The sequence below is a fragment of the Dendrobates tinctorius genome, unplaced genomic scaffold (assembly GCF_039654945.1).
Source record: "Dendrobates tinctorius isolate UK_male_01 unplaced genomic scaffold, ASM3965494v1 ptg000032l, whole genome shotgun sequence".
NCBI lineage: Eukaryota > Metazoa > Chordata > Amphibia > Anura > Dendrobatidae > Dendrobates > Dendrobates tinctorius.
Genome location: NW_027361700.1, coordinates 85,954 through 222,055, shown reverse-complemented (window position 1 = coordinate 222,055; position 136,102 = coordinate 85,954). Strand labels below are relative to the sequence as shown.

The 136,102-nt window shown below is 44.7% G+C and overlaps 1 protein-coding gene across 4 annotated transcripts; it reads right to left on the bottom strand.

Moving 5' to 3' along the window:
• Positions 1 to 63,831: 63,831 nt before the first annotated feature.
• On the bottom strand, positions 63,832 to 130,637 carry NBR1 (NBR1 autophagy cargo receptor). Of its 4 annotated transcripts, none has more exons than XM_073572283.1 (23): positions 130,453 to 130,637; positions 124,585 to 124,696; positions 99,774 to 99,836; positions 97,371 to 97,389; positions 90,738 to 90,760; positions 88,774 to 88,974; positions 86,475 to 86,543; positions 84,541 to 84,615; positions 84,149 to 84,363; positions 81,823 to 81,972; positions 81,554 to 81,742; positions 80,491 to 80,650; positions 77,393 to 77,684; positions 77,152 to 77,279; positions 76,860 to 76,935; positions 73,510 to 73,620; positions 73,193 to 73,351; positions 72,297 to 72,449; positions 71,789 to 72,137; positions 70,721 to 70,812; positions 70,209 to 70,281; positions 67,101 to 67,206; positions 63,832 to 65,805 (listed from the first exon to the last, which is right to left on the bottom strand). In XM_073572283.1, exons 2-23 carry the CDS (start codon positions 124,684 to 124,686, stop codon positions 65,632 to 65,634), a joined length of 2,979 nt encoding a protein of 992 aa, XP_073428384.1. In that variant the 5' UTR covers positions 124,687 to 124,696; positions 130,453 to 130,637; the 3' UTR covers positions 63,832 to 65,631. The 4 variants fall into 4 exon arrangements, with proteins under 4 accessions (XP_073428384.1, XP_073428386.1, XP_073428387.1 ...); XM_073572285.1 differs by having other exon boundaries at positions 84,541 to 84,612; positions 130,453 to 130,636; XM_073572286.1 differs by lacking the exon at positions 86,475 to 86,543 and having other exon boundaries at positions 130,453 to 130,636.
• Between the last annotated feature and the right edge of the window lie 5,465 nt (positions 130,638 to 136,102).

Here is a 136,102-nt window from a genome sequence, read left to right as displayed (position 1 = left end):
TTTTGATAATCAGCCAAGCTAAAGAAGACATCTGAGGGCTGATATTCTCAGGCTGGAACGGGGCCAGGGATATTTGCCCTCCACAGCCTAAAAATAGCAACCCGCAGCTGCCCCAGAAAAGGCATATCCATTAGATGACGCTTTGCCCGGCATTTCCCACTTTCCGTGGTGCGTTGGCAAGTGGGGTGACTGTTTTATATCTGGTTTCAGCTGCTATATGTCCGCTGACGCCAAGCCCAGGGCTTGGTAAAGGAGAGGTGTCTGCGGGTCAGACTGGGATGTTTGGGGACCACCCTACAGCTATATGCAAATATCTGTCAGTCGTTATCCCCATTATAGTGGAGCATCTCCTGCACATCTACTGTGTGCCCCCATAACTGGGATGTGCAATTACGGTATTTTACGTTAACTTGTTTAAACCACAGAACCTTTATCACCGATCCATGGGCTCTACAGGATAGGTGATTGCTTAGGTCTGACCGTTAGAAACTGCACCGATTGAAGAATGGGGAAGTTTTATCCATGACAGGACACTTATCCCCATTTTAAAATGCAGCAGCAGTTTAGATGTCAGACCACAGCTCCATTCATTCTCTTTGGGGCTTCCAGAAAAAAACAAGAGCAGCGCTTGCAGCCACAGAGTGGGTGAATGGATCAGTGGTCAAGTCAGACATACCGCTTCAGGGATAAAAACTTTACATTCTGCCGACTGGGTCCCAGTAGTCAGACCCTCCCACCACCACAATGAATACGTTATATATCTCGCCACAGGATTAGTGATAACAAGAGACTCGGCACTTGACTTAAAGTGATCAAACGGCAAATTTAATGCAGTCCACAAAAAATGTTTCGGTCAAACATCAGACCTTCAACAGTTACTACAAAAGATGAGTACAAAATAAATATAAATAGACAAAAAATCAAAAGAAAGTATATACAAGAAGACATGGTCAATCTGAGTAATCTGTATCATATGAGATGCAGAGAACATAGTAGCTCAATCCAGTATCACATAATGTACAATTCCATTTATTAGGGTGAGGTGGACCATAGAAGTGAGGCTGATACTGTATGGTGGAGTATAGGGCATAGATAGTAAAAAAAAAAAAAAAAAAAACATACCCGGTTACTGTATGTCAGAGTTGTCAGGTGGACTAGTAGATACACTTGGTAATCATAGAATCTGTAATAGAAAAGAGTGCAATTCTCGTGAGGGTGTTTGTGAGCAAGGATAAGTAGTTTAAAATGCATTTAAACATACCAAGAGGCTGTAGTGGGTGTCACTTATCGTAAAAGTGGTGTAGCCTATGTTGAGATGGCAGACCGTGTAAATATAATTGAGTTGGAACGCTAATAGGTAGGTAGGCCTGGACAAATGAAACTAACCTGTGAGGTAAAGGAACCATGTGTGCCATGCCAGTGTGGTGTCTCAGACGCGGTATCCACCGCTGGTCTCGGATAAGTGAGCGCATGACAGGTGAAGTAAAATAGGGGAGGGATCCAGAGGCTGCATATAGCAAATCAGCGTCCACAATGAGATACCGGACATGACGTCACCGGATACTGATGGCCGTGCATGCCGGAAGTCGCTGGTGCGTTCCATCTGCAGTCTCATTCGTTCCAGGAGCCGTAAGTGAACGGAGGAGAGTGTTAAAGAGATGCTGTGGGACATTCGCGTATATGGAAATAAAAGGGAGTGAAGTCCAGAGTGCGGATGAGACACTGGTTTCTAATACAAATGGCTGTAGAGGAAAATGGAAAGGAGAAATATGTTATTGCTGGAACATCCAAAAAAAAAAAAAAGTCAAATAGCATATCAATAGAGGATTATGCATAATACAATAGGCACAGCAATAAATATAATTGGTTAGACATGATCGATTATTTTATAATAGCATATGATCTGAATGTTATATCCAAGTAAAATTACATAAACTAAAGCTGACTAAAGGGCAACTGATAAAAAGAGGGGGGGGGATTACCTTATTAAGTATGGAGAGATAGTACATTGTGGAATATGAGCTGCATGGTCATTGTATAAATGATAGGAGGTTGTAATCTCTGTTTAAGCCTTTAGGGGATAAGGTATCCAGTGTGTGGATCCAAAAGGCCTCCCGTCGCTTAAGTTGTCTTATGCGATCACCACCCCTCCTGGGTTGTGGTACTTGTTCCAAAATCTGAAATTTAAGTTGGACTATTTTATGTCCAGAGGTGATAAAGTGGTGGGGAATAGGGAGTAACATGTTCTTGCACCGAATCATGGACTTGTGCTTTGATATGCGATCTTTAACTGATTGTGTGGTTACCCCTACGTATAATAGCCCGCGGGGGCACTTGACATAGATAGCAATAGAGGTATCACAAGTAAAAAAGCCCCAGATGTTATGATTTTCCCTTATAGGGGTGGTGGATACAATCTCCTTTCTGTACATTGTTGCCTTGTGTGCAGTTAAGGCATGGGAATGTTCCTAGTTTAGGGCGTTGCAAAAACCATTTGTCCTTTGATGGATTTAACAGACCCTACACTCACTGGCCACTTTATTAGGTACACCTGTCCAACTGTGTGTTAAGACTTAATTTCTAATCAGCCAATCACATGGCGGCAACTCAGTGCATTTAGGCATGTAGACATGGTCAAGACAATCTCCTGCAGTTCAAACCGAGCATCAGTATGGGGAAGAAAGGTGATTTGAGTGCCTTTGAACGTGGCATGATTGTTGGTGCCAGAAGGGCTGGTCTGAGTATTTCAGAAACTGCTGATCTACTGGGATTTTCGCGCACAACCATCTCTAGGGTTTACAGAGAATGGTCCGAAAAATAAAAAAATCCAGTGAGCGGCAGTTCTGTGGCCGGAAATGCCTTGTTGATGCCAGAGGTCAGAGGAGAATGGGCAGACTGGTTCGAGCTGATAGAAAGGCAACAGTGACTCAAATTGCCACCCGTTACAACCAAGGTAGGCAGAAGAGCATCTCTGAACGCACAGTGCGTCGAACTTTGAGGCAGATGGGCTACAGCAGCAGAAGACCACACTGGGTACCACTCCTCTCAGCTAAGAACAGGAAACTGAGGCTACAATTTGCACAAGCTCATCGAAATTGGACAGTAGAAGATTGGAAAAACGTTGCCTGGTCTGATGAGTCTCGATTTCTGCTGCGACATTCGGATGGTAGGGTCAGAATTTGGCGTAAACAACATGAAAGCATGGATCCATCCTGCCTTGTATCAACGGTTCAGGCTGGTGGTGGTGGTGTCATGGTGTGGGGAATTTTTTCTTGGCACTCTTTGGGCCCCTTGGTACCAATTGAGCATCGTTGCAACGCCACAGCCTACCTGAGTATTGTTGCTGACCATGTCCATCCCTTTATGACCACAATGTACCCAACATCTGATGGCTACTTTCAGCAGGATAATGCGCCATGTCATAAAGCTCGAATCATCTCAGATTGGTTTCTTGAACATGACAATGAGTTCACTGTACTCAAATGGCCTCCTCAGTCACCAGATCTCAATCCAATAGAGCATCTTTGGGATGTGGTGGAACGGGAGATTCGCATCAGGGATGTGCAGCCGACAAATCTGCGCCAACTGTGTGATGCCATCATGTCAATATGGTCCAAAATCTCTGAGGAATGCTTCCAGCACCTTGTTGAATCTCTGCCACGAAGAATTGAGGCAGTTCTGAAGGCAAAAGGGGGTCCAACCCCTTACTAGCATGGTGTACCTAATAAAGTGGCCAGTGAGTGTATATTGGCCCTGTCCAAAGTGTCCCTGAGGTTGGGTGTCAGTCTGAAACATGGTAGAAATGGTCTTGTAAATTCGGGGATATCAGGAGGTGCCGAGTGTAGAAGTGGCCAGTGACCTAACCTGTTCAGCGGGAAAACACCCCAGCTTGTTTCTGGAAAACACCCATGGAGTCAAAATCGTCTCTACATCTGTTGATAAATTCCCAAAGGGTTATCATTCCCAAAATGGGGTCATTTGAGGGGGATTCTACTTTTCTCTAGCAACCTTCCACGACAGCATAGGAGGTTGTCTCCATACCCTAATGGGGGACAGCAAGCACAAAAGGTCCCTCCCACCTCCCTCTTACCAGTGTCTTTCCTGTCCCCCATGGGGCATAGAGAGGTTAGTCGTATGCTGTGTGGCCGGCTGCTACAGCATACCTGATGACTAAAGCCGGGCAGTGGTGGTCGGCGGCTCTGCCTTCCCTCCTCCATACTGCTCCCGTCTTCTCCGGAATTCGGGACCTTCCTGGCCCATCCGCGCTCCCTCGGGGGTAAAGTGGGCCAGTGATCCCCGACCGGAGGCCTCCCGTAGCTCTCCAGTCTCCCCTCCAGCGTGGCTGTCGGCGACACGGAAGTGACGTCACGCGCAGGTCAATTCCGGGGTATAGGTCTATGACGACTTCCGGCCATGGCAGCCCCCACTCAGCCGACAGTGCGTGATGCACACCAGCGATGCTGTGCCTGCACTGGACCCCAGGAGGGGGAGAAACAGAGCAAGCTCTGAGGGCGGAGTTAACCCCTTATTAAGCCGCCGGAAGAAGTCGACAGGTAAGACGAAAATCCCCTGTCAGCCTGGAAGGTTCTTCCTACCCTGCGTCTGCAGAGCCCAGCGCTGCCCCAGCCACAGTGAGTGTTATCTAGGGTGGGTCCTAGTGGTGAGATCCTGGTAGAGGTCCTCAAAATACTTCTCTTTTATAGGGAGAAAAGTCTGCACACAAAAGCACCAATACCACAAGCAAGCTGGCCAAATGTGCCATATGTAACACAAAACTTCCCTCAAATTGGAGAAAAAAATTGTGTCAGGCATGCCTGGATGGGATAGTCAGGTCTGAGCGCCCTTCATTGATCGATGAAATTCGCAGCCTGGTCACGCAACAGGTTCGGACCTCCCTAGCCGCCCTCTCTCCCCCCTCCACTTCCTCTAGCTGCAAGCTCACCTCCCCCAATAAAGTGAAAAATTCAAATAGAGGACTTGGACTCTGAGTCAGAGCAGACCTACAATTCAGATTCTGAAAAATGGGACGAACCAGGAACCTCTAAATTGGCTGAGAGGATATACCTATTTTCCACAGAATAAGTGGAGGAGCTGGTCAGTGCGGTAAGTGCCACCATGGGACTAGAGGATGAGCCAGTCCCTCAGCACAGGACAGAATGTTTGGGGGGTTTGAAGGGCCCAAACAAACAGGGTTCCCGATACATAGCATAGTGGATATGATCTCCCAAGAAAGGGAGTACCCAGAGAAACGCTATTCGGCTCCATCGGAACTCAGGCATAGAGTCCCCCTGGAGGGAGATGCGTCTAAGTGGGACATCCCGAAAGTTGATGTCCAAGTGGCAAGAGTGGTGAAGAAAACAGTCCTTCCATTTGACGATGTATCCCAACTTAGGGATCCGATGGACCGTAAGGCAGAGAGCCTCCTAAGGAAAGCCTGGGAAACCTTTGCCTTAAAATCAGGGATTGCTTCCACATGTGTTTCTAGATCTCTCTTCCAGTGGATAGAGGAGCTAGAGAATAATATTTCTCGAGGGACCTCAAGGGGCGACCTCCTTAACTCCCTCCCCATACTACAGAGGGCTACAGGCTTCTTGGCGAATGCGTCTATGGAGATAATCCGTACCTCTGCCAGGTCTATGGTGCAGTATAATTCTGCCAGACGAACCCTCTGGCTTAAAACATGCAGCGGGGATGTTACCTCCAAAATTAAGCTCTGTTCTTTACCCTTCAAGGGTGAACATGTCTTTGGCCCAGCCTTGGACGAAATCCTTGAAAAGGCCACAGACAAAAAGAAAATGCTTCCTGAACAGAAAGCTCCAAAGAAGCATTTTTTTCGAGCCCCCCAGGACCAGTCATCCCAGCAAAAGAGAAGGGAAAGACGGGAAGATGGAGCTATGCTAAGGGAAGAGGCAAGAACATCCTGGTCCCCCAGCAGCAGGAAAAACAATGACTCGGCCCCGGTGGGGGGAAGGCTTTCGAATTTTCTTCACTCTTGGCAGTTGATTTCCAACAGCCCCTGGGTCCTCAGTGTGATCAAAGAGGGCCTTCTAGAATTCAAATCCTCCCCCCGTGGGGTATGAGAGTCACCTCCCTACCACCTTGGGAGGCTTTAGGCTGAGTGCACACATACTTTTTTGCCCTGCAGATTTTTCCGCGCAGAATTGAAGAAATCCGCAGGACAAATGACCTGCATTTTTCCTGCGGATTTCTTCCATCTTTAATGTGGTTTTTGTGCGGTTTTCCACTCCGGTTTACCCCCTGCGGATTTGGAGACAGGGGAGGTGGAAAACCGCACAAAAGAAGTGACATGCTGCGGATTTTGTACCGCGGAAAAATCTGCAGTGTCTGCACAGCGTTTTTTTTTTTTTTTCATTGATTTTAATGCCACTGTACATCACAATGCAGATATGCAGCGTTTCTGCGCGGAAAAATCCGCTGCGAATCCACTAGATATCCGCATCGTGTGCACACAGCCTTAATCCTAACATCAGTCATTTAGTTCCTTCTCCAATCAGGCGCCATTTCTCAGGTCCCTGTGGAACAGCAGGGAAAGGGGCATTATTACAGGCTGTTTCTAGTAAAGAAGCCTACAGGAGAGGCAAGGATAATAATAATAAACTTGAAAGGCCTCAACCGACACCGCTTACCGAAAATTCAAAATGGAATCGGTAAAGACCGCAATTCTCTTTATAGGGCCGTCCTACTTCATGGCAACCATAGATCTGAAGGATGCCTATTTCCACGCTCCCATACATCCTTCTCACAGGAAGTATCTAAGGTTTGCGATCCGTCAGAGTCCAGAGACCAGGCACTATCAGTACAATGTACTTCCATTTGGGATATCCTCTGCCCCTCGAGTATTTTCCAAAATTATGGTGGAAACTGTGTCCCACATCAGAGGTCAAGGTATATGCATTGTACCCTACCTGGAAGACCTATTGATAATAGGAACCTTCTACCAGACCCTGGAAAACCAGGTGACTCAAACTCTGGGCATTCTCCGATCTCTGGGGTGGATCCCGAATGTAAAAAAAAATCACAGATCCAACCCTCTCAGAAAATAAAATTCTTAGGAGTCCTCTTAGACTCAAGGGAGCAGATGTCCTTTCTCCCGGAGGAACATCAGAGGTCTATAATATCAAAGACCTCGAGTTTCAGGAAACAGAGGTCCCCGACCCTCAGGTCAGCTATGTCCGTACTAGGGTCAATGACCTCCTGCATCCAGTCAGGCCCATTCCAGAATTCTCCAGTCCGATATCTTAGGAAATTGGGACAGAGAACACACCTGCCTGAACAAGAGAGTCCAGACCCCAGGGAAAGTGAAAGCCTCACTAGCATGGATGGACCACAGAAATCTGTGCAGAGGAGTCAGCTGGTCCCCGATCCCTTGGTCACGTTAACCTCAGATGCCAGCAAGAAGGGCTGGGGAGCCGTAGTGTCCCGACAACCGTTCCAGGGGTTGTGGAATCGGGAAGTGAGTGCAAGATCTTCAAACTTCAGAGAGCTGAAAGCAGTGGAAGAAGCTCTCTTGGCTGCGAGACACCTAGTCCAGGGCCATCATATCAAGGTCTACTCCGACAACGTGACGACAGTGGCTCACCTCAGACACCAAGGCGGCACAAGATCCAGGAGCCTAGAGGGGCTCTCAGGCCAAATAATTTCCTGGGCAGAAAAGCACCTTTCACTAACAGCAGTCCACCTAAAGGGGACGTCCAATCTTCAGGCAGACTTCTTGAGCAGAAGATGTATCCAGCCTGGCGAATGGAGTCTGAATGTAAGAATCTTTCAGAGGCTGGTGAACAGGTGGGGTCTTCCGGAGATGGATCTACTAGCATCGAGCAAAAATGCCCAGGTAGAGAACTACTCCCTGAACCCCAGGGACAGATCCATGGGGGTAGATGCCTTTGCCCCAAGTGAGAGTTTCGTCTGGCATACGCTTTCCCGCCGATTCCAATCCTTGCTGCAACCCTGAGGAAGATCCGAGAAGACCAAACCCAAACCATCCTGGTAGCTCTGCTATGGCCGAAGAGTTGCTGGTATTCTTTAATTACAGAGCTCCAGGTAGACGGGCCGCTCCTCCTTCCCTTGGAAGACGACCTCCTCCTGCAGGGCCCCCTACATCATCCAAACCTTCAGGGAATGAAGTTGGCGGCCTGGTTACTGAGACCCAGATCCTGAGGGCCAAGGGTCTATCAGAGGCAGTAATCGAAACCCTTCAGAAATCTCGGAAACCAGGCACCAATTCCATATACAACAAGATATGGAAACACTTTTCCTCATGGTGTCTGCCGGATTTGCCTGACCCAGAAAACCCTAACATCTCCCGTATCTTGGATTTCTTACAGAAGGGGCTTGAATTAAGCCTAAAGCCTAGCACACTGAAGGTACAGGTCTCGGCCTTAAGCTCTGTGTTTGACTGTGACTTGGCCAGTCTCAGGTGGATAAGAAGATTAATGACATCAGCCACTAGGCTACATCCAAAAAAACAGGTTGTCATTCCATCATGGGACTTGAATGTGGTGCTTAAAGGGCTCACTCAACCACTCTTTGAGCCCCTATCATCTTGTACTTCTCAGCTCCTCTCCTGTAAAACGGCTTTACTTGTAGCAATAACCTCAGCAAGGCGTATAGGAGAGCTCCAGGCTCTTTCAATTAGAGAGCCCTACCTAACCATTAGAGACGATTCCATAGTTCTCTCCCTTGATCCATCCTTTCTACCGAAGGTTGTGACTGACTTTCATAGGTCTCAGAATATAATTCTTCCCTCATTTTGTCAAAACCCAGCGAACTCTAAAGAGGAGGTGTTTTGTACGCTGGATGTAAGGCGCATAGTTCTTCACTACTTAGATTACACTAAATCCTACAGAATCGACCACAACCTGTTTATCCATGTGTGCGGTCCAAACAAAGGAAAGAAGGTGGCAAAGAACACCATTGCCAATTGGATCAAAAAGGCCATCTCTGAAGCATATCTGGCGCAGAACATCACACCCCCTACGGGGATCAAGGCTCATTCAACACGATCTACCTCTGCATCATGGGCTGAGAGGGCAGGCGCATCCTCAGAGCAGATCTGTAGGACAGCCACTTGGTCTTTGTTACATACCTTCACTAAACACTATAGGTTGGACCTAGTGTCCAACATGGATTTAGTCTTTGGCCGAAAGGTTCTTCAGGCCGTTGTCCCGCCCTACTGCAGTATAGGTTGTTATGCCTCCTGTCGTGGAAGGTTGCTAGAGAAAATAGAATTAGACTTATCGGTAATTCGGTTTCTAGAAACCTTCCACGACAGCACTATTTCCCTCCCTGTATTCTTGGACAAATTCTAAGAATCTAAAGGTAACCAGTGCTACGGTGTTCAGTTATAAGTCACTGGTGAGAGGGACCTTTTAACCTCTTGTGCTTCCTGTCCCCCATTAGGGCGTGGCGACAACCTCCTATGCTGTCATGGAAGGTTTCTAGAAACTGAATTACCGGTAAGTCTAATTCTATTTTCCAGCACATAGGGGTTCTTTATATGGAATCCACAAACTATTCTAAGAAAATCTACACTCCAGGAGGCAAATAGTGCTCTGTCTTTCCGTATGGCTAAGTAGTACAGCCACATATGGGGTATTGCCACATTCAGTAGAAATTGTGGGACAAATTTTTGCACTATTTTTACCCATTTCCCAGTGTGAAAATGTAAAACTTGGGACTAATACACAATCTTGGTGGTAAGAATGTAAATTATTTTATCTTCACTGCTCAATGGTATAAAAGTCTGTGACACACCTATGGTGTCAAAATAATCACTGCACCCCTAGATGAATTAATTGAGGTTTAGTTTGTAAAATGGGGTCACTTATGGGGGGGGTTCTACTGTTCTGGCACCTCAGGGGCTCTGTCAATGTAACATGACGGAAAAAATGAATAAACCAGCTCACCTGCCTTGGCTTAGTGGTGCGTGGAAGCACGAATTTCCGTGTAGTCTCACGTCCAAAGGTCCAATAAAAAAGTTTCAATTCAGCATGGCACCCTCAAACAAGTGCAGCAAAATCTGCATTGTAATTTGGCATTTCTTCCTTTCTGAGCTTTGCACTGTGCCTCCAAAGTAATTTTCAAACACATATGGGCTATCAGTGAACTCAGGAGAAATTGCACAACACATTTTGGGGTCCATTTTCTCCTGTTACCATTGTGAAAAAGCAAAATTTGGAGCGAAAAATTTTTTGCAGGAAAAATGTGATTTATTTTCATAGCTCTACGTTATAACCTCCTGTCAAGCACCTGGGGGATCAAGATGCTCAATGCAGTTTCCAAAATGGTGTCACTTGTGAGGGGTTTCCACTGTTTAGGCACATCAGAGGCTCTTCAAACACAACATGGCGTCCGCTAATTATTCCAGCAAATTTTACATTCAAAAAGGTAAATGGTGCTCCTTCCCTTTCAAGCCTTGCCATGTGCCCAAACAGAAGATATCCCCCTCATATGAGGTATTGGCATGCTCAGGAGAAATTGCAAAACAAATTGGATGGTCCATTTTCTCCCGTTACCCTTGCGAAAGTAAAAAAAAAATTAGGTCTAAAGGAAAAATTTTGTAAAAGAAAAGTAAATGTTTTCTTTTTGTTTTTTTTTAATCAGATTGTTATAATGAAAATGTGAATAAAAACTAACAAGTGAAAAACAACTGTATCACCATCCAAAATCCCCTCCCCCCCCCCCCCAACACCCCACACCCCCGCCCGGTCCACAAAAGAAATAAGAAAATTATACACAAAAAGCACAAATCTTATGAAAATATAAAATACATGCACATAGACACAGTGGATAACAATGTCGACCAAAATCAGCTATTAGACAAATAGGTTCGCTGCTGGCAGACCCGGGGTGTCCAGCCAACCAGCCCAAATTTGCTCAAATGTATTCGGTTGTCCCCTCTTAAGGTATATGGCTTTTTCTCTATAGAGTATATAGTTTAATTTATTGATGTATTCTGTCCGAGATGGCACCTTATCTGAAATCCAATGGTATGCTATCAGCTTCCTAGCAGCATAAAGCATTCTGGCAACTGCGGTTTGAAGGTATTCATCTCCCCCCACATCCTCCACATAACCCAAGACACAGACAATGGGATCTCTAGGGATATCCTGTCCTGTAGTCACATGGATCAAATTAAGGACCAGAATCCAAAATACCTGCAGGCAGGGGCACGTCCACAACATATGTAAGATATCAGCATTCTCGAGCGTACATTAGGGCACTGCGAATCCCTCCTCATCCCCATATCAAATAACCATTTAGGGGTTCTATAAACTCTATAAAGAATATACAATTGGGACAAACGATTGGGTTCACTAAGAGACAGCCTGGGGACCATCTGCAGAATAGATTCCCATTGATCCCCTGAAATGGCGCCCAACTGTTGCTCCCACTTCGCCAGCGCTCCTATCGGATGCTTCACCAAAACCATTGAAAGAAGTCCACCGTACACAAACGAGATTAAACCCCTAGTGGATGCCTGCAGCCCGAGCCTGCTGAAAATAGCATCCTAGTGTATAGATATGCTATTCATTTGGTCCTGCACTGTGTAGGCATGCCGCAACTGCAGATACTGGAAGAACATAGAGTGTTGGAGCGGAAAATCCCGTCTCAGTGTGTCAAAGGACTTAAAAACCCCATCCTCCACTAATTGCGACAGCCACCAGATACCTATTCGCCTCCATTGCGCAAAACCTTTAAGCGACCTCATTTGCGGCAAATACAGGTTATTCCAAATAGGGGAGTATTTTGTGAAACCCGTGATTCCTCTTAACTGTTTAATTTTATCCCACACTTTAATCATGAGAATGACCGTAGGATATCTAGACGCCCAAGGTCTAAATCTGCCCGCCTCTAAGTTGGATAACAGCGACCCCTGACCCACAAGAAACCGGAAAATCAACTGGCCCCCCGCTGTCTCCGCTGGGAAGCCCTCCATTCCCCCCGCCATGTGCTGACATTGAGAGGAGAGAAAGTAGAGCCATGGATTGGGCAGCGCCAGCCCCCCCTCCTCTTTAGATTTTTGTAAATGTTCCAATTTGATCCTTGCACCCTTTTTTAACCAAATAAGTTCTCTAAATATCGCATTAATTTTGTAAAACCTATTTTGAGGGAGCCAGACTGAGGAGTTGTGAAGAACATACAGAAGCTGCGGCATGATCACCATTTTCAGTTAGTTCACTCTCCCCACCACAGAAAGATGCAACTTAGCCCAGGCCTTAACCTTTCCCTTAATCCTGGCCATCAGTGGCGAGAGATTCAGATATTCAAAATCCATTAGTTTATTAGATATCATAATACCCAGATATTTGAAAGTCGTTACAACCGGCACCTGTGTGACGTTGATTGGGATCGGATCTAAAGGGAGAATTGCAGATTTTTCCCAGTTAATAACTAGTCCCGAGACAGCGCCAAAAGAATTAAGGAGCAGCATCACATTATGTAATGATCTATCAGGGTCAGCCAAGAACATAAGCAAGTAATCAGCATAGAGTGCTACCTTCTCCTCCTGTCCTCCGTATCTGAACCCCTCGATGCCCTTATCATATCTTATTCTGGAGGCCAGAGGCTCTATCGCTAAAGCAAAGAGTAGCGGGGACAGAGGGCAGCCCTGCCTTGTACCTCTATAAAGAGGAAAAGGGTCAGACAGTGATCCATTTGCTCGTATTCGTGCTTTTGGTTCGGATTAAAGCGCCTGATCCAGCTAATAAAACCCGGACCAAACCCCATACAGCGAAGTGTAGCCCAGAGGTAGGTCCACTCTACACTGTCAAATGCCTTGGCGGCATCCAGAGAGAGGACCACCCTCCCCCCCGCATTATCCGCCCTCACCTGCATGTTCAAATACAGTCGCCTAATATTTATGGCCGTAGACTTACGAGGCATGAAACCCGTCTGATCCGAATGTACTAACGATTCTACCACCTTCGAAAGTCGAGTGGCCAAAACCTTCGCCAGGAGCTTAATGTCCACTGTCAGGAGGGAAATGGGTCTATATGACGCCGGGAGTGTCGGGTCTTTGTCCTTTTTTGGCAGCACAGTAATAATAGCTTCCCGCATAGAAGATGGGAGAGCTCCAGAACTGAGACTATCATTGAATACAGCCAGCAAGGTAGGGAGTAGTACAGATTTATACTTTTTGTACACCTCAACTGGTAAGCCTTCCACCCCCGGCGCCTTACCATTGGACATAGATCCCAAAGCCTCTTCAAGCTCCCCCAAGTCCAGCGGCTCATCAAGCATACGTCTCGCCTCGTCAGTCAGACGTGGGAGTTTAGCGGGCCCCAAAAAGTTGTCAAGGTCTTCAGTCGAGGCCCTGGTGTGTGAGGAGTATAACTCGGTATAAAAAGTCTCCAAAATTCTCAAAATACCCGGTGTGTCATTGAAAAGTTGCCCACCCACATCCCGAAGGCCGGCTATAAACGAGGACCCCCCCCTGTGCTGAAGTTATAACCGAGAACAAATGACCAACACTCTCCGCATTTTCAAAATATTGAACTGACTGAAACATACGTTTTCGCTTCGCAGTTTCTAGCGTCATTTTAGTCACCTTCAACTGTGCCTCTTTTAGCCTTTTCTGACTGGCGAGAGTGAATCGCATGGAGAGAGCCTTTTCCGCATCCTCCAGCTCATGAAGTATAATCTGAGATTCTGCTCTGGAATTAGATTTAAGCTTTGAAATCTCACGTATATACATGCCCCGCAGGTATGCCTTCAGAGTCTCCCAAACAGTCAAACTAGATGCTGAACCCAAATTAAACCTGAGATGTTCCTGTATCTCAAAGCTAAAGCTATCATTCTTATCCACTAGCTGCAGCCAAAACGGATTAAGTCACCATAACGGTTTAGTTTTCAATCTATTATTCCCCCCCTTGATTGTAATGGACATGGGCGAGTGATCCGACACTGTTCTCGGCAAATAATTAACGTCTAAAATTTTTCTCAGCATCAAATCATCACCCATAGCCAAATCAATGCGTGACACTGAGACAAAGGTAGAGGAGAAGCATGAATATTGGTAGACATCAGGATTACGACTTCTCCATAAGTTAAGTCAGTCAGGGCTAGCTCATGTAACAAAACTCATAAAGGCGTACGATTACCTCCCGGTTTCAGGGGTGCATGATTCCCTCTATCCCAGTGGGAGTCCAAAACATTTTTAAAGTCCCCCACCAACATATAAGGGACCCCCGGAAAGTCCTTCAACATGGTATGAATTTTATATATAACTTTGCTACTATAAGGCGGGGGGATGTATATAGAAATGAGTATCATTATCTCAGCAAAGAGTTTGCAGAATAGAAAGATGAATTGCCCCTCCGTGTCCACCACCACCTGATTGCATGTAAACTGGGCACCTGAACAGACCAGTATGCTAACTCCCCGGGAGTATTGAGAGTACGTGGAATGATACCCATGATACCCATCCACCTCTTATTTAATATACCAAGTGTCTCAGGAGTAAGATGCGTCTCTTGTAAGCATACAACAGTTGGCTTCTGATCCATTATAAAGGAAAATATGGCCTGTCTTTTTACTGGGGACTTTAGCCCTCTAATATTCCAGCTAAGTATTTTAACGTCACCCATTCTCAAGTCGATATACAGTCGGTGCCAATATCCACCGTGTCATAGTAGAGCTTACATTGTTGTGCACAAAAATTACATAGGACCCGACAAACCCCTAGAACCCCCCCCCCCCCCCCCCCCGGACTCTCAACAACATGTCCCCCGGCAGTGCCAAGGGTATTTCAACCAAGGGCGATGTTATTCCCTTCCACATCAGTCAACGGGCGTTTCACTTCCTAACTGCTGCCCACACATAACAGGATGAGTCCCCACAGCACACGACAACCATCTACAGCAAAACGACAACATGTCGAGCAGTTTCCTGCAACAGAACCGAAAGTCAAGACACCAGACAGCGCAGAAGTGTCCAAAGTAGCAAATACATCATCAGCCGCATTCCCGGTCTTCCTCATCCTTCTTCAGCTGCTGTTCATTCAGATCCAGCCAGTCCATAGCATCTTTAACATCCAGAAAAAAGTGAATTTTGTTCCGGGCCTCGACCTGCAGCTTGGCCGGGAATATCATAGAATATGGGATACCTATGGCCCTTAGACGTTTTTTGATGTCCATAAATTTAGCTCTCATTCTTTGGACTTCTGGCGAGAAGTCAGGGTAACAAGAAACTCTGGAGCCATCAATAGAAAGGTCAGGATGTTCCCTAGAGTATCTAAGGATATTATCCCTGTCCCTATAGTGGAGAATTTTAGCCAAGATAGGCCTCGGTTGGTAACCAGGAGGAGGAGGGCGGGTAGGAACCCTGTGAGCACGTTCCACAGCATATAAATGAGTTAGATCAGTTCCTATTTTCTCCTTAATCCAGGCTTCGATAAAAACAGTAGGATTTTTGCCTTCATAACGTTCAGGCATGCCAACAATGCGGACGTTGTTCCGTCTAGACCTGTTCTCTAGGTCATCAGTTTTGGCCCACTCAGCAACCATATCTCTTTTAAGTTCTTTATGATGCTGCGCTGACTTAGACACAGTACCCTCCACAACTCCGACTCGTTTCTCAAGTTGCCCGGTTCTGTCTTTAACGGTGTGCAGTTCATGCCTCACATTTTGCATGGATTCTTGTAAATAACCCAGCTGAGTGAGCACAGAAGAAATAGCAGACCCACACTGCATAACTGCTGTCAGCACATCTTTGATAGTAGGTTCAGTTGGCATTTGCAGCTGCAGTGCTTCGAGCTGGCTTTTGTTATGCTCCACTAGTTCTCCCCAGCTGGCTGCAGCGTCCTCTCCCCTCTCTCCCACCTCCGGATCCATACCTTCACCTGCAGACTCCAGCTCTTCATCTGTCTCCTGGAGGGACTCGCGCTCTGCCTCCTCCACTCTGCCAAAGCGTCTCAGCCGGGCTGCCACCTCCCTGTTCCTGGCCTCACTGTCTGCAGCTGCTTCCTCCAGAGCACGCACTGTGTTAGCAGCGCCATCTTGGGACCCAGGCCCCAGCTCATTAGTCACTCTTCTCTGACCTTTTTTTCGCATGATTTAGGGCTAGAGGCTGAATGTCTCTGTCCAGCGGCACCCGCAGGTCTCAGGAATGCACACAGATTAGTTACTGAACGTGCTGTGGGGATATAATGGCAGTAATCAGTAGCTGTGTGTGGGAGCTCAGCAAACCCACGTCCTCCTCACATGCTGCTAGGCCACGCCCCCAGAAAAGTAAATGTTTACCGTATTTTCATCCTTTCCCATTCCAAAAATTCCAGTGAAACACCTGAAGCATTAATAAACTTCCTGAGTGTGGTTTTGAGCACCTTGAGGGGGGTGCAGTTTTTAGAATGGTGTCATTTTAGTATTTTCTGTCATATAGGCCCCTCAAAGTCACTTCAAATGTGAGTTCGTCCCTTAAAAAAATGGTTTTGAAAATTTCTTTGTAAAACTGAGAAATCACTGGTTAACTTTTAACCCTTATAACTTCCTACCAAAAAAAATTGTTTAAAAAATTGTGCAGATGTAAAGTAGACATATGTGAAATGTTATTTCTTCATCGCTTCATTGGGGGACACAGGTAACCATGGGTGTATGCTGCTGTCACTAGGAGGCTGACACTATGCAAAAAACAAAGGAAAATTAGCTCCTCAGTAGTATACACACCGACAGGTACCAAGTACCTCAGTTTAAGCTTAGTGTCTGTAAGAGGTGGACCTGGATCTAACCCCAGATCTGCAGTTCTTTCCTTTTCAGGTCTTGTGTTTTATTAATCTTTTCCCTTTTGTTTTTCAGATTCTTCAGCTTCAGTGTAACAGGGTGTAATGTCTCACCCTGTTTTCCCACATTATGCGACCGAGAGAGCAGTGTGGTGTCACCCACATCGCCGACTCTCGGACCCGCAGGCAGGACCTAATCCTCTGTCACCCTTAGGGGTGTTCCAGTTTGATTCCCGGTGGCCGATCCTTTGCCTTTTCCCCACCTCACCCTTCTCCTCGAAAAGGGCTGAGAGGAAGGCGGTGGTCACCTGTGGTGGCCTCCCACTTCTGGTAATGGGTTGACGCCGTCTTCTGCACCGTCCGGAGACGGTGCGCGAAGGAGGATCTTCATTCCCAGGACCCTCTCGCTCCCGAGGGCTCCTGATACGATCCTTATCTCTGAAGAGGAGCCAGACACACATAGCAGTATGTATGTCCCAAATCCCCCTGCAGCAGCACTCCCTCCATTACTAGTTCTTAGGCCCTTGCAGCCCTTCCCCCCTCCTCATAGGACTCTTATTTTCGCGACCCTTTTTTTTCTCTAGCGCGCGGTCCCCGACATTTTGCAGGCTTCTTGCCCTTCGGCCATTTTACGTCAGGGGCACGCCCCCCCCACCCGGCATATTTCCTAACAGCCCGCTCCTCTCGTCGTCCAGACACGCCCCTGCTTGGCGCGTTTATTCCCTGCTCACGTGCCCCAGTCAGTACGGACATGCCCCCTCCGGCGTGCCATCCTATTATCTCACTGTTTCTTTTTCCATCGCTGGGCACGCCCCCTATCTGCACGTCAGGCCTGGCGCCGGCGATTGGGCCATGTTTGGGTTGGACAAGCCCCCTCCGGCGTGTTAGCCTATCAGGCCGCATCTTTCATTTTCTTTTTTCGCTTTTCTACCCAATGGCAGGCGGCCCTTGGTCGGATAATCTCTGCTATGTCCAGGTCACGTCCACCACTCCACAGTGTGCTGCTGTGCCTGTGTCTCCCTGCCTCCCCTCGTTCTTTCACTGCTGGTTGGCGTGTCATCCATTAGGAGGGGCACTTTACTTTGTTTTCGCTGGCCGGCACATTAGCCAGAGATGGCGCGGCTAAATCTGGGCCCTTCTGCTAATTTGGCCCCCGGCTTTGGGTGTTTTTATCCTCGCCCTCTTACTGGCCCCCGGCCAGTCAATGACCCTTGACCAATCTGTGCACGCCTTGGGCATAACCAGGCCAATCGGGGCACACCTTGGGCTTAGCCACGCCCCCTTCCGATGACCGCGTTTGTTTTTGCCTAATGAGTGAGTGTGCCTCTCTAGCCCTCCCCCTGTCACCCGAGACATGCCCCCAGCAATGGGGATCACTGCCTGCAAGTTTGTGATCATACACTATCGGTAGATTTGTACACTGTCTGTCACCATCTACCTCAGGGCACAGCAAGCGGTGTGTCTTTGCCAGTAATAGCGGACCAAGATGCGTGCATCTACTCCAGACCCCAAAGGGCACAGCAGGCATTCATCTCTGTCCTGCACTGCTGACAGCGCCATCTCTGTTATCAGATAGGACCAGTCCAGACTGGTTGTTTTCTACCTCATAAGGGCTCAGCTATCCCCGGCAGTAGTCTTGTCTCTCCCTTATGCCACAATTTCAAGCATTCCTGACCTGTTAATCCATGATACCTGCACCATGTGTGTAGAATAAGTGGCCTTCTGACCGGTCTGCGTTATTTATGCCTGTACTGAAGCTCCTCCACCGTGTCTGCCCCGCAGCAGTACCCTAATGTCCGGGACAAGAGCACTCCCCTCCCTCTAGAGTGGGCTGTTGCCATGTCTCAGTCAGTCTCCGACCTGACAGAAGTCTCATAGTCCATGATCCAAGTCCTGGAGCGACTTTTTCATCCGTCTACTGCAGGGGTGGGGAACCTCAGGCCCCAGGGCCATTTACGGCCCTCGATGACCTTTAATCCTGCCCCCGGGCAGACTCTCAGGGACCACAGTACTTTGGCAGGGAGTTATATTTTGATTGCCACCAGCTCATTAATTTCTTCTTGCTCTGTGAGCACACACATGCAGTGTTCACTACTGAAATCTGAAGGGCATGCAATGAAAGATTATGTCCTGACACCAGTGACAGAGTCAGGATGTACTTTGTGGGCGGAATTTGTACGACTCCCGAAGCATGGTACATATATCCAAATGGCCCTTGGAGAAAAAAAAATTCTCCACCCCTGGTCTACTGCCACCAGTGCTCCGAACACCTTTTCTGGTGATTCGCACACACCTAACCACAGATTAGATCCCAAGCCTTGTCTGCCTCTGCGGTCTTCCATTCTGCTTCAGCCGCAGTGGAGGCTGCTCAGCAAAGACAACGGTCTCGGCTTCTTACTCAGACTCATGCTGTGCGCTTGGTTACTGCTGGCTCTCCAGCCTTAGCTGTAGTAAATAACAACAGGCAATGACTAAGAGATGTTCCAGAGGCTGTCCGGATTTCTCCCTACTGAGCATGCTTGTGAGGTGACGACTTTTCATTGGTGGTCGGTCATCAGCTGCTCGGGTGACGGGGCAGGGCCGGATTGGTCCACGAGCAAGGTCCTGGCTGACTGGACTTGAACAGGAATGTATAAAGGGTTCCCTGGAGCGGGCGTTGGCACACTAAGATCATTTGTGTTACTGGATACGTTTCCACCCTGTGTGCACGTGTGCCGCTACTAGCACTGCGAGTGTGTCTAGGCAGGCTGTATAGGGTGAGAACTCCCGCTTGGCTTAGCATCTCAACCGGACGTCCTAAGTCACGTGCGGATCGCACACAGTGTATCAGAGCAAGTGCAACCACCAGCTTAGACTTCCCTGGGGAGGTAGCTATAGGGACCCCAATTAGCATCATTATCACTATACTCCTGTGAGGCTTAACGGTATAGGCTTGAGTGCTCTTTCTTGTACCGCTCTGTGGAGCAACCGAGCAGGTACTTTGCACTCTTTCCACACAGAGTGACATTTAACTCCGTGTGTTTACGGTTCTTGTACGCAGCACCGCTCCGCCATTGGTTACTAGCTGCGGTTCCTCCATCACTGCACAGTGGACCCCGGGTTGCGATTGCACCTTCTCATAATTTATATTTGGTGCAATCCACAAACCCTAACAGTATCTTAGCGATCGGGTCTGGCTAGCAATGGCGGACGAGCAGTGTTTACCGCGTTACATCCACAGCTGGAGGGCAGGTTGTCTTCTCTTGAGCGCACGACTACAGTAGTGGATGTTACTGCAGTAGTGGATGTTACCGCAGTAGCGGCTCACGCAGCCAGTGAAGCCGCCTCTATAGTGACTGCTGCCACCCCTGCTCCATCTCTCGCGCAATTCCCCCTACCCGATAAGTTTTCTGGTGATAGCAAAGCCTGACGGGGATTCGTGAACCAGAGCTCTATTCATTTGGAGCTACTTGCATCACGTTTCCCATCAGAGTGGACCAAGGTGGGATTTGTGGTCTCTATTGACGGACAGGGCATTGGAGTGGGCTACGCCGCTGTGGGAGCACAATGACCAGATGGTTCAGAGCGTCACCCATTTTCTGGGCGCCCTGAGACAGGTTTTAGGACCTCGAGTTACCCATGACGCCGCGCTCCAACTCTTGTCGTTAACCCAGGGCTCCTCCACGGTCAGCCAGTTCGCCATCCAATTTCGGACTCTCTCTACAAAGTTGGAGTGGCCGGATAAGGTCCTTATCCATGTATTTTGGAGAGGGCTGGCTGATAATGTAAATGATGCACTGGCCACTAGGGAGATTCCTGTCACCCTGGAGGACTTAATATCAGTTTCCACCTGCTTCGACCTTCGGCATGCCAAATGAAGGTTGGAGCGAGGCCAGAGAACTGTAGACAGAGGTTTCGCTTGGCTACAAACTTTACTAAACCTCTAGAATCTCCGGCTCAGGCTGGCGAGCCAGTGCTGGCTATGCAGGTGTCTCGAGTGGAGTCCAGGTCCCGTTTCGAGTCTGACCTGCCATGTTTGTGGTCAGGCTGGCCATTACGCCAACCAGTGTCCTCAGCGGCAAGGAAATGACCCCGTCTAGTGGCTATTGGAGGAGGCTCACTAAACACTACGGAGATGTCCTCCAAATTGACTTTCAAGGCGACTCTCTTATGGGTCGATCTCTCATACCACAGAGAATTGCGTGGATTCCGGAGCCGAGGGCAATTTTATGTCTTCAGTCTTCACTCGACGGCAAGTAATACCCCTAGTAATGCTCTCCAAGCCGAACACCATCTGGATTGCAAATGTGTCCACACTATCCTCTCAGATTACACATCAGACCATCCCCCTTTCCCTTGAAATTTCCCCAAGTCATCAAGAGTTAATTTCTTTGTTGGTCCTTCCTGAGGGTATAGATGAGGTACTGTTAGATATACCTTGGTTGTGTCACAATTCCCCTCACATTGACTGGACCACTTGGAGCATAATAAGATGGAGTAGGTCATGTGAGGGATGGTTCCTGAGGGCTCAAGTTCAGGTCAGGTTCTCTGAAGTCACCACCAATCTAACCCCCCTTCATAAACAATATTGGCACTATGCCAACGTCTTTTCTAAAAAAAAAAGCCGCAGAGACTCTTCCTCCTCACTGACCCTATGACTGTCCCATAGACCTTATCCCGGGCTTTGAGCCACCTCGGGGGCAAGTCTACCCTTTGTCTCTCCTGGGGACAGAGGCTATGTCTCAATACATCAAGGAGAATTTGGTTAGAGGTTTCATTAGGAAGTCTGTGTCTCCTGCTGGGGCTGGGTTCTTCTTTGTCCAGAAGAAGAACGGGGAACTTCGTCCATGTATTGATTACAGGGGGTTGAATGTTATAACCATCAAGAATAAATACCCTCTACCGCTCATCTCGGAGCTCTTTGATAGACTGCAAGGGGCAAGGGTGTTTTCCAAGTTAGATCTGCGTGGAGCCTATAATTTGATTCGTATCCGTTAAGGGGATGAATAGAAGACCGTGTGTAACACGCGGGATGGTCATTATGAATAGCTGGTAATGCCATTCGGTCTCTGTAACGCTCCCGCCTAGAGTTGAGCGGCTTTGGTCGGATCGGGTTTCATGAAACAAAATTTGTTTCAGATGAAACTGGTCCGACTAGTAGAGTTGAGCGAAACGGGTCGAAAAAATTCAAAAGTCGCTGACTTTCGACCAAAGTCAGGTTTCATGAAATGAAACCTGACTTTAGCGTGAGGTTGGCCACGAGGTTGGCGACTTTAGCGCCAAAGTCGCGTTTCAAAAGATGCTTTAGCGCCCTTTTTCAGCCAATCAGGAAGATCGGACACTGTGGGCAACGTGATGACATAGGCAGCGGTCACCACCATGTTTGAGAAGGGCATGCAAGTGATTGGCTTGCTTTGTGTGGCGTCACAGGGGGTATAAAAGGGCGTGCACGCCGACCGCCATCTTACTTATGCTGATCTCAGAATAGGGAGAGCTGCTGCTGCTGATTCTGTAGGGAGAGCGTTAGGCAGGGAAGAAGATACCAAAAACTGCTTCTGCTGCTAGCGATTTTGCCTGTACAACACACCAGTTACTGTGCAGTGCAAGGGGAGGCTGTATTTTGGTGCATCAGCTCTGTTGGTTATTAGGCTGCCTTTTAAGGCTCCCTGATAGCTGCATTGCTGTTTTCACACTGCAGAGCAAACTGCTTTTTTCAAAGCAATCCAAATTTTATTGTTTTGTCCTGGTGAGTTACTGAGCGTTCATTTTTTCACACACCGTACAGCGGTGTACGCTCCTCACACAGTACCGTGTTATCACGGCCAAATTGAAGCTGTGTGTGACTCGTAAGAAAAAGCCGAGGAGTTTGTCCATTCTTACAGACCTACACTCTAGGGAGATTCCAATTCTGCCCAATTCTATATATACCTTGTAGTTTGTCATACACCAGCCAATTTCTGCCTGTCACATTGCGGTGTAATCTCTACTGGGTCTGAGACAATAGTTCAGCGTCCTCCAATCTACAGTGAGCTTCAAATTCTCACCAATACTATATACAGCTTCTGTCTTCTCATACACCAGCCAATTTCTGCCTGTCACATTGAGGTGTAATCTCTACTGGGCCTGAGACAATAGTTCAGCGTCCTCCAATCTACAGTGAGCTTCAAATTCTCACCAATACTATATACAGCTTCTGCCTTCTCATACACCAGCCAATTTCTGCCTGTCACATTGCTGTGTAATCTGTTCTGGGCCTGAGACAATAGTTCAGCGTCCTCCAATCTACAGTGAGCTTCAAATTCTCACCAATACTCTATACTCTATAGACCCTCTACCTTGTTTTACAGTACCATATAGCTGTTGTTATTTTGGGTACCTTTTTCAATAAAATGAAGAAGTATGGTGGAAGAGGCCGTGGAAGTGGGCGGGGTTGCCAGCTGGTCCTGATGGTGATGTTGGTGGTGGTGCTTCTGCTGGTAGTGGCAAAAGCACAATAGCACCTAAGGCAGGAGGTGGTGAGCCTGCGTCATTGTCTGGCTCCACAAGGCCTCGTAGGCTCCCTTTTCGGTCAGTAGGTAAACCGCTTTTAAAGCCGGAGCTTCAGGAACAAGTTTTGTCTTACATTGCTGACACAACCTCCAGCTCTATCGCCTCCTCCTCTGAAGTTTCAAAAAATAAAAGCACTGCGTCATCAGTGAAGGCTCCTGGTCAGGAACAACACCTTTCCTTGTGTCCTTCATCCCTATCAAAAGTGAAGGATGCGGCAGGCCACACTACAGATTACTCCATGGAGCTCTTTTCTCATACCGTGCCTGGGTTATCAAGTCAAATCGTGAATTCCCCAGGCCAAGATGAATCTAACATAGAGTGCACTGATGCATAGCCACTGCTAGATTTATCTACTGGTACATTCACTCAGAGCACAACATTGTCCTCGCAGTGTACTGAGCCAGAATCTGACCCTGATGAAACTCAGGTGCCCCTTCCTGCATACTATACCACCATACACGGTGACACAGAGGAAGGTGCACATGACATTGAAGAGGAGGTGATGGATGACCCAGTTGTTGACCCAGATTGGCATTCATTGGGGGCAGAGGGTGCCGCTGCCAATAGCTCAGAAGAGGAGGAGCATCCGCAGCAGGCATCGACATCGCAACAGCTGTTATCTGGCAGGCCCGGAGCAGTCCAAAAACGGGTTACAAAAACCAAAAGAGTTGCAGGACAGCTTGGCCAGACGGTCAAAATAGCACAGCATGCAAGGCCTCAAAATGTCTTCCATAGTAGGAAGAGTGCAGTGTTGCACTTTTTTGAACAAAATCCTAATGATCAGGCAAAGGTTATCTGCAAGAAGTGCGCAAAGACCTTTAGCCGAGGGAAAAATCTGAGAAATTTGAATACCAGTTGCATGCTTAGACATTTAACCACCATGCACTTGCAAGCGTGGACGGACTACCAAACCTCACGTACCACATGTGCAACTGCTCCCAAAGAAGGTAGTCAGCAACGCTACATTGTTTCCCCCACTGTAAGCCCACCGGTTAGCACACCACCAGCAGCAAATGTTGAGGTGTCGTCACAAGGCCAAAGCAGTCAGGGAATCACAATGTTATATCAACGAAAGACTGAATCTAGGCCATCAGAAAGAACACCAACTCCATCACCATCATCAACTCTCTCTCAGTCCGCCATGTCTACCGCTAGTTCCACCATATGCAGCTCTCAAGTCCAGCTCACCCTACCAGAGACTATGAGTAGGACAAGAAAGTACTCATCCTCTCATCGGCGTACACTGTGTTTGAACGCCCACATTGCCAAACTAATCTCGTTAGAGATGATGCCCTATCGCTTGGTTGAAAGCACAGCTTTCCGCGAACTCATGGCCTACGCAGTACCACTCTATGACCTACCCAGTCGGCACTTCTTTTCTCGCAAAGCCATCCCAGCCCTCCACCTTCATGTGAAAGACCACATTGTCCATGCACTCAAGCAATCAGTGAGTGGAAATGTGCACCTCACAACTGATGCATGGCATGGCCAGGGCCGTTACGTGTCCATCACTGCGCACTGGGTTAATGTGGTGGATGCAGGGTCCACAGGGGACAGCGGTGGTGGGACAGTGCTGCCTAGCCCACGGTATAGGAAACAGTTGGCTGTAGGCGTTCGACCCTCCTCCTCCTCCAGAAGCGAAAGCTCATCCACAGAGCGCAGTCGCACGAGCACTCCATCCGCAGCTGCCAGTGTTGCACACGAGGTGTCCCCCTATCGATCAGCTAGTGGAAAGCATCAGCAGGCTGTGTTGAAGATGATGTGTTTGGGCGACAGACACACTGTGGAGGTACTGGCCGACTACTTTCAGCGACAAACTGAGTCATGTCTGGGCAGTCTACATCTTGAGGCAGGCAAGGTAGTTAGTGATAATGGCCGGAATTTTGTGGCAGCCATAGCCCTTTCAAAACTCAGACACATACCTTGCTTGGCTCACACCTTGAACCTGGTGGTGCAGTGCTTCCTCAATAATTATCCAGCGTTAACAGGCCTGCTCCATAAGGTTCGAAGACTGTGATCATACATCCGCCGGTCGCCGGTACACTCCAGTCGTATGCAGAAGCAGCAGCGATTGCTCCACCTTCCTAAGCACCGCCTAATTATCGACGTTGCAACAAGGTGGAACTCCACCCTGCACATGGTTGAGCAGCTGTGCGAACAGAGGCAGGCTGTATTGCATTTGTGGGAGGATACACGGGCAGGCACTTTGAGGGCAGACATGGAGTTGACAGGTGTGCAGTGGTCGAAGCTGAAAGACCTCTGTAAAGTTCTTCAGTGTTTTGAGGAATGCACACGGCTGGTAAGCGCAGACGATGCCATCATAAGCATAAGCATCCCACTTACGCGTCTGCTCATGCAAACTTTGACGCACATTAAGGAGCAGGCGTCTGCAGCCGAGGAGGAGGGAAGCCTTGATGACAGCCATTGTCTGCTCCGGGACCTGTCCTGGACTAGGTGGAGGAAGAACAGGAGGAGGAGGATGATGATGGGGATGATTATTTAGGGGAGGAGGATGCTTCTCGTGGGGCAAGAGAAAATGTTGGCGTGGCAAGGTCTGGTACAGGGTTTATGCGTGACTGGAGGGATGGGGATTTGCCAGAAAGTGCTCCTCCACCCAGCAGTCGCAGTGCATCATTGACACTGGGAACATTGGCCCACATGTCAGATTATGCCTTGCAGATCCTAAAAAGGGACCCCCACATTGCCAAAATGATGAACGATGACGACTACTGGTTGGCCAGCATCCTGGATCCACGCTATAAAGGCAAATTACAAAACTTAATGCCACAGGAGAACCTTGACCTAATATTGGCTAACAAACAAGCAACTCTGGTAAACCGGTTGGTTGAGGCATTCCCAGCACACAGCAGCGGTGATGGTTCTCACACGAGCCGTAGGGGCCGGGGGCAGCTTGGAAGAGGTGTTCGTGGTGCACACATCAGAAGTGGCATTGGAGACTGATTTTTCAAGTGCCGCTCACACGACTGGTAATACTGCATCGATTGAAAGTGACAGGAAACAGCAGTTGTCAACTATGGTTACAAACTACTTCTCGTCCCATATCGATGTTCTCCCTCACAGGTCATTCCCATTTGACTATTGGGCCGCTAAAATGGACACCTGGCCTGAATTGGCACAATATGCCTTACAGGAGCTTGCTTGCCCAGCTGCAAGTGTGCTATCGGAAAGAGTCTTCAGTGCAGCTGGATCAATCCTGACAGAAAAAAGGACCCGTCTGTCGACCCAAAATGTGGATGATCTAACCTTCATTAAAATGAACCATGCATGGGTTTCCAAGGATTTTGTCCCACCTTACCCTGATGACACATAGGTTGCCAGAAAAATGGCTTGCTTTGGTCCTCCTCTTTCTCGGACTTGACCAATTTCGCCTTTAGCAGCAGCTGAATGTCCCATATCAACATATGCCATTTTGTAAACCTCCCTAAATGGGCTGCCTCCCCCCCATGGCACCACCTAGCGCACGCAACCGTGCGAGTGCCATTGCCCTGGACAGGTGGGTAGGCCGACTCTTGGGCGCGGGTACTGGCACAGGGTCCCTCATAGTGCAATCAAGTGTCTCTGACGATGGGGGTGCACATCCACCGTCAGACACACCGGCGTACTATGAGGGGCCCAGCACCAGTACCGATGCCCACGAGTGTGCCCCCCTTGCTTGGGCAGGGCCACAGCATTTGCAATGTTTACCTCTCCCTGCTCTTCTGCTGTGTAGTCTGGGCTGTCAAATCCTTCACTGGGACTGCCACTACAAATTTGTTGAACTGATAGATGATGGTTAAGACGTAGCTATGCCCTGTCCCGCTGGCCGGGCTCTAGCTTCAGATGATCAATGGCTTCCATTTCTTAGGGACGTCGACTCACAGTGACATGCAGTGGTGATTTATCATCAGCTTTCACAGTTTTCCTACTCACAGACGTGTGACATTCCGGCACCCATTTTTAAATGTGCCCTCTCATGCCAATCCCATAGAATCGCCTACGGCCTGTGGCTTCTGTCTTTTGCACTCCAAAGTTACGTGACAGATCATGATAGGCACTGAGCAACATGTTTACATCTCTCCCTGTGATAAAAATTTGATGGAGATGAGTAACGCTGATTGGATCAACGGTACTGCGATACAGCAACACTTTCTTCACAAAGAAATGTTTTCGCTGTCTCCACACACAAATTAATTGAGGGTCAGCATCGCCTCTGAGAATTGTGATGGAAGTTTTTCCCATGATTATTAAGTCCTAGATTTCTGCAATCACTAGACTTTATGTCAGTAATTGTTTGCATCTCATTTCCTATTGCGGAGAGGCTGGACTGTCTTACTGAGACAGAAATATATATGAAGATTTAAAAATACCACCAAAAGTGTATACTGGTGTACGCTTCAAATACATTTCCTTTTTTCTACTTTTTAGATTTTTGTCTAATCCATACTGAGAACACAGAGATTTTAAATGTTTAAACTATGCTATATATACCTGCTATCCAGTGATAATGTACCCTTTCTCAACTTTGTACAATCTGGTCAAATCCATACTGGGCCTGAGACCGTCTGAGCCTGCCTCCTGATCTATAGATATAGGTTTTTAATGTGTAAACTATGCTATACATACCTGTAATCCGGTGATACGTTACCCTTTCTCATCTTTGTCCAATCATGTCTAATCCATACTGGGCCTGAGACCATCTGAGCCTGCCTCCTGATCTATAGACATAGGCTTTTAATGTGTAAACTATGCTACATGTATACGTGTTATCCGGTGAAACTGTACCCTTTATCAACTTTCTACAATGTTGTCGAATCCATACTGGGACTGATAAGGCTGCCGAGCTGTTAAGCAAGCTACAGCACCTGTGGTTTGGACACGTAATTTTTTCAGGAATGCCGGTTAGGCCTAATTCCGTAATTGCGGTTGACCTGCACTTACTGGGAAATCATCGTTCGAGGGGAATAATTGGAATCCCAGATCCCCATCACTAACGGTGTTCAGCGGGTTATCAGCACCTGTAAGCGACAAAAGCTGGTCCTTTCAGTGTAGCGCGCATCCAGCCCCGGACATGTAAGGGCATGATAGACCTGTTATTGCTCGATCTCGCGTGCCAGAGCCTCGCGTATCCCTCTAGTAAGCTTGACGCGTACCGCGGGGGCATGCCGGAGTCTCGGTCGTTAACGTAATAAAGCTGAGAAATCGCTAGCACAACTATAAACGGACATACCACACCACACACAGAATCGACAAAGCTTGCAATCTGTCCATCTTTTCTGTAGCTTATATGGTTGTGGTTTCCCGGATGGAGTCCAATTAATCCACAGGCTCCACTCCTGGTGGTGCCCTTTTGGACATTCCTTTAAGGTTCAGCTTTGCAATCATACAGCCCCCGGAAACCAAACACTTTGCCTTCATGGACGCTGTTTGGAGGTTCGTGGGACTAACGCTGCCCCATCGGCAGTTGGCATAATTTATTGGTGGGAAGTCCGACGGTATATGATCGTGTTCGATTTCAGAATTTTTTTTTTTTTTTGGTTTGTATTTTACATTTTTATTCCAGCCTTTCTTGACTTCATAAGGGCATGACAAGCCTCTATCTGTGTCTCCGCCACCTCCTCCTTTTACTCCTCCACCTCTTTTCTAAATGTAGTTGCCCTTTTCCATATGTTATTTTTGTCTTCTGAGCATTTTGTCTGCTTTGGGAAACCTTTAAAGGTGTTTTGTAAGTTTTTTCTATGTGTTTGTATGTGTTTGTGCTTGCCTGCCATTGTTTTCAATGGGGTTCGACTGTGTTCTTCAACCATTCGACGAACTTGCCTCCTGTGCGACGAACCAAAACACTAGCGGTGTGGCTCAACACTGCTCCTGATATATAGACGTACATTGTTAATGTTTAAAGTATGCTATATATAAATGGTATCTGATGATACTGTACCCTTTCTGCCAGGAAGTCCTCCTCCAACCAACACTCTAAGTGTATCATTGACACCTGTAACATTGTCCCACATGTGTGATAAATTTCTTGCGGATCTTCTTGTTATATTGTGGTGTGATCCATCCTGAACGTGTGTCTATGGGTTACTCCTGCAATTTAGATGTCCATTTAAAAATTACCCCAACACTGTATACAGCTCTACGCTTGTGATACATTACCCATTTACTGTTTGTTATATTCTGGTCTAATCCAAACTGACCAAGTGAGAGTTATTTTCTGACTGTGGAAATAAATACTGAGATTGACAACAATGACACCTACACTGTGTACAGCTGTACTCTTGAGATCCATTACCGTTTTACAGCTTTTTAGATTGTGTTGCAATCCAATACTGAGCCTGAGAGTGTCTGTGTGTGCCTCCTCAAATATCTACGGAGATTTAGAATGTTTAAACTATACTATCTATACCTGCTATCTGATGATACTGTACACTTTGTCTAATTTTTATATTCTTGTCTAATCCATACTGAGCCTGTGAGCATCTCTGTGTGACTGATGGAATATATAGGGAGATTGACAATTATCCTTTGACTGAATAGAGCTGTACGCTGCTGATACAGTGCCATATATCTGATGTTATTTTGGGTCTATTTTCTGCAAAATTTTGAAGTTTGGTAGAAGAGGCCGCAGACATGGGCGTGGGGGGGGGGCAGCTGGTTCTGATGGTGGTGGTGCATCTGCTGGTAGTGGCAAAAGCACAATAGCAGCTAAGGCAGGAGGTGTTGAGGCTGCGTCATGGTCTGCCTCCGGAACGCCTGGAAGGCTACCTTTTCTGGGAGTAGGTTAACCGCTTTTAAAGGCAGAGCATGAGAAACTGGTTTTGGCTTACATTGCCGAAACAGACTCCAGCAAATATGCCCTCCTCTTCTGAAGTTTCAAAAAATGCAAGCACTGAGTCGTCAAGTGCTGGCTCCTGGTCAGGAAAAACCCCCTTTCCGTGTGTCCTTCACCCCCACCAAAAGTGAATGATGCAGCAGGCCACACTTCACATTAGTCCATGTAGCTCTTTCTATCATACCATGCCTGGGTTATCAAGTCAAATCGTGAATTCCCAAGTCCAAGATGAATCTGACATGGAGTGTGGGTGGCCAGCCAGGGCAGTGGGGTTAATCGGTACCGGGCCGGTGTCTCACAGGGATGTGTCAACGGTGGTGGTGACCCGTTCCGTGGCCCTGGGCGTCCATGCAAAGGGGTGAATTACGTTTATAGGTGAATGATACGTGACGCCACCTATGGTTTTTGATTAGATTGACCAGCGCTGCAGTGTCGCTTCTCTGGGACAGATGTTGGGGTGCAGCTAAAATGTAGAAGCCCTGCACAGGTAGGGCCATAGTCACAGGGCAGATGAAAGAGTTGGTAGATGGTGGGCAGAGCAGGATGTAGCAGAGCCGTGCGCCAGGCGCAGAAGAAAGATGACAGACACAGTCGTGCAGTTCCTTTACCTGTACTTGGTAAGTGCCGTCCAGGACCCAGAGTACAGATGGAGAAGGAGTTGGTCAGCCTGGAAGCCAATTTTGAATTCTCTCTCTGCAGATAGGTAGTATGGCCTCCGTTCTAGCGCTTATCTGAGGTATTCGCAGTGCTGAGTTCAATGAAGTTCCCCCTGTTGACTCTCTTTTGGAACTTTCTCGTATGGCAGGCAGCCGTAGCTTTTTCCTTCTGGCTCCCACACGTCGATGCTCGGACGTCCGAGCCTTAGTTGGGTACAGAGCATTTACAGCTGCTACTTCCTCCGGTTTCTGCTGCAGGAACGTCAGTGTCCCTACAAACTCGGAGACTGGAATCCGGACCATGCGCTCCAGCTAGGAGTGAGCCTTAACTCTGGTCATCCTCCAGCTCCCCTTCTCACGTCCACACACTTCCCCTTCCCTGCACAGAGTGCCCTAACTTACCTCCTCCCGACCACAGAGAGCAGCTCCTCAGCAGTCAGGTTCAGAGGTCTCCCTGCTGGAGTGGGAAATGTGTTGTGTGTTGGTTTAACTGCTAGAGAGATCCTTCGTTGCTCCCAAGCATGACATCACACTCCCTAGGAGGAAGGTAATGCCCCTGTGGCGACCGTACTCCTGGGGACGCCACAAGTGCACTGATGCCCAGCCACTGCTAGATGATTCTGCTGGTACATTGACCCAGATCACTACATTCCCCTCATACTCTACACAGCCAGAATCTGACCCTGAAGAAACTCAGGTTCCCCTTCCCACATACTATACCACCTTACACGGTGACAAAGAGGAAGGTGCAGATGAAAGTGCAGGTTCCTTGAGCAGGTGGGGGGCATACTCATGGGTGACGGCACTGGCACATGGCCCCTCATAGTACGCAAAAGTGTCACTGCTGGTGGAAAGGCCCACCCGCCGTCAGACACACCGCCACACACCGCCGTACTATGAGGGGCCCTGTGCCAGTGCCGTCGCCAACGAGTGGGCCCCCCCTGCTTGCTCCAGATCACAGCACTTGCAAAGATGAAATACTTACCTCTCCCTGCTCCACCGCCATGACGTCTTCCGCGTGTCCTGACAGTGATATTCTGATCAGAGAGCGCAATGACATCACGTCTGTACGCCCTCTGCCTAAACAGCCAAGTGCAGTGAGATGGAAGATGGGGACAACGAGGAGTCCAGACTAATACAGGGATTCCCTAGCGAAGAGACTTATTTAATTGTTTTCAATGTTGGGACAGCAATTTTTGAGGAGCACTATACTCTGGAGAATGATATATGGGGCCCACCATACACTGGAGCATTCCAAAGGTGGACATCAGACACTGGAGCAGCATTTACAGGGCCCATTATACACTAGAGCAATAGAAATGGGGCCTATTATATATGGAGCATTATTTGGGCCCATAAGACAGTGGAGCTTCATCCATGTGGACCAACATATACTGTAGCATTATGTGGAACTCATCATATACTGTTTCAAACATTATATGGGACCAATGATTCTGTATGGAGAAATATATGGGCCTCATTACTCTGTATAGCGCACTATACGGTGCCCATAATACTGTATGGAGTAATATACTGTCCGTTTTTGGAGCTATTGGAGAATTTAAAGTCGATATCAGTCATGAGATGTAAAAAGTGAAGTATTTTTCATTGTACTATACCGCTATTTCTCTGCCATATCGGAGCATCATGAGTTGTGGTATGTGTTAAAGGGGCGCTCTTTGGCCCAGGGCACATGAAAATCTGGAGCCAGCCCTACCCCCCACAACTTTAGCCAAATAACCCCCAGTTTTCAGTGCGTAACTATTATTATGAAGTAAATTAAGGCTGACAAGCTTCAGTAATAAAAATTGATGTTTTTGCCATTCAAATGGGCACTGTAAGTGTGTTTAATGTCCTCTTCTCCCTGCCGACTTTGCTTCCCCATTGACCTGGGTTTTGTGTTTCAGTCGGCCTTCGACTTTTCACGATAATCGGCCGATTTCGTTCGACCCGACTTTTGAGAAAGTCGGGTTTCATGAAACCCGACTCGACCCTAAAAAAGGCAAAGTCGCTCATCTCTACCGACTAGGGCAGAAAAAGTCAGCGTTTCGTCCGAAACCCGACCCCAATGCAAGTCAATGGGAAATAAAAGTTGGCATTGAGTGGATGAATGTCATCTGCTCAATGCCGACTTTTATTTCCCATTGACTTGCATTGGGGTCGAGTTTCGGACGAAACTCCGACTTTTTTTTGCCCTAGTCGGACCAGTTTCATCTGAAATAAATTTTGTTTCATGAAACCCGATCCGACCAAAGTCGCTCAACTCTACTCCCGCCGTCTTCCAAGACTTCGTTAATGACATCTTTCGGAAGTTGTTATCCTTCTCGGCAGTGGTGTATCTGGATGATATACTTATTTACTCTCCAGATATTGACCAGTCTTTGAGCTGTAGTGACCAGAACATTATGCCCAGCTCATGTTTCTGACTGACATGAACCTGTAAATTAGGCGGGATCTCATCACTACAGAAATTCTAAATGTGGTTCAGGCACACTGGAGCTCAGAAGGGGGGGATTTGGGAGTGGAGAATTTGCTGAATTCCTTTTGAGGTGCGAGGAGCCATTTAGCTTTTCCAGAGCCTTTGTGCTACCAGTAACGTGGAAGCCCACTATATTTCCGTTAACAGATGACGGACCTGAGGGAGGGCTTGATTTTTTTGTGCTTTGAGTTGAAGCTTTTATTGGGAACATTTTACATAACATTTATGATCACAATAATCTGGCGCTCTACGCTGAGCACTTACATCGGGGTTTTGATCTAAATCTCTGAGTGACGTGCCAGATGAAACCTCCGAGGGATCCATTCACTATAATGAGGCAGCAGAGTTACTCTGGACTCCGTCTGGCCTCTGTTCAGCGGTGACCTTTTCAGAAATGCACAAAACTATGGCCGACGGCACTATTATGCAGTCCTAAAAATACGAACACCGTCAGATCACAGGTCAGACATTATCTACAGTGCCTCCATCTGCCTCATTATAGGGAATCTTCCGCCGGGGGTTCTGTCTGATTCACGTATTAAGGAGATTGACACGGAAACACCGGTGTAAGCGCTCAGAGTAGAGCGCAGGATAAATGTGCACCAAGCCTTCCTGCGATCTTTGGGAGGCAGAATAAAAAAAATCAACAGCATGTGAAGAATTAGTTTTATTTATTTTTTATGCCAATCCTCGTGCGGTATAAGTGATATGGCGACTTTATTCTTCGGGTCAGTGCGATTATAGCTAATTTATATTGGGTTTTACGTTTGGCTGCTGTCATGCACTAAAAGACGCTTTTTATTGCAAAAACTAATTTTTGCATCATCTATTTTGCGAGCTATAGTTTTTCCACATTTCGGTCGACGGTACTGTTATGGTTTGTTTTGCGGGACAAGCTGACATTTTTATTGGTACCATTTTCAAGCACATGACATTTTTTGATCGCTTTCTATTCCGATTTTTGGGAGACAGAATAAGCAAAGACCAGCAATTCAGGAATTGCTTTTTGTTTGTTTTTTTATACAGTACCAATAAAATTGATAAGGCAGCTTTATTATACCCAATTTATAATATAGCTTTTTTTGTTTTCTCTCTTTTGCACAATAAAAACTATGTACGTCGTATGTCGGGAAGGGGTTGATTGAGCAACAAACTCCCCACAATAACCCTTCCCCCCATTGCTTAACATAAAAAAATAAAAGTTGGGACCCCATGCCATTTTTTTCTTTTATTATTTACAGTAAAATACACATGCACTGTACCAATCTCACTGACATTTATTACTATGGATAGATGCCGGCTTGTAAATACTGTACAATAATGTAGTACTCATCAACCGACACCTCATCGGCGCTAACCTTTTCACCGCCTGTCACAGCTGCTGGCTCATACACTGTCATCTGTGTGACAGCGTAGGTACCTCAGCGCTGTGACCCGTGGTAACGTGTAATGTTACTGCCAGAGACTTTTTCCCATGCCATCACACAGATGACAGCGTGGGAACAGCCGGATGTTCAGGCTCCCATTCATTTGAATGGTGTTTGGGTACCATTCTGGTACCTGAACCAAATTTTTTTTTATAGTATTCGAACTGACTCGAACATCCACGAGTCTGGACAAGAAGAGGAGCACAGGAGCTGCTTCGCTGTATGACTATGCCTAATCCCCTTGAAGACTAGTATTGTCAGCATTTGTGTGACAAGCAGGGAGCACCTGCGCAATGAGCAGAAGTGTCTATGACCCTTTTTCCTCTGGGAACGAGCATTGGTGGTATAAAACTATTAGGGAACAAGCTGCAGTGGCACATAACCCGTTCCCCATAGAATGAGCATGGCATGAGTTATACCCCAGATCCATCAACCACTCCCCATGGAATAAGAATGGGTGGCACACAAGCGCCCTGGGCAGTGAACTAAGGAGTTATATATTCCACCTGGACAAAGGGCTCAAGTGGCACATTCTGTCCAATTATGGGCATGAGTGTCACATCCGCCCCTCTTTAGGGAGTGAGCATGAGTGTCCTTATCTTCTTCTTGGGTAATCAGCCGAGTAGTCCCATTTCCTACCTGGAGGTGCTGAGGTGGCACCTTTCCCCATAGGAAACAATCATGTGTGGCACAATTACCCACTCCCACTGGCAAGGAATAAGCATGTGTGGTGCAGAACCCCCATGGGAACTAAAAGGGGTGGCACATACAGTAGTGTTCAAGATAATAGCAGTCTAATATGACTATCAAGATTAATTACTGTTTTTTGGTATAAATTATATTACCACATCACATGTCAAATAATTTACCATTTGGTGCAGTAGATTCTAAGAAAACCAACAGATTCAACATTCATGATCTGCATGTTTTTGAGTCTGTGTATAAAGGTACAAACCAATATGTGTGAAAAAAAAGTTCCAATATCAGGACCGAAAAAATGGATGCGTGCCATGCGAGTGTCATTTGATTTTCACACCTATCATCCGATTTACATCCGAGTGCAATGCGATTTTAACATGAGCTTTTACATACAGCAGTTCTCTGTCATTTACACATCGCTTTCAAAGGAAATATTTTTCAAAACACTATATATATATATATATATATATATATATATATATATATATATATACATACACACACATACATACACACACACACAGCTCTGGTAAAAAATTAAGAGACCACTGCACAGTTTTCTAAAAATCAGCTTCTCTTCATGTGTGATAGCCATTCCATACCAGTGTCAGTTAAATTCCAACCAGAGTACACCTCATTCTACTTAATGTGCTTCTGATTAGGTGATCACCTGAACCAAATATTATTTAACGGAGGAAAGTATAAAAAAAACCCTGCTGTGGTGCTCACAAGCCTCTTGCAGTAGGACAAGCTGGATGGCAAAACAAGTGCTAGTAATATCCCAAAAGTAATAGGAATGAAAAAATAACTTTTAACCATGCCAAAGGAGTTGAAAAGAACAGTATTGAGTGAGGAAAAGAAGGGCTCAATTCTGGCTTTACTAGCAGAGGGATACAGTGAGCGTCATGTTGCCTCCATCCTTAAAATTTCTAAGACTGCAGTCTATTACAATGAAGTCAAGCAGCAGACATTGGGTGCAACAAAGCTACAGACTGGCAGAGGGCGAAAACGACACTCCATTTACCAGGATAACCATCATATTATTTGAATGTCACTCAGCATCTGCAGGATGACATCAAGTGACCTACAAAAGGTTTGGCAAATGGCAGCTGGGGTGAAGTGCACTGCAAGAGCAGATCATAACAGGCTCCTAGAGGCAGGGCTCAAGTCATATAAAGCTAGAATAAAGCCTTTCATCAATGAGAAGCAAAGGAGAGCCAGGCTGAAGTGTGCCAAAGACCATAAGGATTGGACTATAGAGGACTGGAGTAAGGTAATCTTCTCTGATGAGTCTAATTTTTCAGCTTTGCCCAACACCTGGTTGTCTAATGGTTAGACGGAGACCTGGAGTGGCGTACAAGCCACAATGTCTTGCACCCACTGTGAAATTTTGTGGAGGATCGGTGATGTTCTGGGGATACTTCAGCAAAGCTGGAATTGGGCAGGTTAATCTTTGTGAAGGACGTTTGAATCAAGCTGCATACAAGGTTATCCTGGAAAAACAGTTGATTCCTTCTGCTCAGGCAATGTTCCCCAACTCTGAGGACTGGTTTTTCCAGCAGGACAATGTGCCATGCCACACAGCTAGGTCAATCAATGTGTGGATGAAGGACCACCACATCAAATCCCTGTCATGGCCTGCCCAATCTGCAGACCTGAACCCCATTGAAAACCTCTGGAATGTAATCAAGAGGAAGATGGATAGTCACAAGCCATCAAACAAAGAAGAACTGCTTACATTTTTGTACCAGGAGTGGCATAAGGTCACCCAATAGCAGTGTGAAAGACTGGTGGAAAGCATGCAAAAACACATGAAAGCTGTGATTAAAAATCAAAGCTTTCCACAAAATATTGATTTCTAAACTCTTCCTGAGTTAAAACATTAGTAATGTTGTTTCTAAATGATTATGAACTTGCTTTCTTAGCATTATTTGAGGTCTGCAAGCACTGCATTTTTTTTTGTTATTTTGACCATTTATCATTTTCAGAAAATACAAAATTTAGTGCTTGGAAATTTGAAGACATGTTGTCAGTAGTTTATAGAATAAAAGGGCAATTTACATTTTAATCAAATATACCTATAAAGAGAAAAATCAGACAAACTGAAAATTTTGCCGAGATCTCAATTTTTGCCACAGCTGTATATATATGATAGATAGATAAATAGAAGAAAAGTCGGCAATTCGTGTGCGTGTACAATAAAATCACACTGACTGGTTAGAATAGAATGAATAGAATATATATACACATAGAATACACATATATATATATATATACATATATACATACACACACACACACACATATATATACACACACACACACACACACCAGCTGCAGATCCCGGCTTTGCCCGGGCATAGTAACTAACTATGGTTAGTTATAACAAATTATAATGAATATATATATATATATATATATATATATATATACAGTCATGGCCAAAAGTATTGACACCCCTGCAATTCTGTCAGATAATACTCAGTTTCTTCCTGAAAATGATTGCAAACACAAATTCTTTGGTATTATTATCTTCATTTAATTTGTCTTAAATGAAAAAACACAAAAAGAATTGTCCTAAAGCCAAACTGGATATAATTCAACACCAAACATAACAAAGAGGGTGGACAAAAGTATTGGCACTGTTCGAAAAATCATGTGATGCTTCTCTAATTTGTGTAACTAACAGCACCTATAACTTACCTGTGGCACCTAACAGGTGTTGGCAATAACTAAATCACACTTGCAGCCAGTTGACATGGATTAAAGTTGACTCAACCTCTGTCTTGTGTCCTTGTGTGTACCACACTGAGCATGGAGAAAAGAAAGAAGACCAAAGAACTGTCTGAGGACTTGAGAAACCAAATTGTGAGGAAGCATGAGCAATCTCAAGGCTACAAGTCCATCTCCAAAGACATGAATGTTCCTGTGTCTACCGTGCGCAGTGTCATCAAGAAGTTTAAAGCCCATGGCACTGTGGCTAACCTCCCTAGATGTGGCCGGAAAAGAAAAATTGACAAGAGATTTCAACGAAAGATTGTGCGGATGTTGGATAAAGAACCTCCACTAACATCCAAACAAGTTCAAGCTGCCCTGCAGTCCAAGGGTACAACGGTGTCAACCCGTACTATCCATCGGCATCTGAATGAAAAGGGACTGTATGGTAGGAGACCCAGGAAGACTCCACTTCTTACCCCGAGACATAAAAAAGCCAGGCTAGAGTTTGCCAAAACTTACCTGAAAAAGCCTAAAACATTTTGGAAGAATGTTCTTTGGTCAGATGAGACAAAAGAAGAGCTTTTAGGGCAAAAGCATCAACATAGAGTTTACAGGAGAAAAAAGAGGCATTCAAAGAAAAGTACATGGTCCCTACAGTCAAACATGGCGGAGGTTCCCTGATGTTTTGGGGTTGCTTTGCTGCCTCTGGCACTGGACAGCTTGACCGTGTGCATGGCATTATGAAGTCAGAAGACTACCAACAAATTTTGCAGCATAATTTAGGGCCCAGTGTGAGAAAGCTGGGTCTACCTCAGAGGTCATGGGTCTTCCAGCAGGAAAATAACCCAAAACACAATTCAAAAAGCACTAGAAAATGGTTTGAGAGAAAGCACTGGAGACTTCTAAGGTGGCCAGCAATGAGTCCAGACCTGAATCCCATAGAACACCTGTGGAGAGATCTAAAAATGGCAGTTTGGAGAAGGCACCCTTCAAATATCAGGGACCTGGAGTAGTTTGCCAAAGAAGAATGGTCTAAAATTCCAGCAGAGCATTGTAAGAAACTCATTGATGGTTACCGGAAGCGGTTGGTCGCAGTTATTTTGGCTAAAGGTTGTGCAACCAAGTATTAGGCTGAGGGTGCCAATACTTTTGTCCGGCCCATTTTTGGAGTTTTGTGTGAAATGATCAATGTTTTGCTTTTTGCTTCATTCTCTTTTGCGTTTTTTCATTTAAGACAAATTAAATGAAGATAATAATACCAAAGAATTTGTGTTTGCAATCATTTTCAGGAAGAAACTGAATATTATCTGACAGAATTGCAGGGGTGTCAATACTTTTGGCCATGACTGTATATATATATATATATATATATATATATATATATATATATATATAGCTGAGCGTAGAGCCCCGCCCACTCCGCATAGCCGCATTCACTATAATATCCCACATCATCCCATCAGCCAGAGCCACTGGACTACTACCGCTAATATCCCACATCATCCCGCCAGAGCCAACGGACTACTACCCCTAATATCCCACATCATCCCATCAGCCAGAGCCACCGGACTGCTACCCCTAATATCCCACATCATCCTGTCAGCCTGGGGTCAGAACCAGAGGGTTTTGCCCTAACTTCCATACTAGAGATCCCTTTAAGAGACCCTGGGGTCAGAACCACAGAGCCGAGTGGAATGGTCCTAACTTCCATACCGTGGATCCCTTTAAGAGAGGCCTGGGGTCAAAACCAGAGCGCTGAGTGGATTTGCCCTAACTTCCTTACCAATGATCCCTTTAAGAGACCCTGGGGTCAGAACCACAGAGCTGAGTGGAACGGTCCTAACTTCCATATCGGGGATCCCTTTAAGAGAGGCCTGGAGTAAAAACCAAAGCGCTGGATGGATTTTCCCTGACTTCCATACCAATGATCCCTTTAATAGAAGCCTGGGGTCAGAATTAGAGCACTGAGGGATTTGCCTTAACTTCCATACCGGAGATCCCTTTAAGAGGGAAGATGTGCCTATGGGATGGAGGATGTGTGATGGGTATATGGGCACGGGAGGTGGTGATTCATTTCTGTCATGTGCTCTCTGCTCCTTTCCAGGGGGCAGACAATGGCTGGGAGCTTATGCTCCCGGGGATGCTAGATTTCTCCCACCCGGTCTGCTCAGGTGTTGTGGAGTGGGAAAACTGTTGCTCATAGCAACCAATCACAGCTCAGCTTCTTTTAAACATCTCTGGTGAAATGAAAGATGCTTTGAATAGGGATGGTATGCCCCCAGCCGAGACCAAATTCGAGCTACTAGATCTTTCTTGAAGACCATGACTGATTTTGCTGAAGGGGTTGTTATATTAGGGGATGACTTTAATTTGACTCTTAACCCGACATTGGATTCCACAGCGGCAAAGTCTTATTTATCTCTTCGTCAGCTGTCCTCTTTGAAAAGGGACCTTCATGAGTTACGGCTCACTGATGTCTGGAGAATTTTTAATCCCAATGGGAAAGATTATACGTTCTTCTCCACACCACATAACTCATATGGCAGAATAGATTTCTTTCTCCTTAGTCATTGCGCACTGGCCTGGGACCCGAAACCATCCATTGGAAGTTTTCTGTGGTCGGATCATGCTCCAGTCTTTTTGGACACTAGTCCTCCTGACTCAGTGACGTGATAGTGGACGTGGAGATTGAGCGATAACCTTTTAAAAGAAAATTTTTGTGGCCGATATTAAGACTACTATAGCAGAATTCCTACAAGACCATGCACATGACACCACTGCTATGCCTATCAAATGGGAAACCCTGAAAATGCATCCTTAGAGGGGTACTCATTAAGCACGGATCTCGTTTGAAACAAATAAAAAGTAGGGAAATTATAGACCTGACGGAAAAAATTTTAACGTTAGAGACGAAGCATAAGATCATAAGATGAATAAGGAGACGGAGACGTTGACTGACTTGATTAAATGCAGAGACGATCTGAAGTCCCTGCTAAATGAGAAGTACCAACATCATAGAAATCGCTTTAAGAGTATATTATACGGTCAAGCTAATAAATGTGGACGTCTGTTAGCTAGATTTCTACACCCACGTAATCAGACCACATACATTTCATCTCTCCAACGACATCGGGGCCAGACGACGTCGAACCCGACAGAAATCCTGGATATAATGCGGCGTTATTATCATACATTATATAACATTAACAGAGATCTCCCCCCTCAAACGCCCCTAGATCCTCAACCACATATAGAATCTTATATACGGGACACCGCCCTTTCAACATTGGCCACGGACTTGACGTCACCACTAGACACTGACTTTACGACTGAAGAGATTGATGAAGTCATTCAAAATACCCCGGCGGGTAAAAGTCCGGGACCGGACGGGTTTTCCCCTAATTTTTATAAGATGTTTTGTGAACAACTTAACCCCATTATGACGCTGGTGTTCAACTCCATCGTAATTGACTCTCCGTTTGTTCCACAATCTTTAGAGGCTTTTATTACAGTAATACCGAAGCCAGGGAAGGATCCTAAAGTAGTAACTAATTATTGCCCAATATCTCTCATTAACGTTGACGTAAAACTATACGCAAAAATCTTAGCGAACCGACTGGCTCCTCTTTTACCTTTAGTAGTACATTCGGATCAGGTGGGTTTCGTGCAGGGAAGAGAAGCGAGAGACGGCATAGGTAAGACTCATCTTGACTGCACATGCTAAATCAAAATGTAAGCCGTTGGCTTTGCTATCGATTGACGAGGAGAAGGCCTTTGACCGTGTGCATTGGAGCTTCATGTTCTTGGCCCTACGACAGATGGGCCTGGGAAATCGCTTCCTGCATAGGGTCGCAGCCCTATACTCTGGTTCTTCGACAAATGTTAAGGTTAATGGAGCAATGTCAGAATCTATTGCCATTGGTAACGGGACCCGGCAGGGATGCCCTCTGTCGCCCCTTTTATACGCGATAGTTATGGAACATTTGGCGGTGGCGATTAGGAAGAACCCCAGTGTGCACGGTCTATGGGTGGACAGTGTTCATTATAAGGTCTCTCTTTATGCGGATGACCTCCTACTGTATATATCCCAGCCACATATTACCCTCCCATCATTGATGGAAGAGTTTCAAAAATATGGAGCAGTCGCAATTTTAAAATTAATTTTCAGAAAACTGAAGTCCTTAACATATCCCTAGGACAGACAGAACTCACAAGAATCAAGGGAAATTTCCCCTTTCGGTGGAAAACCAGGGCCATTCAATATTTGGGCGTTCAAATTCCTACTGACATGACTGACCTATACAAACTAAATTACGTGCCCCTCTTAGAATCGACTTTGAAACGGTTGAGGGAATACGGACGGAAGAATATCTCGTGGTTTGGCAGGATGAATTCATTTAAGATGGATATTCTTCACAGGTTTTTATACCTGTTCCAGGCAGTTCCGGTTGTACCGCCGAATACATTCTTCCAGACCATTAGATCTGCGCTAATCCGCTTTATCTGGCAGACCTCTAAACCTCGTCTAAAATATTCTATCCGAAGTCCAAAGGTGGTGCGGGTCTTCCTGACTTGGAACTCTACCATAGGGCCTCCATACTTGCACGTTTATTTGACTGACAATTCGCCCACCGCTCTAAACAATGGGTTCAACTGGAACAGACATCTTTTAGTATTCCACTGCGCCATCTTCCATGGATCCGACGCTACGATTCGGTTGCAAACAACTTTGAGGGACCCACTGGTTTCTTGACTCGAGAAGTTTTACAGATTTGGAATCGTTTTAAACATAAAAAGAAATTGATCAGCACTCTGAATCCGTTGACACCAATATTTGGTAACCCGGATTTTCCTCCAGGGTGTCATAGAGACCAATTTTTGGGTTGGCATAGTAGTTCTGACTTACGACTGGGACAGGTACTGGTGAAAGGGAATATTCCGACATGGGATGCCTTACGGGAAAAGTTTCCCAACAGGACACTCTCCTGGATGGAATACAATCAGCTGAGATCATTTATCCGGGGACGTTTGGTCGACCGTACTTCTCGTCCCCCCCTGACACGGTTGGAAACTTTATTACAACTACAGGACACTCCCTCTCATCTGATTTCTCTTTTATATAAGGAATTCCTCTCAGGAGACTCGGACGTGGTTCCGAGCTACATCCGAGCATGGGAGGATGAGATGGGATATAAATTTTCAGTTGAAGACCTTGACAAAGCATATCTCTTTACACGCAAAATGTCTCCGGCTGGGGGCGCGCAGGAGAAAAATTTTAAGATACTGACCAGGTGGTATCTGTCCCCCGTCAGATTAAAGTCCATTTTCCCGTCAGTAGATGATACCTGCTGGCAATGTGAAGCCGAGAGAGGCACGCTATTCCATATATGGTGGCAATGCCCTGCTACACGACCCTTCTGGGAAAAGGTGTTTTGGGCCTATCAAAAGATTTCTGGAAAATATGTTCTCCCCTCCCCACATATTGCCATCCTATCAATTCTCCTGGGTTCCATATCCACTCAAAAGAAGAGCCTTCTTCGGTTTTGTATTACCGCGGCACGCATGGTAATTCCACGCCACTGGCGTACGATGACACCACCAACTATGGCAGAATGGTTGTCAGAATTTGCAGACATTTTCCGTATGGAGGAATTATTGGCTGAATTGGAGGGAGCCAACACCCGTTTGGTCCGAGTATGGCAGCCTTGGATCTTATTCAAGGAAACTCCCGAACTACCTCGATTGGTCGAGTACGCTCCTTAAGGGTCGGCTCGGAGATCTGAAGCCCGCTTTCTCCCCCCCCTTTCCCTCACCCCCTTTTTCCTTTCCTCTTTTCCTACTCTACTCTATGTGAGTTTCCTTTCCCCTTTCCTAACTTCTCTCTTTCTTTGTTATTTGAAATACACCTCCACTGGTTACGAGTAAAGACGTTGTTAAACATGCTCGCAATTATTATTTTTTATATTTGACCATTGATGATGCTGACATACGGGAGGACACGCGGGGAGGAGTGACGTCTCTTCAGATTGTTTCATTGTACACGAGTAAACATCGCATGAAAAATGTTCATACAGCTGAATTTATCAATCTGTGGTGACAAATTCCTGTTTGTTCTCTTATATAAAGTAGTTCTGATGAATATTCATTGATTTTCGTCCAACTGTGACATTACGAACCTTTGGGCCGCAAGACATCTCGCCTTTATAGGAGATTGATTATTCTGTAATCTAGTACGGCATGGTGTACAATTCTTGTTGTCTTGTATGTTATATTGTTATATGTCTAATTGTTTTCAATAAAACAGATTCAACATAGAATGAATATATATATATATATATATATATATATATATATATATATATATATATATATATATAGAGAGAGAGAGAGAGAGAGAGAGAGAGAGAGAGAGAGAGAGAGAGAAATATGAGGAAATTGGGATCCAGCAAAAGGATGAAAGTTCACCAGATTTGTAAAAACTTCTTCTTTATTAATCCATTATGTCATAAAAAATATAAGGAACTCCAATCAATTAATAGCATTCCAGCAAGGGACTACATGTATATATATATTCTGTGTGTGTATTTATAATGCATACAGAGATAGCAGAAAAGCCGGTAATTCTTTTGCCAGGTTCTGTAAAATCACTGCGGGAGCCGACAGGATAGAAGAGATAGTTTACATACAGTAAAGACAAATGGAAAAGGTGGATATATAAATGTCAGTGACAAATACAATTAGTGCAGTGTGTGTGTAAATTAGTGGACATGTATTTAATTAATAAAAGATTAATTTTCTGGAAAAAAAAAAAAATGGTGTGGGCTTCCATGCAATTTTCATAATCAGCAGAGGGTAAGCTGATGGCTGGGGTCTAATGCTTACAGCTTGGGAAGGGGGTAATGCCCATGGAGCCTCCCAGTCTATTAATATCAGCTCACAGCTGTATACTTAGCCTTTACTGGCTATTAAAATGGGGAACCCAAAATAATGACGTGGGGTCCCCCCTATAATTAATAGCCAGAAAAGGCTATGCAGACAGCTACGGGCTGATATTAATAGCCTAGGAAGGGGCCATGGATACTGACCCCCCCAGGTAAAAACATTAGCTCTCAGCTACCCCAGAAAAGGCACATTTCTAAGATGCGCCATTTCTGGCACTTAGCCTCGCTCTTCCCACTTGCCCTGTAGCGGTGGCAAGTGGGATAATAGTTGGGGGGGTTGATGTCACCTTTGTGACATTAAGCCCCGAGGTTAGTATTGGAGAGGCGTCAATAAGACACCCCTATTACTAACTCCATAGTCAAATTGTAAATAAAACAGACACCCAGTAAAAAATTATTTCAATTAAAGGAAGAAAACAGGTGTGAATTAGGTGGTCCATATTTAAGGGTGAAGCCAGGACATGAGGTACCTGCATTTCTCCTTGAAAGCCTGAGAAATATGAGTCGTTTGAGACATTGTTCAGAAGAACATAGTAACATAGTTATTAAGGTTGAAGGAAGACTTTAATTTCATCTAGTTGTTGATTAAAAAGTTGATTTGAGAGGGTAAAACTTGTAAAAAAGTACAGAATATGATCGGCTGTTCAGCTAAAATTATCGCCAATGCTTTAAAATGGAAAGCCAAACTAGAGAGATGGAGAAGAAAACGGAAGACTACCATTGGAATGGATAGAAGAATAGCCAGAGTGGCAAAGGCTCAGCCAATGATCAGCTCCAGGATGATCACAGACTGTTACAAGTTACCTGTGAGGACTGCGACAGAAGACTCCTGTGTGACGCTAATCTCTTAGCAAGAAGTCCCCGCAAAGTCCCACTGTTTCAAAAAAGACATGTGCCAAAGAACACATCAACTGGCCTAAAGAGAAATGGAGAAACATTTTGTGGACTAGGAAAGTAAAATGGTTATTTTTGGGTTCAAAGGCCATAGACAGTTCATCAGACGACCCTCAAACTCTGAATTCAAGCCACAGTACACTGAAGACAGTGAAGCATGGTGATGCAAGCATCATGATATGGGCATGATTCTCTTACTATTTACCGCATACCAGGGATCATGGACCAGTTTGGATATATTAAAATACTTCAAAAGGTCATGTTGCCTTAAGGGGGTTTTACACTAAGCGATATCGCTAGCAATATCGCTAAAACGTCACTGGTTTTGTGACGTTATAGCGATATTGCTAGCGATATCGCTATGTGTGATACTTACCAGCGACCGGCTCCCCCGCTGTCCATCGCTGATCGCGCGAGAATGTCCGGCTCCATTTCTCGTCGGGCGCTTCCTGCTGAGACTTCCTGCTGTGACGTCCAGCGACGCGTGGAGGCGGGCGGGAGGACGTCTGGATCGCTGTGTGTGAATGGTAAGTATCGTGCGCTGCGTCGCTGCTGAATCGCTGTGAGGTCTTTCTGTATCAAAGCTCACTAGCGATCATTTAGCGATGCACCAGCGATCCTGACCGGGTGGGATCGCTGGTCGGATCGCTGGTGCATCGCTAAATGTAAAAGGGCCTTTACAGTGAAGAGGATATGGGTGATTCAACAAGATAACGACCCTAAACACACCAGTAAACAAGCAAAATCTTCCAGTCCAACAAAATTGAGGTTATAGAGTGGCCAGCCCAATCCCTGGACCTTAATCTGATAGAACACTTGTGAGATGACATTAAAAATGCAGTTTCTCAGACAAAGTCAACAAATGCTGAAAAATTGTGAGATGTAGTTCTAGCATCCTGGAATGAAACAGTTGACAGGTGCCAGAAGTTGGTTGACTCTATGCAGCATAGATATGAAGCATTTATAAAAAAAAAAATGTTGGTATACAGCTAAATATTAGGTTAGTGATTCACAGAAATGCTAAATCCACTAAAAAAAGTACTGTATATACTCGCGTAAAAGCCGAGATTTTCAGCTCAATTTTTTGGGCTGAAAGTCCCCCTCTCAGAGACCGCGCCAGGAGGGGTAAGTAAATGTAATAATCACCTGTCCCTGGTCCATCACTGCGTGCTACACTGTCCTCCGCATCCTCTGGCTGTGGTGTTCAGGTCAGAGGGCACAGTGACATAGTTGGTGCACACCGCGCCCTCTGCCTGAACAGTCACTGACAGAAGACCTGGAAGAGACAGAGCGGGCGCAGCGATGGACCGGGGACAGGTGAATATCGCAGGTTTCGGGGTCTGAGCCAGCGGCGACACTGGCACCTGTCCCCGCCTGCTCAGGGCCTCGGCACCTGGCCCTCAGCGACTGAGAGGTGAGTATGTCATTTTTTTCTTTATTTGCAGCAGCGGAGCAGCATATGGGGGCATAATCTATGAAGCATCTTATGAGGTCAGCATATAGGGGCATAATCTATGGAGCATTTTATGGGGGCAGCTTATGGTGGCATAATCTATGGAGCATGTTATGGGGCAGCATATGGGAGCATAATCTATGGAGCATGTTGTGGGGCAGCACATGGGGGCGTAATCTATGGAGCATCTTATGGGGCAGCATATGGGGGCATAATCTATGGAGCATTTTATGGGGGCAGCATATGGTGGCATAATCTATTGAGCATCTTATGGGGGCAGCATATGGGGGCATAATCTATGGAGCATGTTATGGGGCAGCATATGGGAGCATAATCTATGGAGCATGTTATGGGGCAGCATATGGGGGCATAATCTATGGAGCATCTTATGGGGCAGCATATGGGGGCATAATCTATGGAGCATCTTATGGGGCAGCATATGGGGGCATAATCTATGGAGCAGCATATGGGGCATTTTATGGGGGCATAATCTATGGAGCAGCATATGGGGTATAGTCTGGAGAATTTTATGGGGCATAATCTTTGGTGCATCTTATGGGGCAGCATATGGGGGCATAATCTATGGAGCATCTTATGGGGCAGCATATGGGGCATAATCTATGGAACCATCTTATGGGGCCATAACCTTTATGGAGCAGCATATGGGGCATATTATTCTATGGAGCAACTTATGGGGCCATTATTAACTTTTGTGCAGCATTATATAGGGTGTATTTTGTATGGAGCATCTTATGGGGCCATCGTGAACTGTATGGAGCATTATATGGGGCTCCTGATTCAATATGGATATTCAAAAACATTTAACCTACTGATGTCTCAATTAACTTTACTTTTATTGGTATCTATTTTTATTTTTTAAATTTATCAGTAGCTGCTGCATTTTCCACCCTAGGCTTACACGCAAGTCAATAAGTTTTCCCATTTTTTTGTGGCAAAATAGGGGGGGGTCAGCTTATACACGAATACATGCGGCACGTATTTTGATTTTTGTATAGACAAATGCAGGCACTGCTATTTTTTTTTAGAACAGCCCAATTTTCTATTTTTATTTTCTGTAAAGTAGTTAAAAATTCTATACATTTCTCTTCATATTTTGAATTAGAAAACCATGTGCAATGTTCCCAAATGCTGGAAATAAAAACTAGTATAAAGATTTTGTGATTAACTCATGTTTTTGAACACCCTGCTATTATTTTGAACACTACTGTACTTTCCTTTTTGGGCAACGAGCATGGGTAGAACAGATTTGTCATCTCCTGCTTCTCCTCTCTATCAGACAACAAATATCTTTTTCACACAATCCTCTGGGCAATGAGCCGAGGAGTCACATCCCTCCTGGAGGAGCAGAAATGGCTTGTCGGGGAAGCCAGTGTGCAGGTAGAGAGCGGTTAGAAGGGCCTTGGTTCGCTGCACCAAGGTCCTGTGAATCCCTTTACTTATCTCCAATAGGTGGCACATATCCCACTTGGCACTGATTACACGGACTACACTATGCCATGCAGCTGGAGGTGTGTTGTGAACACTTTTGACCTGGCTTCTGAGTTGGGGCTCCCTCTGGTGGTTGCTGTGGCTAATGGAGCTGGTCTAGCTGACACAAGTCAAATCACCTGAACAAGATGATTGAAGGTCGGGTGTTACAGACTGGGGAGATTTAAGTGAACAACCTTCCCTCAGCTTTTGCCGGTGATTTGGTTGGCTTCCTGAGCATATTGTGAAGTCTGCTTGTCTCCTGCTCCGTCCTGCATCTTTCAGATAAGTTATTTGTCTTTGTCTTCTTGAATCTTTTTTTTGCATTGGATCCAATTTTGCTGGTCTCTGATTGTTGCTTTGCTGGTGTAGTTCAGCCAGGTTCCCTGCTGGGACCTGAGCTGAACCCTGTTCCATATGCCACAGCATATGTTAGTCTTTTTAGTAACCAGTTCACACCAGAGTTCTGATATAGTGGGGGAGAGGTCATGTGGCCATCAGACATGTTGGATTTTTCTTAGGGTTTTTTGAGTTATTACAGACAGTATCCTTTCCTGTCCTATCTAGACAGTTTGGGCCCCATCATTTGCTTACACTATTCTCTGCCTGTGTTTTGTGTTTCATCTTGTCTCACCGGCAATATATGTTCGGGGGCTATCTATTCCTTTGGGGTTCTACTCCAGAGCAGTTTAGCTTCCCCATTTCTCTCTTTAGGCTTAGCTAATTCTGTGGCTGTGCCGAGGCGTCTAGGGCATCGTAGGTACGTCCCACAGCTAATTCTAGTTGTGTTGTCAGTTTAGGGGTCTGCAATCCGCTAAGCTACCAACCTCTCTGGTAATCTGGTTGTCTTGTCTATTCCCTTGTTATCCTCCTCGGCTACCTAATCACAACAGAGGTGACAAAGATTCCAAATAGGCAATTAGCAATTCGCTTACGTAGAACTAAAGGTTACACCTCACAAACAATTCACTTTCAGTGACAGGTTACATCATATTTACATATATGATCAAATATCTAAACACCATTCAATAATCTATGAAAAAAATAAGGGGAATCTCTTAGCAGAGGTATGAAATTTGCCAGTAGCATAACATAGTGACGGACAGTTTTCCCTGCTGCAGAGCTAGTAGATCTCGGAATCCAGAGCCCATTGTAACTCCATCTACACCAGTTGAGAGCTGGCCGTGCCCCTGGAGGGATAAAGCTGCCTGAGGAGCGCCTGGCAGTGGGCTCAAGGACTGATTCTGTGCCCCCCAAAGACTGCAGCTACTGGAACCTGTCTGGAAGCCGATTAGAAGGCATTGCCCTTGCTGCTGCAGCCGTTGCTGTGACTAGGGACAGAACAGGAATTATACGTCTATTGTTTATTTCTACATCCTCATTAAAATACAAGTTGCCACTGTTGGGCCCTATACAGTGTGAAGTATGGTTCATCTGGAGGATGCCGTCCCATCATGGAGAACAGCCGCAGGACTGAGGTAACCCACTGTGACCTGGGGCTTTGGCTAGAACTGACATTTCATGTGCAAGGGGCCGGGGTGTGGACTGACTGTGCTTTAGTGGACTCGCCCACGACTACCACCCCTTGCCCCCTTGTTACACCTGTACGGTCAGACACAGCCATTACGCAGTACACAGCAGGGACACATTTATAAGATTATCTCAGCACAGGTCTTGCGCTGTATTTATAGACATTGATGACAAGGGCCGTGATTTCTGCAGCAGTCATGTGGGCAGGACTTGGCAGACAAATAACACTTATCAATACATATATCCCAGTAAATACTGAATAATTTAAAGATCTTTTCCTGTCATCATATCTCAATTACATGTTTTTTGGTTTTTTTTTTATAGATGATCAATATCAGCATGGTAGTGATCCAACACCCATCTCCCCCACTGATCAGATGTTACAAATTCCAGTACAGACCTGCCTTAAATGCATAGAATCAAGCTGCACAGTGTTGTCACATAAAATTTGTAGTGATCGCTGCTGGGTACTACAGAACAGATCCTATAGATTGTAAAGCTTGCGTGCAGGGTCTTCACCCCTCTTGGTAAAGTTATGTGCAAATTAATAGTGTATTTAAGACAACTGAGAAAAAGCTCAATCCTCATAATAGCATTTATATCTATATTTATAAAAGCACTGGGCACACTGAACATTCAATTCCAAATGAAAATGAAGAAAATAGGGATTTATGTGTACTCACATTTTTGGTGAGTACACAAAAATCCCTATTTCTCCTACGCCTCATTGGGGGACACAGGACCATGGGACGTCCTAAAGCAGTCCCTGGGTGGGGAACAACTCAACAGATGAAACCTCATACACCAGCAGGCTACAGATGTGTTACTGCCGTTTGCAGAATCCGTTTGCCGATGGCTACATCTGTAGATGCCTGAGTGAGAATATAGAAGTGGTTTGCATTGGTGTGCAGACTGGACTAAGTCGCAGTTATGCGAACCTGTTGTGCCGATGCTTGGAGACTAATGGCCCAAGACGTGCCCACCGCCCGAGTGTAGTGTGCCTTAATCCCCGCTGGGATAGGCCTTCGTCTGACGCGGTAGGACCCCTAAATAGCCGAGCGGAAAAAAAAAACAAAAAACCACCACTATTGTGGATTTAGAAGCGGCTAGACTGTTCTTCTGAAAGCAGGACTAATCCAGGGTGCAGTGGACCCAAGTAAAAATGGCAGCTGCACAGCTGCACAGGTGCATAAATACCAAATGAAACAGCCAGCCTACAATGAGGGATTGGCCGTGTGGTACACTGGTGTACCACACGGCCAATCCCTCATTGTAGGCTGGCTGTTTCATTTGGTATTTATGCACCTGTGCAGCTGCCATTTTTACTTGGGTCCACTGCACCCTGGATTAGTGCAGATGCATTTGGGCCTGTCTGGTTTTCAACCAATTTTTTGGAGGTTTTTTTTTTTTTTTTTCCTCTTTCTATGGTGTTCATCTTCTGAAAGCACGAATAGTGTATCCGACATGCGGAAATATGCTGCCCGTGAAACAAACCACCTCAGAGGTCTCACCACATCCAGAGTGTGAAGAACCTCCTCAGTTCGAAGGACTGGAGCCAGGCACGATGAGGGCATAGGAAAAAACGCACAACAGGACAGGGACCTGTCTGACGTAATCACAACTAGAAAGGTTTCCAAGAAAGAAAAGGTCAGCGATACGTCCTGCAGAGATTCGAAAGGAACCTCCTGGTGAACTCACAGGACCAAACAGGTACCATGTGAGAAAAGTCTTGAATAAAGGACTTCACCCATAATCCGGTAGCAATTCTGCGTCGGAACAGCACAGATAAGGATGAAGTCTGCCCTTTAAGCAATCTGAGCGCGAGGTCTAATTCCAGATAAATCTGGAGAAAAATCCAAAATGGACAAAATGAACTCGCCGAGAGAAAAATATCCGCGGACTCTATAAAAAGAGAAAAAAGGGGTCTTCCAGGTGCGAAGATATATGCGAACCTATGTGGGTTTTACCAGCACTGACCATGATGGAAACCACCTGTTGGGAGAACCCAACTTGGTTTGGAACCGAGGATTCAATGGCCAAGGCGAGGTCTAACTTCAGTGTTAAACACAGGGCCCCTGAGTATTGGTGGCAATTCAGGGCCTGGGAAAGCAGGACTGGACAATCCAGCAATCACCAGGGGGCTTCGGCGATGGGCAGCACTAGGCCCACGTACTACGCCTGACGAGGCCAGCCTTGAGCGATCAGGATCACTGGAAACTCTTCCACTGTGATTCTCATGATGACCCTCAGAATTGAAAAGAGCGGGGGGGAAAAAACGCACGGCAGGTGAAAAGGGTTCCACAGAAGAATCAGTGCGTGCGCCCCCAATGGCTTCAGGGTCATGAGACCGAGCCATGAACTCTGGGACTGTGATGTTTAGGCTTGAGGCCCTCAGATTCACATTCGGCCTCCTACAGCGATGATAGATCTGCTGAAAGACCTCCGGATGAGGAGACCATTCTCCTGAGGCGAAACCCTGATGGCTGAGAAAAGTCTGCCGCCCAAATCCCAACTCTCGGGATGTGAACGGCTGAGGTGATGGAAGGGTTCCTCTCAGCCCAGGGGAGAATGTGACCTGCTTCGTGTATGGCCGCCCTGCTGATGTCTCCCTGACGGTTGACGTACACCACCGCCGTGGCGGTAACCGATTGGATTCTGAAGGAATGGCAAGTGAGGAGGTGATTGAACTGTAGAGGAGACAATTTGATTGTTCTTATCTTGAGAACGTTGAATGGGAGACGCGGCTTCTAGAGCAGACCAGCGGCCCTGGGCATCGGTGGACATCACTAGCCAATGTACTGGGAGGAAAGATCCTCACTGACACACAGAAGACCTGAATGCGCACCATCTGAGGGTCCGACTGATCGGAAGGCGAATTCGACAATCGGGAGAGGACGGGTCCTGTCCTACACAGTTAGAGGCGCATGTTGCAGAGAACGAATATGAAATTGGGTGAATGGCACCGCCTCTATTAGGAATCTTTGGAGAGAAGGAAAAATTGAAGGTATAATGGTAAGCATCGCGAGTGTCGATGGATGCTAGGGACTCCCCCTTCTCTATCAAGGTGATGCCGAGTGGAGGGACTTCATTCTGGAGTGACGAACTTGTTTAATAGTTTTAGATCCAGTATGGGCCACCCATTCCATCCTTCTTTTGAACCCCAAACAGGTTTGAGTAAAATACTCCTTGAACATTTCACTTTTCGGAACCAGAAATGACTCCGTTCCTGCGTAGGGCATCTATAGCTCGGTAAAGGAATATTGCCTGCACCTCTGTTTTGGGGGGACAAGACCGGAGCAAAACCGTTCCGGGAAACATCTGTATCCGGAAGACACCAGGTCCCCAATGTACTTGTCGTAAATGACTGAGAGCTTGGCTTGACGGAACCAAAGCAGACTTCTGTCTATCCTGTTGGCACCACCCGGATGCTGCAACCAGCCATTGTGCAGAGAATCTATGGGATCTGGATCCCTTGGACCTAGACTGTTTTGGTCTGCTGCTCCAGTGATAATTGTTTTTTGGCGAGAACTGGAAACCTTTTCCCCTATGCGAGGAGCGGTCTGGTCTGGACGAGGCGGTCGTAGTGGGCCAGCTTGAGATGGTACAATTGAACCGGAGCTGAACCTGCTGTTGACTACGAAAAAGGTCTACTTGCGTTTCGTTATGGAAAGGACTTTTTTTTTTTTTTTTTTTTTTTTTAAATGGGCGACCTGTCAGGTAAGGCGGAGAGTTCAATGACTCTTTTGGAAGCGGAGTCCACTCGCCACTCTGATCCATAGTGCCCTCCTGATGGTAAGGCATTTGTTGCTGCCGAATTCGTGCAGTTAGCCGCCTGAAGAGAGGCCTGTACCACCTACTCCCCAGCTTGAGAGATCTGCATAGCCAGACTTATCGTCTCAGGGGAGGGTTATTGTCCTAAATGGCTTTAGTCAGAACCTCTGCCCAAGCGACCATAGCTTTAGTCACCCAGGTCGCAGTGAAGGATGTAAGGAAAGGCTGATCTAGAGGCTTTGAAGAGTGACCGAGCAAGGTTGTTAATCTGTCAGTCAGTGGGATTTTTTTATTTTTTTTATTTGAGGAGCCGTCAGGCAAGACTAACAGGGAGGTGGAGAAGGAGCTGTCCGCCTCCTTCCATCATCCGCTTTGAAACAGTGGTGATGCAGTGGGGGCTGCACAGACACCAATAGATGGGGTCTCTGTCCGGCTATTGGCCTGGCTCCAAGAGAAGGGACATGAAGGCGACATTCCATGTGGACGCCTTTTGCAGGTGTGGGGACAGTGAAGGAACAGTCGCCCTTATAATGAGCTCAGGCATCCAGTTGTTGCAGGAGAGGGTACGGGGAGGTATACTCCGCGTTGTCGCCTGTTGATGGTTCGGGGAGAGATTGGACCCTAGAAAGGATCCGTCGCCCCCTTCACTCCGTTAGTTAAAAAATAAAAATTTACAGAAAATTCAAAAAGATAAAATAAAAACGTTGGGGTCTGAAGCCAGACCCAAGTGCCTCCTACAGACACTAAGCAAGAACTGGCTCAACCTCAGCCGGTGGGTGGGTGTATACTGCAGAGGAGCAGTTAACTGTGTTTTCACTTAGTGTCCTCCTAGTGGCAAGCAGCATAACACCCATGGTCGTGTGTCCCTCAATGAGCCGTAGGAGAAATATCAAATTTAAAAGGGATGTCTTGTCTAAATTGATATGTCTGCAGTCAGTGTATGTGACTGCAGACTTATGAATCCCCTTACGGTGCGCACATAAACTGTGCTGCAAGGAATCGCCAGCTTCTGAGCTTGGACCGGCAGGTACGTACGCGTTATGCATAATCATGGGAAGAGCCCATCTAGAGGGCACGACCTCGCTCCATATACTTGTATTGAGCGAGGCCGCATCCACTAGCCGGGCTCTACCTGGGAGTATGCATAACGCGTACATGCCCACCGGTCCCAACTCAGAATCCAGCAAATTCTCACAGCACAGAGTGCATGTGCTAGGGGGGATTCGTATGTCTGCAGCCACACAGAGTGACTGCAGATTTATCAATTTAGTCTGGACAACTCGTTTTAAACTGAAAATTAAGCAAAAGGAATAATAGGCTTTTTAAAAATAGCAGCTTTTGCTTTTCATGGATAATCTTGAATATTTACAGAATAAATTATTAATATTAAAAGACGCTTCTCTCACAGCCAAACCAGATCTCACACTTTGCACTGTCGAGGGGCAGTACCCAGAAACACAGTGTCTGCAAATTGAGATTCTGGCTTGGTTTTTATCCTAAGTCATGTAACAAGGCTCGTTAAAGGGTCGACATTGACGTTTAGGATTGCTACTTCCAATAGGTGGCACTAGAGTTCTAGTCCTCTTCCTCTCTGAAGAGAGAATTTGTATAATTAATACTAAAAGGTAATTTTAGGGGCGACAGAGAAGAATTTGTGAATTAAAATTGAAAAGGGTGTTCAATTATTTGACTCAATTCTAGGACTCAATTTAACAGCTGGATTTATAGCTCACTACATGGACACAAAATCGCACCTCCACCAGGCGAACGCCAGATAACTAAGGGAACATTCCCATCTCCTTTCCATTTCAAAAATCCTAATTTGATTTCCTTGGCTAATCTCTAGGAGGCATTACTCACTTCCACCTCAATGACAAATGTCCTGCTGCAATATGGTTTAGTGAATTCTGCAGCGAGCAGGGGGTTGGACATGACAGATGAGAGGTCCCTTCCAGCTCTAACATTCTATGATCTCATAAATGTTGTGCACGTCTTATTAATGCATTTTTAAACCTGCTTGAAGAAGGAGCCCATCTGGTCTGAAAACTTGCAAATATTTTTTTCTGGTTAGCAAGTAAAAGTATCTTTGAGAATACTTTTGCCATTTTTGGGCATAAAAGTAGTTACATCGATTTTTCTGGCTAACTCAGTACCACAGTACTGTATTTTTTATTGTTCATCATTACAGTATAAATTGAAATTTCCCTACAAACTTAGCTTTTCCATTAATAACTGAACTAATATTTAGTTGTATAACCTTTATTTCGGAAAACTGTTTTACATCTGTGTGGCATGGAGTCAACTGACATGTGACACCTGCAAGCAGATTTTCCAGTTCTAGATGACTGGACTACATTCCACAATTCTTTTGCATTCTTAGGGGTTATATCAAAAACAGCATTTTTGATGTCACGCCACAAATTCTCAATCGGATTGAGGTCTGGGGATTGGGCTGCTCACTTCATAACATCAATCTTATTGGCCTGGAATCAGGATGTTTGCCCGCTTCCTGGTGTGTTTGGGGTCATTGTCCTGCTGAAACACCCATCTCAAGGACATTTCTTCTTCAGTACAAGGCAACATGACCTCTTGCAGTATTTTTATCTTTTCAAACTGGTCCATGCTGCCAGGTATAGGATAAATGGGCCCAACGCCATAGTATGAGAAACATCCTAGACTATTATGCTTGCACCTCCATGTTTTACAGTCTTCACAGTGTATTGTGGCTTGAATTCAGTGTTTATGGGTCATCTCACAAATGGTCTGTGGCTATTAAACCCAAAAAGAACAATTTTACTATCATCTGTTGTGCCGCTTCTCTTTAGGCCAATGTGTTCTTTGGCAAAATGTAACCTGTTCAACACATCTTTTTTTTCAGAAATAGTACTTGAAGAGGGTTTCTTGCAAATAATTTGGCTTCACGTAGGCATTTTCTGATGGTTGCAGGACTCGCAGGTAACGGAAGATCTTTTTATTTCCCTGGAGCTGATCACTGGATGCTTCTTTGCCATTCTTCCGATTCTATGATCTTTATGGGTGGCTATATTTTTTTTTCCTTCCATGAGTTTATACTTTTGTCATTTCAAAGCGTTGGAAATCTTTCAACCTGAACAGCCAATTATTTTTTTCATTTCTTTATGTTTTTCTCTCGTCAATCAACTTCTTGAGCAAAGTTCTTTATTTTTTGGTACAATGTCTGGGTTTACCCAATTTACGCCCTAAACAAGGGCTAAAACTAGCAGGTACATTTGCTGCCCTCCTTTAAATAAGGGCCATAATTGACACGTTATGCTTCACGGCTTCAGAGCCTGCACTGCGTATGTCGGGAAGTTCGGAAGACGTTGTCCAGTCAAGCACAGTGCATCTCTGAAGACAGGTTTATACACAGGCACACTGCGTACATCCGTTTCAGAGACGCAATGACGTCGCCGGAATGAGCGGCGCGCACAAATTTGTATAAGCTGACAATGAAGCTAAATTTTGCAAATTATGCTATCACACCCGAAGGAGCGTGAGAGCATTGAACGAGGACTTAGTAGTCTGGGGCATCTAACGCCCCATTGACAACTGAATGCCCTCATTAGCATAGCAAAAGTGGAGGTTATAAATGCTCTTTTTTAAGCATTTATGTTAAACAGTGATGGGTAGGGAGGTAGTGTAATCACATATAGCTGAATGCTGCTGAATTGGAAGGCATGGTGGACCTGACAGTTTCCCTTTAATGTTGAAATCAGGACTTCTTGTTCTTTGTGCTTAAAGCCATTGGCTGTATGGTTGGGATCATTGTTCTGCTGAAGGATAAATTTGGAGCCAATCAATTGCCTCCCTAATAGTATTACAGAGATGGGAATGTATCTTTCTGTACTTCTCAGCATTGAGGACACCAAAATTCCTGACCAAATCCCCAACACAATTTAGTGAAATTTTGCCCCGAGCTTGCAAGGATCCTCCTGCAAACATTCATTGTACCACTCTCCAGCCCTTTGTCAAACAAACTGCTTTCTGTTGAACCAAAATGTGAAATATTTTGCTTTATCAGTGCAGAACACCTGCTGCCATTTTTTTTTGCTTGGCCTCGTTTCCATGTTAAAAGTATTTTTTGTAAGAAATTATTAAATGAAGACCATTTCTGGACCGACTTTTCCAAACAATAGATGGGTGTATTTGGGTTCCACTAGTTGTTGCCAATTCTGAGCTGTTGGCAACACTGGACATTATCTGATTTCAAAGGAAAGTAAGAATGATGTGTTATTCATTGGCTGCACAAAGCTTCCTTGGCCAACCACTGCATCAATCATCATCAAAATTGCCACCTTCTTGGTGAGTCTTAAGAAAAATAAAAAAAATATAAGCTTTCAAGCACATCATGAAACCCTAGTCTTCTTTTAAAATATTTGCCTGGGAAATATCTTGCTGATGCAGTGTAACTACCTCTGGTCTTGAAAATAATTATCTTTATCATCTCTTTGTATAATTGGTTACTCATACAAGTTATTGTAAATCCTAAAAAGCACCCGACATTGGTGTGACCACCTTTTGACTAAACAGCATCACTTCTTCTAGGACATAGGACACTTGCACAAGTAACAATTTTAGACTTATCTTTTATTCATGCGCTTTATTTTTATCAATTAACAAAATGCAAACTATTAATATTTCTAAATAAAAAAAAAAATAATCTAAGGCTAAGGGAACTATGTATCTAGGCATTTCTATTTTGATGTTAAGACTGCTTAAGGACCTTTGGCGACATCATGATCATGTGACCTTGATGTCACCAAAGGTCCTTTAAAGTGCACCTGTCAGCAGTTTTGGCCCATCCAAGATGCGGCCATCACCTTTCAAGGCTTATATATACGGCATTATAGACTGTTGTATATAAGCCCCCAACCCGACCTGGAAGAACTGAAAAATAAGTTTTATTATACTCACCTGTGGGGTGGTCCGGTCAAAGGAGTGTCGCTGGTCTTGGTCCGGCGCCTCCCATCTTCTAATGATCGCCGCCATCCATCATACACACAGGCTTCCCGGTATCACGCTCCTGCGCAGGCGCACTTATCTGCCCTGTTGAGGGCAGAGCAAAAGTACTGCAGTGATCAGATGCTGGAAAAGGTCAAAGAGCCCAAGCACAACAGGGCAGAGCAAAACACGCCAGCGCAGAAGCGCGATGCCGGGGAGACTGTGTGGATGATGCAGGGTCGTGTCATCCAAAAGAAAGCAGGAGGGCGGCAATCATAATATGGGAGGCGCCGGACCAAGACCAGCACCACCCATCAGACCTCCCCCCGGGAGAGTATAATAAAACTTTTTTTCAGTTCTTCCAGGTCTGGTTGGGGACTTATATACAGCACTATAGAATGCTGTACAGTTAGGTCCATATATATTTGGACAGAGACATTTTTCTAATTTTGGTTCTAGACATTACCACAATGATTTTTAAGTAAAACAATTCAGATGCAGTTGAAGTTCAGACTTTCAGCTTTCATTTGAGGGTATACACATTAAAATTGGATGAAGGGTTTAGGAGTTTCAGCTCCTTAACATGTGCCACCCTGTTTTTAAAGGGACCAAAAGTAATTGAACAATTGACTCCAAGGCTATTTCATGGACAGGTGTGGGCAATCCCTACATTATGTCATTCTCAATTAAGCAGATAAAAGGCCTGGAGTTGATCTGAGGTGTGGTGCTTGCATTTGGAAGGTTTTGCTGTGAAGGAAACATGTGGTCAAAGGAGCTCTCCATGCAGGTGAAACAAGCCATCCTTAAGCTGCAAAAACAGAAAAAAACCCATCCGATAAATTGCTACAACATTAGGAGTGGCAAAATCTACAGTTTGGTACATCCTGAGAAAGAAAGAAAACACTGGTGAACTCATCAATGCAAAAAGACCTGGGAGCCCACGGAAGACAACAGTGGTGGATGATCGCAGAATAATCTCCATGGTGAAGAGAAACCCCTTCACAACAGCCAACCAAGTGAACAACACTCTCCAGGAGGTAGGCGTATCAATATCCAAATCTACCATAAAGAGAAGACTGCATGAAAGTAAATACAGAGGGTTCACTGCACGGTGCAAGCCACTCATAAGCATCAAGAATAAAAAGGCTAGACTGGACTTTGCTAAAAAACATCTAAAAAAGCTAGCAGGCGAAGGCGTGGTACAGCTCATGATCCAAAGCATACCACATCATCTGTAAAACACGGCGGAGCCAGTGTGATGCCTTGGGCATGCATGGCTGCCAGTGGCACTGGGTCACTAGTGTTTATTGATGATGTGACACAGGACAGAAGCAGCCAAATGAATTCTGAGGTATTCAGAGCCATACTGTGTGCTCAGATCCAGCCAAACTGATTGGTCGTCGTTTCATACTACAGATGGACAATGATCCAAAACATAAAGCCAAAGCAACCCAGGAGTTTATTAAAGCAAATAAGTGGAATAATATTGAATGACCAAGTCAGTCACCTGATCTCTACCCAATTGAGCATGCATTTCACTTGTTAAAGACTAAACTTCAGACAGAAAGGCCCACAAACAGCAACTGAAAACCACCGCAGTGAAGGCCTGGCAGAGCATCAAAAAGGAGGAAACAGCGTCTGGTGATGTCCATGAGTTCAAGACTTCAGGCCGTCATTGCCAACAAAGGGTTTTCAACCAAGTACTAGAAATGAACAATTTATTTACAATTATTTAATCTGTCCAATTACTTTTGGTCCCTTTAAAAACAGGGTGGCACATGTAAGGAGCTGAAAGTCCTACACCCTTCATCCAATTTTAATGTGGATACCCTCAAATGAAAGCTGAAAGTCTGAACTTCAACTGCATCTGAATTGTTTTGTTTAAAATTCATTGTGGTAATGTCTATAACCAAAATTAGAAAAATGCTGTCTGTCCAAATATTTATGGACCTAACTGTATATCAGCCCTGAAAGGCAGTGGCCGTATCTTATATCGGCCAAAACTGCTGGAGAGGTTCCCTTTAACTGCAGGAGTCTAGAGGAACTGAAGAGCAGACGGACTGGTGTGTACCGTATGTGCAGTTTGTGTATATATGCACACATATGTTTATGTGCAGGGTGTGTGTGACGACATGATTATATTTGAATAAATGTTGAATTTTTTTTGTTTGTTAAAGAATAAATTTGGACTGTTGTTCATGGAAAACAAAATCCCCTTAAAATAAGTCCCAACCCATCTTTTGGAGTAAAAATAAAATTGTACAAGACCCGGTCTTATTTTCCAAGAAACGGTATTTGACTAAAAGACAGAAAAAAAAAAAAACCCTCTAGACCTAGCTTTACTTGACAGTATAATTTCAACACTACTATAGTTTGTTTTACAGATTTAACAGCATACATTGCAGCGGCAGGATGCTTCCACTACTATTTATTCCTACAGTGAAAAGATACTTTATCTCTATATATACTCATTTTCAACTATTTTCTTTAATATGTTTTACTAAAATGTAATTTAGACCATATAGGTTTTGCGGCCCATAAACGGACCAGACTGAGCATTTTACGCCTGTGTATCATTCATACTTTGGGCAAATATAAATCTTTCTTAAAAAGAGGCCAAACAGATTAATGTCTTAATTTTAATAAATCATTGAGCATAACAAGATTCATAGTTACATCACATTGTAAAGAGTTTAAAGTGCTTCTTCTAGATAAACTTACATTTACTCTATACTCAGATCTTGGTTTTCTTCATGCAAATCTTTAAAAAGTCAACATAATAACAAAGAATTCTGGTCTTTACAATAAAGTAATATCCGATAACACATCTACTGCTAAAAAGAAGAGCAGTATTGTGCTGAGCAAAGATCTGTGTATGCAATGGGGGGAAATGATGGGTGAAATGTCCCCTTCTACAGAATATTGGTTTGCTATGAATCGGTCATCAGCCCTCAAGCGGGAGACCATGCCTTGACAGTCCGTGGTATCACTACTAATGCCTTGTGATCTACATGCTATTGGTCCACTTTATACCTGGTCGATTTTTCTTTGTTCAAACTAATCTACAAATTAACTTTACCAGTCAAGACAAGAATACTGTAAAGCATTTTCTACATGGCGTGTCCTCAAAAGGTAATACAACGGAGGTTCACGTTTAATGCCTGCATTGGTGACTATGTACACCAAATAATACAGTGGTAAGATCCATATGGTGTTAGGCATTAGGTCAGGAGAGCATATTTGGAGAGGGCTTATGTGATCTCACTGGACAGGTGTAATCCCATTTTGTGGTGCTGAATATATGCAGGTAACAGACTCCTGTGCATCGGTTCTTATTAGGGTTGACCAAAATATTCACAGTACTTTGGTCTAATGCTACTCTGTGGCGCCTCAACTAATTAATCACTATTGTGGAACCCGTAATCAAACACACAGAAAACCACGAATGGCATATAATGTAAAAATGTACTTTTATTAACAATATTTAAGAAACAACAAATCACAAGACAAGGTACAGGAAAAATAAATGAGGGACTAGACAGCCATAGGAAACCACTAAACAAATACAGACCAAATATGTGTGTTAATATCATATGCCCTATTGAATCTGGCACTATATGACAACAAAGGTATGCATGATATCCTAAATAATAAATTTACTGCCAAAATGCATAGCAATGTCCAGGATATATTGCTGTCATGCCAATGCTGAACTAAGTAGCCATTTGATTAAAATAGGCAAGAGACATTCAAAAATAATAAAAGGCTTGAAAAAACATACCGAAGGCCAGGTAAGTGGAATTTCCCCAGGACGTCCCTCTGCCCCGACGCACGTTTCACACTGCTTCTTTGGGAGGCGTGACTCTTGCCTATTTTAATCAAATGGCTACTTAGTTCAGCATTGGCATGACAGCAATATATCCTGGACATTGCTATGCATTTTGGCAGTAAATTATTATTTAGGATATCATGCATACCTTTGTTGTCATATAGTGCCAGATTCAATAGGGCATATGATATTAACACATATTTGATCGGTATTTGTTTAGTAGTTTCCTATGGCTGTCTAGTCCTTCATATATTTTTCCTGTACCTTGTCTTGTGATTTGTTGTTTCTTAAATATTGTTAATAAAAGTACATTTTTACATTATATGCCATTCGTGGTTTTCTGTGTGTTTGATTACGGGTTTCACAATAGTGATTAGTTGTATTCATGGCATATTAATTCCTTGTTATATATGAAGGATGTTTCTCATTGTTTGGGGCATTTTTTTGTGATTTAATTGCCTCTTCTAATTAGTAGGCACCTATAAAATATATAAACAATTTTCTCACCAATACCGCCACCTCCATATACAGCTTGCTATATTCCATTAGTGTATGAAGTGCCCGGGGCACATTTGCCGTTTACTGAAATGTTCATAAGTGTTAGACCCAGGTTCAATCTACATGTTAAAGGGGGATTACAGTATGAGCTTAGGGAAACACCTGCTTTATTTCAAAAACAGCGCCACACCTGTCCACAGGTTAGGTGTGGTATTGCAGCTCTGCTGTAGTCACTTTAGTTATTAGGCTGTGTGCCCACGTTGCTTTTTTTAAGCGTTTCCGCAGCGCTTTTAGACGCGCGTTTCTGCCGCGAAAACGCTTAAGAAGCGCTCAGAAATATTGTGCTTCAAAAAAGCAACGTGGGCACATAGCCTTAGAGCAAAGGCAGTATATACGACATGTGAATGAACATTGCTCTACACATTCTGAGATCGTTTTATCGATTCCATAAAAAGATGGAAAGGTATTATATGGCGTACTGTCTATTAGGGAAGTGGTAAGCAACTTTATACCTTTTTTTTTTATATCATGACTCCTCAGAAGCAGTGAGCCCTGGAATATAACATGGAGTCTGCTGAGAACGGCATGTCTGACAACCTGAAAAGTCCCCCTCATGCGTGTAATATAATTATAGAAACTCAGAAATTAAGATATGACAAAGTAAAGTAGACAGTACTAATTAGTAATTAACCGAACAAGTCTTTTTGCTGGAGAATAGAAAATGAATTGTTACGTGCTAAGGGAAAATGCATCTGAGATTTTCTTCTAACCACCAGTCTGCATCAGCTCAATCACTAATGAATTAAGCTTTATTGTATGAGTACATGTAGATAGAGGACTTGTTGACAGCGGTGTAGGAGACTCATGGGGCATAGAAATTTAATTAAAAGGGTTATCCAGGGGCATTAATTCCCAAATCAGAGCCAGACACGATTTATCATTATTGTAAGGATTTGAACATGGCCGTTTACTACGAAGATTCCCGATTATATGCTTTTAATTTACACCAGCTAAATTTTCTACTCCAGGCATGCCCCACTTCCCCTGCACCTCTTCCTTCTCCCCATCCAGTCCATTGCTTCCCAATGGTGGAATCCTCAGTCATGAGGAGCAGTGTCACTATGCAGCAAGGACCTACAAAGCTTCTTGTGTCATGTGACTGAGGAACCAGACCATTTTTGGAAGCAGATACAGATAATTTAGATAACTCTTTAGAATAAAATTAATGGGCAATATTTGTTTCACTTCAGTAAAACTCTTTAAATACCTTTAGGAGGAGTACACATGTGTGGTCTGTAGCTTTTTTTAGCTACCAAAAACACTGTCAAGGCAAGCTTAAAAGGGGTTATCCACTTTCAGGAAATAAACTCAGCATGTACTCATCCTCAAGCACTGAACTCCGCAATCGGCTACACTGTTGACATGAAATAAACATTGGACCCAGGGAGGGAACGAGTACCTGCTGAGTGTTATTCTAGGTATTTTACAGTTTTGGCTTCACTTTCCTGAAAGTGGACATCCCCTTTAAAACTTATTTCTCCTATATATTTGTAAAACTGAGACAATCATGCCCATTAATGAAGGCAGTGATGGTGGTAGCTGTTGATCAACCCTATTCTATCTTTTATAGGTGGTAGGCGAATGAATGATGAATGAAGAGAGTGATCTGATAGACTCATCCAACATTTGTCTGCACTAGCTGTCATACAGGAGACCAAAGGTGTGATTCAAAGTTTCCATTCACATCCTAAACTCAGGCCAAGTAGGATATAGGTATGGATATTAAACGTATGACCCAGAAATCACCTAACTATATGCATCACATAGATAAAAGCCACCAAATCCTACTGATCAAATCTCTTAATTTACTTCTTATTAAAGTGTTTAAATCTTCATCAATACAGGATTGTGTTAATATAGATGGGGGTTATGTTACTATGAAATGGTTCCTATGCCAGTCTTGGCCTGAGTCTGTAGACAATCCATAGTCTGCAGGATCTAGACTAGAGCAATCTAGAGCACCACCCAGTAATAATAATGGAAAGAAATGAATACTATGTAGAAAAAAAAAAATAAAGCTGGGCAACACTGACACACACCCAAAGACTAAAAACCAGACGTGCGGCTACGTGGCCATCAGGCTGTGCCGTGCAAATGCTCTGACAATTTAATATGAAACTGCTGTCCCTCCACCTCAGTACCGGGCAGAATACCAGTCATTGTCATTGATCTGTATCAGTTCGGTTACTACATCCATGAGGTTGTAGTTGTGTTTGCGCAGGAGTCGCTGGTTGAGCTGACGGTCACAGAATCCCATCTCTAGGAGCACAGCCATCATGGCTCCAGCTTGTTCTTCGGAGCACTGGGGCTGTGGATAAGAGAGATAGTTTACTGTATGACCAGATCAACCATCCTTTTCTTATAGATTTACACATTAAATTAACTATTCAACTGCCATTAAAAACCTAATGATCATTTGCCTCTAACCCTTTGCAGTTTAACCATTTGCTAAATATTGTGTAGGTCCTTATGTATAACTAAAAGAGCTCTGGTCCACCAAGGACTCAGATCTCGGAAATTTGAAGGCCATTTGTTCATCGTGAATTCTCTCATGTTCCTCAAACAATTTGTGAACGAGGCATGTTGTGTAGCAGGGGCATTATTCTGCTGAAAGTGGGGACTGCCATTAGGCAAACAAGGGTGCCCTCAAAGAGTGTCTATGGTCTGCAACAATGTTCCAGTTGGTGGTATATGATGTATCAAAGTAACATCTACTAGGTTCCTAGTAGAACATTGCATGGAGCATTACACTGCCTCAGTGGTCTAGAGGATGTTGGCATCTACTCTTCCCCAGGAAAGTGATGTAAAAGAAATGTGATTCATCACACCAGACTACCTTGAACAAATGCTTGATGGTCCAGTTCCAATACTCGTGTGCCCACTGCAGGCGCCATCAGTGTAAGGGATCAGCATTGGCTCCGACTGGCCAGTAACTACAGTTCAAGATACTCTGATCTGTACATTCTGATACCTTTCTATCACTCCAAGCATTAACTGAACAGCAATTTGTGCTCCAGCTGCTCTTCTTCTTTGGGATGAACCAGGACCAATTACCCAAATCCATCAATGAGGCTTGGAGGCCTAGGACTCTCTCACTGATTAACCAACTGTCCTTCTTTGGACCACGTTTGGCAGGCACTAAACACTTTTACTGGGAACCAACTGAAAAATCTACCAGCTTGGACATGCTCTGCCCCACAAAGCCATAACAATATGATCCCTGTAAGAGTACTCAGGTCCTCATTTTGCTCATTTTCCTGCTTCCAACTGCTTGCACTTGAGAGGAAACATGCCAGTGTGCTCCACTATGGCCCATGTATGACCATCACCTCTTCTACTCCAAGGCTGTGTCTGTCATTCAGCAACCACCAGTCATACTGCAGTAAAATTTTATAGGCTGATACAGTTTAAAATGGTGAAAGGGAGACGTGGCCATCCTTCCCACTATCAAGACATACCTTTTTTTTTTTTTTTTTTTATCTTTGTTTCCCTTTTCTATATGACATTTTTTGTGGAATGTGGTAAATGTAACTTTTTTTATGTGAATGCACATTGTAGTTACTTACACTAAAATACCAATTGAATAGAAACAATCATACGCACCATCATGGTTTCCTGTTGGCCAACAAATAAAGCCTTATAAGCCGATGCAGCCACAGACAGCGCCCCCTTCACCAGACCTCCTGCAATACTGCTCCTATTGTGCTGCCTATGGAGGCAAACAATTCAGTCCCATTACATGAATAGCAAGAAACAGAACAGAAAGCTTTATGAGCAGAAGAACAAGTACAGTCCATAGAGTGACTGCGCAGAGCACAAACCAAAATCTACTTTTACTGATCTATGCTGTAACGTGGCTTTTGGACAAGCCACAGGTCCGAGATCATGCAAGCCATATGTTATTTAAAAGGAATAAACAGGAAATATTAACACAAAATTAACAAGTTCTGCCTTTATTACCACCTGCTGTCAATAGCTATATAGGAACTAGTGCGAATTCCTTTGTGCAGAAACATGACTGCTCCATATTACAATCTGTATGGATCTCAGAGAAAGCTGGGAGAGTCGGACTCCTGAATCCATATAGAATGAATAACAGCTTTTTCTGTATGGGTCGTTCGGGAGGTTGGTGCAGTATTCATTGGTTTTCACCATTACTCCTGCCCGGAATGTTAACTGCTTTCTATATGACAAAACTAAATCAAAATAACAGAAAACGATATATCCCGCAGAAAAGGGTCTCCCCCTATTAGCTAGGATAGCACAGGAAATCTAACAAATCTGTTTTACACTGAGCGCCTCATGCCTGAATTGCCTTTTAAAAATAATAAATATAAACCTAGCACTCAACTTAAATACGTTTTCAAGAAGATTTAGGCTGTGTGCACACGCTGCGGATTATGTGCGGATTCATCCGCGCAGATTTTGTAAAATCCGCAGGTGAAACCGCAGGTCAAAAGACCTGCGGTTTTACCTGCGGATTGCTCTGCGGTTTTGCCCTGCGGTTTTTCATCTCCACAATGGAGGAGATGGCAAACCGCAGGAGAATCCGCAGAAAGAATTGACATGTCAATTCTTTCTGCGGATTGAAAACCGCAGATAATCCGCGCGGAAAATTCCGCACCGTCTGCACTGCGGTTTTTGATTCCCATAGGGAATCATGGTACTGTACACCGCAGCAAAAACTGCTGCGGGTCCGCAGCGGCCAAAACCGCTGCGGAACCGCAGCAAAATCCGCAGCGTGTGCACACAGCCTTATTGTAGTACACGATAAAAAAAGTTTCGGTCGATGTGACCTTCAGTTACTACAAAGGTAAGTAAAATTACAAAAAAATAAAATATCATGTGAAAACAAAGGAAAAAATAACAAAGGAAAAATATAACAGAAGTATATACAATCACAAGGTCATATACATGAGATAAATTTAGCGCAGATAATAACTGGGTATCACACACAGCCCTTAATCAAGCCAAGTGGCTAAGAGAGCGATGAGAAAATAGATAGAGCACTCCATCAGAGTGTGTGACATACCATGTTGTTTTAAGTATGCAGCAAGCATATAAACATCTATCAGATAATTCGGTTGTGCTGTAATGCCTTTTAGTGTATGTTCAGGAAATATATACAGCTCGGGCAAAAATTAAGAGACCACTGCAAAATTTTCAGTTTGTCTGATTTTTCTCTTTATAGGTATATTTTTGAGTAAAATGTAAATTGCTATTTTATTCTATAAACTACTGACAACATGTCTCCGAATTTCCAAGCACTAAATTTTGTATTTATTTTCAGAAAATGAGAAATGGTCAAGATAATAAAAACCTGCAGTGCTTGTAGACCTCAAATAATGCTAAGAAAACAGGTTTCTAATCATTTAGAAACAACAATACTAATGTTTTATCTCAGGAAGAGTCCAGAAATCAATATTTTGTGGAATAACCATCATTTTTAAATCACAGCTTTCATGCGTCTTGGCATGCTTTCCACCATACTTTCACACTGCTTTTATGTGAACTTATGCCAGTCCTGGTACAAATTTTAAGCAGTTCTTCTTCTGGCTGTAACAGGGATTTGATGTGGTGGTCCTTCATCCACACATTGACCTAGCTGTGTGGCATGGCACTTTGTCCTGCTGGAAAAACCAGTACTCAGTGTTGGGCAACATTGCCTGAGCAGAAGGAATCAACTGTTTTTCCAGGATAACCTTGTATACGGCTTGATTCATACATCCTTCACAAAGATTAACCTGCCCAATTCCAGCCTTGCTGAAGCATCCCCAGATCATCACCGATCATCCACCACATTTCAAAGTGGGTGCAAGACACTGTGGCTTGTACGCCTCTCCAGGTCTCCCTCTAACCATTAGATGACCAGGTGTTGGGCAAAGCTTAAAATTAGACTCACCAGAGAAGATTACCTTACTCCAGTCCTCTATGGTCCAATCCTTATAGTCTTTGGCAAACTTCAGCCTGGCTCATCTTTGCTTCTGATTGATAAAAGGCTTTTTTTTCTACCTTTACATGAATTAAGCCCTGCCTCTAGGAGCCTGTTATGAACTGTTCTTGCTGTGCACTTCACCCTTGACGTGCACTTCACCCGAGCTGCCATTTGCCATTCCTTTTGTAGGTCACTCGATGTCATTCTGCGGTTGCTGAGTGACATTCGAATAAGATGACGGTCATCCCAGTCAGTGGAGAGTCATTTTCGTCCTCTGCCAGTCTGCAGCTTGGTTGTCCCCAATGTCTGCTACTTGACATTGTTGTAATGGACTGGCGTCTTAGAAATTTTAAGGATGGAGACAACATGACGCTCACTGCATCCCTCTGCTAGTAAGCCAGAATTGAGCCCTTGTTTTCCTCACTCAAGACTTTTCTTTTCAACTCCTTTGGCATGGTTAAAAGTTATTTTTTCATTCCTATTACTTTTGGGATATTATTAGCACTTGTTTTGCCATCCAGCTTGTCCTATTGCAAGAGGATTGTGAACACCACAGCAGGGTTTTTTTTATACTTTCCTTCGTTAAATAAGATTTGGTTCAGGTGATCACCTAATCAGAAGCACATTAAGTAGAATGAGGTGTACTCTGGTTGGAATTCAACTGACACTGGAATGGAATGGCTGTCAGTCATGTAGAGAAGCTGATTTTTATAAAACTGTGCAGCGGTCGCTTAATTTTTGCCAGAGATTAGTAGTCTCATGGCCTGGGCGATTACCTGGTGTGGTCAAAAACTGATCTGGGAGAAGGAGCTTCTGAAGGTTGAGGATTTGGTGCAATCTCAGAAGGAGCTAATAGGAAAAATAAAAATGAATTATAAAAAAAAAAAAAAAAAAAGTATTGTTCTGCTTCAAATTCTGGTGCAAAACATCTCTATACAGAATGCACGACTGTAAAATCTATGGTCCTAGGCACGGATAGTGTTTCTTTCCTAAGAGCTTAGTTTTAGATTGTGAATAGTTTTCTTTAGAAAATTTAATATATTTTTTATTATACACAGACACACACACACACACACACACACACACACACACACCAATATATAAATATGTTCATTAAGAAAAAAAAATGGTGCAACGCCGACTATAAATGCAGCAAATACATACAAGTACAAAAGTGCAGCCAGATGCTTCATAGATGTGAATCATGCACAAAACTGTTGTGGCACGCTGCCCCTAAGAGTACGGTCACCTGTTCATATACGGGAGCTAAACATCAGTCAGCTTATACCTGTGGTAATTTGCCCGGCATCTGATGTTCCAGTTCCTGAAAATGTCATCTCTCCTGCGAATGCTGGGAGAACTTGAGCTTCTGGTAGAGACCTTGAATAAAAAATAAATGAGATATCTACTAAAAAGAGCAAATATCAGCAACATCATTCCCATAAGAGCGGCTGCTATGCGGCTTTCTACCACTTCATGACCTTCTTTTCAAATACTTTCAGCTAAAAATGATGGACAATTAATTTGCCCCATTGTATTGTAAATATTGTTCTGTTTTTCTAAATATATACCCCTTTCATGCCTTTAACATCTCCTACCCAAGAAATCTGAATGTGTAATGTGTCCATCAATAGAGCCAGTGTCTTTTTAAGTCACAAATATTAAAAAAAAAAACAAAAAAAAACGTTGCCAGTTCAAAAAATCAGTTTTAGAAGATACCTATAATTTTGTAAACCTTTTCATATGTCACAGTGATATGAAGTATTTGAGCGATGAAATAGATGAGAACGTCTGCCCTTTTGTTTTAGCTCCTCGGAGTGTTGTCCTCCTTTTCATCATAGAAATTTAACACATTTTGCTCTCGAGATAAAACAATCAAAGCTGAAGTAGCACAGCGGAGCAGCTCTACCTCTATATTTTAAAGATTGTGGGGCATCAGCATCTGGTCCGCCATCATTTTGACAAGTCAAAAGTTAAGGAAAAAAAAAAAAAAAAATAGATGGCCTGTGGCTATCTTGTACAGACATCTTTTAGCAACTGTCAGACTTGTGCTTCCAGTTCAAACAGTGGGCAAAGAAGATCATAATTGCACATCCCGACACCAAAAAAATCCATGGGTTTCTTGATCTACCTTGCCAAGCTAAGCTATGGAAATGTACAAGCAAGAGATGAAGGAGCCAATCCCTGAGGATAACTATAGGGCCATTGTTCATGGCACTGACACAATCCTTTTAATTCCAATATGGACCTCAATAAATGTACAGAAAATTATCGTCAAAGGACACCGACACAATAAAAATGTTAATTACAATGAAGACAGGTAGAATTCTGGAAAAGAACCAGATGATGCCCATACCTCAACTGGGGGGATGGTGTGACCACCTCAGGGGTGAGAGGTACAGCATCAAGAGTCTGGGAGGTGGTGAGAATATCATTAATGCTGTGAGTATGGACTGGGCAGCCCCCTTCAAAGGTCTCATCATTCACTCTGATGTCTTTTTCTTTATCACCCTGTGACTCAGAAAGGGCTGAGCTGTACATCGACTCCCCGATAGGGCGACTAATATCAAAGCACTCGGGCAGAATGATGATGTAGTCTTCAGAAGAATCAGAGGATGCCTGGCTTTCAATGTCATCTCCTTGATGTTCATCTGGTATCTGCGACTCCACATCGGAAAAATCTATTGGCAGAGCTTCGGGAATGGCTGTAATATTCAATGAAAACCCAAGATTTAGATTGTAATCTTTATACTCCTCGTTAAATCGCATCATGAATTTTTGGACATGCATTTTCTGGGGACTTGCTGTGTTACTACATATCTCTCTATTGACTTATAAAATACATATCACAACACACAGCTTACATGTATCAGGGGTCGTCTCTAGTATTGGAACATTTAAGCCTGTAGTCCCTGATAGAAGTGGCCTGCTGACCACAGGAGAGCTCTTCTGAGACACGTCCTCATCAGACTTCACACTGTAGTTGAAACTTGATTGTGGAGAGGAGTGCATCGAACCTGATACTCATGAAAGAAGAAAGATCAGTACATACTCGTATGAATGGACACAGCTATAATAGGTGGATGAGTAGACATGTGGCTCACATTTGCGCAAAATTCTGCCAGCCTTCAGCCGCCACTAGAGGGAGCTTAAGCACACTGTGCAGACATAAAGGGTTGTCCACTACTTAGATAACCCTTTCTTAAATACAATATTCTCAAGTGTACTGTATAATAAAAAAAACATCAGATGCTCACCCCCAGCACTGGCACCAATCCAGCGATGTCGGCGCTGGGTCTTCGAGGGCTGGAGTGACATGATTAAGCCATATAAGTACCACAGCTAATCAGCAGCCACTAATAGACTACAGTTCTGCAGCCCATTAGCAGCCGCTAATTGCTGTCACATGAACACTGCAGGATATGTCACGCAATCCCTGGGAAACCAGGCACTGACATCACTGGAACGGTGGCAGTTCAGGAATTATGCTTTTTTTATTTTACACTGGAGAATATCTACTTTATGGTTGTCCACTACTTGAAAAAACCATTCTTAATAATTTTAATGCATGAACAGTATGGAGAAGGCTCCTGTACATATCTGATGGAGAATGCAAGCAGACAAATTACTATCATTACACCGAATACTGTTTAAACCCTTTAAAGTATATGTTTTGACACTAACCAATAGAATTTTATTACAACATGGGCCAAATTTTGTGCTAAGCAATAAATAAATGTCAAGAAACCCTGTTACTCACTGTGGACCGAGGTCTTCTTCTGAGGTGGGTTGTAGTCTGGAGCAGCGTCTAAGGTCAGACTCCTCATAACAGTTTCACACACAAACTGAGTCCCACTAATATCCTCTTCAGTTTCCTCTTGGGTGGTTGGACCCTCCATATCCTCGTTGGCTCTTTTTCCTATTTTAAGACACTTGATACCATTACAACTAAAAACAAAGTGCCCAATGGGAGCTGTGGTACTACCCTTACCCATTGACCTTTAGTCTAACATGGAGATGAGATACTTGACACTAACAAAAAAAGAATAATATAACCAATGTTCATTACAGACTCACCCGCCCTGGGCTTATAGCCAACTCCGTCACTCTCTTCTTTAATTTGTCCAAGGCTATTTTTTTCAATTAAGGGACCATCGTGTGGCAGAGGAGACATGCATGGTGACAGATCTAGAAAGAAAGATTGGAATTCTTGTAGGACATCTTAACAAATGCAAATAACAGATCTACCCTAAGAATGAGAGTCATTTACTGAGCCTGTATCTACAAGAATTCCCCATACAAAAGAGCGCTGTAGTTGGATAATGGAGTGTCAGGCAGGTAGTGGGGGAATTTTCAATTCTTGCAGATCCCAGTATAAAAAGTATCACATAATCATATTATTAAAACAGAATGTCCACTTTAGACTTTTTTTTATTGAGGATTCAATATCTCTTGTATGGTTTGGCAAAATTATGTGAACTTCAGCAGTCAGTATCTGGTGTGCCCCCAATGGACAGCAATAACTGCATCAATACATTGCCAGTAATTGTGGATTAATACTGCACAGGGCTTGGGAGAATTTTAGCCTAGTCCTCCCTACAAAACAGTTAACTCTATGTTGGTGGGTTTTATTCCATAAACTGCTCTCTGCAGGTCCTTCTACAACATTTCTATATAATAAAAGTCAGGAGGCCTTTAACTTTACTTTTCTATAACTATTCTTTTGCAGAATGACTTCTGTGCTTTGGGTCGTGGTCTTGCTGCATGACCCGCACTCTTGAAATGCAGCTTACGGAAGAATGTCCTGACGTTTTCCATACTGGTACAATTTATTTTACCATCAATGATGACACGCGGTCCTGGTCGAGATGCAACAAAACAGGCCAAACCTTATAGCACCACAGTATTTCACAGACAATATACATTTTTTAGGCTGTAACTCAATGTTTTCCTTTCTTCAAATAGAATGCTTCACATTTAAACCAAAAGGCTCTACTTTAGTCATGTGTCCACAAAACAGTATTCCAATTGTGCTCTGGCTTGTACAGATGATCTTTAGCACACGTCAAATGGAAAGCAATGGTCTTTTTGCATAGCAGTGGCTTTCTCCTTGGAATCTTGCAATGCATACAATTGTTGTTCAGTGTCCTCCTCATGATGGACTCAGGAACATTAGCTAAAGTGAGAGGCCTTTAGTTGCTTAGGTTACCTTTGGTTCCTTTGTGACCTTGGAGACCATTATATGCCTTTTCTCTTGGAGTGATCTTCATTATTCGACCACTTCTGAGGAAGGTAATAATGATCTTGAATTTCCTCTATTTGTACTCAATCTGTCTCCAATCTCTTTAGAAATGGAGTCGCAACTTTTCCCAACCTGATGAGCTTCTCCAACTCCTCTTCTGTGGTCCTCAAAAAAATCCTTCGTTGGTGGCATTTTACACTTCCACGAACATGCGTTGTGAAGATCACAACTGATTGTCAACCCATTGACAGAAAACATCAGACTCAAATTTCACGTTCAAATATCAGCTAATCTTAAATGGTCACATATTTTTACCACTCACAGAAATGTGATATTGTATAATTTTTCGCAATGTAAACATTTTATTTTGCAAAGTCTAATGTTTTTAATTATTTCTTTGATTTGGTTTGCTATATACTTTTACTACTTGTATGATAATCTGATGTACAGGGTGGGCCAATTATATGGATACACCTAAATGATATGGGAATGGTTAGTGATATCAACTTCCTGTTTGTGGCACATTAGTGTATGGGAGGGAGAAAACTTTAAGATGGGTGGTGACCATGGCGGACATTTTGAAGTCGGCCATTTTGGATCCAACTTTATTTTTTTCAATGGGAAGAGGGTCATGTGACACATCAAACTTATTGAGAATTTCGCAAGAGAAACAATGGTGTGCTTGGTTTTAACATATCTCTATTCTTTCATGAGTTATTTACAAGTTTATGACCACTTATAAAATGTGTTCAAAGTGCTGCCCATTGTGTTGGATTGTCAATGCAACCCTCTTCTCCCACTCTTGACACACTGATAGCAACACCACAGAAGAAATGATAGCGCAGGCTTCCAGCATCCGTTGTTTCAGATGCTGCAAATCTCGTATCTTCACAGCATAGACAATTGCCTTCAGATAACCCCAAAGATAAAAGTCTAAGGTGGGCAGATCGGGAGACCTTGGTGGCCATTCAACTGGCCCACGGTGACCAATGCACTTTCCAGGAATCTGTTCATGTAGGGATGCTCGGACCTGACACCCATAATTGATGGTATGGTGTGGTATATGGGGTACAAAGATAGTGGGGCCATTCTTCATCAATGGCAGCCTCAATGCCACTGGATATCCGAAATTGCTACATGATGATGTGTTGCCCTCTTTATGCACTGAAGATGGCACGTTCCCTGAGTTTTTCCTGAGTATCAGGTCCGAGCATTCCTACAAGGAATCTGACCCCCTTAGACTAGCATTTCTTCTGCGGTGTTGCTATCAGTATGTCAAGAGTGGGAGAAGAGGGTTGTATTGACAAGCCAGCACTTTGAACACATTTTATAAAGTGGTCATAAACTTGAAAATAACTCATGAAAGAATAAAGTTATGTTAAAACCAAGCACACCACTGTTTTTCTTGTGAAATTCTCAATAAGTTTGATGTGTCACATGACTGTCTTCCCATTGGAAAAAATAAAGTTGTATCCAAAATGGCCATCTTCAAAATGGCCGCCATGGTCACCACACATCTTGAAAAGTTTCCCCCTCCCATATAGTAATGTGCCACAAACAGGAAGTTGATATCACCAACCATTCCCATTTTATTTAGGTGTAGCCATAAAAATGGCCCACCCTGTAGTCTTACATCAAATTTATGCAGAAATATAGAAAATTCGGAAGCTTCACAAACTTTCAAGCACCACTGTACACCTAAATATGTTTTGGTAGTTCAGGAAAACATACAAGACTGGTACAAATGTCAGCAACTTTATCACACTGCTCCATGATTGTTCTACACATATACTTGGGTTACGCTCTGATGTTTGTAAAAGAGCCACACTTTGTTTTTTATTGTAAAAAGCTGCTGATAAGCGCAACATATGCAATTGTAAAGAATACAGCTGCCAACATCACAGCTCTATAGTTGGCATTTATAGCAAGAGGTTTCCCCGGTTTGTAAACTGAACGTTGTTTAAAAATGAAGTCTGAACGTTGCCGCAAATGGGAATTCCACACTGTATGGCAACTTCATGGTGGTGATCATATCAGATAAGTTTTTAGTTAGGGATTATATGACCGCATGTCAAGTAACATCCTTATGAAAAACACAAATTCCTCCTTAAAATATTTGTCACAGCACATTTAACAGCAATATCTGCAGCCAAATACCTTCTATAATACAAGTGGACAAACTCACCAACGGGTGTCGTGTGAGGAACACGTTCTAGTTCCTGTACGATGTTTATATCCAACAGCTCAAATGACAGCAGGTCCTAAATACAGGAAGAGTAAAATGATATAAGTGATTTACAGCAGTGTGAAATCGGAAGACAGTAGACCCGGCTCTCCGTCAAATCCATCATAGACTACATGTACAGACAGCGAATTGTTAGGCAGTAGCAACAGCCGGATGGATTTCCCGAGAATAAGACTGTATGGTAGTGACAGTCCCATTATATGCAGTAGGTCCATAGCAGTGATATGCTTACTTGGGCAGTGAGGAGGTCTACAGATGGGATGTACACCTCCCGGTCACTGTGTGCGCTCCTCAGGTGACTGGACAACATCACTTTATCTGTGCCTCCTCCAACCTGCTGTGTAACATGAGCACTGCAGCCTTCCTGCATGTCACAAAAGAATATGAAAGAGTTAAAGCAGTAGATTAAAAAATAAAAACCCTAAAGAAGTGATCAGGTCTAAAAAAGGTCAATGTGGAATACTGCCTGACACTTGCCTCCTCCTTGTCCATGTGGCTGCTTATCTTAATGGAAGACATCTCTTTTTCCAGATCTTCAAGGTTCTCGGCACAAGGAAGGGAGTCCACAATGATACTGCACCAAATACGGGGTCCAAATTGCTCCCCCTTATGTGCCAGGCGCCAGTGAGACGTGTAAGTTCCCTCCAGTGCTGGAGCCACAAATTCGACAGACAAGATGCCCATCTGACCAGGAAGCAAAGAAGGAACTGCGGCCTCTTTCCGGGATGAGGATGATAAAGTCAGATTCCCCCACATGAACTTTAGCTGTTAATACAAATGAGATCATCTGTGTGTTAATCTAATATTGGAAAGGTAAACCTCTACAATAGAAATATAATATATATATATATATATATATATATATATATATATATATATATATATATATATATATACACACACACATCTCTCTGTTTAGTCAGTTGGAGGGGTCCTGAGTGATGAATCCCCTCCATAATGACAGCCATATGTCCTGTAAGTTTACCACCTTCCAGGTCATACTCCTCATCAGTGCACCAAAGAAATTTTTTTAAAGTCACTTTTCATCTGGCAGGAGTCGCTGATATTTGCGCCAAATGCAACAAAATGCGGTGGTTAACGAATTTATCACAAAAGCAAAAATTATTATTTTGCAACTTTTTAGAGCAAAAAGTTGCACAATCCTTAAAAACGTATCATGTTACCCTTCAACGGTGTCAAAATTAAAAATTTGCCAGAAACCTTACTCCATGCGTGAAATGCAGCGTGATCTGCCAAGCAATACAACCTTAAGGGGGAAAAAAAAAAAAAGACAAAAAAGGAAAAGCCCTTTAAAAAAAAAAAAAACAAAAAAAAAAAATAATAATAATAATAATAATAAGAGTAAGGCGCAAATATTCTAAATCACTAATAAAGAGCAAATTACTAGAAAAGAGGAGAAACCACAATAACGAATCGGGGCCCAAGTAAGATGTATCTGCAAACACAAGGTTCAGCAGAATACATGTGTTAGGTTAGTTTCACATTTGTGTCTTTGTGAGCAGCATTCGCAAGTAGAAACGCATGCAAAAATGCATGCAAACGCAAGACCATGCGTACGCCTTGTTAAACATAGGTACGCATGATGCATGCGCACGATGCGCTGCGCAGAAAAACGCTAATGTGAAACCAGCCTTAAGGGCCTGTCACACTAAGCGCTATCGCTAGCAATATCGCTATAACTTGTGATGTTACAGCGATATTGCTAGCGATATCGCTGTGTCTGATACTTACCTACGACCCGCTCCCCCGCTGGTTATCGCGCGAGAACGTCCTGGACCATTTCTCGTCGTCAGCTTCCTGTAGAGAGACGAGCGTGGAGCCGGGCGGGAGGACGCAGGATCGCCTAGTGTGACAGGTAAGTAGCGACCCCCGTCCCCAGCGATGTCGCTGGTGAGATCTGCCTGTGTGGCAGCTCACTAGCGACCACTTAGCGATGCACCAGCGATCCTGACCGCGTCATATCGCTGGTCGGGATCGCTGGTACATCGCTAAGTGTGACAGTACCTTTACATAACAGAAAGGAATCAAAAGGTTTACACATTCCCTGCAATTAGGATGTAAATCCAGCCACTCCGTGTGTACACATACATTTACCAGGAACATTAAACATGGAATTAACATACGCATGCAAGTCTACTTGGGATCAGCAGTTCCAGAAGCATTTCTTTCACTTTCCTGTCCTTTGTATAAATAATTATACCCTCTGCTAAATTTTACATATACAGCAGTTAAGGGTTATTCTCAGGATCGTTAATGTTTAAGATTGCAATGTGTTTGTAAAACAAAGGAACATGGGGCATTAATTATGGGTGGAGGAAAGACGATTCTAGCAGTCAAATAGGGAAGGGTTCTTTACAGTTAGAGCAGTCAGATTGTGGAATGCCCAACCACAAGAAGTAGTAATGGAAGACACTACATTATAACCGCTTTTAAAAAAAAAAAAAAAAAAGGGCTGGATGATTTTCTCACAACCAATGGCATTTGTGGGTTATAGATAATCTAGTGATAAAGAATATATAACTGGTGGAGAAAGGTTGAACTCGATGGACCCAAATCTTTTTTCAACTTATGTAACAAATTATAGAGCTTGTAAACACTGATTTAAAGCTGGACAAATAGCTGGATGCATTCAGCTTCAGTGCCTTTCTCCCAATGCACAGTTGACACTAAATGTGGACAAGATCTCTAAAATGTGGGGCCAAAACTAGAAAAGAGAAATGAGAAACTAGATCCGCTGCAGATTTTGACAAGAGAAAAATTGTACAGCTCATGGAAATACTTTTTTTTGTTAAAAAGGACCAAACCGCAGTCAATGGGGCCACTCAGACCCACTTTGTGACCATCATATGAAAACTCTATCCCATGAATGAATTCCTAAATAAAATGTTTACAGAGTCTAAGACGGTTCTACCCATACTGCAAGCACACCACTGTGCTCATCTAGGTCTCAATTTCCCTATAACCTGTTATGACTGCTAAAGCACGTTCACACGGGTAAGTTAGAAACTACGGACGGAGACAAATACCTGAACTGGACAGATCACTGTTCAGACTAAGAAAAGCCCTCCTCTGACCCTGGTCTGTCCCTGTCTGACCGCAGAGGCTGGCATCCTAACATAACACAATGGCACCCCCGCTTAACGGCAGCTTACCCCGAATGGCCTTAGCGGCTCCTAGTGACGCTACAGTAGCAATTTCCTAAGGAAATCATCCACAAAACAGCTGCAACTAACACAAAATACAGCAAAGTGAATGGATGCAACAAAGTCTATCACTAGAAGGAAACACCAGTAAGAGAAGGTATATAGCGCTGCACTCGAAAGGTGATAGGACAAACACACAGAGTAAATTACAAATCCTTGTTACCCAAAACCAACAGAACTAAAACACCCAAAGAAAATGTGTATCTGTACTGACTCAGCAAAAAGTGACGCCGACCACAGAATGAAGGGTACAGACTTATGACATAAACCAAGCAAAAAGGTTTGTACACTTTCTGAAAACTTCTACCATTAGGATGAGTTATGGTAATGAGATTTGGACGTTTTACCTTGGTGTCCAGGTTCCACTTCACATTTCCCGTGTTCTTCATTCTCCAGTGTTTGATGAATCTAGTCCCAGGCTGTAGGTGTGTGCCGTCGGGGAGGTTCTCATCCACAAACACTGCGCTGAATGTGGGGATGAACTGGGAGCATGGCTCCATAGGGATTCTACACAGTGGGAGAAAACCGGACATCATGCCTAAATATACCAACATCTACATATCAAGGGAGTTTAATAAGAAAAAGTCATTTCTAGGGTTGTAAAATGGAGCATTACACTCTTTACGGTGGGCTAAAGCTTGGCATGCATTACACCAACGTGTGCACTACCTATAATGGCTACTGCACATTACACAGCTATCCGATCTCACCACTAGAACCTCCCTGTATGACGCTCCTGTGCCTTACCCTGTGCCGCCGACTACCAAAGTGGCCATACAAATATTGCCTTTTCTAGTTTCATATAACAGGAGGTAGAGATTTTATGAAAATAAAACACAAAGGTATTGCGCATACATTGTTTATAGATCACATATATTATGATCATATATGACCTAATAAGAGCCAGAGATAATAGTTTGGAAACCAGCCTGTGGCATGAAAAGCAATGTATTGTCAGAAAATGAGCTATTGCTTAAATTAGGTTTAACAGCTAATGTACATGGGGATTTCCTGAAACAGGAAGTTAGAGTCTAAAATATCTCTAGTGGCCAGTGTAAAAAATAAAAATATCCCAGGACTGATCTGGAAAAAAACTCGCCAAAAATGTTAAAAATAACATTTTAAAAAATAAGTAATTTTGTGAGGTCACATTCTCTGTAATTACAGCGTGATGCCAAAACCTGTTTTTCACACATTATCGCTGGACATTTGTTCATCATTTTTCATTGAGTTTTAGAAGGGGCGTCCTGGCTGCTTACAAATGACCCAAGATGGGTAGATGCGAGCTACTGACATGTCACAGATATCCTGCTAGAAGGGACATTCCCCTGAGTCCTAGCTATAGAAGAGGTGCAGACAAGCTACGATATCGAGAGCCCCAATACAGAAGAGTATGAGTGCGGCTCTTACACTAGAGCACTGCTCTGTGGGCTCTCAGGTGGAGGTGCAGGAGAGCCCAAGGATTGCCAGCGATGGACTCTACGATGCAGCTTCAGTTGTTTCTCCAGTTCTTTCACCTCCGCTTTGCGCTGTCGTTTCTCCGCTCGCAGACGTTGCTTCTCAGCTTTCAGGAATGTTTTGTGCATGTGCTTCTGAAATCTGCAGCAGAAGAGAAAAAAAAAAAAAAAATAAGGTGATCCAGGCCTACAATGTCAGAAAAGTGAAGTGAAGATTCTTACCGGACTTGATCCATAGAGAAGGGAGGTGGTGGTTGCTGCTCTTCTGCACAGGGTTCAGCCGATCTTCTCATTTTAAGAAACACATGATTGGGGTCATGGTCACAGCCCTCGGCCTCACACTGTTCACAGATACTAAATGATGGGCATGTGCTGTGAAAAAAAGAAAAGTGGATTCGAATAAAGCAACATTTATGATATTAAGGTTAAGCGAAAAATGGATTTTCTCAAACAATGAATATGAATCCTTGCATAAAAGAAAAGAACAAGCTCTATAGTGCCATCTATTGGAGGCAGCAAATCCTATATCGACCCTTTAAAAGGGGTTGTCCGGGACTTAGACATTGATGGCCTTTCCTTAGGAAAGGCCATCAATGTCTGAGTGGTAGGGGTGCGACACCTGGCACCCCTGCCGACCAGCTGTTCCTGGTGTCAGACAGAACTGCTCTGATGTGGAGCTGCACAGCATTGTTCCGTAGACTATTTAGTGGCTGCTGTCCAGTAATGCACATCCGCCACTCATTCAGATCTATAGGGGGATGATGTGCAGTACCTGGACGCGGCGACTATTCTGTTGATAGAGCTGTACCAACCACTGGGAACAGCTGATTGGGGGCAGGATGCCGGGTGCGGTACCCCCACCGATCAGACATTGATAACCGATCCTAAGGATAGTCCTAGACAAAACCTTTAAAGAGCTTGACAAATTATTTCGGATATAAAGCCAAACAGAGAAAAAACCCTCTCGTTTTGGGGTTCTTGCCCAAACCAAGAGACTGTTGGCTGTTGGGCACTGATGGGCGGGATTAGTGACGCTCTTCCAGTGCGATCACATTACATGCTGCTGTCAGAGATTGAGGCTATGTGCCCACATATGCAGAAAATTTCTGCATGAAAATCGGACTCCTTCCCAGAAAGCGCATGTTTTATTTCCCCCGCACGTTTTCCACGCAAAAAACGCGCGTTTATGCATTTTTTTCCGCACTTCCCCAGTCTCATAGAAAATAGCTAAAAACGGACTTTTCCGCAAAATTAATGCGCATGTTATGTTTTTTACCGCAAAGCATTTTTTTCGCGGAAAAAAACGCATCAATATGCACAAAAAGTGCAAAATGCATTAAAATGAATGGGATGTTTCTTTTGAGCGATTTTTAAGCGTTTTTGCCGGTAAAAACGCTTAAAAAACAAGAAAAAACGCTTACGTGGGCACGGCATTGAACAGGTTAACATCCGCAGGTGGATCGCGATACACCTGCGACTGTTAGAAGCACATGTCAGCTGTTCAAATCAGCTGACATGTGACGGGAAATATGTGGGCTCTGTGCCGGAGCCCACATCAAAGGGAGAGACACAACATGTGCAGTACATGAAGGGGTTAATCTATCAGGTTGATGTTCCTGGTGCCATCCAGCAAATAGAGACTTAAATTTCACCAAAATTGTGCAGGCATACTGAGAGTAAAGTTATACGAAAGGGATTTCTGAGCAGTAATAAAATACTGGTGATAGCAGTTGGATATTTTTGGTGAATTGGATCACTTGGTTCTGCTCACCAAAAAGCACCGACCCTTTTGGATCCCAATTAAATGTGTTCACTCAAACGTAATTATATCTCTCCAGTCCAGTAAAAAAACCCCAATGATAGCATTTTTTCAGGCTGAATGGGCACAATTTGGGTTGCATCAGCAGCCAAGCATCATTATTTTACCTCCAGCGAGAGCCATTCAACTGCAAGTGGATGCCGGCTCCCATAGTTCAGCAAAGGAAAATCACTTTTTGTGTTGGATCGGTCATGAAGTTGTTGTAAATTTTAAAACAATGATATATTGAAAGACTTAAAATTGTGTGACAATCTGGCACTGCTGGTCACTGATGTCTGACAGTGAAGGCACACACGAAAGAAGAAGAAAGAAGAAAGTAAGAAGGAGAAGAAAAAGAAGAAGACCCGGTCATGTGGTCTCTGAAATGAAAGGATGGTTGTGTGGCTCTTCCAACACTTTCATGAACTTCAGAAAAAAAAAAAAAAAATTCGATAGTGACAGCCACCGCATGCAGAGATACCCCTTCACTGACAGCGCCATGAAACAAGGTCCAGTTCTTGACGGGGCTTTTTGGAGCCAGACATACACTTGAGCAGAGAGTATCTGCCGGAATCTTGCTGGATCCTAATATTGTGTAATATTCACGCTTCGGATTCTGCGCTGTTGAAAAGTTGGGGTGGTCGCCCCCTGACTGCTCATATGCAACTTGCATACTTATGGTACAAGCTGATTAGCTTCACATCGGCTTCTCTCAAGGTTCCAACGTCTCGAGGGTGAACATGAACCCACCTGCACTGATACCGTATGCCCAAGATCCTTTTCTTACAGCTACTACAAGCCAAGAGCCAGTCATACAAGGAGCCCAGAGATGGTTCTTGCTCTGGTTCTTGAGTAGGTGCAGAGAGGAAACTGCTGTCTGACATCCAGTCCTGGCTCCGAGAGATCCGATCCTTCATCATCTGTGTCACCTTCTCTACTGTTGCATGCACAATTTGCTCCTTGAACTACAGAAAGTAGTAAATTAACTTATATTCTTTATTTGCTTTATTAACTGCTTTCATCTCCATACAAGTTTTCTGGAAAGTGTACAATCATCATGTACTAACGGACCAAAACTAACAGTATCAACGTTTTTTTTTGTACAAAAAACACATAAAAAAACAAGACTATGCAATACTCACTCTGTCCATGTAAGTGGTGAACCAGTCAGGGGGAGCCTGAGGACACACAATATCTGTGGTTGGGTTGTGCTGCTGCTGGAATAGAGGAGACTGATCAGAATAATCTGCCAACTGTCTCCTTTATGGAGACCCGGCAGGGACACAGACGCAATTATTTTAGAGGTATAGAATACTTATTTTTACCGTATGTCACAATTAATCCTAGCAATCACATCAGAATACAAAGAGCATTTTGTTACACCTGCATGTGGTTCCTTACAGTATAGATTACATACGCTGTCCATGGAGTTAGACAACATGAGTAACGCTACTCCCTTATTCTCGCCTGGTCTTCATCTATAAGTGGACGGCACGTGGTCAAGTCAGCCACGTACCACACAACTGTCATCTTGGCTGCCATCGATGAGCAGTGATCCCAGCAGTACTACATGTGAACGCTGCAGCCGATCACGTGCCATCTCCATGTAAATGAAGACAGAGCGACACTGGCGCAGAACAAGAGCGAATATTGTTAATTTTGTTTTATTTACAACATTAATAATAATTTTCAAAGGTAAATAACCTCTTTGGGCAGCGCAATAAGGGCGATGGCTAATCAGTGATTTTATACATATTTTCAATGGTTCGTTAGAGATCTGGACAAATTACAGAAACAAGATACTCTACCTGACTGTAGGAACATAGAAAGTGAAATCACACCAGCTACAGATCAATCACAGAGCGCACAGTTCTGAAGCCTGATCTACCACATTGCCTTATAATGGGGTCTGTCAGCATTGAGGCTCCTGATACCAAGATGAATGCAGGTGATAGATGACATGACTGTTGCGATGATCAAGTGCTTAAAGAGAGAGTCTGTCAGCACAGAAGGACTGTTCAAACCAAGCACAGGTGCTCGGTGCGTCATGGTGTGGCCAAACACTTAAGTGCACCGTCCCACATACTTGTTTTCCCCTGTATCTTGCTTCCCCCTTATTTTGATAGTCAGCCTAGTTAATAGAGATGGAAAACCTGTACGTGGAAAGATGCACTGAAATGTTTGGCCACTCCAAAAGGTGCACAGAGGGTCTGTACTTGGTTTCAACAGTCAGTCTGTGCAGACAACGTCCCTTTAACATTGTGAGCATAACCCAAGAGTCAGCACCTGATCGCCGGGAAAACAAAGTGAATATTGTCCATTTTGTTATCTTACACAGTTTAGAGGAGTTTTGGGGCGTTATTTTTTTTATTCATATTGAAGGGTCAGTAAATCTAATCTAATGGTGTAGCCAGCTAAATGGGAAAGGGTTCTTTACAGTTAGAGCAGTCAGACAGTGGAATGCCCGACCACAAGAGGTAGTAATGGCAGACACTATGACAGCTTTTAAAAAATACTGGATGATTTCCTCAATGCACATAACATTGCGGGTTATAGTCAATCTAGTGATAGGTATGGTATAATTGGTGGAGAAAGGTTGACCTTGTTAGATCTAGGTCTATTTTCAACCTATATAAGATAGATCAATTAATAAGGAAGGCTATAATTACATGGTGGCAAAGATCAACATCACAAAACAAGCTATGGACAGTGCTAAAAAGAAAGAACCCGTTTCTTAATTCATGCTGCCCAAACTACGGGCAGCATAAATTCGAGCCTGGCTGCGAAATTGCAGACGGCTATATTTTACTGTGAAGTCCTCCAGGGTCTCAAAGAAAACATAGTTTGAGGAGCCATCAGGAGACCATAGGACTAGACACCACTAGTCCGATGTGACCCCTTAGCTGGCTTTTCCCCACCCCAGGCGGCTGGCAGGTCTCTCCCGATATATACACACACAGGTATTTGGGCAGCATGAACCAAGTGACAGGCTCCCTTTCCTGATTATTATATATCTATAGATGAAATGTTCTAAAAGAAGACTAATGTAACACTCAGAAAGTAATAAGATACACACTGTCTGGATGTAATTGATGAACCAGGCAGCTTGGATGCTCCCCCCGCCATCATTTTGGCAAAGTTCTTCCTACCAATAGTAAAAGAAAGGAAACATCAGGAAAAATAGTGATAGGCAGAAAAAGGAGAATACAATAAGACAAGAAAAGTGCAATCACCTATATGGACATTGGGAGCGGGGGAGGGGAATGGTTTCGGACGTAAGCTTTTTATTCTAGTATATCGAAGCAGTTGAGGAACATACTCCCTTTCAGGGCTGCCTCTCTACCTCCAGGCAACCGGAAAGTTTTTGGTGTGGCAGTTTTAGCTTAATCTCTATTGACTGAACATATTCGCACTGTGTATTATGACAGATGCAGGTAATGCACGTAAATGACGTCCGGTGACCGCAGCGGTGCTCAAAGGAATCAATCATGCATGAAATGAAGAAATGGTCCCAGTACTCAGCCGCTGCGTGTAAAGCTGCTGTGGTGACTTGGCAGATTTGTAGCGCGTACATGTTTGGGCGAAACATACATGCATACCATGAATTCTTTATTTTCTCACACCTACAATGACTTTCAAGGCCGGTTAGTATGTAATATAGTTTTCTTTATAGCTTCAGTGAGTTTAGCTCCTGAAACCGTAAAAAGATGGTACAGTACTATATTTTCTCAAAAAAAACAAAAAAAAACACATAGCCAGCATGACCAAAAGATATATTTTTATACTCCTGTGCAGATTGTCTCTGTGCCGCTACTGGAGACTCTTTCTCTACCAGCAGATCACCACTGCCACCAATGACTGGCTGCAGCAGTCACAGTCTAACCGGCTGTCCAACTACTTAGTTGTACTAATCATGGGGGATTCACAACCCAGACCAGCGCCACTCCTCTGTACTTCAAGCTACAAACTTCACTGGTTTCCTGGGACCTACATCCTCCGTAGACATCACACGAGCTCTGCATCCAATTAGCTACCTTGAATCGCTGCAGTCTGCATGCATAAAAAAAGCCTAGGAGGTGAGTTTTGCATTATTTTCTTCCTCAGATCCAGTAGTTGGCACCCCCATTAAGGATTGGCCTAAGGCCGGGATCACACTACCGTGTGACTCGTGCGAGTTTCTCAGATCACACACGGTAGTGTGATCCCGGCCTAATGGAGATCTACTACACCGCGCTGAAACTGGCCCAATTATGTCCTCTGCGTGTCATTTTTTTTCCCTAGTATCCAGAAGCAATATTGCTATTCATATTTCACATTGACGCGCTTTAGAACTACAACTGTAACTTTTTGCATACAGCATTGACACTGCCTCCATTTGGCGCCATCCCACCTCAGTGCTTTTTACATAAACAGCAATATTATAAAAGTCGAACAAGAAAACAAATCCTGAAGTTTAATATGGCTGGGGGAAAAAAAAGGCAATTAAGAATTTGTATGCCAAAATTGTTAACTAAGTATAGTGACATCAATATTTTATGCTGGCGAGTATAAAGAATATTTTGGATATTTTCCATTGTTACAGTCTGTATCCAAAGATGAATGTTTATCCGACAAGTGCAGCACATGGCACACATGAAGGGTTCTCTGCGGACACTTTGTGACGTCATGTTTGTAAATCAATAAAAAAAGTCAGTCACACAAACATCTATACGCCACCCCCGTAATAATGCCAATAGACAAGTACATAGCCAGTCTCACAAAAGAACAGGTAATGGTTTGTCTGTGTGCAGCAGACCCGGACTGTGACCCTGCCGGTAAAGTCTTCTACGTTGGTCGCATGTTCAGCCGCTTACACTAAATGCACTGGAAATAAAGTAATTGAATCTCTTTATTCCAATTAATGTATTTGCTTATCCGAGGTAATTACTAATGAGTGACACATGAATATCAAACACTCCTAAAACTCCGTCATCGAGAGCGGACCTTCTCTGACTGGGCCGCTGCAGGGAAGACAGGTGACTACCAAGGTTTACCATGTGAACACAGTAAAGATGCGTCAGATTCCAAATCACTGCATCGGCACACTAGTCCCCGATGTTTCTTCATGGAAAAAGGCTGATATGGAGCTGGATTTAATTCTTATCCAGCCAAAGAATCTAAATCATTTGAATGAAATTTGGTTGTAATTTACGCCAATTTAAAAATTGTGTACTGTTCCTTAGATCTCACTTCTGGCTGTCACTTTTTGTTTTAATTTTTTGTTTTTTACTTGAAACCCCCAGCATGCCTACACAAGCACACAGAATTTTAATAGGGATTTTTTTTAAATCGTCAAGTAAAAATACTTGATATGTAGGCGTATGTGGTGGCAATACCGTCATCCCTGTAGAGAGGTCTTCGGCTTGTCTTTCTGGTGCTGCGGATCTTGCAACCAAGGATTTATTCATCACTGGCATTGTGTCTTCTCTTATGGTCCCACGCTCTGAGGTTTCTAAAAGCTGCTGGTTTCTGGCAGTCTGTAAGGGCTGCTGTTCATACACATTGATACGCAGGATTCCTCCCTGGTTTACTGCAATCTAGCAAAAGAAACGTGTCATGTACAGATCGTCATTTCATGGGTAGGTATTAAAGGAAAACTAACAGAACATAGGAAAAGTCAAGTCATTTTCTGAGCTATCAATGCTGAAAGTCACAGGACTGACACCTCCAACTGTGGCACATCCAGATCCGGTCTATGCTTCTGCCTTAATTAACGCTGCTTAAGGACACTGTGGCTAAAGATCACAATCCACATCCTAACTGGTTGGAATAGTGGCAGCTATACAAGAACACATGTATATAATGATGTGGATGGTGATTGGACCCATACACCGAAGAGCTACAAAGCTAATTAAACCACAATTCTGCAATTTGAGTAAAAAACAAAAAACCAAAATCTGTCATACATGCCCTTGATCCCATTTAATATTTAATAGACACTTTTTGGTCAACAAGAGGGCTTGGATTAGTGGTAACAAGGTGGAGTTTTGTGGATAAGGGAGACTAAAATGTAACAAAATATGCCAAAATTTGTACCCCTGTACCTCTGTTTGGTGTGGCTGCCAGCACTGCAGCCCAGGAGGGCACATATCAACTATTGTCTAGTGGTTTCTACCTTGAACAATTGTTGCATTTATGATTAAGTGCTGTGCACAGGTTTATTCTAGATGGTATGCGATTTATATGACCATTAGGTCCTTATTTACACTTCACTATTGTGGAGTTTGTCTTAGGTGGTTGGCCCTATTAGGAGCCTAGTGATAACTGAGTGGTGTCACTTTTAATGATTTTAAATGTTTTTTGCATGTCTTGGGTGTCCAATAAACTTGAATATTTGTACGCTATTTCCTTATCTCCAGTGATCCCTTTTATGGCCTGTTATTTTCTTCTTTATTTTTTGTGACTTGGCCAGTACAGGCTTAGGTTGGATCCCTTCAGATTATTCTGTGGTGCCCCAGTAACAGTTTTTGTGCACGAAATTTGGCACACGTTTCAGACGTAAAGTGGCATGTTGGGGGAAAATGTGCAAGAGAGCATATGTCGCCTACTGTATTTTTGTGCTGTCTACAATACACAGCCTTAGTTAATCCACTCCTCTTCTCCTGCCTAGGATGGAAGTGTTGTGATATGGACCTAGGAGATGAGCTGATGGGCACTGATAATCTTGCCGAGAATTAAAAAGGTTCCTTTTAGGTTATGAATGTGCTATAATACGGCCCGCCACTTGCCATTAACATGCATTTTTGTTTTATTTTGCAACTATGCCTCTCTGTTCCTGGAAGATGGCACCCTCCTGGAAAATTTGTATTTGCAATTTTTAATAAAAATTATCTGATTTAAGAAAAAAAAAACCTTTATCACAAGTGACAGGTCTTTTTCAAATTAATAAGTTATACAACTTACAAAGCTAGATCATGTGTAAAAGGTGCCATGATATTTGGCTACAAGCCCTGGTACTAGGGTCTGGAAGTGGTTTTTCTTGCTTTGTATCTGACATGAGAGGTTCCCATTTCAGAAGGTTACCATGCTTGTAGGTGAAGGGGGCTGGCTGCTCACATCAGTAGCTCAGCCTGCCCTTATCTTTCATAGCCAATGTATGGACAGTGGGGGCCTAACTTACGGTAGTCGCTGAAATGACCCGTCAGCCGTGGTCATCGCCGATACAGTAAACTCTGTCCTATAATCGGACACAAACTGGAAAACCACTTTCAGGAACAAATAAATACACACATATACACTCAAAGACACAAACTCAAAAACTCAATGCAAAAATGGTTTGATGCGAAGAGTAAGTAATTACCTTTAATGCTTCCTCATATTCACCTGCAATAAAAAAAATAAATACGTTAATAGGATGAATAACTACAAGTCTGTACCCTAACCGATAACATGAAGCACTAGAGGTCAGAACAACAAGAGCAAAGATCAGCTCTCATGATATTATGTGACACGCAGAAAGTAAGAGCAGGACAAACATCAGTGTGATCTCAGAGTATACGCTCGGGTCTGCCTATGTTTCCAATATTAACTTAGGATTTGTAAAGCTCATAAGGCTTCCGTGCCTCCGGCAAGGAGTAGTAATCACACAGCTCTGGAGAATATGAGCAGGTTTTTGCAGCTAAGAATTCTTATTTAAAAAAAAAAAAAAAAAAGGGGAGAGTCATGGAGCATGTTTACTCATTTATATAGCTCTATTAATTCCACAGCGCTTTACACACACATTATCATCACTGTCCCCGATGGGGCTCACAATCTAAATTCCGTATGAGTGTGTCTTTGGAATGTGGGAGGAAACCAAAATACCCGGAGGAGACCCACGCAAACACGGGGAGAACATACAAACTCCTTGCAGATGTTGCCCTTGGTGGGATTTGAACCCAGGACTCCAGCGTCACAAAGCAACAGTGCTAACCACTGAGTCACCGTGCTGAGATACCGGCTTTATTATGCAAATAGAAGGCCATGATGATGCACCAAAGAGCTCTCACTTGCTTATCACAAAAAAGTTGATTTTTAGTTCTCCCTTTAAAGGAAAACGATCAGCAGATTTTTGAGAGCAGCATGGTATAGAGGCAAAGACCCACTTGGATTACTGAATGCAGTGGTTCTTAGGCTACTTTCACACTAGCGTTTGGCAGAGCTGCGGAGGGCTGTGAGTTCCTCTGTTAAGCCCCGCCCACTGCCGCACCTCTTCCTTCAGCTCCACCTACGCCGGCATGCGTCCCCTATCTTTAACATTGGGTATGCAGGTCATGCGAATGTGTCGTTTTGACGCTGCACCGAATGCAGCTTTTTGTTTCGGTCGGTGCAGTGTCAAAACGACGCAAGCGCAGGTACCGCATACATTCGCATGGCCTGCGTACCCAATGTTAAAGATTGGGTATGCAGGACGCATGAGGAGCTGAAGGAAGAGGTGTGGCAGTGGGCGGGGCTTAACGGAAGTACGCAGCCCTCCGCAGCTCTGCCGAATGCTAGTGTGAAACTAACCTTACAGACTTTTTAGATTTAGCAATACAGTAAAGCTGAGAAAGCTAACCCTGCCCACACCAGGCTCTTTGTATACAATGTCCATATATAGTGAGCTGCTAATCACACGACGGGGAGGAGTCGGACCAAGAGGCATGTGCTACAGTGTTCCAGCAAGGAGAAGCTCCTGGTGCTAAAACACAATTATTATAAGTAAATAAACACACAGAGGGGCATCACAGAAATCAGTTTAATCTTATATAAAAAAAGGGTTAAGAAAACCACACACATAAGAATAAAGTATTTTAATGAAACAAAACACGACACATTTTTTCACAATTTTTACTACACGCCTATCCATTCGAAGCCCTCGATCACCTGCAAAAAAAAAACAAAACAACAATATACTCCCCGTCCGACGTAATCCCATAAATAACGATTGTCCCACGATGATCTCCCCTATAGAGCTGTCATATCAGCAGATGTGACCTCTCTATAGGCCTCCGATGACACACTGACCGGAGATAACCCTCCAGCAGTGTGTCATTGGAGATAAGCCTCTCGCTTTACGGCACTACAGCGTGAGAAAATTCTCACACTGTAGTGTTGCAAAGTGACAGGTGAACTCAGGTGACCTGTAAGCGGCGGAGTGAAACAATGCGGAGAATTATCTCCGTCATTGTATCACTGGAGCCCCTGGAGAACGGTTCCATCAGCTGATGTGACAGCTCTCCACGGGAGATCGTCGTGGGACAATCGTATTAATTGGATTACGTCGGACACAGGGAGTATATTGTTGGTTTACTATGTTAATTTTTATTCAGGTGACCAAGGGCTTCGGGGATTAGTAGAATATGGTAAGTATGAACTATATGTGTGTATGGTTTTTTTTTTACATTCAACACATTAGCCGGATGATGGGACTACTACTGTCCTATCATTGGCTAATGTGTCAATCACTGTCAGTGTAGCAGGCATAGCCCAATGGAACTTGTAGTCCCATCAGACGATACCTGCATACACAAACACACACGCAGGCCCCCGCACAGCCTTGCATACCCCCACACAGATCCATCACACACATAGCCCGCACACACCATACAGGCACACTGTGTTGGCAAAAAAAAAAGGAATCCGTCAATTGTCGAACAGCGACGGATCCGTCCCCCACAGGCTTCCATTCTAGCAAAAATCGGACAGCAACAGATCCATCGCTGCCCGATTTTTCGAAGTAGACAAAAAAAAGAAACACTCTTATGTCAGTTGTCTCCGGCCGACGGACAAAGAATTTCTGACGGATCCGTCAAACGTTTGGCCATCCGTCGCTAATACAAGTCTATGAGAAAAAAAACTGATCCAGCGGCATCAGTCGCCGGATCCATTTTTTTCAAAATTCGACGGATTGTGACTGATGGCAAAAAACTGATGATTTGTGAAAGAGGCCTTAGGTACATACAACTTTTTACCTAGGGTGGAATAGAAAAAAAAAAAAAAAAATTCTTCCACTGCTTTTTCCTCATTTGAAAAATTGTACACCTTTTTGCAGACCATTATGATTACGGAGTGTAAGGTAGCGCTCACCGAGTGTATTGGGGGACACTCACTTGGCTGCAGATAAACCAGGTCTGGGACAGGCTTTTCCACAAAAAAGTCCATACGGTTTATTGTACATGGCGTAAACCATAGTAGCATGAAGAAACGATCACAGTCTTACAGCAGACCAAACGAATATTCACAATGGAGCTCCGCTCCCTTAGGCCTGTGTTCACACAGGTGGTGCTTTGCCCAGCAATCAGGCTCTACAGTCTCTCGGCTAATTCCCCCTGTCCAGGGTTACCTCTTAGTTGCTTATCGCTGCGGACGCCCATTCCCTGCTGAGGACTGTCCGATACACACAGGCCAGTACACACAGGCCTCACCCGGTCAGCGGTCTCCGCATATCTGCTTCAGGAAGGCAGCACACCTTCTAGCACATCGGCCTTCCGAGACTTTCCACACAGACCAATCAGATCCAGGCACTCACTCATGTGACCCACCCTGGCCACCTTATATGGTCCGTAGCCACGCCCACTGGATCACATGGCTATGACCTCATCGCAGGTCCTTCAGATTCACAACCATTCACACATCTATACAGGCTTACTATGGGCGTTTAGACACGCCCCTGGCTGGGTTTGTAGGTCACAGCCAGGTCCCACCCGTCTCACCAGCCACCTGGAAGCTCTCCCTGATACACTAACAAAAACCTCAGCAGTACCTCTGCTGATCAACACACGTTCGAGCTTCCATCCCAGGGCCACCCACCCTGGGATACATAACGGTAATTTGCCATCCTATCTCCATTACCACAATGAATATGCCTGTGTGCATGACCCATACCGCGCCCCCTAGCTGTCACAGCGGTCACTGCAGCACAGGAAATACTAAAGTTTTATCACTTTATGTATATTTTTTGCACAATAAATGGCTAAAAAAAGAATTTGCATATGTGTCGCTTATTTTCTTCATGGCAAAGTGTAGTTTACATCGGTACCATTATGTGGTTGGCATGACTTTTTGGTTTTGTTAAACTTTTTTGGGAGGTGGAATGAACAATAAAAAACATCAATCCTGGATCATATTTACGGTACATTTTATTTTTAAACACTTATTTCTAAGTGACGATCTGTAATCTGCACGTCAATACAATTATGATGATACCAAATTTATGTTCTTTTTACTGAAAAGCTTAAATATTTTTTTGTTTTTGCTGATCACCATTTTCTTAGACTCATAACTTTTTTCTGTAGAGAGATGTTTTGGAACTTGCTTTTTGCGGGACAAATTTGATTTCACAGGACTCATTTTTATCATTTGTCATTCCAATGGTCAAATCATTCATAATGCGGTAAAATTAACATGTCAACTTTAATCTGTGGTTCAATACAATTACAGTGATACCCAATATATAATTTTACTTTTTAACAAAAATCTTTTAAACTATGTTTATTGGGGGGAGGTGAGGTGGTCAAACAGCTTTGTAAACAGAATATAAGTTATAGCTCTCAGAATAACTGTCACAACTCTGTCATCGGGACCATGGGCTCCTTACCTGTCCCCAATGCTAGGGGCGCCCTAGCTCACCCTGTTCCCCGGATTACTTCTGATGAAGACACCGGGGCCACATACCTTGCCTTAGCTCCTGAATCCACCCTCAGTCTGTACCCTTCTCCCACCCAGGGAAGAGGGGAGTAGTAGTGTACCGTAGAACACCAACCAGACTGGCAAGATAAAACGAACAGGGATAAAGGAAAATACCAATCATACAAATATACACACAAACAACAGAGATAAACACAGGAGAGTTGGAGGACGGGATTTAACCTAGCAACAGTCACAGATAAACCCACCAAATGCCTTCTCCAATAACAACCTCCAGGTATGCATTATAAGCCAGCTCTGACAATAAGTTCTAGCCAGGACCCAGTGTATGTGGGAGATGGGAATGGCTAACAGTGCACAGCTGAGAGCCTAAATGCTCCAGGAGCTCTCAACTGAACAGATTAACCCCTGCAGTGCCAAAAGAAATTAACACTGTTTAGAAGCACTTCACCTTCATATTAATCAGTACAGGAGAAGAAAAAAAATCAGAGCTGCGGTCTTCTGGCTCCTCTCTGTTGTGGTAAAGCCATGACAATAACAGCTTGTAGTTTAACGTAATGAGCTGGGGGTTTGTTACTATTTAGGATAAATGCAATTTAACTACTCATTTCATTTTTTTGTGGGATAAACAAAGAAAAGCAATTCTGACATTGTGTCATTGTTTTTCAATTTTATTTTTCTCCATTGTTCGCTGAAAAGAGATACGGTAATTAAATATTTTATAGTTTGGGTTGCTAAGAACGTGCAATAACAAATGTGTGTTTTTGCAGGGGTTTGGCCTCTTTCTTTTTATATAAATGAACCAATTATTAATACTAAACCTGTCATTTTAATTTTATTTATTTTACTCATTTATATAGCGCTATTAATTCCACAGTGCTTTACAGACATTATTTACAATACTTACCAGTCCCACAAGGGGACTTGAACAAACGATTCTTTGATAAGTTGTACCATGTATTATGAAGTCAGTCAGTATTTGACTGAAAGGTAGCCCATCCAACCCCACCCCTCCGGAGATCTGCTAACCTACTCTATATGGCAAACACAAGAGACATTGAAAGGCCGAAAAGCATTAGTGCACATGCGCCGGTGAACTATGTTCTGGAACACAGAAATGGCAGAGAAATACTTCCGGGACATAGTACTTCCGGCGCATGCGAACTACTTTTTCCTGCCTTTGCCCGCAGTAGGGCAAAGCATACTGCACACACACGAAATATGGACGAGAACTACGGAAATTACCTGAAATATTGCGTACAGCGGTCAAAGAGGGAGAGAAGGAGCAAAAACACTGCCCATCGGACCAGACCCAACTAATTTACATACAGCGCGGGTGAAAGAAAAAAAGGTATTTTTGGGTGATACATGGGGAGTCAGGGGAATTCAAAACTAGGTGGGAAATGTATAGAAAACACTCAATATAATGATATTTTTATCTGATAAGCCGAAAACGAGGTGACAGATTCCCTTTAAAGGGGTTGTCCGGTCTAAACGGATAAGTCTGCAGACACTCTGTGTGACTGCAGACTTATGAATCCCCCTCCCAGAGCGATGCACGGTGTGCTGTGGGGATTCGGCAATTTCTGAGCCAGGACCGGAGGGTATGGATGTGTTCTACATACTCCCGGCAGAACTCATCTAGTGTGCGTGGCCTCGATTCATACACGCTAATTGAGCGAGGCCGCGCCCCAACTAGAGAAGCGGATGTCCAGTGGGAGTGGCCAACTAGAAGGCACAGCCTTGCTCAATAAAGGTGTATGGATAGAGGCAGAGTCCACTGGACGGGCTCTGGCCGGGAGTATGCATAATGCTTACGTACCATCTGGTCCCGGCTCAGAAACTGGCGAATCCCCACAGCTCACCGTGCATCGCTCTGGGAGGGGGATTCATAAGTCTGCAGTCACACAGAGTGCACTGCAGCTTACTCACATGCATATGAAAAAGTTATTTTCTCAGGCACCATGCCAGTAACAGGTACAGTGCTAGTATGGCTGTTATAAGGGCTAAGTCCCCTAGAACACTATGTAGAGCATTTAAAATGCATTTTGGCGGGGACAGACTCCCTTTTATGTGCTTTGGGTGAGGCAAACATGTAACACCTCATTTGCATATGAATGAAAACTCCAATTACTCAGGTACGCAGCAAGTGCTCGGTCCTGTCCCGAGCACTTAAGTGGCCATGGCCAGCTCGAGGTTATATGATTCTACTATTCACAATGGCAGCCATGTGCTGAAGAAGAGGACTGGAATAGCAGAGATAACGGGAAAAAAAAGAAAAAAAAAGGAGGACAGCAAAGAACATTATACATGTGCACGGACTTACCTTGGCTATTCACAGATACCTGCAATGAAAGATACATACAATTAGACCCCACCATTAGTTAACTGTGTCCTGTGGCAACAATTGTGCTTAAAAGGGTTTTCCCAAGAACAAAGTTCATTTTAGTCAATAGATCTTGGAATAATAATCTTTTTATAGAATTGCCTTGTAATGTTTTTATTTCCTGTTCTGTCCAGATGTCACCGTATCCCAGAATTCCAAGCGGAAGAAGTTCACCGACCGCCATATTGGGACACACAAGTGATGGGTGTCTCAATATGGAAACTGATGCTGGTACTAACCTATTGCGCGGTACCACCAGCGGAACACCGTCGCACTGCGCTTGCGCAAATTCCGTGCAGACCCAGTGAATCATTCGGCTGATCCCGGTGGCAGATGCACGACGTGTCTACAGGCAGAGGAAGCCGATCACATTAAAGGAGTTTTCCCATGAACCAAAGTTCATTTTAAAAATTGTCTGTGTCTGACCGTGTACGGAGCATACCACATCTCCTGTGTAGGGGAGGAAGCAAAAGACAACACTGACATTACAGCAGGGGAATCACAGAGGATTCAATTTGTGAGGTAAAATATTTTACTGGACTGTTTTTAAACAATATTTGACCTCACAAAAATGTATCCTCTGCGATCTCCTGCTGTAATGTCAGTATTGTCTTTTGCTTCCACCCCTGCCCAGGAGCTGTGGTATGTTCTGTACACGATCAGACACAGGGGCGAGAGAGACAGAGAACAGGGGGAGACAGCTCAAACGGGACAGCACAGGAAGGAGAGGCACAGCAGACAAGGGGGATAACACATGGGGTAAACAGGTCAAAGAAGAGAGCACAGACGGGAGAAGTCAGCACATGGGGAAAGAGAGAGTGGATAGGTGGGTGAGCACATGGGGTGGGAGAGATTCTAAATGCTGCATAGCCTGCCCCCATCGTGACATTACGGCCCTCCCTCCATCTAGTAAGTTCCATAATTGGGTGTAAATGTTTCTGTGCTGAGATAATGTTATAAACGTGCCCCTGCTGCGTACTGTGTAATGGCCGCGCCTGACCATACATTTCGCGCTTGAGGCTATGGGCCCACGTAGCGTTTTAAAACGCACATTGAAAACCGGACTCCTTACCAGAAATCGCAGGTTTTTTTCTGCGCGATTTTGCCGCGATTTTCTCAAGCACTTTCCAAGCGATTTGAAGCATCGCTTGGAAAGTGATTGACAGGTTGGTCACACTCGTCAAACATAGTGTTTGACAAGTGTGACCAGTTTTTACTATTGAGGCCGCCTATGCGGCCTCAATAGTAAAAGATAAAATGTTAAAAATGATAAAAAAATATAAAAAAAAAAAAAAAAAAATCGGGGTATATTTACCTTCCGGTGTCCCGCGCTGCATTCCCGGGCCTCAGGGTTCCCAGTAATGCCTTGCGAGACCCTGTGATGACGTTGGTCTCGCGAGACCGCTAGAGTCACGCGAGACTACGTCATCACAGGACCTTGCCGCAAGGCATTACTGGGAACGCTTAGGCCGGGAATGCAGCGCGGGACATCGGAAGGTAAATATACCCCGATTTTTTATTCTTTTTTTTTTTTTTTCACAGGGGTATGGTACCCAGGGCCCGGAGGACAGTCTCTTCTCCTCCACACCGTGGGTACCAACCGCACATGAGATGCTTAACTTCCCGCATGGTGGGCATAGCCACATGCGGGAAGTAAGTGATTCTCATGCATTCCTATGGGTGCGGAATCGCGGCAATTCTTTGCGATTCCGCACAAAAGAATGATCATGCTGCGATTTTTTCAGCGATGCGATTCCGCCGCGGAAAAAAGCGCAGCATTAGCACAGCATGTGCGGAATGCCATAGGAATGCATGGGGGGCGTTCTGTACACGATTTTTAAACGTTTTCGCAGTGTTTTCGCGCCGAAAATAGCGGCAAAAACGCTTAAAAAAATTGCTACGTGGGCACACAGCCTGACTGTACAGGCCGCAACGGCCACGCCTGACCGTACAGGCTGCGTCTGTGCTTTTCAAGATGTCTGCTTGCAGTCAGTCAGTCAGTGTACACACCCAGGGGATAGAAATCTGTTCCGATGCAATGATCAGATAGGTGCACACTTACTAATGTACAATCACATATAGAAGAAAACACGTGACTATCCAATTTAGGGAAACAATTACGTTTTCTGGCAGCAAGCAGAGATGTTGTCAGCGACGAAAAATGGAAGCAGAAACGTTCTGCAGAACTAGCCTGTAAATTGCTGCCTGAATACAGCGCTGAGGCTCAATTTAACCAATTAGAACCTGAAAGTTTTTACATTTTCTTTCCCCCCACAATGGGATACAGAGACGAATAATTGTACCGCACACAAGAACGCTCCAGTACTGCAGCCGGCCTCTTACCTCCTCAGTATCCTCATCTATATACTTTAGTTGTATGTCACTCAGGTCGAAAGACACCTGCACCTACAGACGACAGAAAAGATTGGGTAAGTTTTCCAGATGAACGATGCTTTATCTGAGGTAAAAAAAAATAAAAAAAATATGAGGAATAATTGGTGTTAGTAGGAAATAATTCTATGTGGGAATCGTACAGAAACGCATTATCTGTTGTGCTTTTAACGCGTTTATAGAGATACCTTTAAGACATAGCTTCCATTAAATATGTAGAATATACAGTATAAAGTAAAAAAGCAGCAGGACAGAATACAAACCCAAAAGGATAAAAATATACGACACACTACAGGTGTCCTCCATGTAAATGACCCAGAGCAGTAAGTAAAAGGAGAAGGTCCACTTCACAGCATTTCCCTACAAAGAGATGTTCCTGATCAATTGAATGGGACGGTGTTGCGGTTCTGGATAAAGGCATCACTAAAATGACAAAGTATTGGGTGCCAGAAGAACAGAGTCATAGGTGCCCAGGGCTTATTAATGGACATGATGGACAAAGACTAGCCCATCTGGTCTGATCGCACAGAAGAGCTACTACTGCAGAAATTGCCAAGATAGTTAAAAGATTCGTTCCAAAACTGCAAATCATCCTCGATCCATAGGGTAGAGAAAACGTACTGATCAATTCTGAGGTCAGGAGTCTTGAGAATGGGGCAAAGCTGTGCACCTTCTATAAAGGAGAGAAGGTTGAGATTGAACATGTCCATTCATTGCTTTCCGCTGGCAGTCCCTTAGACTATGAAGAAGGCTGAGGTTTAGCAGGACTGGACTATGGAGCAATACAAGCCCTGGTGCTAAAGCAGGTTCTCTTTGCCATCATGTGGACAGCTGGGTGTGAGCACTTACCTGGCAGAGATGGCACCAGGATGTACTGTAGGAAGAAGGCCAGCTGGCAGAGGCAGAGTGATGCTATGGGCAATGTTCTACAATAATCTTCCCTGGCACACTGCCCACATTGCTAAGGAATGGTTAGAGGAACATGACAGGGTGGCGAATTAGCGTCCACATACCTCCAAAGGCTCAGAGTCGTTTTGGCAGCAAAGAGAGGGATTTACAGAATAGTGGGTAGTGGCTTTATATCATGGAAATAATGGATAAGTCAATTATTAAGTGCGAATTATATAATTAACAGTGTCACCATTTGTAAAAGTAAAGATTATCATTACATTCCCCAGAAAATGTAAAGACTTTTTTGGCACTGATGATCAATAACATACCTGGGGTCCAATCTCTCCTAGACTAAATTTTTAATGGAACTGGCCCACAACAATCAATTATCACCAATCTACAGAATTGGTGATAAAGGGATCATCACCAGGGGTCTAGTATACACACTAATGGTCTACTAACAGGAACCTTTCACCTCAAGAAAATATAGCTATATGTAAATATTTGGGTAATTTGCAGGTAAGTGGCATTTAAACCCTGTGTAGCTGGATTACTGGAGAGGCAGCTACAGGGAGAAAATGAAGTTATATTTTCCCTGCAGCTGCTCACTTCCAGTCATGGGGAGTGCACGGAGCGGTCATCTCTCAATACACAGTGAGAGCAGCTGTGATCAATTATACAGAGCAGGTTGTCAATCAAAGCTGCACTCGCTGTGTAGTGAGGGATGACTGCATCCGCTCTCTGCACCGCCCTGAGGACTGAATGCGAGCAGCTGCATAGAGAATATAACCATTTCCTACCTGTAGCCGCTGCTGAAGTAAGCGTGATAAACAGGATCTAAAAGGGTTTTCCACTACTCTGACTATCCCTTCTCAATCACTATAACACCCCCATGTAAAATGAAAACAGTCAATACTTAACTATGGCGTGGGCCCCGTTCCAGCCAGGTCGGCGCTTGAACTGCAGGGGCTTATGTGACATTATTATGTCATGCGAGCCCAGGAGCCAATCAGTGGCTGTTTCACGCTCATTTAAATTTAACAAAACTGTACTGTGGAAGAAGCGAGTGTGCAGTAGCTGACTTCCTCCGGATGTCAGTTTTGTCCAAAATAAGTGAATGAAGCAGCAGCTGACTGGTTGCAGGGCTCTAGTGACATGAAGTCATGCCAGTCTTGGGAGACCAGATGCTGGCAACTCTGGAATGGCGCCCGCAGATATTGCAATCAGTCTACAGAAACTGAATATAGCACATACGTGGTCACAGCACTACTGGAACATGGGACATAACACCCATGTTCTGTGAAAAAAATGTTGCTTTTTTCCAACTTTTTTGTCCCACTTTCTCATTGTATTCTGTGGGTGAAAAAAAAGCTGCAAAAACGCTGAAAGAACTGACATGCTGCCGTTCTCAAAATCACTCAGGAAAAAAAAAAAACAAGCGTGTGCGTGAGACTTCAGAAATCTCATAGCTTTTGCTGGTACTGTAAAAAGCAGCTTTTACATTCCACAATCAAAAAACTGCAAAAATGCAACATACCTTACCGTTTGCTTAGTAACTAGAACAGAACATGCACTTCAATAAAAGACATAGTTAACTACTGATTACTTTCTCCCAAGCGACAAATGCTACCACAGTACTAAACCACAAAGAACATTGCTTTATGGCACTGTGCATCTACAATATTAATTGCTTCCTGATCATGTGAAGGACACTGCTTTGTAATGAGTCATGCAGCAGTCATATGATGAGGACAGAATTAACCCCTTTGAGACGAAGTCTGTTTTCAGGCCAATTTCTACAATTCTGACCACTGTCACTTTATGAGGTAATAACTCTGGAACGCTTTTTCGTGACACATTGTACTTTATAGTAATATAAAGACCATGGCACTCTGGTGGAGAGTTCTTAGGTGCTCCAGTAGGGTATCCAGCAAGTCAAATTCAAAATATAGAGAACTTGGCACTCATGATATGGTAAAAAAAATAGTTCCATTTATTGTGCATCCAGACAATATATTGTTAAACGTTTTCAGTCTACAAACAGACCTTCCTCAGAACAAACCAGTCAGATAGGAGAATTCATGTACAAAATACAAAAAGAAATACAAGTTCAAAATTATTTATCTAATAATACAAAAGAATATCTTTCAATTAACATATCACGTCAAACGTATGGACAGAATGGCGATTGCTGTGGTGATCATATCCAAGGTTAAAAGGAGCGGGGAAAAAAAAGATCAAAGAGTGCATGGACTCATCCTGTGAGGTTAAAGTGCTTTTGTGCATCTGTTTAAAAGTAAAATAAGGAGATATATCCATTAAATTGTGGAAAATAATCTAAGTGACTCTGTAGTTATATAAAAGGATATAAGGTGTTCCAAGGTAGAGCTAGAAATTCAAACACCTGGTCCAGAAGAGTGGAAGAAGTAAAGTTTCCTATCACCTCGTAAATAGATATTCCAGCTTGGTAAGATATTATAAGCCTGGGGGTGAAAATATGTATGTTAGGTACATACGGTTAATAGACCCCATTAGTGGACCTCGCAGGATGAGTCCATGCACTCTATTTGATCTTTTTTTCACTCCGTTCTAGCACGCTCCTTTTAACCTTACATTTGACATGATATATTAATTGAAAAACTATCAGATATTCTTTTGCATTATTAGATAAATAATTTTGTTCTCATATTCCTTTTTGCATTTTGTACCTGAATTCTCCTATCAGACCGAAGTTTGCTCTGAGGAAGGTCTGTTTGTAGACCGAAAATGTTCAACAATATATTGTCTGGATGCACAATAAATGGAACTATTATTTACCATATCTTGAGAGCCAAGTTCTCTATATTTTAATTTTGACACTGTACTTTATGATGGCGGTAACATTTCTTTGATGTCACTTGCGCTTATTTGTGAAAAAGAAGAAGAGGAAATTGGCGAAAATTTTGCAATTTTCAAACTTTTAATTTTTATGCCCTTAAAGGCTTAAATCAGAGAGTGGTATCACAAAAATAGTTATTAAATATCATTTCCCACATGTCAACTTTACATCAGCACAATTTTGGAACCAACATTTTTTCCGTTAGGAAGTTATAAGGGTTAAAAGTTGACCAGCGAATTTTCATTTTTTCCACAAAACTATTTTTTTCTAGGGATCACATCACATTTGAAGTCACTTTGAGGGGACTATATGAAAGAAAATACCCCAAAGTGACACCATTCTAAAAACTGCACCCCTCAAGGTGCTCAAAACCACATTTAAAAAGCTTATTAAAGGGAATCTGTCACCTATTTTTTCGTATACAAGATGCAGCCACCACCAGAGAAGAAAAACGAGTTATATTATACTCACCCAGGGGCGGCAGGGCCGGGTCCGATGGGTGCCGTGGTCCATCGCCTCCCATCTTCTAGCGATGACGTCCTCTTCTTTGCTTCCCATCGCGGCTCCGGCGCAGGCGTACTGCTCTGCCCTGTTGAGGGCAGAGCAGAGTACTGCAGTGCGCAGGACCTCTCTGACCTTTCCCGGCGCCTGCGCACTGCAGAACTCTGCCCTCAACAGGGCAGAGCAGTGCGCCTGCACCTGAGCAGCGGACGGGAAGCAAAGAAGAGGACGTAATCGCTAGAAGATGGGAGGCGCCGGACCGGACCACGACACCCATCGGACCCGGATCACACCTGGGTGAGTATAATATAACTCGTTTTTCTTCTCTTTCAGGTTACATCGGGGGCTTATCCCTGATGGCGGTGGCCGTATCTTATATACGAAAAAAAATAGGTGACAGATTCTGTTTAACCCTTCAGGAGCTTCACAGGAATTTTTGGAATGTGGAAGGATAAAATAAACATTTACTTTTCCTTCACAAAAATTTTACTTTAGCCCTGTTAGGCGTCGAGTTTCCCCTACTGCACAGGGGAAATCTCAAGCCATGTTCTCTGCGGTCTCCCATTCCTCTGCGGCAGCAGAGATTCCTGCTCAGCAGAGGCGTCGGTCCAGGCGTCTTGCCCAGGCGATTGCTCCTTCAGGCTCTGCTGTACCACCATGCTTGAATCAGCAGCACGCAGACGCTCCAGGGACTAAGTCCTGTATTTTGCCTACTGAGCATGCCCGTGGGACGACGTCTCATTGGAGGTCGGTGATCACATGCGCAGGTCCCGCTCCTGCTCGGATTGGCCCACCCCTGGGAAGGTCCCGGAAGGACGCCACTATAAAATAGTCGCATGGCCACTCGGCCATGCGCTAGTATAGACTCTTATGCTTATTTGTGTGTATGATGAAGGATGCATGTATCTGGTGACTGACTCATTAAGGCCGGGGTCACACTAACCGACACAAAATACGGTCAGTATTTTACATGCGTAATACTGATGAATGGCCCCTAAACAGTGCTCCGTATGTCATCCGTAATCAAGGTGTGGTCGCGTATTTTGCGCATGTAAGCATCCGTATGGCGAGATTTTCTCGCAGGCTTGCAAAATGGACATATAATGGAGCCCTATGACAGGGTTTATAACAGAAACCAAAGAATAGATATAGACACATAGAATGCATATATATATATATATATATTTTCTATGTGTATATATCTATTCATTCGATTCTTTATTAAACCTGTCAGTGTGAGTTTACTGTATAGCGCACTGAATTGCTGGCTTTGATAAAAGACACCGGGTGCGTATTTCTCGCAAGTCACATGTGTGGTCCGTGTGTAATCCGTATTTTTTGCGCACCCATAGACTTGCATTGGCGTACTACGGCCGTAGTACGCTGACAATCGCAGCATGCTGCGATTGGCACGGAGCGTAGAATACGGATGAGAAATATACGCCTGGTGCGAGTGACCCCATAGAGAATCATTTGTCCGTGTCTAATGCGTTCTTTTAGCGCCTCTCACTCGGCCGTATTCCTCGCCAGTGTGACCCCGGCCTTAGATTCCCTCCCTCTGGTTGTGTTTGCATTAGGGATTCAGAGTTGGAGTCAGCGCCAATGGATGGCTATGCTCACGCCACTGTGCACCTAGTACTCTGCACACACTAGCGTCCGATAGTGTCGCCCACGGCAGGGCACTATTGTACCGCGGCAAGTGGCAGCGTCCGCCTGTGCAGCGCCTTGCGCAACCTGTGCTCTTATCTGGTCCAACCCTGGGCGATTAGAGGCGTTAGCCTGAGCGGCTGTGTGCACCCCTGCACGGTTATTTGGGATTATTATCCCGTGCTGGCACCGCTGCAGCGGCGCCGAGTGCTAGTGGACGAGAAGGACTCTAGTCCCGTGTCCTAGGGACAGAGTCCTGTGTCCGTATTCTAGAGCTAATCTGGCCGAGTCCTGTGAGCTTAACAGGCTTCGGCATTTACTTTGTGTGGCACCGCGGTTCTGTGAAGTAACAGAGCTCGTGTCTGTACACACCGGGTGACGCTAACCCGCACGTGTTCATTTATTGTCTGCCGTATAACCTCCACCATTACCGAGCAGAAGTTCTACACCTCTGCACGGTGGACCCCAGACGGCGAACGCACCTCATTGTCATTTTTATCATTTGGTGCGTTCCGCCAGCCTAACAGACCTAATATTTTTTTTTTTTTACTTTCGTAAGGGTAACAGGAGAAAATGGACCATACACTTTGTTGTGCAATTTCTCCTGAGCATGCCGATACCCCATATGTGGGGGAATACTACTGTTTGGGCGCACGGCAGGGCTTAGAAGGGAAGAAGCACCATTAGACTTTTGTAATGTAAAATATGCTGGAATAATTAGCGGAAGTCATGTCGCGTTTGAAGAACCCCTGATGTGCCTAAACAGTGGAAACCCCCCACAAGTGACACAATTTGGGAAACTAGACCCCTTTGGGACCTTATCTAGAATTGTATTGAGCACCTTGAAACCCCAAGGTGCTTCATAGAAGTTTATAACGTTAAGCTGTGAAAATAAAAATCACATTTTTTACTCAAAAATCTTTTTTTAGCTACAAATTTTCTATTTTCACATGGGCAAAAGGAGAAAATGGACCCCAAAATGTGTTGTGCAATTTCTTCTGAGTTCACTGATAGCCCATGTGTGGTCAAAAACTACTTTTGAGGCACAGTGCAAAAATCAGTAGGGAATAAGCGCCATTTTACAGTGCAGATTTTGCTGCACTTGTTTGAGGGTGCCATGTTACATTGACGGAGCCCCTGAGGTGCCAGAACAGCAGAACCCCCATAAGTGACCCCATTTTACCAATTTTACCTCTCAATGAATTCATCTAGGGGTGCAGTGATTATATTGACACCACAGGTGTGTGACAAACTTTTATACCATTGGGCAGTGAAGATAAAACAGTAATTTACAGTTTTACCACCAAGATTTTCACACTGGGAAATGGGTAAAAATGGCACCAGAATTTGTCCCACAATTTCTGCTGAATGCAGAAATACCCCATATGTGGCTGTACAGTACTACTTTGCCATATGGAGTGACTTGGGAGGGATGGAGCGCAGATTTTCCTAGACTTGTGGATTCCATATTAAGAGCCCCCAAGTGCTAGAAAAGCAGAATCCCCCTCAAGTGACCCCATTTTGGAAATTATAACCCTTTGGGAATTGATGACGATTCTGACTCCATGGGTGTTTTCCAGAAACAGGCAGCAGTGGATGTTGCTGAGTGAAAATTGCAAACTGACGTTGTAGTGACCAGTACGTTGCAGTCACCAGCACATTATGCCCAGCTCATGATTCTGGAGACATGCACCTGTAAATTAGGCGGGCTCTCTTCACTACAGAAATGCCAAACATGTGGGCGCTAAATGTAGTTTAGACACACTGGGGCTCAGAAGGGAGGGGGGCATTGGATTTGGGAGCGGAGAATTTGCTGAATTTCTTTTGGCGGTTGGGGAGCCATTTAGTTTTTCCAGCGCCTTTGTGCTACCAGTAACATGGAAGCCCCCTATATTTCCGTTAACAGATGACAGATCTGAGTGGAGACTTGCTTTTTTTGTGGATTGATTTGAAGCTTTTATTGACCACGTACTTTGCGGCTTCCATCTAAATCTCTGAGTGACATGATTCCGATGAAACCCCCCCCCCACAATGGATCCATTCACTATAATGAGGTACCAGGGTTTCTCTGGACTCCGTATGGCCTTTGTTCCGCAGATTCCTTCTTTTCAGAAGAAGTGCACAAAACTGTGGCCAACGGCACTTTCATGCAATCCTAAAAAGACGGACACGGCCGGATCACAGGTCAGACAGCTTTCAGTGTCCCCATCTGCCTCATTATAGGGAATCTATGTGCCCACGTCGCGTTTTTCAAGCGTTTTTTTCCTGAGCAGAAACGCATGCCCTTGCCAGGGAAAATGCATGCGCTTTGACACGCGTTTTTGAAGCGATTGTCAAGCGTTTTCCCATGAGTTTTTGCCCATATAATTGATGGTATGCGGCATCGCGGGCGATGCCGCACAATTAATGAACATGCTGAGTTTTTTTCCCGCTAAGCGTTTCCGCAGCGGAAAAAAACGCACCATTAGCACAACATGTGCGTTTTCCATTCTATTACATTAGATGCTTTTCTTAAGCGCTTCTGCAGCAGAAACGCGCGTCTAAAAGTGCTGCGGAAACGCTTAAAAAACGCAACGTGGGCACACATGCCTCAGCCAGAGGTTCTGTCTGAATCACATATTTCAGAGATTTGAACAGAAACCCCAATGTAAGCGCTCAGCGCAGGATAAATGTGCGCCGAGCATTACAGCGATCTTTGGGAGACAAAAAAAAAAACAAAAAAAAAAACAACAGCATGTGAAAAATGTGTTTTTGTTTTATTTTTTTATGCCGTTCCTTTGTGGTAGAAGTGATTAGGCGACTTTATTCTTCGGGTCGGTGCGATTACAGCGATACCAGATTTATACCGGGTTTTTATGTTTGACTGCTGTCACACACTAAAAGATGCTTTTTATTGCATCACCATTTTTTGAGACCTATAATTTTTTTTTTTTTTATATTTTGGCCGACAGTCATGTTATAGCTTTTTTCTGCAGGACGAGCTGACCTTTTTACTGGTGCCATTTTCAGCTAGCACCGATCGTGGGCGTTGCTGCGGGGTGTCAGCTCAGCGTGAAGCTGCGCGATCATGCCGCCGTACTAGTACCGTACCTCCCACAGAGCAATACTAATACAGCGAAGGGGTTAAGAAAACAAGACACGGGGGCTGAGGAACCACAGACATGGAGAAGGCCAAGTGCACAGTCCGGCCCCCTGCGCACCGAAATCTAATCAACAGAAAATTTCAAATTGTGATTAAAAAAAGAATAACAAAGCAGACTTAATCACCAAAGATATCAATTTAATCAGTATTACAGCGCCGTTACAGCCATGTCTTTACTTTATATTACAAAATTATGCTAATAGGTGCTCGTAACCCCTGTAAAATAGAAAATCAGAGGGCTTCAAGGTACCCTTGGTGTAGGCAAATGCTTTGTGCACCACTCCACTACATCTCCTTAATTTTCAAACTGAGCACTGTTAAATCTTGATTGACAACACTCAACCCTGAACTCAATCAGGGCGCACACAGACACTGTGCATGGCTTAGCACCGACAACGTCCGTTCAAGATTAGTTTTTCTTGCCATTAAACTACTAAAATCTATACTACAGTTGTGATTTAATAGGGCATATATGAGTGAATACAGTTGCTACTATGCAAATTGCCTCTTCAGAGAGGAAGAGGACTTGAACTCTATAGCGCCACCTGTTGGAAGCAGCGATCCTACAAGTCTCTATTGAGCTTTGAAATGTGACTTGGGACAAAAGCCAAATCAGGATCTCATTTCATGCGTTTCTGCAAATTGAGATTCTGATTTGGTTTTTGTCCCAGGTCACATTTCAAAGCTCAATAGAGACTTGTAGGATCGCTGCTTCCAACAGGTGGCGCTATAGAGTTCAAGTCCTCTTCCTCTCTGAAGAGGCAATTTGTATATTAAGTTTCCCAGAGGATCATTGCATGGTGAATAAGCCTCCTTACGGTGACAAGCCAGAGCCGGCGTGTCACACTCCACAAGGAGAAACGTTGCTACTATGAAAATTACATAGAGCTTAGAAGGATTCAGATAGGTACCTATGACCTCATTAAAGTCTAACGGAAAAGAGAAGAATTAACTGGGTAGAAGGGTAAAATGAGCAATTGTAAGTACACAGTGCTATTTAGCACGATGACTACAATTTATTAAAAAGGATAAAAATGTCGGGAGGAGAGCTTCTTTAAAAGCACCCAACACACCTATTGGTCTGATGACGATTCAATGGCACCGGTAACGTTAGAGAAAAAGAATAAGGATATCTACATTCACTGACTTTGGGCTGACATTGTCACACTCCATTGAGCAGAAGTTATTCCATTTCTTCCGACAAAGAGCCTCTCCTAGTGCAGAGAATTTATAGGTTTATTATTCCCGATCGACAGCGGCAATAGTTCCAAACATGGGTCACAATTCACAGCAGGAGGTGATAATTGTCTGTGCAAAACCCCTTTAAAAACCACCACAGCTTAATGTCAATAAAAAGCCAGCTTGTAAAAACCACCACAGCTTAATGTCAATAAAAAGCCAGCTTGTAATAATCTTAGATGACAGTACTGCCCCCTGCTGATGTCGCTTATGTCCCATAGTTCAATATGCTATTGTGAACGTCAGCTGATGTGGGGACGCACCTTGTTCCTGCACTTGACCCTCTATTCACAATAGCAACCCTCAGTGAGTCACATCTCCGGCTGCTACAGATCTATCTGCCCGAGTCACAGCAATGGTGGGGATCTGACAGTAATTATATGCGATACCAACCTCTTGCCTATTAGAGCAGCACTGGGATAGTCAGTCCTGATCCTTATGGTGGTAGGCGAGGTGTGGCTCATAACTAGGCAAACACCACTGCCCTAGCACAGTAATAAGGGCAACGGGTTTACATTCTTAAGTGACGCGTCACATGGTAAAGCTTCAAGCTATAGGTCAAAGGTTTTCACAAACAGCGTATTCTTTAGTTATGAATTCAGAAAATAGTGCAGAATTCCTCCATAAAGGCATGTACACACATGTTGCGGTTTTGCTGTGGAAAACGCAGCATTTCACTATCCCAGCAAAGTGAATGACATTTCTGAAACCTAATTCACACACTGCTTAAATTTTTCCTTGCGTATTTGAAGTCGTTTCATATCTGCTGCAGGTCGATTGTTTCAGTGCCCTTCACCCAATCTGATGAATGGGAACACATCAAAAATTAACAACAACGGCTTGTATTTTATACAGCGTTTTTAGTGCTGAAATGTCTGTAGCAAATATGTAACGTGTGCGCATACCCTTAGATTCCTATGTGTTATCAAGACATGTTTCACCTACTTACCAGTTGTACATATACAGATAATGGGAAACCACTGTTGTCGCCAGACAGAGGTGACGTGGCTCTTAAAACAAATATAAAAATGGATACCAACATATACCAGAGAAGTGTATGCTAATGGGACAGCTCTGATCATAGGTTTAGCAAATAAAAGATGATGAGCACACTGATATACCGGACAGAAGGCATCTTTCAGCTCATTTTATTTTTCCACTGACAAAGCTGCCTAACGCCTGCAGTATAACTATATATTTACAGTGACTGGTAGAGCAGGTGTTTCCAGTGTGTGGCGTCACTAAGCCAAACCTCCAACTCCGCAATCTCCTTGACTCCGACTCCACAGCACTGGTCACTACTGAGCATGTGCATAAAGTGCAGCACAGATTCGTATCACCTCCGACCCCACAGCACTGGTCACTACTGAGCATGTGCATAAAGAGCAGCACAGATTCATCTCATCTACAACTCCACAGCACTGGTCACTACTGAGCATGTGCATAAAGTGCAGCACAGATTCATCTCATCTACAACTCCACAGCACTGGTCACTACTGAGCATGTACATAAAGAGCAGCACAGATTCATCTCATCTACAACTCCACAGCACTGGTCACTACTGAGCATGTGCATAAAGTGCAGCACAGATTCATCTCATCTACAACTCCACAGCACTGGTCACTACTGAGCATGTGCATAAAGTGCCGCACAGATTCATCTCATCTACAACTCCACAGCACTGGTCACTACTGAGCATGTACATAAAGAGCAGCACAGATTCATCTCATCTACAACTCCACAGCACTGGTCACTACTGAGCATGTACATAAAGTGCAGCACAGATTCATCTCATCTACAACTCCACAGCACTGGTCACTACTGAGCATGTACATAAAGAGCAGCACAGATTCATCTCATCTACAACTCCACAGCACTGGTCACTACTGAGCATGTACATAAAGAGCAGCACAGATTCATCTCATCTACAACTCCACAGCACTGGTCACTACTGAGCATGTACATAAAGTGCAGCATAGATTCATATCACCTCCGACCCCCCAGCACTGGTCACTACTGAGCATGTGCATAAAGAGCAGCACAGATTCATCTCATCTACAACTCCACAGCACTGGTCACTACTGAGCATGTACATAAAGGGCAGCACAGATTCATATCACCTCCGACCCCACAGCACTGGTCACTACTGAGCAAGTACATAAAGGGCAGCACAGATTCATCTCATCTACAACTCCACAGCACTGGTCACTACTGAGCATGTGCATAAAGGGCAGCACAGATTCATCTCATCTACAACTCCACAGCACTGGTCACTACTGAGCATGTACATAAAGGGCAGCACAGATTCATCTCATCTACAACTCCACAGCACTGGTCACTACTGAGCATGTACATAAAGGGCAGCACAGATTCATCTCATCTACAACTCCACAGCACTGGTCACTACTGAGCATGTGCATAAAGAGCAGCACAGATTCATCTCATCTACGACTCCACAGCACTGGTCACTACTGAGCATGTGCATAAAGAGCAGCACAGACTCATCTCATCTACGACTCCACAGCACTGGTCACTACTGAGCATGTGCATAAAGTGCAGCACAGATTCATCTCATCTACAACTCCACAGCACTGGTCACTACTGAGCATGTACATAAAGTGCAGCATAGATTCATATCACCTCCGACCCCCCAGCACTGGTCACTACTGAGCATGTGCATAAAGAGCAGCACAGATTCATCTCATCTACAACTCCACAGCACTGGTCACTACTGAGCATGTACATAAAGGGCAGCACAGATTCATATCACCTCCGACCCCATAGCACTGGTCACTACTGAGCAAGTACATAAAGGGCAGCACAGATTCCTCTCATCTACAACTCCACAGCACTGGTCACTACTGAGCATGTGCATAAAGGGCAGCACAGATTCATCTCATCTACAACTCCACAGCACTGGTCACTACTGAGCATGTACATAAAGGGCAGCACAGATTCATCTCATCTACAACTACACAGCACTGGTCACTACTGAGCATGTACATAAATTGCAGCACAGATTCATCTCATCTACGACTCCACAGCACTGGTCACTACTGAGCATGTGCATAAAGAGCAGCACAGATTCATCTCATCTACAACTCCACAGCACTGGTCACTACTGAGCATGTGCATAAAGAGCAGAACAGATTCATCTCATCTACAACTCCACAGCACTGGTCACTACTGAGCATGTGCATAAAGTGCAGCACAGATTCATATCACCTCCGACCCCACAGCACTGGTCACTACTGAGCATGTGCATAAAGTGCAGCACAGATTCATATCACCTCCGACCCCACAGCACTGGTCACTACTGAGCATGTGCATAAAGTGCAGCACAGATTCATCTCATCTACAACTCCACAGCACTGGTCACTATTGAACATGTGCATAAAGGGCAGCACAGATTCATCTCATCTACAACTCCACAGCACTGGTCACTACTGAGCATGTGCATAAAGTGCAGCACAGATTCATATCACCTCCGACCCCACAGCACTGGTCACTACTGAGCATGTGCATAAAGTGCAGCACAGATTCATCTCATCTACAACTCCACAGCACTGGTCACTACTGAGCATGTGCATAAAGGGCAGCACAGATTCATCTCATCTACAACTCCACAGCACTGGTCACTACTGAGCATGTGCATAAAGTGCCGCACAGATTCATCTCATCTACAACTCCACAGCACTGGTCACTACTGAGCATGTGCATAAAGTGCAGCACAGATTCATCTCATCTACGACTCCACAGCACTGGTCACTACTGAGCATGTGCATAAAGTGCAGCACAGATTCACGTCACCTATGACCCCACAGCACTGGTCACTACTGAGCATGTGCATAAAGTGCAGCACAGATTCATATCACCTCCGACCCCACAGCACTGGTCACTACTGAGCATGTACATAAAGGGCAGCACAGATTCATCTCATCTACAACTCCACAGCACTGGTCACTACTGAGCATGTGCATAAGGTGCAGCACAGATTCATCTCATCTACAACCCCACAACACTGGTCACTACTGATCATGTACATAAAGTGCAGCACAGATTCATCTCATCTACGACCCCACAGCACTGGTCACTACTGAGCATGTACATAAGGTGCAGCACAGATTCATCTCATCTACGACTCCACAGCACTGGTCACTACTGAGCATGTACATAAAGTGCAGCACAGATTCATCTCATCTATGACCCCACAGCACTGGTCACTACTGAGCATGTACATAAAGGGCAGCACAGATTCATCTCATCTACAACTCCACAGCACTGGTCACTACTGAGCATGTGCATAAGGTGCAGCACAGATTCATCTCATCTACGACCCCACAGCACTGGTCACTACTGAGCATGTACATAAGGTGCAGCACAGATTCATCTCATCTACGACTCCACAGCACTGGTCACTACTGAGCATGTACATAAGGTGCAGCACAGATTCATCTCATCTACGACTCCACAGCACTGGTCACTATTGAACATGTGCATAAAGGGCAGCACAGATTCATCTCATCTACAACTCCACAGCACTGGTCACTACTGAGCATGTACATAAAGAGCAGCACAGATTCATCTCATCTACAACTCCACAGCACTGGTCACTACTGAACATGTGCATAAAGGGCAGCACAGATTCATCTCCTCTACGACCCCACAGTACTGGTCACTACTGAGCATGTACATAAAGGGCAGCACAGATTCATCTCATCTACAACTCCACAGCACTGGTCACTATTGAACATGTGCATAAAGGGCAGCACAGATTCATCTCATCTACAACTCCACAGCACTGGTCACTACTGAGCATGTACATAAAGAGCAGCACAGATTCATCTCATCTACGACTCCACAGCACTGGTCACTACTGAGCATGTGCATAAAGTGCAGCACAGATTCATCTCATCTACAACTCCACAGCACTGGTCACTACTGAGCATGTACATAAAGAGCAGCACAGATTCATCTCATCTACAACTCCACAGCACTGGTCACTACTGAACATGTGCATAAAGGGCAGCACAGATTCATCTCCTCTACGACCCCACAGTACTGGTCACTACTGAGCATGTACATAAAGGGCAGCACAGATTCATCTCATCTACAACTCCACAGCACTGGTCACTACTGAGCATGTACATAAAGGGCAGCACAGATTCATCTCATCTACGACCCCACAGCACTGGTCACTACTGAGCATGTGCACATTCTGTAGCACAGATTCATCTCATCTACGACTCCACAGCACTGGTCACTACTGAGCATGTACATAAGGTGCAGCACAGATTCATCTCATCTACGTCTCCACAGCACTGGTCACTACTGAGCATGTACATAAAGAGCAGCACAGATTCATCTCATCTACGACTCCACAGCATTGGTCACTACTGAGCATGTGCATAAAGTGCAGCACAGATTCATCTCATCTACAACTCCACAGCACTGGTCACTACTGAGCATGTACATAAAGAGCAGCACAGATTCATCTCATCTACAACTCCACAGCACTGGTCACTACTGAACATGTGCATAAAGGGAAGCACAGATTCATCTCCTCTACGACCCCACAGTACTGGTCACTACTGAGCATGTACATAAAGGGCAGCACAGATTCATCTCATCTACAACTCCACAGCACTGGTCACTATTGAACATGTGCATAAAGGGCAGCACAGATTCATCTCATCTACAACTCCACAGCACTGGTCACTACTGAGCATGTACATAAAGAGAAGCACAGATTCATCTCATCTACGTCTCCACAGCACTGGTCACTACTGAGCATGTACATAAAGAGCAGCACAGATTCATCTCATCTACGACTCCACAGCATTGGTCACTACTGAGCATGTGCATAAAGTGCAGCACAGATTCATCTCATCTACAACTCCACAGCACTGGTCACTACTGAGCATGTACATAAAGAGCAGCACAGATTCATCTCATCTACAACTCCACAGCACTGGTCACTACTGAGCATGTACATAAAGGGCAGCACAGATTCATCTCATCTACAACTCCACAGCACTGGTCACTACTGAGCATGTGCATAAAGGGCAGCACAGATTCATCTCATCTACAACTCCACAGCACTGGTCACTACTGAGCATGTGCATAAAGTGCAGCATAGATTCATCTCATCTACAACTCCACAGCACTGGTCACTACTGAGCATGTACATAAAGGGCAGCACAGATTCATCTCATCTACAACTCCACAGCATTGGTCACTACTGAGCATGTGCATAAAGGGCAGCACAGATTCATCTCAACTACAACTCCACAGCACTGGTCACTACTGAGCATGTACATAAAGAGCAGCACAGATTCATCTCATCTACGACTCCACAGCACTGGTCACTACTGAGCATGTGCATAAAGTGCAGCACAGATTCATCTCATCTACAACTCCACAGCACTGGTCACTACTGAGCATGTACATAAAGGGCAGCACAGATTCATCTCATCTACAACTCCACAGCACTGGTCACTACTGAGCATGTGCATAAAGGGCAGCACAGATTCATCTCATCTACAACTCCACAGCACTGGTCACTACTGAGCATGTGCATAAAGTGCAGCAAAGATTCATATCACCTCCGACCCCACAACACTGGTCACTACTGAGCATGTGCATAAAGTGCAGCACAGATTCATCTCATCTACAACCCCACAACACTGGTCACTACTGAGCATGTGCATAAAGTGCCGCACAGATTCATCTCATCTACAACTCCACAGCACTGGTCACTACTGAGCATGTGCATAAAGTGCAGCACAGATTCACGTCACCTATGACCCCACAGCACTAGTCACTACTGAGCATGTGCATAAAGTGCAGCACAGATTCATCTCATCTACAACTCCACAGCACTGGTCACTACTGAGCATGTACATAAAGGGCAGCACAGATTCATCTCATCTACAACTCCACAGCACTGGTCACTACTGAGCATGTGCATAAAGTGCAGCACAGATTCATCTCATCTACAACCCCACAACACTGGTCACTACTGAGCATGTGCATAAAGTGCCGCACAGATTCATCTCATCTACAACCCCACAACACTGGTCACTACTGAGCATGTGCATAAAGTGCAGCACAGATTCATCTCATCTACAACCCCACAACACTGGTCACTACTGAGCATGTGCATAAAGTGCCGCACAGATTCATCTCATCTACAACTCCACAGCACTGGTCACTACTGAGCATGTGCATAAAGTGCAGCACAGATTCACGTCACCTATGACCCCACAGCACTAGTCACTACTGAGCATGTGCATAAAGTGCAGCACAGATTCATATCACCTCCGACCCCACAGCACTGGTCACTACTGAGCATGTACATAAAGGGCAGCACAGATTCATCTCATCTACGACTCCACAGCACTGGTCACTACTGAGCATGTGCATAAGGTGCAGCACAGATTCATCTCATCTACAACCCCACAACACTGGTCACTACTGATCATGTACATAAAGTGCAGCACAGATTCATCTCATCTACGACCCCACAGCACTGGTCACTACTGAGCATGTACATAAGGTGCAGCACAGATTCATCTCATCTACGACTCCACAGCACTGGTCACTACTGAGCATGTACATAAAGTGCAGCACAGATTCATCTCATCTACGACCCCACAGCACTGGTCACTACTGAGCATGTACATAAAGGGCAGCACAGATTCATCTCATCTACAACTCCACAGCACTGGTCACTACTGAGCATGTACATAAAGAGCAGCACAGATTCATCTCATCTACGACTCCACAGCACTGGTCACTACTGAGCATGTGCATAAAGTGCAGCACAGATTCATCTCATCTACAACTCCACAGCACTGGTCACTACTGAGCATGTACATAAAGTGCAGCATAGATTCATCTCATCTACGACTCCACAGCACTGGTCACTACTGAGCATGTGCATAAAGGGCAGCACAGATTCATCTCATCTACAACTCCACAGCACTGGTCACTACTGAGCATGTGCATAAAGGGCAGCACAGATTCATCTCATCTACAACTCCACAGCACTGGTCACTACTGAGCATGTGCATAAAGTGCAGCATAGATTCATCTCATCTACAACTCCACAGCACTGGTCACTACTGAGCATGTGCATAAAGGGCAGCACAGATTCATCTCCTCTACGACCCCACAGTACTGGTCACTACTGAGCATGTACATAAAGGGCAGCACAGATTCATCTCATCTACAACTCCACAGCACTGGTCACTACTGAACATGTGCATAAAGGGCAGCACAGATTCATCTCATCTACAACTCCACAGCACTGGTCACTACTGAGCATGTACATAAAGAGCAGCACAGATTCATCTCATCTACGACTCCACAGCACTGGTCACTACTGAGCATGTGCATAAAGTGCAGCACAGATTCATCTCATCTACAACTCCACAGCACTGGTCACTACTGAGCATGTACATAAAGTGCAGCATAGATTCATCTCATCTACGACTCCACAGCACTGGTCACTACTGAGCATGTGCATAAAGGGCAGCACAGATTCATCTCATCTACAACTCCACAGCACTGGTCACTACTGAGCATGTGCATAAAGGGCAGCACAGATTCATCTCATCTACAACTCCACAGCACTGGTCACTACTGAGCATGTGCATAAAGTGCAGCATAGATTCATCTCATCTACGACTCCACAGCACTGGTCACTACTGAGCATGTGCATAAAGGGCAGCACAGATTCATCTCATCTACAACTCCACAGCACTGGTCACTACTGAGCATGTGCATAAAGTGCAACACAGATTCATCTCAACTAAAAGCAGAGATCCCTAGAACAGGAGGAGAACATTTATAGAACATTTTCCTGCACTGTACGCAATGTATTGTATATTTTAGGAGTCAGTCCATTTTATACCAACTTCACTGAAATAGACACCGACTTATGGCTCCACAGCCCTGACTACTTGTCAAGTTTTATTTTAGTCTTTATTACAGACCAAGGCATTTCAACAATTTATATTGCATGAACAAGCCCAGCAACTTTAAATCTATTGAAACCATCACTAAGGGTTTACAGAGGAATCTGTCATGTCGCTTACACAACGCCCAGGCACTTTGATGTACAGCTTGCTCTGCACAGGTGTGTAGCACCGCGAGCTGTCAAAGTGCTGGGGTGTGCTCACAGCCGTCACTCACTGTACTGAGCAATGACTGTAGCTACTCAGTGCACAAGTCTATGATTGAAAGACAGCGGCTCCCGGGAGGAATACATTTCATTTTCTCCCGGTAACCAGGCTTTCAGCAAGAAAGCACTGCAACGCTATTAATCTACAGATTATTAACCTGCAGATATAGGGTTAGAGTTCTGGAAAATGCCAGGTTCCCTTTAAAACTGATGATCTATCCTTGTAATAAACCTTCAATACCATATCATTGGGGTTTGACTCTTAGCATCAGTGGTGTAACTAGAGTCCAATGGGACTCAGTGTAAAATTTGGACCTAGGCCCCAGGATGATGGTCAGATATATGGACCCTCGTAGCATTCTAAATACTATAAAGACATAGGAGTTGCCTCCCCCTTCCTCATTTTGTAATAACGTCTTCCATCCTGGGCTCCTCCCTGGTATGCATGACCTCCATCCTGTGCCCATTTCGGCATATACAGCCCTGGCAAAAATTAAGAGACCACTGCAAAATTTTCAGTTTGTCTGATTTTTCTCTTTATAGGTATATTTTTAAGTAAAATGTAAATTGCTCTTTTATTCTATAAATTACTGACAACAGGTCTTCGAACTTCCAAGCACTAAATTTTGTATTTATTTTCAGAACAAAACAATGCAGTACTTGCAGTCCTCAAATAATGCTAAGAAAACAAGTTCATAATCAAGAAACAAGAATACTAATGTTTTAACTCAGGAAGAGTTTAGAAATCAATATTTTGTGGCATAACCATGATTTTTAATCACCGCTTTCATGCGTCTTGGCATGCTTTCAACCAGTCTTTCACATTGCTTTTAGGTGACCTTATGCCACTCCTGGTACAAAAATGTAAGCAGTTTTGTTTGATAACTTGTGACTATCCATCTTCCTCTTGATTACATTCCAGAGGTTTTCAATGGGGTTCAGGTCTGGAGATTAGGCTGGCCATGACAGGGATTTGATGTGGTGCTCCTTCATCCACATATTGACTGACCTAGCTGTGTGGCATGGCGCATTGTCCTGCTGGAAAAACCAGTCCTCAAGAGTTGGGGAACATTGCCTGAGCAGAAGGAATCAACTGATTTTCCAGAATAACCTTGTATGCGGCTTGATTCATAAGTGTTGTCAATTCCCTGGCTCAGACTTCTGAGCCGAAGCTCCCCCTGCTCCCTCCGGTGGTTATTGGAGGTAGTGGAGCTGGCCAGATTGACAGCGGTCTGCCACCTGATGATGATGATGAAGATTGGAGATCTGGGGGAACTGATATTTAAGTCTGCAGACTTCCTGCAATCCCTGCTGGTAATTGCTTTACCGTGCATTCAGAGGTCTGATGTCTCCTGCCCTGATCCTGCACTGTTCAACTAGGTGGTTCATTTGCTTATCTTTTGCATCTGATCTGGTTTTGTCTCTCTCTGCTTGTTGTGCGGGTTCAGCTTGCTCTTCTGGGGGCTGTGCCTGACCACCGCTCCACATGTTACAGCCTGTGTCAGTTTGTTCAGTCCCCTGTTATATTGGTCTCTTTTACTTTGCTCCCAGTTCATACCGGAGTGCTGATATAGTGGGGGCGAAGTCGTGTGACTTCAGTGTTTTTTGTACATCAGACGTGTTGGATTTTTCAGGGTTTTTGCGTGATTTCAGACAGTGTCTTTCCTGTCTAGTCAGTTTGGGCCCCATCGTTTGCTCAGTCTATTTTTCTGCCTATTTTCATCTTGTCTCACCGACAATATGTTTGGAGGCTATCTATTCCTTTTGGGGTCTGCTCCGGGGCAGTTTAGGTTTCACCTTTCTTGCTTTAGGGCTTAGTTAGCTCTCTGGCTGTGCTGAGGCGTCTAGGGCATCGTAGGTACGCTCCATGGCTACTGCTAGTTGTGTGGATAGGATCAGGGGTCTGAAATCCACTTAGTTACCAACCTCTCTGGTTTTCTGGTGGCTTAGCCTGTTCCTGCCATCCTCCTCGGTGACCCACTCACAACAATACGTCCTTCACAAAGATTAACTTGCCCAATTCCAGCCTTACTGAAGCATCCCCAGATCATCACCGATCCTCCACCCAATTTCACAGTGAGTGCAAGAAACTGTAGCTTGTACGCCTCTCCAAGTCTTCGTCTAACCATTAGACGACCAGGTGTTGGGCAAAGCTGAAAATTAGACTCATCAGAGAAGATTACCTTACTCCAGTCCTCTATGGTCCAATCCTTATGGTCTTTGGCAAGGTTCAGCCTGGATCTCCTTTGCTTCTCATTGATGAAAGACTTTTTTCTACCTTTATATGACTTGAGCCCTGCCTCTAGGAGCCTGTTACGAACTGTTCTTGCCATGCGCTTCACCCCAGCTGCAATTTGCCATTCCTTTTGTAGGTCACTTGATGCCATTCTGCGGTTGCTGAGTGACATTCGAATAAGATGACGGTCATCCCGGTCAGTGGAGAGTCGTTTTAGCCCTTTGCCGGTCTGTACCTTTGTTGTCCCCAATGTCTGCTGCTTGACCTTGTTGTAATGGACTGCCATCTTAGAAATTTTAAGGATAGAGACAATATTCGCTCACTGTATTCCTCTGCTAGTAAAGCCAGAATTGAGCCCTTGTTTTCCTCACTCAAGACTTTTCTTTTCAACTCCTTTGGCATGGCTAAAAGTTATTTTTTTAATTCCTATTACTTTTGGGATATTACTCGCACTTGTTTTGCCATCCAACTTGTCCTATTACAAGAGGATTGTGAACACCACAACAGTGTTTCTTATACTTTCCTTCGTTAATTAATATTTGGTTCAGGTGATTACCCAATCAGAAGCACATTAAGTAGAATGAGGTATACTCTGGTTGGAATTCAACTGACACTGGAATGGAATGGCTGTCAGACATGTAGAGATGGTGATTTTTTTAAAACTGAGCAGTGGTCTCTTAATTTTTTGCCAGAGTTGTGTGTCCCTTTTCCTGTCTCCATCCTGGTACATATGTTCCTTAACCAGTCACCATTCTGGTATATATAACCACCATCCTGGTATGTATATTCCCCCGTTCTGCCGCTGTTCTTTAATGCACAGAAAACAAACAAAACTATTATACTCACCTTCCCTCCGCATCCCACCAAGTGGCGTCCTCGTCTGAAGCTGACAGCTAACAAGCAACAGGAGTGCATGACATCATTGCCATGCACTCCCAGTCATGTTGAAGTCAGCTTCTGGACTCTGATTATCCGGCAGCGTGTATTGCTGCGCCCGGACCTGAAGGGTCTTCGTGCCCGAATACACTTTAGCTTAAAGTGCATCCAAGGACACACATCGAGTTGAAGTTTGTGCTGGCATCAGTGTGCCCCCCACCTGCACGGGCCAGGTAGTGATCTCTGTGACCACTATCGTTGTGCCCCTGCTCAGCACCCTCACTGATGGGCTGTGTCTGACATTACAGCTCATTACAGTGAATAGGAATGAACTATGCATTAAAGACCAGTAGCAGAACAGGGGACATATACAAAAATACAAGTGGTGTCTGGAACACAGTTGATCGGTGTTGGTAATGCTGACTTTTAGACCTCTCCAATGATCTCATGTGGATGGCCAACCCTAAGAAAACACCATCAAAATTACATTGTAGAATAAACCCTTTGAATGCATGATTTGTAAAGAAGCAATGTAATGTTACAATTCTCCTGCTCTTAAATTGTGCATAGACATTTCAATAAATGACTTAGTGACTATCCCTGTGGAATACAACTGAGTGGATGGAGTGCGGTGACACTCACCCTTAGGATGGTTTTACACTTGCCATACTTTTTGCGGACCATATTGCAATGATTTTTGCAGTCTCCCGCAAAAACGGGCCACAAACAACCTTCTCGGATCGCTGTTTTTCCCTGTTATAAAAATTACCAGGGGAAAAAACGGCGATCTGCAAAATACAGTGTACCGCAAAAACAACTTAACGTTGTTTTTGCGGTACCATTGAAATGCATTGCGGCCATGTCCATAAGCCGTGAAAAATATCAAGCAAGCTCGATATTTTTTCACAGCCGTAAATACAGCCCTCACGGCCATACTTAGCGACCCTCCTACTAATTTTTGCGGGCCGATTTTGTGGCCCCATAGAAATCTATTAGGGCCGCAAAAATGGCCAGCAAAATAACGGAAGTGTAATACCAGCCAAAGTGTACTATCCTAGTACTTGAATCTTCAACTACGGACCACACTAGAGAGGTGGCACCAGCAGGAACTTACACACGGATTCCCAAAGCGTAGTGTTGTGATCTGAACACAACAACTAAAGGTGAGAATTGATCTAAGGGGGCGAGGGGTGCAAAAGATATTATGCATTTCACCCATCACACAGATATTGTACCCTGTGAAGAACTGTTAATTGTTTTCACATAATTCAGCACAAATTTCTCCTACTATCGCTGCAATAAGGAAAATGTCTCACTGGCTGCGGATCAGCAAGATCATCTTTTACTAGAAGTGCTGTGAACATGACAGCCGCCAGCTAAGCGTCACATTTTCTCCCCACAAATAATCCTTTAATATGGCAGACAATCACTTTAAAGCTTAAAAGGGGTTGTCCAGGACTGTGATACTGATGACCTATCGTCTGGATACTTATCAGATCCGTGGTGGTGCAACACCCGAAACCCACCATGACAAGCACGGTTCTGTGCACTCTAGTGGCCGTTACCAGGTACTACAGTTCAGGTCCTGTTCATGATAATCAGAGCTGCAGTACCCAGGAGCGGCGATTACACAGTGTATGGAGCTTTGCTGTTCTGGCTCCGTAGACTGTTTACATTTGGTCAACGCTGGAACTGAAAGCTGCTGATCTTATTTATTGGCGACACAACTTTGTATTTTAGTAGTAGCTGTGCCCAATATTGCAGTTCAGGCCTATCCACTTGAATGGGCCGAAGCTATGGATAGGTGATCAATATCCCTGTCCTGGAGAACACCTTTGCAGGGGTTGTCCTGGCCATGATTACACCCATAGCAGGAGTGTAACATGCTGAATCCTAATCGTGTGTAATATACTCATTGATAGGATTCAGCCGTTTTATAGCCCCAGTAGACAGCACATGACAGCTTATATGCGATGTGACCGCTTTCTCTTCTGATTCTCACTGGGGCTGGCTGACTCAAATAGCAATTTTAACACTACAGTTCTTAAAAACAAAGCGGCTGAACGAACAGTTCTTCCAAGAACTAGAGGACATGTATGTTTTTTTAAGTTTGACCAAGGCCTCGAGAAATCTATCACAATACATCCTCCCATCTGAAACGCTTACCATTGCCTCCACATCAGCCCAGGTAGTCTTCTGAGAATCGGACACGAAGAAGCTCTGCGTCTCCCCTCTACAGGACACACACAAGTTCACCTGCGGCTCCATGTTTCTGCACCTACAAAGAAAACAGAAGGAAAATATCAGAAGACGTCCACATACGAAAACAACGACTTCTAGAATGGAGTGCAATACTATAGTCACAAAGGCTATAATTGGGGATGGGGGACAATTTGCTTTCCTTTCCTGATTGGGCCCAGACTGCTGATCTTTTTTTGGCCAAACCTGTGTAACAAAGGTTTTATAAGCTCCCTTTATTCCTACCCAAAATGTTTTGTGAATGCAAGACGTATCTTACTGTCACCTTGTCTGTTTGCTGTCTGGCATGGCATTTCATTAGCGCTTGGGTAGGTCAAGTCTGCCATGTATTACGTAGATGACATGTGATAAGGGACAGCACCTTTCAGGAAAATCCTAATGCACAAGCTTCTATAATGAGCGCAATATGATAGATAACCTGTATATAGGTCAGTCAATTGCTGGTAGTTATTCAATGCTACATGGTGAGATAATGATTAATAGCACACACATAAGAACTTATGGAGCAAGCACAGATTTCTGCAGTGAAGATTAAGCCTTCCATATGTGGCTTGATAGATATACCTATATTAATATAGAAAACCCTATATTAAGGGTCACCAATCTAACCCAAGAAGAGGTGCAAAACCAGCTAAATAAGATTAAAATAGATAAATCTCTGGGTCCGGATGGCATACACCCACGAGTACTAAGAGAACTAAGTAAGGTAATAGACAAACCATTATTTCTTATATTTCGAGACTCTATAGCGACGGGGTCTGTTCCACAGGACTGGCGCATAGCAAATGTGGTACCAATATTCAAAAAGGGCTCTAAAAGTGAACTTGGAAATTATAGGCCAGTAAGTCTAACCTCTATTGTTGGTAAAATATTTGAAGGGTTTCTGAGGGATGTTATTCTGGTTTATCTCAATGAGAATAACTGTTTAACGCCATATCAGCATTGGTTTATGAGGAATCGCTCCTGTCAATCCAATCTAATCAGTTTTTATGAAGAGGTAAGCTATAGACTGGACCAAGGTGAGTCATTGGATGTGGTATATCTTGATTTTTCCAAAGCGTTTGATACCGTGCCACACAAGAGGTTGGTACACAAAATGAGAATGCTGGGTCTGGGGGAAAATGTGTGTAAATGGGTAAGTAACTGGCTTAGTGATAGAAAGCAGAGGGTGGTTATAAATGGTATATTCTCTAACTGAGTCACTGTGACCAGTGGGGTACCGCAGGGGTCGGTGTTGGGACCTATTCTCTTCAACATATTTACTGACGATCTGGTAGAAGGTTTGCACAGTAAAATATCGATATTTGCAGATGATACAAAACTATATAAAGCAGTCAATACAAGAGAAAATAGTATTCTGCTACAGATGGATCTGGATAAGTTGGGAACTTGAGCCGAAAGGTGGCTGATGCAGTTTAACAATGATAAATGTAAGGTTATACACATGGGAAGAAGGAATCAATATCTCCATTACAGACTGAATGGGAAACCACTGGGTAAATCTGACATGGAGAAGGACTTGGGGATCCTAGTTAATGATAAACTTACCTGGAGCAGCCAGTGCCAGGCAGCGGCTGCCAAGGCAAACAGGATCATGAGGTGCATTAAAAGAGGTCTGGATACACATGATGAGAGCATTATACTGCCTCTGTACAAGTCTCTGGTTAGACCGCACATGGAGTACTGTATACAGTTTTGGGCACCGATGCTCAGGAAGGATATACTGGAACTAGAGCGGGTACAAAGCAGGGCAACAAAATTAATAAAGGGGATGGGGAACTACAATACCCAGAGAGATTTGCAAAATTAGGATTATTTAGTCTAGAAAAAAGACAACTGAGGGGCGAACTAATAACCATGTATAAGTATATAAGGGGACAATACAAAACTCTCTCCAAGGATCTGTTTATACCAAGGAAGGTGACAGTCACAAGGGGGTATTCTCTTCGTCTGGAGGAGAAATGGTTTATCCACCAACATAGAAGAGGATTCTTTACTGTTAGGGCAGTGAGAATCTGGAATTCCCTGCCTGAGGAGGTGGTGATGCGAACTCAGTCGAAGGGTTCAAAGAGAGGCCTGGATGTCTTCCAGGAGCGTAACAATATTGTATCTTACAGTTATTGTTAGGTTTTTTAGAAGGACGTAGATCTGGGGATTTATTCTGACAGAATTTTATAGGCTAAACTGGATGGACTAATGTCTTTTTTCGGCCTTACAAACTATGTTACTATGCTACCTGATGACAGGGTAGGTCTTCACAAGTCTTGCTGAAATCCTCTGCACGTGCTCTGACTTAGAAGCCTGTTTCACACATCAGTTTTTTGCTTCAGTTAAAATCCGCTAAAATGGCGGACAACGGATCCGTTGTTGGACTGATGACAACGTTTGCCACCGGACCATTATTATAGCGGATCCGTCGAACGAAGAATTAGTTTCATGCTTGCTTTCCTGTGGATTTCTTTCTTGTATAATGGCCGCCGCGCAAGCGCAGATGGAGATCTCGGCACTGAAATCTCGGGAGATGAGATTTCAGCGCAGAAATCTCATCTCCCGAGATTTCAGTGCCGAGATCTCCATCTGCGCGGCGGCCATTTTCCAAGAAGAAATCCACAAGCAGGCATGAAGCGGCAGAGACCCCCCACGCTGAACGGGACAGAGCGCGGCGGTGCCGGCAACCACCGGGGGGACAGCACCGCGGCAAGTACTGGACACCCTCCGCGGCAGCACAGAAAGGTATATCCTCTTTGTAAGACGCACCCTCATTTTCCCCTCAAATTTTGGGGGAAAAAAGCGGAAAATACGGTATATGGACCTAACTGTATATAGCTGAGTGTATAGCCCCGCCCACTCCGCATAGACACATTCACTATAATATCCCACATCATCCGGTCAGCCAGAGCCACCGGACTACTACCCCTAATATCCCACATCGTCCCGTCAGCCAGAGCCACCGGATTACTAATATCCCACATCATCCCGTCAGCCAGAGCCACTGGACTACTACCCCTAATATCCCACATCATCCCGTCAGCCAGAGCTACCGGACTACTACCACTAATATCCCATATCATCCAGTCAGAGCCACCTGACTACTACCCCTAATATCCCACATCATCCCGTCAGCCAGAGCCACCGGACTACTACCCCTAATATTCCACATCATCCCGTCAGCCTGGGGTCAGAACCAGAGCGCTGAGTGGAACAGTCCTAACTTTCATACTGGGGATCCCTTTAAGAGAGCCTGGGATCAGAACCAGAGCGCTGAGTGGATTTGCCCTGACTTGCATACCAATGATCCCTTTAATAGAACCCTGGGATCAGAATCAGAGAGCTGAGGGATTTTCCCTAACTTCCATACAGGAGATCCCTCTAATAGAGACCTGGGGTCAGTACCGGAGCATTTGAAGGCAATTTCCCTGACTTCCATACCGGGGATCCCTTTAAGAGAGGCCTGGGGGTCAGAACCAAAGCGCTGGATGGATTTTCTCTGACTTCCATACCAATGATCCCTTTAAGAGGGAAGATGTGCCTACGGGATGAAGGGTGTGTGATGGGGACATGGGCGGGGGGGGGGGGGATTCATTTCTATCATGTGCTCTCTGCTCCTTTCTGGGGGCAGACAGTGGCTGGGAGCTTATATTCCCAGGGATGCGAGATTTCTCCCACCATGTCAGTGTCTGCTGAGGTTTTGTCAAGTGGGAAAACTTGCTCATAGCAACCAATCACAGTTCAGCTTCTTTTAACCAGCTCTGGTGAAATGAGAGATGATTAGTGATTGGTTGCTATGAGCAACAGTTTTCCTTGCAACCAATCACAGCTCAGCTTCTTTTGAACAGCTCTGGTGAAATGAAAGATGCCTCGTGATTGGTTGGCGATACACACACACACACATATATATATATATATATATACATAGATAGATAGATAGATAGATAGAGATATTTATCCATCATGTAACACCATAAGAGAATAGTCTGATTGGCTCCAAATGTATTCTGTAGCAGGACATGGCCCCAATCATGCAGAAAAATGGCATTAAACACTAACAAATTAAGAACTGGGGGTCCTAAAAGTAAGGAGTTCCCCATAGAGTCCTGATCTCAACATCATCAAGTCTGTGTGGGATTACACGAAGAGCAGAAAATCTGTGGTTACTTCTCCAAGATGTTTGGAACAATCTCACACCTGGCAGACTTTTGCATAGGACTGTATAAACACATGTATAAAGTCCCTATAATAATAATAATTTTATTTCTATAGCGCTGACATATTCCGCAGCACTTTACATTTCAGAGGGGACTTGTACAGACAATAGACATTGCAGCATAATAGTAATCAAAAGATCATAACAGATACCAAGAGGAATGAGGGCCCTGCTCGCAAGCTTACAGTCTATGAGGAAAAAAAAAGTAGACACGAAAGGTGGGGGATATTGTTCGGACCAGCCATAATGTTAAGTGTGTAACAGTACAGACACAGAGGGCTAATAGAGGCATAAAGCATGTGGGAACATGATGCGGGGAACCTGGTTATGGTCAAACTTTTGACTGTGCCACACAGGGATAGTTAGGTTAATGTGTTGAGGTGGTAGGCCAATCTGAATAAATGCGTTTTCAGGGCATGCTTAAAATTGTAGGGATTGAGAAAGGCCATCACGCCAAAACGCGCGTCGGGGTGGACACACCGGGTGGGCAGCCTCTGGTCTGAACAGGTAATGGATTAACATTTTCATACTATGGAATCTGTTCCTTGAATTATAGGCCAGTTGGGAATAATACAATACGCATATGAGCATACAAGGTAGCCATTTTATTGAAATGTGATTTACATTCGATTCTTTTCCCCTGCCCCCACCTGTGTGTGGTCATTTTTGTGCCCTACATGTGTAACTTAGCTTGGATTTATGCCTTTCACTATTGATCCAAATATCCTGTGACAATAAAGTATATTTTGTATTTTCCATCATTTTTGGGACTTTTGATCGTTTCTTTGTTGAGTGTTTGGTAAGAGGGAGACCGATTGGAAGAGTAACATGATTGGTAGTCGCTATAACCGAACTGACTGTTAGGGTGTGTGCACACGTTGCGGATCCACAGCGGATTTGGCCCTGCGGATCAGCAGCAGTTTCTGCTGTGGTGTACAGTAGCATTTAGTCTATGTAAATAGAAAAACGCAGTGCCCACGGTGCCGAGCTTTCAGCGCGGATTTGCTGTGGATTTAAATCTGCAGCATGTCAATTCTTTGTGCGGATTCAGTTGCGGTTTGGCACCTGCTCCATGACAGGTGTCAAACCGCAGGCTAATCCGCAATAAATCCGCAGATTAACCGCAGGTCTTTTACCTGTGGATTTAGACAAATCCGCGTGGAAAATTCCGCAGCAGAATCCGCAACATGTGCACACACCCTAAAAATGACACTGACCGGGAACTTGGAGCGACTAGGCCAGTGGAGAAATAATAAAGCGATGGCTCTTACATGAAGGAGTAAAATAAAGTGCGGAGACAAAAACTGGATGCGGTGGAAAAAGGGTAAAAGGAGTTCAGCTCTGAAGGCGCCATGCAATGTTACAGAGTCGGTGTGGCGGCTACATTCACCATTCGGATTTTTACCGTAGGACATTGTAGATAATGACCTGTGAGACAGATCTGGCACATTGCACCTCCGTGGCTGGGGATCAGAGGCTACAGAATACACAGCACTGTCCCTTTAAGAGGAATGCCACGACTTATACACACGTATAACAGGATTACTGCCCCGCACTACTAGCCACCATACCTGTGGTTGTCAGTGAGGACCCCACTACACAGCAGACACCGGAGACCCCTCCTCCTCCTCAGGAGCCTGCGGATCCCGGGCCTCCTTCAGCTCTGACTGTTGCCCCACAACATGGCGAGCTCACGTCTACAGACAAACGAGCGTCGCCGCCATTGGTTAGCGCTGACGTCACTCACGGAGACCTGACCGTTGATTGGAGGAGGGGCGGGTATGGCACACAATGGAGTCAGCACTGTATTCCTTCCTGTAAACAAGGGGGCGGGGCTGTGGGATAACAGCGCAGGACATAGCACGCACTAGTGTCCGTGCGGGCACCTGATCCGGGTCCATGACTCAGCGCTGCCTGTGACAGACTCTTTGCGTCACACAGCGTGCATAGTTCACCGACCCCAATCACGAGAGATTTGGTCACCAAGTGTGGGAGGTCGTGGGTAATGCCATGATAATTGCACGGCACGGAATTACTACCTGGTCACTGTTTATCACCCGTCTGTGGTATTGGCCATAGTGCAGTTGGGATTTCTGAAAAATAATTTTTTTTTCAGGCGATCAAATAAACTGGCGAATTTTCTTGTGAAGTTGTGGCGTTATGAAATGTTTATATTTCCTGAAAAAATACTCTCAACACCCCCCTCAGCCCAGGATAAGGGCCAAATACCAGGATGGCACCCAGGATAAGGGGAATATATACCAGTATAAGGGCCATATGTACCAGGATATGGCTCAGGGTAAGGGCCATATCTACCAGGATGGTGCCCAGGGTAAGGGCCATATCTACCAGGGTAGGGCCCAGGGTAAGGGGAATATATACCAGGATGGTGCCCAGGATAAGGGCCATATCTAGCAGGATGGTGCCCAGGATAAGGGCCATATCTACCAGGATGGTGCCCAGGATAAGGGGAATATATACCAGGACAGGGCCCAGGATAAGGGGAATAGATACCAGGATGGTGCCCAGGATTAGGGCCATATCTAGCAGGATGGTGCCCAGGATAAGGGCCAAATATACCAGGAGGGTGCCCAGGATAAGGGGAATATATACTAGGCTAGGGCCCAGGATAAGGGGAATATATACCAGGATGGTGCCCAGGATAAGGGCCATATCTAGCAGGATGGTGCCCAGGATATGGGCCAAATATACCAGGATAGGGCCTAGGATAAGGGGAAAATCTACCAGGATGGTGCCCAGGATAAGGGCCATATCTACCAGGATGGCGCCCAGGATAAGGGCCATATCTACCAGGATGGCGGCCAGGAAAAGGGCCATATCTACCAGGATAAGGGCAATATCTACCAGGATAAGGGCCATATCTACCAGGATGGCGCCCAGGATAAGGGCCATATCTACCAGGATGGCGGCCAGGAAAAGGGCCATATCTACCAGGATGGCGGCCAGGAAAGGGCCAAATCTACCAGGATGGCGGCCAGGATATGGGCCAAATCTACCAGGATGGCGGCCAGGAAAAGAGCCAAATCTACCAGGATGGCGGCCAGGATATGGGCCAAATCTACCAGGATGACGGCCAGGATATGGGCCAAATCTACCAGGATATGGACCAAATCTACCAGGATATGGGCCAAATCTACCAGGATGGCGGCCAGGATATGGGCCAAATCTACCAGGGTGGCGGCCAGGATATGGGCCAAATCTACCAGGATGGCGGCCAGGATATGGGCCAAATCTACCAGGATATGGGCCAAATCTACCAGGATGGCGGCCAGGATATGGGCCAAATCTACCAGGATGGCGGCCAGGATATGGGCCTAATCTACCAGGATATGGGCCAAATCTACCAGGATGGCGGCCAGGATATGGGCCAAATCTACCAGGATAGGGGCCAAATCTACCAGGATATGGGCCAAATCTACCAGGATGGCGGCCAGGATATGGGCCAAATCTACCAGGATATGGGCCAAATCTACCAGGATATGGGCCAAATCTACCAGGATGGCGGCCAGGATATGGGCCAAATCTACCAGGATATGGGCCAAATCTACCAGGATGGCGGCCAGGATATGGGCCAAATCTACCAGGATATGGGCCAAATCTACCAGGATGGCGGAAAGGATATGGGCCAAATCTACCAGGATGGCGGCCAGGATATGGGCCAAATCTACCAGGATGGTGGCCAGGATATGGGCCAAATCTACCAGGATGGCGGCCAGGATATGGGCCAAATCTACCAGGATATGGGCCAAATCTACCAGGATGGCGGCCAGGATATGGGCCAAATCTACCAGGATATGGGCCAAATCTACCAGGATGGCGGCCAGGATATGGGCCAAATCTACCAGGATATGGGCCAAATCTACCAGGATGGCACCCAGGATAAGGGGAATATATACCAGTATAAGGGCCATATATACCAGGATATGGCTCAGGGTAAGGGCCATATCTACCAGGGTAGGGCCCAGGGTAAGGGGAATATATACCAGGATGGTGCCCAGGATAAGGGCCATATCTAGCAGGATGGTGCCCAGGATAAGGGCCATATCTACCAGGATGGTGCCCAGGATAAGGGGAATATATACCAGGACAGGGCCCAGGATAAGGGGAATAGATACCAGGATGGTGCCCAGGATTAGGGCCATATCTAGCAGGATGGTGCCCAGGATAAGGGCCAAATATACCAGGAGGGTGCCCAGGATAAGGGGAATATATACTAGGCTAGGGCCCAGGATAAGGGGAATATATACCAGGATGGTGCCCAGGATAAGGGCCATATCTAGCAGGATGGTGCCCAGGATATGGGCCAAATATACCAGGATAGGGCCTAGGATAAGGGGAAAATCTACCAGGATGGTGCCCAGGATAAGGGCCATATCTACCAGGATGGCGCCCAGGATAAGGGCCATATCTACCAGGATGGCGGCCAGGAAAAGGGCCATATCTACCAGGATAAGGGCAATATCTACCAGGATAAGGGCCATATCTACCAGGATGGCGCCCAGGATAAGGGCCATATCTACCAGGATGGCGGCCAGGAAAAGGGCCATATCTACCAGGATGGCGGCCAGGAAAGGGCCAAATCTACCAGGATGGCGGCCAGGATATGGGCCAAATCTACCAGGATGGCGGCCAGGAAAAGAGCCAAATCTACCAGGATGGCGGCCAGGATATGGGCCAAATCTACCAGGATGACGGCCAGGATATGGGCCAAATCTACCAGGATATGGACCAAATCTACCAGGATATGGGCCAAATCTACCAGGATGGCGGCCAGGATATGGGCCAAATCTACCAGGGTGGCAGCCAGGATATGGGCCAAATCTACCAGGATGGCGGCCAGGATATGGGCCAAATCTACCAGGATATGGGCCAAATCTACCAGGATGGCGGCCAGGATATGGGCCAAATCTACCAGGATGGCGGCCAGGATATGGGCCTAATCTACCAGGATATGGGCCAAATCTACCAGGATGGCGGCCAGGATATGGGCCAAATCTACCAGGATAGGGGCCAAATCTACCAGGATATGGGCCAAATCTACCAGGATGGCGGCCAGGATATGGGCCAAATCTACCAGGATATGGGCCAAATCTACCAGGATATGGGCCAAATCTACCAGGATGGCGGCCAGGATATGGGCCAAATCTACCAGGATATGGGCCAAATCTACCAGGATGGCGGCCAGGATATGGGCCAAATCTACCAGGATATGGGCCAAATCTACCAGGATATGGGCCAAATCTACCAGGATGGCGGCCAGGATATGGGCCAAATCTACCAGGATATGGGCCAAATCTACCAGGATGGCGGAAAGGATATGGGCCAAATCTACCAGGATGGTGGCCAGGATATGGGCCAAATCTACCAGGATGGCGGCCAGGATATGGGCCAAATCTACCAGGATATGGGCCAAATCTACCAGGATGGCGGCCAGGATATGGGCCAAATCTACCAGGATATGGGCCAAATCTACCAGGATGGCGGCCAGGATATGGGCCAAATCTACCAGGATATGGGCCAAATCTACCAGGATGGCGGCCAGGATATGGGCCAAATCTACCAGGATGGCGGCCAGGAAAAGAGCCAAATCTACCAGGATGGCGGCCAGGATATGGGCCAAATCTACCAGGATGACGGCCAGGATATGGGCCAAATCTACCAGGATATGGGCCAAATCTACCAGGATGGCGGCCAGGATATGGGCCAAATCTACCAGGGTGGCGGCCAGGATATGGGCCAAATCTACCAGGATGGCGGCCAGGATATGGGCCAAATCTACCAGGATATGGTCCAAATCTACCAGGATGGCGGCCAGGATATGGGCCAAATCTACCAGGATGGCGGCCAGGATATGGGCCTAATCTACCAGGATATGGGCCAAATCTACCAGGATGGCGGCCAGGATATGGGCCAAATCTACCAGGATAGGGGCCAAATCTACCAGGATATGGGCCAAATCTACCAGGATGGCGGCCAGGATATGGGCCAAATCTACCAGGATATGGGCCAAATCTACCAGGATATGGGCCAAATCTACCAGGATGGCGGCCAGGATATGGACCAAATCTACCAGGATATGGGCCAAATCTACCAGGATGGCGGCCAGGATATGGGCCAAATCTACCAGGATGGTGGCCAGGATATGGGCCAAATCTACCAGAATGGCGGCCAGGATATGGGCCAAATCTACCAGGATATGGGCCAAATCTACCAGGATGGCGGCCAGGATATGGGCCAAATCTACCAGGATATGGGCCAAATCTACCAGGATGGCGGCCAGGATATGGGCCAAATCTACCAGGATGGCGGCCAGGATATGGGCCAAATCTACCAGGATATGGGCCAAATCTACCAGGATGGCGGCCAGGATATGGGCCAAATCTACCAGGATGGCGGCCAGGATATGGGCCAAATCTACCAGGATATGGGCCAAATCTACCAGGATGGCGGCCAGGATATGGGCCAAATCTACCAGGATATGGGCCAAATCTACCAGGATGGTGCCCAGGATAAGGGGAATATATACTAGGCTAGGGCCCAGGATAAGGGGAATATATACCAGGATGGTGCCCAGGATAAGGGCCATATCTACCAGGATGGTGCCCAGGGTAAGGGCCATATCTACCAGGATGGTGCCCAGGATAAGGGCCATATCTACCAGGATGGTGCCCAGGGTAAGGGCCATATCTACCAGGATGGTGCCCAGGATAAGGGCCATATCTACCAGGATGGCGGCCAGGATATGGGCCAAATCTACCAGGATGGCGGCCCAGGATAAGGGCCATATCTACCAGGATGGCGGCCAGGATATGGGCCAAATCTACCAGGATGGCGGCCAGGATATGGGCCAAATCTACCAGGATGGCGGCCAGGATATGGGCCAAATCTACCAGGATATGGGCCAAATCTACCAGGATGGCGGCCAGGATATGGGCCAAATCTACCAGGATATGGGCCAAATCTACCAGGATGGTGCCCAGGATAAGGGGAATATATACTAGGCTAGGGCCCAGGATAAGGGGAATATATACCAGGATGGTGCCCAGGATAAGGGCCATATCTACCAGGATGGTGCCCAGGGTAAGGGCCATATCTACCAGGATGGTGCCCAGGATAAGGGGAATATATACTAGGCTAGGGCCCAGGGTAAGGGCCATATCTACCAGGATGGTGCCCAGGATAAGGGCCATATCTACCAGG

Excerpts from the sequence above, each read along its gene's own strand:
- NBR1 (XM_073572283.1), bottom strand. The coding sequence starts at position 124,686 with ATGGAGCCGCAGGTGAACTTGTGTGTGTCCTGTAGAGGGGAGACGCAG. Across the intron at positions 84,364-84,540 it reads TCACCACTTACATGGACAGA|TTCAAGGAGCAAATTGTGCA; the intron begins GTGAGTATTGCA and ends TACTTTCTGTAG. Across the intron at positions 70,813-71,788 it reads ACACCATCCCCCCAGTTGAG|GTCTCTACCAGAAGCTCAAG; the intron begins GTATGGGCATCA and ends TTTTTATTCAAG.